At 41.8% G+C, this 144179-nt stretch overlaps 3 protein-coding genes across 4 annotated transcripts; 1 reads left to right on the top strand and 2 right to left on the bottom strand.

Annotated features, from left to right (window-relative positions):
* Nucleotides 1-53786: 53786 nt before the first annotated feature.
* Nucleotides 53787-70173, bottom strand: FAM76B (family with sequence similarity 76 member B). Its single transcript, XM_063305870.1, has 10 exons — nucleotides 69810-70173; nucleotides 67160-67224; nucleotides 66278-66332; nucleotides 64966-65121; nucleotides 63685-63899; nucleotides 61832-61879; nucleotides 61174-61254; nucleotides 60459-60594; nucleotides 58344-58445; nucleotides 53787-57147 (listed from the first exon to the last, which is right to left on the bottom strand). Exons 1-10 carry the CDS (start codon nucleotides 69963-69965, stop codon nucleotides 57058-57060), a joined length of 1104 nt encoding a protein of 367 aa, XP_063161940.1. The 5' UTR covers nucleotides 69966-70173; the 3' UTR covers nucleotides 53787-57057.
* A 618-nt stretch (nucleotides 70174-70791) lies between these two features.
* Nucleotides 70792-100115, top strand: CEP57 (centrosomal protein 57). Of its 2 annotated transcripts, XM_063305880.1 has the most exons (11): nucleotides 70792-70908; nucleotides 78002-78158; nucleotides 81244-81423; nucleotides 82932-83053; nucleotides 83995-84111; nucleotides 85427-85504; nucleotides 86368-86484; nucleotides 87995-88075; nucleotides 89357-89583; nucleotides 93726-93870; nucleotides 96431-100115. In XM_063305880.1, exons 1-11 carry the CDS (start codon nucleotides 70849-70851, stop codon nucleotides 96641-96643), a joined length of 1497 nt encoding a protein of 498 aa, XP_063161950.1. In that variant the 5' UTR covers nucleotides 70792-70848; the 3' UTR covers nucleotides 96644-100115. The 2 variants fall into 2 exon arrangements, with proteins under 2 accessions (XP_063161950.1, XP_063161951.1); XM_063305881.1 differs by lacking the exon at nucleotides 86368-86484.
* MTMR2 (myotubularin related protein 2) lies at nucleotides 100099-140302 on the bottom strand. Its single transcript, XM_063305879.1, has 15 exons — nucleotides 140022-140302; nucleotides 129980-130085; nucleotides 124521-124596; nucleotides 122281-122375; nucleotides 120358-120468; nucleotides 119678-119779; nucleotides 117207-117290; nucleotides 116474-116623; nucleotides 116003-116191; nucleotides 114288-114473; nucleotides 111393-111599; nucleotides 108838-108930; nucleotides 106777-106890; nucleotides 102908-103084; nucleotides 100099-102518 (listed from the first exon to the last, which is right to left on the bottom strand). Exons 1-15 carry the CDS (start codon nucleotides 140105-140107, stop codon nucleotides 102357-102359), a joined length of 1938 nt encoding a protein of 645 aa, XP_063161949.1. The 5' UTR covers nucleotides 140108-140302; the 3' UTR covers nucleotides 100099-102356.
* Between the last annotated feature and the right edge of the window lie 3877 nt (nucleotides 140303-144179).

Here is a 144179-nt window from a genome sequence, read left to right as displayed (position 1 = left end):
TCTGGGGCAAACCAAAAGCTAAATGCTTAATCTCCAAAGTGCTCTTCCAGGGGGAATGAAAATGGCATAGGACAAGTAGAATCAACATCTAATTACCATTAGTTATCCTAAACATTTTCCACTAAGATGGCCTTCAGACCGATTTCATAGAGGAGAATCTTCTATTGGATTGAAGATTCTACTGAAGAATTTTCAAGGGATAGTTCTTTGTTTAAAAACCTCCTACATTTCAGCCTTCACAATCTGGGGGCTTTAGTATATAGATTGCTGGGACTACAGTTCCCAGAATTCCTAATTAACACAGCCTTGGGATTTCTGGATTTCATTTCCCACAATGCCATAGGGCTCTAAGTGGAGTATCACTCAGGAGGCTTGCAACATTGCTTCCCAAGGCCCAGGATAGGTAAGGCCCAGCTGACTTAGGATGCCAAGGAGTGGCACTGGGTCTACAAATTGCATCTAAAATAATGTCAGGTTTGGAAACATAGATAAGCCTAGTTCTATCTCCCATGTCTTTTTTTAGGAGAGAAGAATTTCACACAATTACCCACAATTCATGCTGGCTTCTGTGCAGAGAACCGATAGTTTGAGTGCCCAGATGACATCCTCCCAGTATGGTTAGCAACCGAAACTCCCAGAATTCTCAGCTAGGGGGTTCTGACAATTGTAGTCCCAACACACCTGAAGTGTGCCATGTTGTGAACCAGAAGTTTATCTGAAGGGACATCTGGCCTAAATCTGATTTAAAGTTAAAGACACATAAGAAGGAAATGCAGACAGGGATGTACAGGTCTCCTTATTCCAGCCTTTCCCACAACAGTGAGATGTTCTTCATTGTTCAGTATCTGCAGTTCAATGTCCTCCGTTGACCTCTTTGTTGATGATGCATTTCCTTTCATGCATCACCTTTTCCTTTCCCCGGCCGCTGCTCTATTTCTGTGAACTGTCTGGCCCTTGTTAGTTTGAATGAGCTGTTTTTAATTCAAGACAAGGTAACTTAAAGGCCAAAAGGATGTCTCGGTCAGTTGGAAACGTAAGTGGAGCTTTTATCGCTGTTGTTGTTGTTAAGTATTTTGGCTTGGAAAAGTTATTTTACCATCCTAAATAATGGCCAGGTTATTCTTGCCATTGAACAGGTCAGATGAAAATTCCATTGAACAGAATAATTCTGGCTTGGAAAAGACAAGAAGGAAGGGGAATATTATAGCACAGTTCAGAATTGACTGTTCTCATACAAACCCCTGTTTGGTGTGCTTTGGGACCTTTTGAGAAGAATGATAGAAGTGTCTTCTCCAACTGGACAGAAGATAGTTATAGAATTGGCCCCACCATTAAGCAAAGTGAAGCAACACCCAGCAAATGATCGGAAACGCCAGCTGGAGGCACCTGGCTTTCCTTTCTGAACTCCCCAGTTGTTCCCTACTATTGGGTCTCGGAAGTGCAAATAGCAGGACTGAAGTGTGATTTATAATTCAGATGCTGGATTGGATTGGGAGTGGGCAAGCTGAAGTGCCCTTTTAGCCCAGAAATCCATGACTGAGCTTGTCTGGTCTTGGAAGCCGGTTTGGGCCTGGTGGCTTTTAGCTGGGAGACAACCTGGAAATTCCAGGGCTGGGAAGTCAAAAACCAAACCAATATTCAGAAGAAGGATTCTGAACGATTCTGTCTTTTGGTCAAGAAGCTGCAGACCTGTCTATGAGGTCACTAGACCTTGTACTCAATTCCTGGAAGTCTTTAAGGTTATATCTTCTACTATCTCAGCCTCCTTCATAGGATTATTATGGGAAGACAAGCTAAGAGGTAATCCCCTTTGTGCTTCAGATAAAAGGCAAGATACACACTTAATAATAAAAATAATAAAATTTAAATTGTGAATCAGTCAGGTCCTCCTATAGAATAGGGGGAGGTCCTCTCTTGTCTCAACTCCAGAGTAAAACTTCTTGACTTACTCTAGGTCAAAAGAACCACTGTCAGGAACTGGGGCTGGCTTCTCATAGACTGTTTTTCCACAAGGAGAATTATAACACCTTGGTATTTTCTGTATTCAGGGGAAGCCAATGATCAAGAGGATATCTAATTTAATTTGAAGCTTCTGTGCATAAACAGATAGGCAGTGTAATGGCCTCATTACAAAAAAGACAGTTTGTAGATAAATACAGCAGGAAAAGTATGTCCTCTGATTTACTGGAAATTATGAGTATTTCCCTTCCAACATTCAATAAAATTAAGTTGGAAACCACATTCTCTTAGAAGTCTTGCAGAAGAGGCTTTTAAATTGTTCAGCCTTCCCCAACATGGACATACTTCAGTTGTGTACAGAAAATTCCAGAATGCCTCAATCAGCATGACTATTACCGAGAATTCTGGGAACCAAAGTTTGTATAACAGAAAGAAGCCAAGATTGAAGACTGAGTAATCCTACAGAAAAGGGGCTAAATATTCAGTCACAAAGAAAGGTGAGTAGCCAATTTCACAACAAGTTTTTAAAATGTTCTCCGTTGTTTACAAAAACCAGTATAACACACTAGGTAGTATATCACTATTGTCATTTCTACACTAGCAGTTTATGGTATCTTCCAGACTGAGTCATCCAATCATTGTTATGCCAAATTAACATTAATGTGGGCAGGCTTTATGTCATTTCAGTGATGGTTGGATGATGTAATGTAAAAGGTAAAGGTTTCCCTTGACATTAAGTCCAGTCGTGTCCGACTCTAGGGGGCGGTGCTCATCTTCATTTCAAAGCCGAAGAGCCGGCGTTTGTCCGTAGACACTTCCTCCGTGGTCATGTGGCCAGCATGCCTAAACGGACCGCCGTTACCTGCCCGCCGAAGCAGTACCTATTAATCCACTCACATTTGCATGTTTTCGAACTGCTAGGTTGGCAGGAGCTGGGACTAGCAACGGGAGCTCACCCCATCACGCAGATTCGAACCGCCGACCTTCTGATCGGCAAGCTCAGCAGCTCAGAGGTTTAACCCGCAGCACCACCACGTCCCTTGTGATGTAATGAAGACCCTATAAATCGTTAGCGAGGAAATTACCTAAGGCAATTTTGGGTTTAACGGTGCTGTGAGAAGGGGAGGGGCCCTACCTTGAGTTTCTCAAAGGAAGGGCTGATAGAAATGCACTTTAATGCACATCTGTTTTAAAATGTGTGGACTTCAACTCTCAGAATACTGGCTGGGGAATTCTGGGAGTTGAAGTCCACACATCTTAAAGTTGCCAAGTTTGAAAAACACTGGCATACACCACCCAGTTCTATGGGGTTGAATTTCAGGGTTGGTAACAAAGAATATTGGCTTCAGAATATATTTCCATTCTCCTATGAATTAGAAGTCCCTCAAATTATGAATTTCTATGCCTGATCCATAAAACAGTATTTCTAATATAAGTTGCCCTAACAAGAAAACATTCCTAGAATGCTCTTTGTAAACTACCAAGAAAGGAATACCCATTTATTGTACTGTTCTATTTGTTCTGAACAGGCCACAGATGGAGAAGTCAATTTCACTGAAGAAGATTTGGCAGGGTGGGTGTTCTTATGCCTTGAATGAGTGCTACGTGTGGTGGTAAGTGTAATTCAGTACTATGACTGCTGTTTATCTTATGAGATGTGAAGGAACTCCAGAGTACAGTGTACATCACGTTATTTCTTTTTCTCATGCTCTGACTTTGCTTTTCTTATTAATTCTAGCATGTTCCCACAAGTACAACCACCAGAATTTTGAGATTTTCCTTTGTAAAATCTAATCTTGATCATGCTCCCAGTAGTTGTTGTTTTCCAAACTAAAGTTGGTTAGGGTGTGGTGAATCTTATTGACTGCAGTGCTTCATTCTCAGTTAGCAATAAGGCATGCTTTATTAACATCCTGGATTATGGTAACCACTCTTATGAGAAGTTCTAACTCTGGATACTTTCTGACTTCTGTTAAAATCAGCAAGCTACACATCTCTTCCTTTTAGGACTTATTATGCCTGTATTACAAATGCACTGTAATATTAGTACATTACATCTATACGTATGTGCTGTGTATGCAGATTTACCACCCACCTTGCAACGCACACCATTCTGACAGCAGCATACAACAACCAGCATCTTAACTGAGGAATCTAAACTGTGGCTACAACCTACTGTTTTAGCTTCCAGATTGACTTTTTGGTGACTCCAAAATAAATAAGGGAGAAGGTACCCCCTACTATCCAATACTGGACTCCCCTCTTGATTTTAAACACATTTATTTGGAGGCCCACTTACATAGCTCAACCTCCAAGGGGAGCACACCAAACGAAGCATGTTTCAGTGGTGGTGGTTCTGGTGGCAAAAATATTTTTATCTAACAAGTTTGCCCAAGTGTGTGGTTGTGTTCAAGGCGTAATCAGGTCATTCAAAAATCCAGCAGAAACTTATACATAATGTGCTGGAGCTGGTTAGTTTCAATCATGGTTAAACTTCTGTGGGTAGTCTGTTGTGTAAACCCAGCCAGCCTACCTGGTTTATGTTTTACTGTATGGTGTGAATCCTATTCCCTGCCCCATGGGTTAATTCAGTAACAAGGTCCAAAGGTTCCTTTTTACATCTATGGTGGTCATGTCCAAAAGTTAGTCAGTTTAGGGATATGGAATATGAATGTATAGTGTTCTCTTTATGTTTTTCAACTCGAAATGAGTTGAAAAACTTACATGTTACTTTTTCAGTGATGCAATAGACCATACTTAATCATACTGATTTTTCTTAGATACCCCTTCTAGATGCTTCCAATATTTTACTATTACTAGTAAAAATAGAGAAAACATCGTATTTAGGCCTTTTCACATTATTTTTGATAAGAATACACATTTGAAAAATAAGGCACTATTAATGTTTTTATTAATGGCTGCTAGATTAGTAATAGCAAAATATTGGAAGCATCTAGAAAGGGGTATCAAAGAAAATTCATTATGATTAAGTATGGTCTATTGCATCATTGAAAAATTTACATGTAAATTGAAATGAGTTGAAAAAAATAAAGAGAAGACTATACATTGTCTGTATGGTCATGAGTGCATTAAATACTTCTCAGCCCTTCAGGGAATGCTGGGTCTGGGGACAGATTTCACATGGACCACTAGAACTCTATTTTATTGCTGTTGGGTATAATAGCAGAAACTTAAAAGACCTCTCTCTCTCTCCCTGTTATGCCAAAGAGAATCAAGGCAGGGCAGTCTTGAGTTTCCTTCTCATCCTCTCCTCTCTTCCAAGACTTATCTGTATTTATGTTACTATCCTAGTATTCCTTCTTCAGGTTTGCCTGCATACTCCTCTACAGTGCTATAATAACAAAAACAGTCATCAATCTTCATAGTGAGAGACTATGGAAAATATGAGTGTGTGTGTGTGTGTGTGTATGTATTTATGATATTGACTCTTGTCTCTTGTAGGTTAAGACAGGGCTCGTAGGGTAAGACAGTATCTTGACAGGGCTAAGATCCTGTGGGACTTCCAGATCCAGACGGACAGACAGGTACTGGCCAATCAACCAGACATCATAGTAGACAAGGACCAGGAGACAGCAGTGATGATAGATGCAGCAGTGCCAAGTGACAGCAACATCAGGAAGAAGGAGTAGGAGAAGCTGGAGGAGTACCAGGGTCTGAAGGAGGAACTAGGGAGGATGTGGAAAGTGAAGGCCAAGTGGTCCCAGTGGTGGGAAGAGGAGCACTCAGAGCTGTGACCCCCAAGCTGGGAGAGTGGCTCCAACAGATCCCAGGAGCAACCTCAGAGCTCTCTGTCCAGAAGAGTGCAGTGCCAGGAACAGCTAAGATACCGTACAGAACCCTCAAACTCCCAGGCCTCTGGTAGAGGACCCGAGGTTGAGGAAGACACCACCCATAAGGGGTGAGAAGGGATTTTTTTTTTTAGGATATTGACGAGAGAGAGGGAGAGAGAATATGAATAAGGTCCCTGCTTTATAAAATGGTAAAAATGTATTGATTACATTTGTGAAGTGCTAGTATTTATGTAGCTGCTAGTGTTAAAAAATAAAGGTTTTAAAAATCAGTAACAAGGTTAAGCATATTTTATTTATTTCATTTTATTTATTTTCTATCCTGCCTTTGTTATTTTTATAAACAACTCAAGGTGGTGAACATACCTAATCCTTCTTCCTCCTCCTATATTCCTGCAACAACAACCCTGTGAGGTGGGTTGGGCTGAGAGAGAGTGACTGGCCCGAAGTCACCCAGCCGGCTTTCATGCCTAAGGCGGGACTAGAATTCTCAGTCTCCTGGTTTCTAGCCCATTGCCTTAACCACTAGACCAAACTATATTATCTGTGTGCAACCCTTTATCAACAGTGACTAATGTAATGTGTTATGTGTGTGTGTGTGTGTGTGTGCTTCTGCTCTTCCCACCTGTTGTTCCTGTGTGTGTTGTTTTTGTGCACTGGGAACTGTAGAGTGGGCTGCAGATGCTCTGCTCTGGGTCATGTGACCAGGAGGGAGAATCGAAGGAGAACATAGAAGGGCTCAGTGGCTGACATATCTAGCAACTGCCAACCTGTCTCTCCCATAGGGGTGCATTGGGGGATTTTGGGGTGGAATTCCTTTCTCTACAGTCCCCAGCCAGATCCAGCTAATTTTCAAGCTCAGTTTTTCTTTTCCTAGCTTCTTCCCACACCCAAAATTTATTCCTCTTCTGTTCAGTTTTTAAAGAGTTATTCTGCAAATGGGCAGATAGAAAAGGACTGGCAGTGTCCCGAGTCCCTTAATATTGCTTTTTCCCCAACATTCTGTTCGGTTGGAAAGAAGATAATTTCTCCTTCAAGCCAAGCCTGATGACTTCATGGACTTGATAGCAGCAGTAGAGAAGGAGATGGCCATGGCCTTCTTCCAGAATATCTTCAATTTCCTGGCAAGCCTATTCAGGTGCTACTTTGGGTTTTGATTCTTCATCAAACTCTTCTGAACCAGGTCCATTTGGATCCAAAGGGGCCAATCTGAATGGAAAAGTTGAGGCTAGATTTTGACATTGAAAGAAGGGAGGTGGGAGAGGAAAGGGGAAAGAAAGAGACATCTTGAAGTCATACACAGTGTGAGTTGGTTTAGCCTTGCCAGCTAAGATTATTTTTAACTGGGGAGGAAAAACAATCTCTAGCTCACCAGTTTGTGAATGCAAGATGACTATTTCTTGCTCCTAAGACTTTGTAAACATGTCACAAACAAGGATCTAGGATTATAAGCATATTGCTGTTCCTTGACATTTTCCTTGCTGTGTCTTGACATTTTCAGAAAGACACAAAAGACCTAAAAGCAGAAACCTCTCATCTTTTTCTCTCCATCATTCTCCCCATAGTCACCATGTGTTTCTGATTTCAGCCTGCCATGAACGTTACAGCAAGCTTTGTTAGATGTAGTTTATTCCCCCCACCCTGCTGTGGAATTCCTTTTTCTTCTTTCAGACATCCAGTATATAAAACGGTGATCCATGGAAGAAGGTGAGTGCCATGGAAAAGATGTGCTTGTTTTATTATTTATGCATTAGTCTAATTTTAAAATGATTATTTACAGACATACAGAGTTCAAAACAGTTGCCTAACAAGAGACTGTATTGTCTGAAGAAGTTCAAGCAACACCATTATTTGAAATTCATGATGGATGGAGAAAGGGGAAAGGGGGAAGGAAGGAAGGAAGGAAGGAAGGAAGGAAGGAAGGAAGGAAGGAAGGACACAAATAATCACCATAAATTTCAGACAAAAATTACCTATTGGCCTCCCTTTACCTATCCTGGCCTGAAGATTTTAGCAAAGTCATTAATCCTCTGGAGTCAAAATTAGCAGAAGCATTCACAGTGGCAGTCATAGGTGAGATCTTCACCTCAGTTTAATCCAGCATTTAAGATGCACTACATTCCTCACTGACAGTCAAGATTTAATAGTAGCAAGTTGTAAGAACCCAACACGAAGTTGGAGTTTCCAGGAATGGAGGTTTAAGTTGACAATAACGGCCCTGAGGAGATATTGCAGCACTTGACTGCCTCAGAAATTTTTATGCTGGAAGTTCCCCACTCCACTAAAGTATCCTCAGTGTTAGGCAGTCAGGCTCTTCTGGAATATCAGCCTTCTCCTGAGAGATCTTTCCTCCCGAGGCTTCAATTCATGCAGCTTGGTGCTTCTCTGCCGTTCTGATGTTTGGCTACTGACACAACAGGAGTGACACTTTCCTGGGCCGAGCAGTCAAGACTCCAGATTTGGATGCAGAGTCAAGAGCAATGGAGTATGGTTCTGTATGACCTCTGGCACTTTCAAGGGTAGAGGTCTTAAATATTCACTTACCTGCTATATTGCAAGAAAGAATTAAGAATTTATCGACACCAATTTTCATCTTTGCTTTCATGGTGAATTGGAAAAGTCTTTCCTTCCTCCTAGTGAACTTGATAAATTGAGGGTAAGGTGGGTGGGAAACACATCAGTTTCACTGAACTGTATCTCTTCCCCCCCCTCCCCCATTTGCTAGAATCAGCTCTACTACAAGTAGGGTATGGCAGCTGCTCAGGTGGCACATGTCTGAAGGGGGCAGCAAGTCGTTGGAGAAGAGAGGAGAAGTCATTTGGTTTGTCCTGCATCCTATAATCTATCCTTCCTCCTTCTGGTGCAATGAAAATCCCTGATTTGTAGCCAGTGTTGAAGAAAGAGTAAGCTATTATTATTTGCTAAACCTGGCTATTTGAAGTCACTTCTTCACATTGGCTTATCGGGCCTTGTTTCAATAACTGATATTATTGGAGAGACCAGCTTTACAGTGTATTGAAAGCAGCCTCCATCACCATGGGAACTCTAAACAAACTTTAAAAATATATATTGCCTTTAGTTGGCTCCTGGTGACTACATGGATAAGTCTATGCAGTTTTCTTGGCAATAACTTTTGGAAATAGTTTGACACTGCTGATTCTGAGGGCTGAGAGTGGGTGATTGGCCCAAGGTCATCTAGCTGGCTTTGTGCCTAAGGCAGGACTACAACTCAGTCTCCTAATTTCTAGCCTTTAATCACCACATTAAACTGCTTTCTCTTGACAACGTTCAACCATATAACAAATATATTTTAAAAGCAGAAGAACAACAGATCATAGTAACAGTAGCAACTTTAGCAGCCTGGGTTGGGGAACTATAACCACAAATACAAAACATCTATAATACTAAAAAATGAAGTCATAAATCACCCTGTCCCAAAGCCTGCTGAAAGAGCCAAGTCTTCAAAACCTTCCTAAATGTCAGCAGAACTGGGGCCATGAAAACTTCATGGTGAATGCTGTTCCAGGGGGTAGAGGCAGCCTCAGAGAAAGCCTGAGGTCCCATAAGATGGCATTGTTTTAACGATAGGACTTGGAACCTGCTGACCTATCCAAACCTTACAGGATGAGCAGAGACCATTGAAGAAACCGCTTCTGTAAATATCTTTGTCCTGAGCCTTGAAGGGCTTTATAAATGACAATCAGCATCTTGAATTCCTACTGGTAACCAGGCCAGCTTGCAAAGCAGAGACATCACATGGGCCAAATGAGGTGTGTCCATAACTACTCATGCTGCTGCATTCTGGATCAGCTGTAGGTTCTGAGTGGTTTTCAAGGGTAACCCCATTTAGAGCATATTGCAGTAATCCAGATGAGACATGACTAAAATGCACCAGCTATTAGAACAGGTCGTCAAAATGAAACTCAGTTCATGAACACATTCCTGTCCTAACTCTGACACCCAGAGTTGTCATTGAATGAGATTGGGCAGCAGATAAATTTAATTAACTAACTAACTTCAGGTACAGGTCTACCATCAGGCACAGTGAGATGCTTGCCTAGGTAGCCATTGCAGCAGAGCTGTGAAGGCACTCCCTTAGCTGTTCTTCCCAAATTTTTTGGTCATTCCTTTCTGTTTGAAACCAAAGCAATATATTTCATGCAACCTATCCTGGCCATCCAAAGCAGCCTATTGCTTTCAGGGATGGTGAGGGATATTATTGCCACTGTTGTAGTAAATCTGTAATTCCATTCCAACTATTTTTATTCTTACTGTATACCTAGGGTTGCTCTTCTTATGTAATGAAATATCTTGGGCAAGCTTTGGTTTCCTTGAGCATTTGAATGCAAGGAATCATGCGATACATATATTTGCAGGCTCATAAAGGTTTCCTCCCTTTAAAATGAATTGGGCAGCCTGTACTCAGCTGAGTTCCATATGCTGAAAAGTGAGTTCATTTCTGGGGCTTTCAAGTGGGATGAACGTGCCAGCACATGATACTTGGATTTCAATCCAATATGTGTTATTTCAGAATTTTATGTTTGAATTGGGTATCTGATTTATTTTCTTGGTTTTTATTGGAATGTTGATTTCAGGGTAGTAAGCCCATGCCCTCAGGATGGGTCTCATTAAGAATTCTAATAAATAATAAAATAAATCAGACACACATTGTTAAGCCTGATGGAACTGGTCTGAGGGAATTGCTTGCTTCAGAAGTAATTATATTTTCTTTACCACATTTTCCTTTGGAACATGAAACTTGAACCTTAATCTTTCTCTCTCAGCAAGGCCAAAATAACCACAATCCAAGCTCCATGACATGCCCCAAGATGTTCTTTGTTATAAGAGCAACCAGGCATGCTTTCCTTTTGCTAAGAAAAAATAAAAAAAAGAAAGCTATTGCATACTTCAGGTTAGAAGAGAATGGAAGATGAGGTAGTGCTATTAGTGCTGTTAACAAAGGGTGATAATTCAACTTTGCAGATAAATATATCAATAAGGTGCATGTATTACAATTTGTCCCACCAACCACCGAAGCAAGGAAAATATGTGAATCATGTTCCAGAAGCAATTTGCAGATCTGAAAATGGACTTCGATTACCCAACACTGGTTGGGAGACCAACTTTGCCAAGCAAGTTCACATTCCTGACCTATTTTGCTGGCAACTTTCTCCTTCAGAAAGTAAAAAAAGTAACAAGGGGATCAGCTGTCCTTGACTTGTTCCTAACCAACAGATGGCTTAGAAGACAGAGCAATGATAAGTAGAATTCAATAGCAGAAGAAGCTAATGGGAGTCATAAAAAGATACTGAAAGCATAACTACAAGCAATACTTGCAAGGAACAACAATGGAGGACAGCAGAGAAACATTGTGGCTTTCAAAATGCTTAAAGGACTCATAGGAAGTGGAAAGAGGAACAGGTCCCACGTTGGAATACATATACCTGTATGTGAGGTTTGAGCCTGCTTCTGACTCTGAAAATGAAACTTATTCAGAGTCAGAACGGGAAAATGAAACCTATCAGGAAGGACTTGGAGAATCAAAACCGAGAAGTGACTCAGCAGAGCGGGAGAAATCGCAGGACAGGATTGGACAGACTCTGGAGGGAGAATTAAAGCCTCCAATCAGCGCTTAAGAGAGGAGAGCAGAGAAGCGAGTGAAAGAGAAAGAAGCCCTATGGCTGCTAAAGGAAAACAGTGTGAAAAGGAGCAAATAAAAAGGCAGGCACGCCAAGAGCAAGCTGCCAGGGACAACCGCTCCTTCGAGCTCACAGCACCTGCGGGCGAATCCTTACCAGTGTCGGAAGCCTTGCCTGTAGCCAGCGTGGAACCAGTGCCAGCGCCTTCTGCCATCGTGGACCTACTTCCTGCACCAGCTGCTCCAGTCAAGCCTCTCCTTGCCGTCCCTGCTGAGCACAGCCTCACGTCCAGCTCCAAGCCTCGTCGCTTCGCTTCAACGTGATCCGGGTGTACCTCCAGCTCTCAGCCTTGCCTGAACGCTCCGGTGCAGTCCAACCTTGCCTCCAGATCCCAGTCTTGTCCAAGTGCTCCAGCCCAGTCTAGCCTTGTCTCCAGGTTCAAGCCTTGCCTAGACGCTCCAGTTCAGTCCAGCCTTGCCACCATAGCCGAGCCTTGCCTAGATGCTCCAGTCCAGTCCAGCCTAATCTCCAAATCTGAGTCTTGCCTAGGCATTCCAGCCAAGTCCAGTCCTGCCTTCAGAACCCAGCCTTGCCTAGAGGCTCCAGCCAAGTCCAGTCTTGTCTCCAGAACCCAGCCTTGCCTAGAGGCTCCAGCCAAGTCCAGTCCTGCCTTCAGAACCCAGCCTTGCCTAGATACTCCAGCCAAGCCTTGTCTAGCCTCTGTGTGCCAGCCTGAACCAGCCTGTGTGCCAGAGCACCAATCCGAGTGCTCAGCCTCTCCTTTGCCACGCACCCTAGCTCCTTCCAGCCTTGCAGCTTCGATCAGAGAATTAGCCAAGTTCTGCCTTGCTGCCTTGCCACAGTCTGACTCTGCAGTGTTGCCTGGGTGTCCTTTGCCATCTGTGTAGACTTGATGGAACTACATGCTCTAATCTATTGCAAGAACTTGCTATTGTAAATAGTTTACTCAATAAAGAATTTTATTAGTAACTGCCTGGCCATCTCATAGTCTGAACAGGGCACTGTATTTCGTATCTATATAAACCTGTATATCTGGTAACCCAGATTTGTAGAGATAGTATCAGAAGAGCTAATCTTAGAATTAGCTGAGGTTGGTAAAGGATGCTTCAAACAAAGAAGCCTTGTTCAGATGTGTTCAAATTAAATGGTAGTGAAGGCAATAGTATGCCAAGTACTCAGAGAAGATGACAAAAATGCAACAGTTAACAGATATCTTCTTCAGATGTTCATATAAGTTCCACTGACTGGACAATTAGTGAAGAGCTGGTTGAAGGAGCAAAATTCCACCTCAAGTTTGAGAGAAAATTTGTAGTGAATTCTCCAAGGCCAGATGTATTGCATCTCAAAGTACTGAAAGGACAAGTTGATTGTCTGGCCAAAACTCTATCCATTATCACTGAGATATTCTGGAGAAAGATCTTTACTAAATACCTGGGAAAGAGCAAATTTTACTCTACCATAGAAAAAGAGAAAGGAGGACTCAAAGAACAAGAGACCAGTCAGTTTGATATCAGTACTTTGGAAGATTCTACTTCAATTTGTAAAACTATAAGCACCTTAAAAATTACACTGCAATTACTAGATGTCAACATGAATTTTTCAGGAGCAAACCTTGCCAGACTAATCTTATCTGATCTTTAATGTCTTTAATAGATTATAGGAATGCTGTAGACATAATATATCTTGACATCAGTGAAGCATTTGACAATACGCCCCATGACCTTTTGATTAGCAAGCTAGTTATGTATGGGCTGGGTGGCATGCCTTCAAAGCTGTACACAGTTGGCTTGAATATTGAACATTATATTTATAGGTACTCATCTATAGTTCATTAGCAAACTCGAATGGAGTATCAAGTAGGATGTACACTATTTGGTCTTGGCCCCTGTATATTTTATGAACAACTTAAGTAAGTGGGGAGAATTATTATCAAATCTGCAGATGATGCACAACTGTGAGGTATAGCTAATACTCTAGAAGAAATAAAACTATATTGATAGATTAAAGAAATAGTCTGAAAATAAAGAAATTTCATTTCACTGCAAAGCTTTTTATTTAGGACAAAAAAAAAAAATCAAAAGTACAGTTATAGGGATGTGGGTTACCCAATTTGGTAATAGTGTATGTGAAAAGAAAATTATAGCTAATCACAGGCTGCATATGAGTCAGCAGTGCGACATGGCTGTTAAAAGATGAGATTCAGTTTAAGGCTGCATCAACAGAAGCACTGTTTCAGTCATAGGAAGTAATCATTCTACTACATTCTGCACTGGTCAGATCCATCTGAAATGAGATCTGACATCTCATTCTGGGTACCCCATTTTAAAAAGTGGGCAAAGAAGATGTGAAGAAGGCATGAAAAGGTTCCAGTTAAGTCATGGTACAAACACAAACCACAGACCAAGAGGCTAAATGCTTTCCACTGATATTTACACAAGGTTGGTTTATTATACAATATACACTTCTAATATACTATACACTTCTAATACATACCATTAATCTACTTATCTGTGCCTAATTACTTATAAGTGATGATGGTATAGTGGTGAGTGAAAAGTGACTATATTTAACAGTAACAGAGATTGAACCCTGGCAAGACGGAATGGCTATGAGTTCGGGGCTCTTTGGTTTCCAGAGAATTACCATCTTTGGTCTTGGATGGGGTTGCACTGCCCTAGACAGACCCTGTGTGTAACCTGGGGGTTCTCCTGGACTCACGACTCCTGCTTGAAGAGCAGGTGGCAGTCGTGGCCAGGAGAGCCTTTGCACAACTGCATGTTGTGTGCCAGCTACACCCATTCCTGGACCAATGGGCCCTTCTCACATTCACCCACCCCCTAGTCACCTCCCATTTGGACTATTGTAATGCGCTCTATGTGGGGCTGCCCTTGAAAAGTAACCAGCAGCTTCAGTTGGTTCAAAATGCAGTGGCCCGCATAGTTTTGCACAAGCCTAGACTTGTGCATGTGTCACCTCTTTTGCAGGAGCTGCATTGGTTGCCGATTTGCTTCCGGGTCCAATTCAAGGTGCTGGTTATCACCTTTAAAGCCCTACATGGCTTGGGGCCAGGTTATTTGCAGGACTGCCTTTCCCCAGTGACATCCACCCAGAGCAGGAAGGCAGGGCATGTTGCGGGTCCCTTCAGTTAGGGAGGTACACCAATGATACCAAGGAAAAGGGCCTTCTCTGTAGGGGCTCCCTCCTTTTGGAACATCATTCCCCCGGAGATAAGATTGCCCCCCCTCCTTGCTTCTTTTCCAGAAGGCCCTGAAGACATGGTTCTGTCAACGGGCCTGGGGACCCCAAGCTGCTTCAGAGCCAATCAAGTGGCTGGTATGAATCTGTTTGCTGCTGCTGGGAGATGTCTATTGTGTTTTTATGGTTTTTAATTCTGTAAGCCGCCCAGAGTCACCATCTGTGAGTTGGGCGGCCTTATAAACCTGTTTAATAAATAATAAATAAATAAAAACAATAACTTCCCTTTTTCTTGTGTTTCATTCACTCCCCACCCTTTACATCAGTGTTTCTCAACCTTGGCAACTTTAAGACATGTTGACTTCAACTTCCAGAATTCTGGGAGTTGAAGTCCACACGTTTTAAAGTTGCCAAGGTTGAGAAACACTGCTTTACAGCAATAAAGTCAGTATGACCACTCTTTTCCTAGTCTTGCAATTGCTCCTTTTTACTGAGTTGTTCCTCTGGTTCTCAGTTCTTATCAGTTTGTAGGAGGGAGAAAACAATTACTTGTTGCTGGCTGTGCTGGTCTGCGTCTTTGCAAGGCTTGTCAGACTGTAAGGCTCTGCTACTCCTTTCACAGCGGTAGTGACTTCCAAGGCCTGTTGCTTCCGCCACCACCTGTTTTGGTCTCACCTCCTCCACCCATAACTGGCTGCTGTAGCTATCCAGCACACTCTCCCTCCCTCCAACACCCATCCCCTGGGCCTTCAGGGTTCCTCTTTTAGCCCCTGCAGAACAGGTGAGGTCCTTTCTTCTCTTAAAGTCCCAGGAGCACAATCTATAAGGAAGGAATGCAATTCACAAGGAAGGGAAACTCAGGTCAGCAACCTTGAGTCTTTCCTTCCACAGAAGGACAACCAGAAATTAAGGACCAGTCCTTAGGACTAGAAATGATGGACCAGTTTGACAGCTGCTCCAGCTGTTCTGCTCTCCCATGATGCCAGCACTGCTGGAGAGCTGCTAGTTTATTTCTGGTTTGATGGTGCTGCCTCTTTTTCCCATTTGGAAGAACTCTTGCCCCACCTTGCCTCCAGCTGCCTGAACTTGTTGCTGGCTTGTGGACTTCACAGGCAACACTGACTGTTGATCCTACTAGTCAGTTTCTAGTCAATTTCACAGCCCAGTAATTAAGTGCTTGCTTGATTTTCTCTGCTTACAGGAGCAAGCTTCAGCAAAGGATCGTTACCTTGCCGTGGTGCTGGAGCTTGAGCACCTCAGTGATGCCATGAGCTAAACCGTGAAGGGCCACCCAAGACGGGAAGGTCATGACAGAGAGGTCAGACTAAATGCGATCCCTGGGGAAGGTAATGGCAACCCACCCCAGTATTCTTGCCGTGAAAACTAAATGGTTCAGTACAACCAGAGATATGTCGGTATACCATTGGAAGATGAGACCCCAGGTCGGAAGATGGTCAAAATGCTACTGGGGAGGAACAGAGGATGAGCTCAACTAGCCCCAGACGTGATGACGCAGCTAGCTCAAAGCCGAAAGGATGGCTAGCGGCCGACGGTGCTCATGGTAAACGGTGAATCCGATGTTCTAATGATCAACACATCATTGGAACCTGGAATGTAAGATCTATGAGCCAGGGCAAATGGGATGTGGTTATTGGTGAGATGTCAAGATTAAAGATAGACATTTTGGGTGTCAGTGAACTGAAATGGACTGGAATGGGCCACTTCACATTGAATGACCACCAGATCTACTACTGTGGACAAGAGGACCACAGAAGAAATGGAGTAGCCTTCATAATTAATAGTAAAGTGGCTAACGCAGTGCTTGGATACAATCCAAAAAACGATAGAATGATCTCAATTTGAATTCAGGGCAAGCCATCTAACATCACAGTGATCCAAATATACGCCCCAGCCACAGATGCTGAAGAAGCTGAAGTAGAGCAGTTCTCTGAGGATCTGCAGCACCTACTGGACAACACGCCTAAAAGAGATGTTATTTTCATCACAGGAGACTGGAATGCTAAGGTGGGCAGTCAAATGACACCTGGAATTACAGGTAAGCATGGCCTGGGAGAATAAAACAAAGCAGGACATAGGCTGATAGAATTTTCCCAAGACAACTCACTCTGCATAACAAACACTCTCTTCCAACAACCTAAGAGATGGCTTTATACGTGGACTTCCCCAGATGGACAACACTGAAATCAGATTGACTACATCCTTTGCAGCCAAAGGTGGCGGACATCTGTACAGTCGGTAAAAACAAGACCTGGAGCTGACTGTAGTTCAGATCATGAACTTCTTATTGCACAATGTAGGATCAGACTAAAGAGATTAGGGAAGACCCACAGATCAGCTAGATATGAGCTCACTAATATTCCTAAGGAATATGCAGTGGAGGTGAAGAATAGATTTAAGGGACTGAGTAGATAGGGTCCCGAAAGAACTCTGGACAGAAGTTCGCAACATTGTTCAGGAGGTGGCAACAAAATACATCCCAAAGAAAGAGAAAACCAAGAAGGCAAAGTGGCTGTCTGCTGAGACACTAGAAGTAGCCCAAGAAAGAAGGAAAGCAAAAGGCAACAGTGATAGGGGGAGATATGCCCAATTAAATGCAAAATTCCAGAGGTTAGCCAGAAGAGATAAGGAATTATTTTTAAACAAGCAATGCGCGGAAGTGGAAGAAGACAATAGAATAGGAAGGACAAGAGACCTCTTCCAGAAAATGAGAAACATTGGAGGTAAATTCCAGGCAAAAATGGATATGATCAAAAACAAAGATGGCAAGGACCTAACAGAAGAAGAGATCAAGAAAAGGTGGCAAGAATATATAGAAGACCTGTATAGGAAGGATAACAATATTGGGGATAGCTTTGATGGTGTGGTCAGTGAGCTAGAGCCAGACATCCTGAAGAGTGAGGTTGAATGGGCCTTAAGAAGCATTGCTAATAACAAGGCAGTAGAAGACGACGGTATCCCAGCTGAACTGTTCAAAATCTTGCAAGATGATGCTGTCAAGGTAATGCATGCTATATGCCAGCAAATTTGGAAAACACAAGAATGGCCATCAGATTGGAAAAAATCAACTTATATCCCCATATCAAAAAAGGGAAGCACTAAAGAATGTTCAAACTATCGAACAGTGGCACTCATTTCACATGCCAGTAAGGTAATGCTCAAGATCCTGCAAGGTAGACTTCAGCAATTCATGGAGCGAGAATTGCCAGATGTACAAGCTGGGTTTAGAAAAGGCAGAGAAACTAAGGACCAAATTGCCAATATCCACTGGATAATGGAAAAAGCCAGGGAGTTTCAGAAAAACATCTTTTTCTGTTTTATTGACTATTCTAAAGCCTTTGACTGTGTGGACCATAACAAATTGTGGCAAGTTCTTAGTGGTATGGGGATGCCAAGTCATCTTGTCTGCCTCCTGAAGAATCTGTATAACGACCAAGTAGCAACAGTAAGAACAGACCACGGAACAACGGACTGGTTTAAGATTGGGAAAGGAGTACAGCAGGGCTGTATACTCTCACCCTACCTATTCAACTTGTATGCAGAACACATCATGCAACGTGCTGGGCTTGAGGAATCCAAGGCTGGAGTTAAAATTGCTGGAAGAAACATTAACAATCTCAGATGTGCAGATGATACCACTTTGATGGCTGAAAGCAAAGAGGAACTGAGGAGCCTTATGATGAAGGTGAAAGAAGAAAGTGCAAAAGCTGGCTTGCAGCTAAACCTCAAAAAAACCAAGATTATGGCAACCAGCTTGATTGATAACTGGCAAATAGAGGGAGAAAATGTAGAAGCAGTGAAAGACTTTGTATTTCTAGGTGCGAAGATGACTGCAGATGCTGACTGCAGTCAGGAAATCAGAAGACGCTTAATCCTTGGGAGAAGAGCAATGACAAATCTCGATAAAATAGTTCAGAGCAGAGACATCACACTCACAACAAAGGTCCGCATAGTTAAAGCAATGGTGTTCCCTGGAGTAACATATGGCTGCGAGAGCTGGACCATAAGGAAGGCTGAGAGAAGGAGGATTGATGCTTTGGAACTGTGGTGTTGGAGGAAAATTCTGAGAGTGCCTTGGACTGCAAGAAGATCAAACCAGTCCATCCTCCAGGAAATCAAGCCAGACTGCTCACTTGAGGGAATGATATTAAAGGCAAAACTGAAATACTTTGGCCACATAATGAGAAGACAGGACACCCTGGAGAAGATGCTGATGCGAGGGAGAGTGGAGGGCAAAAGGAAGAGGGGCCGACCAAGGGCAAGGTGGATGGATGATATTCTAGAGGTGACGGACTCATCCCTGGGGGAGCTGCGGGTGTTGACGACCAACAGGAAGCTCTGGCGTGGGCTTGTCCATGAAGTCATGAAGAGTCAGAAGCGACTAAACGAATAAACAACAAAACAGGGGCACTGAAATTTAACCTCACCCCACTTCCCATCCTCTGGATTCAAGTAAGCTTTCCTTCTCTCCTCTCCCTGCATGCACATAGAGGGACAACATTGCTACCCACAGCTGTGGTTGCAGCTGTTGAGGAAAGATCTAGTGGTTAAAACTGTGTTGCGATGCCATCAGTACACCTTTCAGGCAGAATTTCAGTACAGGAAGAACGACAGTGATGTCTCATCAAGATTTTTGGCAAAATGACATATACTATGGGGGAGATGGGCAGTAATAAGGTATGACAAATAAATAAATAAATAAACTAAAAAGGGGGGGGAGGGAGGAAAAATTGTCATTCCCCCTTTCATGTAAAGCAGGGATGGGAGATTTATGATGCCCCAGTAGCTGCTTTCATTCAAGGGATAGGCAATGATAATGGTTTCATTTTCCTATTGGCTGGCTAGCCAGAGGAAGCTCATGATTGGGTCATGGTCTTCCCTGCTTGATTTCAGCATTCCAAGCTTGGCAGGAGTGAAAACAAAACCAAGTTGGCTTGAAAATATTGTGGAGGAACTGAAAGGGAACAATACCATGAGGAAGTGCCTTCATTTACACTTCCAGATCATCTTTGTTGCCCTTCTTTGCACCCATTCTAGTCTGTACCCTTTTTAAAGCACACTACCCCAAAGTGGATGTAGCATTGAAGGTGAAATCTGGCCAATGAAGAATGGATTGGCACCATGAATTCCTTGATAAAGAGTCATAGGAGCACAGTGATCCTCAAATTGCCTTCGATCTTTCCTCATACAACAAAGTTTCCACTCCCTGATCAGCCTTACTGCCCATCTCTGAACTTGCTCTGGCTTATGAATGTAATGAGGTGAAGCATCAGAGTACTCACAGGAATTCCTGAATCTCTGCTGCGGTGGGAATGTGAGTTTTAACAGACTTCAGGAATTACCATTGCAGTGCTGAAAATAATAATTTTAAAAAATGATCCCAACTCACCTGTGAAGGCAAAAATGAGGGCAGAATTCAAGGAGCATGCTTAGGACATGGGGAGAAATTCAGCATATGAAGTGGAGTGGAAGAGACTTGATTGCAACAGCCTCCCATATGGTTTCTTGTTGGTTACAATAATGATGTAATTATTCATTTATTATTCATTCATTTATTCATTCATGCCTTACTGTAGGGGACAGCTGGAACCCAGTCCAATGAAATGCACTCAAGAAAACCACTGAAGTGATCACCAGGAGAGCTCTTTGCCCTTCCCACTGGATCCAAACCCCCCATCCAGAAATTGCCATACTGTATAACAGAGGTGGACAGCTACAGTCCAGAGAACCTATGAGGACCCCTTTTTGAATGGAGAAACAAACACACATACCCCTAAAATAGGCTTAACATGATTGGTGTGGGATCAACCAACCAACCAACCAACCAACCCAAAACTTCTGCCCGTCACTAAAGAGAAAGGAAAGGTTTAGAAATCATGGCCAATTGATGCATTCTCTCCACTGCATCCCTGAGATGATGATTTTAGGATCTGTCCCACAAGTTTGCAGAGACCACTTGGTTTTGCATTGTGCTTGCCTAGTTCCTCTAGGCAAGCACAGCAAAGCTATCTAGGCATGTCATGGTCTGTGGGAATATCCTTGAGAGACAAGAGTAGGAAGAGCTGCAGCCAGGACATCTGTTAGATAAGAGGTGTCTCAGCCCACAGGAGGAATGGGGGTGGAGAAAGCATCTCAGAGGGACCCTCCCTAGTTCCCTGGAGAGTAAAGGCAAGAGGGGAGAGATGTGCTTTCAGACTTGCAAGATCCTGTTACAGTACTGTAGCCTTACAATAAAGGTAGTGTTAGCGCTCATGGTTTTGGTTTCTTATCTGGATTACCTGGAAGGCATGATGCAAGGTTTATCAGTTAATCAGCTGACTTGTCCATGCTTAAGGGAGGACTAGAGCCTGGGTCTTCCCATCCCTAATCCAGCACCTAACCATACACCGTGTTTGCATTCGCTCTCACTGTGGTGCTGAGAAATCACCCCAAATGCTAAGTGCTGCCCCTCCACCCCAGCCCTAGGCCCTCATTCAGCAGAAGAGACAGAAAGGTTTCCTGTCTGGATATACATTATCCTTAGCACAGTACCTTGGCTACTTTAAGAATTTAAGCATGCCTGGCTGGGGGATTCTGGGAGTTGAAGTCCACCCCTCTTAAAGTTGTCAAGGTTGAGAAACACTGCCTTAGCAGGACAAAGGGGGAGGGAATACAATAAGCAAAATTGTTGAACTGTAATCCATTTCAAGTAAGAAAGCTTTTAAAACCAAGGAAGCCTTAATCAGAAAGGCTCCCCACCACCACCTTAATTAGCAATAATCGTGCTTTTCAGCACTTGGTGTCTGAGGATCAAATCCTGTTTTTCAAACACTAATAGGCATATCTGCTTAAATACCCTGAGGACAATTAAGCCTAAGAGGCTGAGAATTGATTTACCAAGGCTGCCTAGCTAACAACAATTTCTTTCTTGAGCTATTTAAGAACAGAAGAGCAGCTGACCTAAAATATTATTTTTGCTACTTTTGCTAAAAGATATGACCTTTGAATCCAAAATAATCACTCTGGGAAAGCTCAGTGGAGTTGGTGACTGAAACAATATTAACTTGGTGCATGCACAAACAAGTGCGGATATGCACAATCACACATGTTAATTTGACAGATTATGTATTGATGATGTTTAACTGGGTCTAATTTATTCTCCTGTAACAAGATATTTTTAGAAATCATCCACTACAGTAGAGTGTATAGTGTATGGGGCGGGGTGGCGGGGGGAGAGGAATGCATGTTAGGAATTACAAGTGAGGTTTTTCTGCTTTTTAATTTTCCTCTCTCCAAAACTCAGATGCATTCCAAGAACATTGAATATGTCTCCTTCCTTCCTTCCTTCCTTCCTTCCTTCCTTCCTTCCTTCCTTCCTTCCTTCCTTCCTTCCTTCCTTCCTTCCTTCCTTCCTTCCTTCCTCCCTCCCAGGGTAGGAATTCCAAAAAATAAGTCCATCTGCAATTTTGAATGTGCTAAGGCCACATTCACACAACGTATTTCATGCTGGACAAAGCTACTCTCAAAGCCCCCATTTTCCTGAAGTCAAACTTTGGTTTGCTTCCATTCATCCCTTTTGTCTCCCTATGAACTCAGCCTACCTTTGTATTTTGGTGGTGGGAAGACTTCAAAACAAAATCCTTGGCTGTGGCGCTTACTATTTTGTTTTCCAAGAATGCCTCTGGGATCTACAAGAAGCCCAGAGGGATTGCCAGAAACCAAGATTATCCTGGTGTTTTGTCAGAGAAGCTAAGTAAGTTTTCAAAATGGGGGGGGGGAGTAGTAAGAAATTTAGTAGGCACTAAAGAACTGTCACCTGGCACTGTGATACCAGTGGGTACCATGGTGGAGATCCAGATCCTAGATTCCCCCCCACTCCCACACACTTTCTTTTTTTTTTCCTTCAGCAAAAGTTAAGTTGCTCAGGTTCACACTGAAGTCTGCTCAATGCTTCCTTTTTTGCATGATGCTATTTTGGCTACAGAAGAATCCATAGGCAGAGAATGAGTTTATTTATTAGTATACAAAAGCCTTTCACAGCCTGACTCCTACAGACTCCATTTTCCAAATTCTCTAGCCAAATTCTCTAGTTAGGGGAAATGGATACATAGAAGTGAGGAAAAAAAACCTCACTGAAAATAAAACGGTGTATTCTTTTCCTTGTGCATATTGTGAAGATGGGCTCCCCAAATCCCATTTGTCAGAAACAGCTGAAAAATCTTCCTCAACCCATTACTCTCCATACCCATTGGATTACTGCTCATCTGATTAGCATGACCGATTCCCATATTTATATTCATGCCCATGGAGAGTAAAGGAATCCAAAACACAAGGGTGCCACCTTGGAGATGCTCAATCTGTCTGGCAGTGTAGGGTTTCATGATTAAAATTATAAAGATGGAGCCAGATTTAGTCAGGCACAGAAGACTTTCCTTAAAATCAGCAGGAGGTTAATCATGACTAGATCTGGCCTCAGAGATGTCAATGGGTTTTGTACAAGGAAATTTTATTCCAACCTACATTTGCTTCTTGAATAGGTCTGCAGGAAGAAAAACATGTCTGTGTCACTGTCTGACTTTCTGGTTCAGATGTAGCAAAATATGGTCAACCTCTTTCCAAATACACTCTTGAGATTTCCAAATTGTTTTATACTCAGAATTCCCTGCTCTCCTCCACCACCCCATCCCAATCTATTTTGGGTCCTTGGTTTCAAGGAAAATCCAGACTGTATGGCTAATCTTCTCCATTACAGCCCCTGTCCAGAGCCAGATTTTTCACTGTCTTTGAAACTTGAAGCCTTGGCTGATCCTTCATGGAGGGTAGGCTTTCCCTTATATAGTCAAAGCCATGGGGCTCCCTGGAGGTCATATTCAACATGACAGTGAAAAAATGCAGTTGGGGCAGGAGAAAAACAAACCTGGGGCTCTTGCCAAGAGCTAGTCGCATGTCCCATTTATGCTCATATTTCTGATGAGAACCATACTGTCTTGCAAGGGGAGATCAGTTTGTATATATCCCAAACTCTTGTTTCTCAACAAAAGGAAATGTTGGGGCATTTGCAAAAGACACTTTTGATCGTTGAGGAAAGCTGATCAATTGTGCTCCCTGGATCAGATCTGTCTCCCATTCTGCTCACTATAAGATTCTTGGTGATCTAGAAGATGGAAGCAGTTGCAAAGCTAACCAAAACATGGCTTTATGAAAAGGTTTGGTTATCAATCGGTATTGACAAGCCATCATTTATCATTGAGGGCAGAGGGCCAGACTTCCTTCTTTGCTCCCCTAGGCTTGCAGAGCCTCCTCCATTCTCTTTTGGCATACAATTTTGAGATTGGGAGCAGGGGCTTAAGTAGAACTGTGGAGTCCTTGGTGTTCTCCGAGTCTCGTTGTTTTCTTGCAGAAAAGGGAGTGGGCCTTGCTCTCTGTTTATATACAGTGGCTTAACACCAGACGAACAATCAAACAGTACACAATACCTATTAACTATTAACCCAGTCAATCAACCAAGCAGCAAACAACAGCACAATCAAGGAACTACCAAGAAGAGAACAGCACCTCCACCAACACAAGCAGGGCAAACCACTGTATATAAAGAGAGAGCAAACCATACTCCCTTCTTGCACTGAGGATGTTGCCTAGTCTGGCAGTGAAACGTCTGCAAGAAAACAACAAGGCTCAGAGAGCACCAAGGACTCTATAGTTTAACCCTCAGCTACAAATACTTTCTTCAATTGATAAGTAGAACTCTCTGGACCCCCAGGAAGATCTCTAATACGGCAGTCCATCCCAACCTTAGCCATAATTGAAAGAGTTAGTAGCTACATTCAAGGGGGCAGGCTTGTTCTGGAGTTCTGGGCTCACACAGACAAGCTGCTGTCAGGGTGAAGTTGCAGCAATGGGGACTTGGAGGCAGAATGGTGCTTGCAAGTGACATCAGACTTTGGCTACTAGAGCTGGGTTGCAGAACTTCTGATAACCAAGATTTGGCAGCAGAGAGTTTTTGGTATGTCTCTGCTGCTATCTGGTGGTTGCCTAGTCAGTATGCACTGTGCACTTGCCCATAGCCCATTTCTGGCTGCCATTTGCTTCCATCCATGCCAACCACTCCATGCCAGCCCTGCAGCAAACCATGACTGATGATGCTGCATAATGAAACACCTGCAGGAGAACAACCAAGCTCAGAGAACACCACAAACCCAATATCTATTTCACTGTAGATTAGTTGCAGTTAGGGTGGTTCCATTAATTAGATAAAACCCTAAATTTAGCATCCAAAGTAGGGACAAAAAAGAAGACATACATTTGCATCAAATGTGCATGTGTGAATGCAAATGTTTAAATGAGACTCAGAAATAATAACTATCTTGTCAACAAAGATACAAGCTAGGTCACCAAGTGATGACTGGCCAAATAATATTTTTTAATAAGAATTTTAATAAGTTTCAAACAGAGATAAAAGCTACAGAGAAACAAAAAGCTACAAAGGAAAAAAATAGAAAAAAACTAAAAAAGTGTAGAAACACGAGAAAAAAAAATTCAAAATCACAAAAAGAGCTGACTTCCAACTTTGAATAGCAAGGATATAGAAAAATTTCCATAATCAATCCCTTCCTCTATATTAAACCCAAATCACATTATTTCTATAAATCATTCCATTGGCACATTGTAAAAATCACTAAATACAGTTACTCCCTCCCCCTATATTAAAAGAAAAAAAATTATATAAACCTCCTAAACAACCCTCCACAAAAATAACATTTATTTATTTCCTTCCTACTACTATTCTATACATTTCTGTCTACTATAATAAAGATCAAACTAAAAAACATATAAATAGTCTGCCATTGTACTTGATAATACAACAGTTTTAATAACCTTAATCATATTAAACCCAAAACCATCCAAATAGACATTTTTTATTATAATTTTTTTTATTATAACTTAATAATCTTAAGAAATATAAATTGGATGATTTAGAAATGGGGTGGCTGGTCTTAGTGTCCCTTTAAGGCTACAGCATGGTTTGGAAAGTGATGATGTCCCCGCCTCCCAGCTAGCTTTTACCAGTCAAATGCGAAATGCTGTTTGCAATCTTCTGGCTGCAAGCAGCCATCTGGAGGACAAATGGGGTGATTCCAGGTGTTTTCCTTTTTCCAGAAACATGCTCCTGGGCTTCAGAAAAAGCCTGCCTAAGCCTGAAAAAACTGCAGCGTTGTCAGTTCTGCCCGCTGAGCCCATAGGTGCAGCTGTTCAGTCTGCCATGTCCCCACCGGAAGTCCACCAAATAATCTATCAAGGGCCGGCTCCATCATTTGACAGAGTGAGATGGCTACCTCAAGGGCAGTCAATTGTTGGTTATTTACTATGTTGGCATTGCATGGAACAAGATATGGGAAGAGGTCCTTGTGGGATTTCCTGTCTCATGCATCATGTACAGAAGATGGATGCAAGGTATCATTGGGTGATCTGCTTCAGGGAGCAATGGACCTACATGTGGAGTCAGTCTGATGTCCAGGCAATGGAGAAATCTGCTCTTCCACATTACAGCTCTTCATCTTTAAACTGGATATGGCCAGAAAGCCCATCAAATGTCAAATGCCCTCAATTACAGTGTTGCCCCCAGGACCACTCAGTTTAACATGCCATCCAAACAATACAGAATGCTTAGTCTGAACTATGATTGGAATGCTTGTATTTCAAACCTTCAATTAAACCTCCTAATTAAAAGCCAATATTTCTAAACTCTGATCCACAGCAGCACTTGGGATGAAGAGAAACACCAAGTGCAACGACCACCACAAAAAAGGCCATAAAATCGGGGTCAGATTTGCTTAATGACCGCTTCACTTAGTAATCAAAATTCTGGTCCCAATTGTGGTCGCTAAGTGAGGACTACTGTACTGTCTCCCTAAAAGTTGTAACATGCAACTGTGTGTACTAAGTACCTTGCTATAAAAAAAATATTTTGTGGCTCAAATCAAACACAGCCCAGAAGCTGTTCCGAAAACCCAGCCTACTTTATGGTCAGGGTCTGATTTAGGATTGGAGGGCAGGAAGAAGTCTTGCTCCTTCATCAACAGAGACATTTTCTAGTTTTAAATAAAAGAGTCTTTTTATCTGGCAAGTTTTCTGGTTATATTTTTGCCAACCTCCTAAGCCTCAGGGTTTATTACTTGGGGGAAAAAAAAGGATGTGGAAAATGCAGGTAAGTCTAGATTCCTGCCATTTCAAAAGATTTGCCTCTTCCAGGCCTATCTGTTGCTTCAATGTATAATGGGTGGCAGGGAGAATATTAAAATCTATGAACAGTACTTTATTGGAGAGCATCCTTTACTTGTAGGACTGACTGGTCCAAATCTAATCTAAAAATAATAACACAAAAGGAAGAATGGACCTTGTAGATACACATGTCACTTTGATGCAATCTTCCCCGCTAAAGTGGGATGTAGTGATATTTAAAATATAGTAGAGCTGTACAGCACTTCGCAGCTGATGAGCAAAAATGTGATTCAGAGTGTGAATGGGTGCCCACACAGCACCTGCTGGCAGCTCTGTAAAGCAGCTGTGTCTTTAGGAAAAATGCAGCCACTTTAAAGAGATGCTAACTGGTGTTACACATACTTCCACACACCATTTCCCTTCAAATCCAATTTCATCACCCTAAAATACAGTAATGATTCACACATTTACATCAACATGTATTCATCAACATATTAAAATATTATGCTAACTTGTATCATTTTTCATCCTTTTTTGGGGGGTAACATATTTTCTCTTCTTTAATTAGTATGAATTACTAATGGGTAAGGTGTTTTGGATTCAAATCCACACTCAGTCATTAAACTGTGTGATACTGGGCTGGTGGTTCTTCGTACTTTAACTTACTTCATAGGATCACTGTGAAGATGAAATGGAGCTCTGTGAAGCCAGGGCAGCATGAAAATAATGTGAAAATTAGTCATGATACATGTTCTTCTGCACAAAAAGTTGGATTCTTGGTTTAAATCAAGATGTGTTGGTTAGGCCTAGAAAGTACTTGGAATAGCTGGGAAGAAGGTCTAAACTGAACAGAACTTTCAGCTGGATCATATATATTCCTTCTGTGGCATCACTGGACATGACCTCAGTGATCTAGGTAACTGCCATGCACAAAAAATGTTCTCCTGCATCTTTTTCATAGCAATTCTGATTCAGTCTGATGGAAGAGAATTTGGTTCTGAAGTTTCTTTAAAGAAGAATAAAATTTCCATGAGTGGCATCCTTGCCCTTATTCAGTTATAGAATGACCAAGCCATGTAGGTGGTGTTGGGGATCCTGGCAAATCCAGCATGCCTCATTAGCATATGGATGGTTGCTCTAGGATGCAAACTCTCTGTGCTTCTGAGGAAGCTGTTTGTTGCCACTCCCACTTCCTCTCTCTCTCTCTTCCTTCTTCTCCATCAGGAGCTAAGCACATGGCTGTGTGCTGCTCCATATCTCTGGCCGCCATGCAGTGGGCCTGGAATTCCCCTTTCTACATGCAGCTCTTAGCAGCTGTAGGGCTGAGAGATCACCAAGTATAGGTAAAGAACAGAAGAAACGAGGAACTTCATTATCCACCAAAGATGAATGTAACTGGACCAAAGAATAAAGTCAGTAAAACTCTTTTTTTACTTTACTTTGAACCTACTCTGTCTAAGCATGTGATTCTTTATGCTTGGGAGGGCTAAGTGTGTAAGATCAATATCCTGTATTTCTCTGACATGCTCATTAAAGCCATTTAAGATAATATTCTTTTTCTGTGCACAGCTCCTCTGCTGTGTCAAACTCTGCTCCATTATGTGGTCCTAGCTGTCCACTAATGGCTTCATATATATTCCTTCTGTGGCATCACTGGACATAACTTCAGTGATCTAGATTACTGCCAAGCACAAAAAATGTTCTCCTGCATCTTTTTCATAGCAGTTCTGATTCAGTTTGATGGAATAGAATTTGGTTCTGAAGGTTCTTTAAAGATGAATCAAATTTCCATGAGTGGCATCCTTGCCCGTATTCAATTATAGAATGGCCAAGCCATGTAGGTGGAAGTTCTGTCTTGCACTGTGCAATTCTCTTCTAGCTGCCTCTCTGACGTCCTATGCTTGCTTCTGTTAAATCCCAAAGGAGCACTTCCCCTGAGTCTCTTTCAGACTGAGAAATGTAGGCAATCAGAAGGTTTCAGAGTGATGAAAAGAGGTGTAACCATAACTCATTTCAGCTGTAGTATCCTTCACCAGCTTCACCAGGCTGGGATACTTTTTGAGAAAGTGAATTAGTGCAGCCTTTGTTTGCATTAAAAGAACCAGAGAATCCTCTTATTGATGAACCCTGGCTCTCCTTCAGTCTTCCAGATTTACCAACACCCAACAACTTTGGGGATTATGCCCTCACCAGGTTTTGGGAAGTGAGGGGTGGTGGGCTCTGGAGTATGCACAAGGTACCAAGGGTTTAAAAATTAAAAGGGGAAATAGCAGCAGGGATGTCTTTGGCACCCCTACTTCTCACCACCAGCATATGATGCACACAGGGGCAGTGACACAATTGGGAGATCATATGAGATATCTCAGGGAGGGAGGGAGGGAGGGAGGGAAGACGAAAGAAAGAAAAATGGAAGGAAGGAAGGAAGGAAGGAAGGAAGGAAACTGGACATGCAAAGAATTCAGCTGGATGCAATCCTAAGCATATGTTTACTTGGAACTAAGTCCCACTTAAAACAGTGGATCTATTCCTGCATAAACTTTGGGAAAGATCAGGTTTAGCCCTTTCGTTCTTTGGTGTTTTATTTGGTTTCTATGCCTGAAATTCCTTCAGAGAGAGTGGAAGGAGACACTTAGGAAACACACACACACACACATACACAGAGACACACACAAATGAGCCAGGGCAGTGTAGTGGTTAAAATGTTGGATTAGAATTGGGGAGACCCAGGTTTTAGTCCTTTCTTAGGCACAGAAAGAACCAGCTGGGTGATTTTGGAATTCTCTTTCATCCATAGATCTGGAAGTCAAAAAATGTCTATCATCTTGCACTGAACTAGTATGATAGATGACTGTCCATAACCTTCAAAAAGAGGCCTTCACCCTGCAGTAGACTGGTTTGAGTTGATAATAATAATTTTCTTTCTCTCCAATTCACTGTAGTTCCATGCTGTGTTCCATAATCCCAACTAGTCACCACAAAAGCTTTAAATCTTCATCCCTCCCAAACTGTATGCTTGTAACCAGGCTCTGCTCCTGCAACAGTGTCTGCATAGCTCATTAGGCAGTTTCCCCCAAAGGACCTGCTTGGTTGATATTTCTTGGAACTGCAGTTTACACAGCAATGGTGCAAAGTGGGCGGCACTGTTCTTCCTATGTTTGGAGTGGGGAGTTGGTGGGGCATCCATCATCATCATCATCCTATTTTAGGACTTTCACAACTGTCTATATGTGTCTCCTACCTTGAAGATGCAGAAAGCTCTGTGGCTGATTTTTAGCAATGGTGGGCAGAGACACATATGAGCACTTCGTCATGGCTGTGTTAACGCACATTCCTCCTGTCCTGTCCATTCCACATAATCTCCATAAATATCCAACATAATTGCTCTCCAGGACAATTCAGGGTTTATTAGTTTCCAAAAGGCCAGAGGATGTGTGCTACCCTGACTTCAGGAGAGAGGGCAATGTGAAATGGAGGGCTAGGCATCAAGTCCTTAATAGTTAATAGCTAGACTAATAGTTAAAACCAGCAGTTTGAATTGCACCTGGAAACTGACTGGCAATCGCTGCATTGACCACTAGTTGTATGATATCTTTCAGTTGGTACTGCTAAGAACTGATCCTTAGAAGACTGGGTGATCTGTGCAAGAAGAATGAACACTTCTGACATCCTAAATTGAATATTGGAGCTGTGCATATCTCCAGTACAGTGGAGAGATATAAACTCATGTTCACTACTGAAGATAAGACTTTCCTCAATTTGGCCCAGTCTGGACACATTGCAGCTGCAATTCCAAGGATTGCTAGCTAACATTGCTAACCTAGATATGGAGAGCAGCAGGCTGGGAAACATGGTGAAAGTGAAGAGCTCCAATTTTATGCAAAATAATGCAAAGAAAGAGAAAGATAAGGCTACAGTATGTTCCGATGGGTCAACAGCTAATCTGGATGTTACCACACTGCTCCATTTGCTGATCTGTCTCTCTGCGGAAAAGGAAATCCAAACTAATGATGGTGACCCGGGTGCCTTTCCGTGGGGTTGCATCTTCACAGCATAAAGCAATCTGTGCCTACTCAGAAGTTCATCCATTGTACTTACTGGAGGTTTTGTCTAGTAAGTGGATAATATATTGTAAGCTATTGTCTTTCTATTATCATCTGAGCTAAAGAACTGGTCCAGAAATGCAAGTCATTGTCCCACCATTACCATTTTCTCTATTAGCAACTCTAATATTTGTTCACCTTGGTGATTTTTAGGCCTTGGCAGAAGGAAGGGAGGGAGGGAAAGAGAGAACGAGAGAAAGAAATGAAGAAAGAAAGAAAGAAAGAAAGAAAGAAAGGCTACAACATACAAGATAGTTTTAAATAAGAGGCTGTTTCAGTGACTAATTGTTGTTGAGCTGTAAACATTTAGCCCACTCAAGATGTTCCCAAAAAGACTTGCTCAGCATGATAAAACAGGGCACAAAGCCAAGGATGAAGTAATGTCATAATTACTTTAGCAACATGCTGGCTGAGCCAGAAGCAAAGCAAAACTCAGTGCTGTTTGTATTATAAATTCTTGCCCAAGCCACCAAGTCTCAAGTTCCACCTGTCTTTTTCTTCATCTGCATTGGGGAAAATATGCTGCAGATGCTCGTCATCTGCTCCTGCAGAGGTGGGAGCTACAACTAGTCAGAGTATGTATTCCCTTGCTGGCTGGGGAATTCTGGGAGTTGAGGTCCACACATCTGAAAGTAGCCAAGGCTGAGAAACACAGCTCTAATCCTTTACCCCTGCTGTCCTCCCTCACCTTTTGTTGCCAGTGGAAGCTTTTCTCTCATTAGAAACAGCAGCAGTTTGGGAGGGAAATGTTGCTGTAAAGGGACAAAGGACTAAGCCCTTGCCTGTTCTGATCTGGTTCCCCTTCTTGAACTTGCAATAGGAAGAACATTTTAGATTAGAACTGGGAGGGATGGAAGTTAAAGCCCCTGCCTCTTACTCTGGGCATTGATCTGGTTCACATTCCCATGCTATGCCATGAAATACATCCATCACATCCCATTTGTAAAAGAAGCTTGTAAATCACCCTTCACTACACTAGCACCTTTTGGATGTTAGCAGGGATTCCTACCCATTGCAGGCCTAAAAAACATGGAATGCACCAAGTTAGAGAAGACCTCTTTCACTGGACACAGATTATGATTCTCATTTTTAACTTAAAAATATAAGCAGTGCCCTGCTGGATCAGACCCCTGGCCCATCCGATCCAGATGTCTGTTCTCATAGTGGCCAACCAACTGCACAAGGATGCCTGCTAGTCTTCCAGCCACTTCTTTGACTGTCCATCTTGAGGGTCAGTCCTGTTCGTTCTTGTTTGCAGCCAACCGTTCTGCATAACTTTATCAGCTCTCTCTGGTGCTAGCTTCATTTCTGATGGCTTTTCAACTTGTCCTAGCACTTGTTGCTGGATCTGCTTGTTTGCACTGTGTTTGTCTAATTCACATGGCAAAGTCATCAATGCATGATGTGGTGAGGAGTCTGTTTATCAGCTGGCTTGTTGCAGAGCCTGATGTTCTGGAACCAAGGAGGAGTGACTGGCCCAAGGTCACCTAGCTGGTTCCCATGCCTAAAGAGGACCAAAACTTGTCAACTTTGCTCCTAGTCCAACACTGTAACCATTTCACCATACTGGTGCTCATATATAGATATATATGAATGACACCAAATCTCAACATTATACTACTTGCTCTTTTAAAAACAACCAGGTGTCAGTTTTCCTTCCAGCATAGGCAATTGTTGTTTATCGCCACAGATCACCCCAAGCTAACATTCATGTTTATACTTTTGGAAAATATTCAAAACCATGAAGACAGTCCCTAAATGGTTGTTTCCTGTATTCTCATTATTTTCTTCACATTACTTGAGTAATTCTCCTGCTCCTGCCTCCCCACACCCCCCATGCCCCCAAGTAGAAAATTGCTTGTGAATTTGCCATGAAAAGGACTGGTTCTCAGGCAGTTGTTTATTCTAAGAGGATCGCGTATCTCTGTGTGGGTTGGACTGTACATGTTGTGATGGATGCCAGAATTGGTCTGGCCTCGTGCCTGAGATGTTGCACAGAGGTAACCACAAAATATGTTTCCTCCCAGTCGCCAGGACTCGGCATATTCTGTTCTTAATAAAATAACATCAACAGTTTGCAGAGCATCATGGGAACTTGGTGGCATCATTTAAAAAAAAAAGAGCCACCAGGTTGATTTCTTTCTTTATTTGGCAATCCAGATAAATAATACAAGCTAAAGTAAATGCATATGGACGTCCTTCTGGTGCAGCAAAAAAGAGTTAAGTCAGGACCGAGAAGCACTATTTACTCACTCTGGTAATTCACTGGGTATTGTCCCTGCCCTGTATACTTTTCTAAGTCTTAGCTGCTAGAAACTTGCTTTCCTGAAATGAAAGCTGAGTTCCTCAAGACAATTTGTTCATTTTAAAGGTGATTGATAATAAGTGAAAATGAAGATGTTTCCACCTGGTTCTGTGCTTCTCTGAAAATGGGTACTTGCAATCAAAGGCTAACATATATGGCCCTCATTCCCTTTTACCCAGAAGCCTGCAGAAAGTTTGAAGTTACTTAGTTGTGATAGAAATGTAGGCTGGATGAAAGAAGGGGCTAATCTGCTATCTCCAAAGTAAGGAAACTTGCAATGAGAAAGTAGCCATATCCAAATGTCATGCTAAACTATGGTTTGATATGATGTTGGTAACCTTCAAACCTAGGGCTATCTCCGGCCTATAATTTTAGGCCATATTTCAATTCTGCTATGCAAGGAATTAGATGACTGCTGGTAAAAGTAATTTATCCATTTCCTGGCAATCTGACACTTTGGAGGGGAGAGGGTATCACAAAAGGAGCAGAGTGTCTTGGAGAAAGAGATGGAGAAGGTCCTCACCACTCTCCTTCAGCTCTATCCACCAAGGAGTCTACAAAAGACCGATAGAATCCAGCCTTTTATTAGAAGACAAGTAGTTCACTCAAGCCAAATTTTTAACATGTCATGAATGAAACTAGCTCTTTGGGATTCACGCTTTTGGACTGATGCTGTCTTCCACCCATGTCACTTGGAGGAGGCATTTGGAAACATCTGATTTCAGCTAGTTATGGTTTGTTATGTTGGCCAGGCAACAAGCTCTGGCTAATTTTAAAGTGGATTGGTCTCAGTTTGCAGTGCAATTTCAGTGCAACATTTTTGAAGCAGGCTGAAGCTAATTAAGAGTGGAAGCAGAACCCCTTGGTATGGGAATGGGGGAAGTGAAGAAGAAGCTTGGAAGGAAGCTAGGCTAGTCCACATTGGCTAAACGCAGTTCAGTGCAGGAATGGATAGTATGTGGCCCTCTAGAAGTTGTTGGACTGCAACTCCCAACGTCCCTCATCACTGGCTATGTTTACTACGACTGGTGGGAATTTGAATTCAAAAACAAACCAAAGGGCCAACCATTAGCCAACACTGGGCTGCCTGAAAGCAGCTACTAAGTTGAGGATAACCTCTGAGAGGCCATTTTTGGTTATATCTCATGTCTCACCAAATCATAAGGGTCATGCAGATGTTTACAAAAGATGGGTTTGGGCCTGCATTTCTAACACAAGCTACAACAGCAATGAACTCATTTCTGGAAAAGGTGTGTCATCTTATAATTGAAGAGCAGCTGCTTTTGTGGGAAGGAGATGTCCATTTAACAGCAGCATTTACAGGATGTAGGTGTTTGTTGTTGTTTTCTCTCAAAAAAGCCTTTGGGAACTTAGCAGAAAATGCTTTAACAAGTTAGGACACTGCCTTTTCTAGGCAACTATTGAACAGGATCCAAAAGGTGGCCACAAACAGTGCACCTGAAGTAATTTAAATCCTCATGGAGGGCCCCAAGCCCCATCCCCACCCTGCTCCTGCATCATTGTTAGGTCTGATGGCTGTTTTCTGCTGGTCTGTGATACTCAGAAGTGTCACATGCCCTATGTGTGCAAAATCAGAACACCGCCATTCAGGGACAACCCAGAACAGAAAGAATAGGGATCAGCAGTGGGGACAGCAATTTTGATTCTAATGTAGTTTTTTCATTAACTCAGTGGTGGGTGGATAGCACTTTAATCTGGCAGTGAATAAAGGCCCAAAGATTGGCTCTACATGCACAAGAGCGCCAGATGACTTCCATGCATTGAAAATACACATAACAGAGGTCATACAGCTTAACTCGATCCCAAGTAGATGATTCAGTTGTAGGCATCACTCCAGCAGTCCATGAAGTTGGATTCCATCTAAAGATGAGGTTGAATGTAGAACACCCATCACACACTACTGAACAAGCTGAACACACTCACTGCTGTGGGGAGCAGGCCTGTCGATGGGCGATATTGGCCCCATGATCTCCATAACATTTCCTGTAGTAAATGAAAGGTAGGGGATATCTGAATCCCGCTATATTAGGGTGGGCATAATCTATTCGCATTTTAAGATGTTGAGTTATATTTTGCCACTTTAAAATAATGGCACAGTTTTGCTGTTGAAAGCTCTCCCACCTAAAACTCCATGCAGATAGAAAGTTAGGACAGTAATGATACATTTCTTAGCTTGGCCTTTGGACTAGTTTTTCTGCTTTCTCTTTCCATGGAGTTCTTAAATTTCGTGAGCATTCAAAAGCTGCGCATTCCATCATGAGTTGCAGATAGTGCCACCTGTTTAACTAGCTTATTCTAGCGTATCTAGGCCAGCTCTAGATTTGAAGGGGGACACAACTGTTTATTGGCCCCTCATTTGTGTTTGTAGCCTTATGGATGTAGATATACCTGGGGATGACAGTGAAAAGTAACCATTTTAAATCTCTCCAGCACCATCTAGGCCAGGGTTCCCTGCATTGGTCAGTATTGACCCCCAAGGGTCAGTAGGACTCTCTAAGGGGTCAATAAATGGCTGGGGGTCAGTAGATGGTTGATAAATGATGGAAGTTCGATTGGGGTCAATTAATCTTTTGGGGTCTTTGTAGAGCAGTGTTTCTCAACCTTGGCAACTTTAAGATCTGTGGACTTCAACTCCCAGAATTCCCCAGCCAGCCAGGACCAATCCCTAGTCCTGAAGGTGAGGTAGCTAGCAGCCAGACAGCATTACCCTGGGTTGGATGGTTAGCACCAGCGAGAGTAGCCTTGAGTTGTCGTCGTCATCATCATCATCATCATCATCATCATCATCATCATCATCATCCATAGTATTATTAGTTAAAGTGGTATTTATTAAAAACCTTTTTTCATATCAGAAGCACCTACCAAGGTGCTTCTGTACTGAAAGGATTTGCCGGTGACATCACCGTTGCCCAGGGGACGCCCAAGGGGGCTCCTTTCATGTCCCTGTTATTTTCCCACCAAAGTGGTACCTATTCATCTACTTGCATTTGCATGCTTTTGAACTGTGTGGTTAGCAGGAGCTGGGACAAGTTGACGGGAGCTCACTCCGTCATGTGGCTCGCGCTCTTGGATTTCGAACGGCCGAGCTGCTGACCTTAATGGCCCTCTGACTCAGCGTCTTAACCACTGAGCTACCGCAGCCCCACTTATTAAATTATTTTCATATAATAAATGTTTGGGGGTCAATGAACAATCTGAAACTTAATGAAGGGGTCAATGAGCTGAAGAGTTTGGGGACCCCTGATCTATGCCTTCACTCTGGGGCACTGTGGGGAATTAGAATGGTTGTCCTCTGTGGAAGCCACTGTGAGATTTTCTATAATAACCCCAGCAGGTCCTAGCTGCTTGAATTTGTAATGACAATTATATGGCCTTCAGATCACAAAGTATGAAAAGACGAAAACCAATGAAACTTTTTTCCTACTCCCATCTTTTTATTTATACAATTGATATGCTATTTCCCTGTGCAGTAAGTCTAGTGGTTTTTAAAGCATTCGAGCAAAGTTTAAAAACAATATCGCAAATATAGTGAGATCATTTAAAAGCACTTACTGTAACAGTTGCTCTGGAGCCATGTTGGCGAGATAAAAATGCATAAAAATAAAGCATGCTTCTCTCTTTTTCTTTAAAGATGGATTTTTTTTCATTTATTTTCCTTATCAAACAGCAGATACATATTTCTGGAGTGAGTGTTTACACAAAGCCCTGCTTATCTGTTTCAAAAATAAACACTGAACTCATTTGGACAGAAAAAAAAACATAAACTCTTATTTCCTTTAGTTACCCATTCCATAACCAGCTTCTGGAACAGGTCTCCTTTGAAATTATTTTGCTTGGACCTCTTTCCTTTGCATGGGACTACATTATGGGGGAAATGATGTGGGGGGTGACAATCAAGCTGCCTTCTCATACATAGCCTCTGAACACTTTGATACAGCCAAAGTTTCCAGCATCCTCCAGATAAGTTGGGATGACAACTCCCAGATTTCCTGCCCATCTGAGGAGTACATTGGTGATGATTGAGATTCTGGAGTCCCAGCACACCTGGAAGGCACCAGCTTGGTGAAGGAAAACATCCAGGGCTGGCTAAACCAGTTACTAGTTTTGCTCCTTGAGACCAACAAGCAAAAGGCACCTCTTTCCTGGAAGTTAAGGCATAGAATAGCCCTGGATCTCATATGTAGCTAGCTGCAGTGATGCCAAAGTAACAAAACATTTGTCATGACATCACAACACAAGCTCTGACCTTTCATTCTTGTGTTGTGATGTTGTACTAAGGTGTGGAGTTTGAATCACAATAGATGTTTCATTGCTTACCACCCCCTGTGGATGCCTGTGTCCTGGTGGATCAGATCACCATTTTGTTTTTTATAGTGGCCAACCAGATGCTTCTAGGGTATTTTCAAGCAGGAGATGGAAACATACTCATCTCCTGCTCTTTTTTCTTTGTGTGGTGCCCCCAACTGAAGAGGTAGCATGTACAGGATGGGAGAAATCTGGCTCAAGAGTAGCAAATGTGAGAAGAAGGATTTGGGTGTACTAGTGGATCACAAGCTCAACATGACCCAACAGTGAAATGCAGCTTCAAAGAAGGCCAATGACCTCTTGAAGAGCATCAAGAGGAGCACAGAGTCCAGATTGCAGAAGGTAATTATCTTACTTTACTCTGCCTTGGTCAGATCTCACTTGGAGTATTGTGTTCAGTTCTGTACACCTCAGTTTAAAAAAGACATTGATAAATTAGAGCAAGGCCAGAGAAGGGCCCTCAAGATGGTGAAAAGATTAGAAACCCAGTCCTGCAATGAACAGTTAAAAGACCTACATATATTTAGTTGCAGAAGAGAAGGTTGAGCGGGGACATGATAGCTGTCTTCAAATATCTGAAGGGCTGTCACATCATGAAGGGTTCAGACTTATTCTCACTTGTTCCAAAATGGGATGAAACTTCAAGGATGTAGATACAGATTTTTATTTTATTTTATTTTAATTATTTTTTTGTGCCTTCAAGTCAGTGCTGACTCCTGGCAACTGCCTGGACAAGTCCCTGCAGTTTTCCTGAAAAGGTTTTTCAGAAGTGGTTTGCCATTGCCTGCTTCCTAGGGCTGAGAGAGAATGAATGGCCCAAGGTCACCCAACTGACTTCGTGCCTAAGGTGGGACTAGAACTCACATCTTCAGGTTTCTAGGCTGGTGCCTTAACCACTACACAAAACTGGCTCTCAGATACAGATTAGACATTAAAAAAAAATTCTTGATAGTAAGAGCTGTCAATCAGTGGAATAGGTTACTGTGTGGAACGGTTTCTTCCCCTTCGCTGGAGGTTTTCAAATTGTCATCCATTGGTCATCTATGGGGATTGTCAACCCTATAAGACAGACTAGACTAAGAAACCGTATAGTCAGGACTACTTTTATTGAAACAACTATAGTAACAGAATCTTGCAAATCTGATTATGCTTCCCTCTCCCTCCCTTTATCTCTGAATGAACTAGAGAGGTGCTTGTCTAAGATGTTTTCTCAAGTTACTTTCCTGACCTGGACTCAGACCCTCCTTATCTGACCAGTGCCTTGGTAGCAGCTCTTCCTCCTGCCCTTCAAGGCCATTCCCTATGCCCTCTACATGGTTGGTGTAGTGCAATGTTTTTCAAACCTGGCAATTTTAAGATGGGTGGACTTCAACTCCCAGAATTCCTCAGCCAGCATTCTGGAAATTGAAGTCCACACATCTTGAAGTTGCCAAGTTTGAAGAAACACAAGTGTAGTGAATCCTGCAGTGTGTTGGGGATTGGGCTTGATAACCTATTAGGTCTCTTCCAACTATGTTTGTCCTCTGCAAACCTTCGTATCACCCCATGGTATGGTAAATGGAATCCACAGGTTATTTACAGACTGTGTGAAGAAGAACTTACTTATGTCTTGTCTAAATCTCCTTCTGGTCAGCTTTACTGGATGATCCCGATCCCTAATGTGTTAAGAGAGGAAGAAAAATTTAGCCCTGACTTCTTTCTCCATGCCTTGCAAAATAGCCATTATATCCATTATCAAGTTATTTTAAGTTTTTCAGACTTGCATGCATTAATTAATTAATATCCTGAATCCCACTTTCTCTTTTCCCTTGAATGGATGGATATATTGATAGATCAACAGACAGATAAAAGAACCTGCCATAGTTTAGATGGTGGACCTCCAAGAGCAGCTATCAAAAAGGAGTGAAAGGGACAACCTGGTTTTCCCAAGAAGGATCCTTGTAATACCATAAAGATTAACACATTTACTATTGCATAAATTTTTATGGCTAGTCTGTCCTTCATAAGGAGGCTATAGTGAACCTCAAAGACATTTACACCCACTGGAAGAGTAATCAGAGGAATCAGAAGGAAATGAAATACGGAAAGTACAGATTGTAATCATGGGAAGAGAAGGGTGGGGACTCTGTGGGCATTCAGATATTATTAAACCATTCTTCCCCCAAATTCTTCCCCATTGGTCCTGCTGGCAGTGGCTGCTAAGGTGGCAACATCTGGAAGGTCACAGTTTCCTCAATTCTGGTGGGAAATGGAGCTCATTTCCTGAATTCTCAGTTGGGCTCAGAAAACCAGATGGAGAGATCTTTCCAACTGATATGGGATCTTATTCACAGAGTTTGAGTATTTCTTTTATTTCATGTTATCTGCAGCATTAAGAGATGTTCTACCATGATGTCCTGAAAGAGGATAGCTGGGCATTGCAATAAATTTAATAGTTCTAGGCAGATGTTTGGTTCCTACTTATTATGTCTGGTATTGTGAGGAAGACAGCCAGTTTGGTGTAGTGGTTAAGGCACCAGGCTAGGAACCAGGAGACTGTGAGTTCTAGTCCCGCCTTAGTCACTAAGCTAGCTGGGTGATCCTGGGCCAGTCCCTTTCTCTCTCTCAGCCCCAGGAAGGAGGCAATGGCAAACCACTTCTGAAATCTTGCCAAGAAAACTGCAGGGACATGTCCAGGCAGTCGCCAGGAGTCAACGCTGACTTGAAGGCACCAAATAAATATAAATAAATAGGAATGCATGACTCACTGTAACACTGAACAGCATGATTAGGGGTCTATCTGCAGGACATAGCTCTGCTTCATTGGCCTGATGTTTTTCTGCTTCTGAAAGTATTACTACTCTCTTGGTTTTCTTTTATTACGTTGTTGGTTTTATTAATGTCTCCTTGCATGTATCACCAAGTGATATCTTGATGACATAGCATTGTTGTAGCATTATGATAAATCTTAGAGGTGGGGTACCCTGCAAAGTTATGAAATCAGTGCTGGGGTGCTTGCTCTATTCCAGGGTTTCTCAGACAGGGATCTGTGGTACCCTAAGGTTCCATGAGAGGTCACCAAGGGTTCCCTGGGAGATCACAATTTATTTTAAAAACTATTTCAAATTCAGGCAACTTCACATTAAAGAGATAAGTTTCATTCTTTTGTTGTTGTTGTTGTTTAAGAGCACTGTTAATGCATATAGACAGGCCTACCCATGAAACAAATATAATAATTTTGTAACTTCTGGCCTGTATTTGAGCCTGAATGTGCAGGGGTTCCCCGAGGCCTGAAAAGTACTTCAAGGGATCCCCAGGGTCAAAGGTTGAGAAAGGCTGGCCTATTCAATCTCCTAGTGGGATATAGTGGGAGGGGTTTGCAGGCCAGAAATGTCCAATTGTCTTCCGTGCTCTTGGACGGTGTATTTGGGGGGTGGATATAAAAGGAGAGAGAGTCTATAGATTTGGTCATTGCCAAAAAGTCCTCTGTATTATTGCTTTTTATTGCACAATATAGTACCTCATAAAATCAAGGTAATTATATGTTGTTTTAATATAGATTTAACCCAAGCCTGCTCATTGCTCACAGCAATGATTAATAAAAGAGCGGATGTGCTTTGCTTTAGTTGTTGTTGTTGTTTATTTGTTTAGTCGCTTCTGACTCTTCGTGACTTCATGGACCAGCCCACGCCAGAGCTTTCTGTTGGTCGTCAACACCCGCAGCTCCCCCAGGGACGAGTCCGTCACCTCTAGAATATCATCCATCCATCTTGCCCTTGGTCGGCCCCTCTTCCTTTTGCCCTCCACTCTTCCTAGCATCAGCATCTTCTCCAGGGTGTCCTGTCTTCTCATTTTGTGGCCAAAGTATTTCACTTTTGCCTTTAATATCATTCCCTCAAGTGAGCAGTCTGGCTTTATTTGCTGGAGGATGGACTGGTTTGATCTTCTTGCAGTCCAAGGCACTCTCAGAAGTTTCCTCCAACACCACAGTTCCAAAGCATCGATCTTCCTTCTCTCCGCCTTCCTTATGGTCCAACTCTCGCAGTCATATGTTACTCCGGGGAACACCATTGCTTTAACTATGCAGACCTTTGTTGTCAGTGTGATGTCTCTGCTCTGAACTATTTTATCGAGATTTGTCATTGCTCTTCTCCCAAGGATTAAGCGTCTTCTGATTTCCTGACTGCAGTCAGCATCTGCAGTCATCTTCGCACCTAGAAATACAAAGTCTTTCACTGCTTCTACATTTTCTCCCTCTATTTGCCAGTTATCAATCAAGCTGGTTGCCATAACCTTGGTTTTTTTGAGGTTTAGCTGCAAGCCAGCTTTTGCACTTTCTTCTTTCACCTTCATCATAAGGCTCCTCAGTTCCTCTTTGCTTTCAGCCATCAAAGTGGTATCATCTGCACATCTGAGATTGTTAATGTTTCTTCCAGCAATTTTAACTCCAGCCTTGGATTCCTCAAGCCCAGCATGTCGCATGGTGTGTTCTGCGTACAAGTTGAATAGGTAGGGTGAGAGTATACAGCCCTGCCGTACTCCTTTCCCAATCTTAAACCAGTCCGTTGTTCCGTGGTCTATTCTTACTGTTGCTACTTGGTTGTTATACAGATTCTTCAGGAGGCAGACAAGATGACTTGGTATCCCCATACCACTAGGAACTTGCTGCAATTTGTTATGGTCCACACAGTCAAAGGCTTTAGAATAGTCAATAAAAGAAGAAATAGATGTTTTTCTGAAACTCCCTGGCTTTTTCCATTATCCATCGGATATTGGCAATTTGGTCCCTAGTTCCTCTGCCTTTTCTAAACCCAGCTTGTATATCTGGCAATTCTCGCTCCATGAATTGCTGAAGTCTACCTTGCAGGATCTTGAGCATTACCTTACTGGCATGTGAAATGAGTGCCACTGTTTGATAGTTCGAACATTCTTTAGTGTTTCCCTTTTTTGGTATGGGGATATAAGTTGATTTTTTCCAATCTGATGTCCATTCTTGTGTTTTCCAAATTTGCTGGCATATAGCATGCATTACCCTGACAGCATCATCTCGCAAGATTTTGAACAGTTCAGCTGGGTTGCCGTCGTCTCCTACTGACTTGTTATTAGCAATTGGGCATATCTCCCCCTACCACTGTTGCCTTTTGCTCTCCTTCTTTCTTGGGCTACTTCTAGTGTCTCAGCAGACAGCCATTTTGCCTTCTTGGTTTTCTCTTTCTTTGGGATGTATTTTGTTGCCGCCTCCTGAACAATGTTGCAAACTTCTGTCCAGAGTTCTTCCGGGACCCTATCTACTAAGTCCAGTCCCTTAAATCGATTCTTCACCTCCACTGCATATTCCTTAGGAAGGAATTATTATCATGAGCTCCTTATTAGTGAGCTCATATCTAGCTGATCTGTGGGTCTTCCCTAATCTCTTTAGTCTGATCCTAAATTGTGCAATAAGAAGTTTGTGATCTGAACTACAGTCAGCTCCAGGTTTTGTTTTTACTGACTGTATAGATGTCCGCCACCTTTGGCTACAAAGGATGTAGTCAATCTGATTTCGGTGTTGTCCATGTGGTGAAGTCCATGTATAAAGCCGTCTCTTAGGTTGTTGGAAGAGAGTGTTTGTTATGCAGAGTGAGTTGTCTTGGCAACTCTATCAGCCTATGTCCTGCTTTGTTTTATTCTCCCAGGCCATGCTTACCTGTAATTCCAGGTGTCATTTGACTGCCCACCTTAGCATTCCAGTCTTCTGTGATGAAAATAACATCTCTTTTAGGCGTGTTGTCCAGTAGGTGCTGCAGATCCTCATAGAACTGCTCTACTTCAGCTTCTTTAGCATCTGTGGTTGGGGCGTATATTTGGATCACTGTGATGTTAGATGGCTTGCCCTGAATTCAAATTGAGATCATTCTATCGTTTTTTTGGATTGTATCCAAGCACTGCTTTAGCCACTTTACTATGAATTATGAAGGCTACTCCATTTCTTCTGTGGTCCTCTTGTCCACAGTAGTAGATCTGGTGGTCATTTGATGTGAAGTGGCCCATTCCAGTCCATTTCAGTTCACTGACGCCCAAAATGTCTATCTTTAATCTTGACATCTCACCAGTAACCACATCCCGTTTGCCCTGGCTCATAGATCTTACATTCCAGGTTCCAATGGTGTGTTGATCCTTAGAACATCGGATTCGCTGTTCACCACCAGCACCGTCGGCCGCTAGCCATCCTTTCGGCTTTGAGCTAGCTGCGTCATCACGTCTGGGGCTAGTTGAACTCATCCTCTGTTCCTCCCCAGTAGCATTTTGACCATCTTCCGACCTGGGGGTCTCATCTTCCGATGGTATACCGGCATATCTCTGGTTGTACTGATCCATTTAGTTTTCACGGCAAGAATACTGGGGTGGGTTGCCATTACCTTCCCCAGGGATCGCCTTGAGTCTGACCTCTCTGTCATGACCTTCCCGTCTTGGGTGGCCCTTCACGGTTTAGCTCATGGCATCATTGAGGTGCTCAAGCTCCAGCACCACGACAAGGTAACAATCCTTTGCCTTAGTACTTGAGGCAAATTTGGTGTCATAAAGTTACAACTGGTTCTTAATGTTGCACTAGAGAGAGCTCCTGTTCATGATTCTGTCACCCACCCTCCCCTTCCAAATTTGCTGATATTTCCCTCTGGAACTTGGATGATACCATATTGGCTACCTAAAAATCTATCCTTTGCAAGTAAGTTTGCTCAGTTGAGTGGTTAATATAGTAAAATCTCAGTTAACCAGCACCCATGGGGATTGGTAGATGCCGGATAAATGTAGTTTCTGGTTGCTTGAGAGTTAGTATTAAACCCTAATACCCACTAGATGGCAGCAGAGAGATACAGATATTTTTTTTTTTGCCAGTCGCTTGAGAGTGCCGGTTGAGTGCCAGTTCGATTTTTCTGCTGGTAGCTTGAGCGTGTCGGTTGCTTGAGTTCTGGTTAACTGAGAGTCTACTGTACCATGCACCAATAACTAAAAATCCTGTTTGCTTTGCTGTCTACATTAGAAGGGCAACATACTGGTCTGGTTGATTTTTCTGTGGCATAAAAAAAGAGTCTGTAGACAAAATTAATTCCAATAGAAGAGAATCTCTGTAGCTCAGGGTTGACCTGTGGAGTCCTTGGTGCTCTCTGAGCTTGACTGTTTGCTTGCAGACATTTCGTTGCCTGACTAGGCAACATCATCACTAGAGTAGCACTGATGATGTTACCTAGTTGGGTAATGAAATGTCTGCAAGCAAACAACCAACTCAGAGAGCACCAAGGACTCCACAAAATTAATTGCTTATGTTTGCAATACACAGAAGCTCTGTACATATGTTCTCGTAAGATACGTGTTCGCATGCAAGTAGCACAATTTTTTTTAACAATGCAAATCACCCAATATTTGTTCTTTGACACCTGATTTTTTCTGATGGCGGTTTTAACACAAATTACACCAATTATGAACTCTTTTGGGGGGGTGTCTTGCTTGGACACAACTTTCAGAGGTTTACTTTCTTTTGCAGACTTTTTCCTTTTAGGTTTTTGATCAGCACAAAATGCTAACTGGATGTTGTTTGCAACCAGCCTTCAGAGTGCAGCGTAGTCATTGATGCCGATGGAACAAAATCACTTCTGTTGTTGCTGATCCAAGCACATCTCTTACAATCTCTAAAATTTCTTATCGCACTAATCCTATACTCACACAATCTAGGAGCAGGTTCCATTGAATCTGATCTGATTTACTTGAGAGCCAGGACACCATTTCTAAAGGACCCGGGGTCAACATAAAAATATTTGTTCACTGTTCAGCGGAATTAGACAAGTGTTTATACTGAAAGGTGATTGCATTTGAGGTGGAGAAATTGAAAAGCCCGAATGGATTGAAGTTCGGGTCTGCATTTTGGAATGATAATGGGAGACTTGTCATTACATAACAGACCTCTGCCAAGCAAGAGATGCTCCTTGCAAGCCCTACCCCAAACACTAGCAAATCCCACGAGCAAATAAATAATTCAGCCTCGCCGTTCTAGCTGCCTCCCTCTGACTCCTGTTGGCAATAAATCCAGATGAGCTGGTCCTTTGTTGTTGCCAGCAGAGCCCTGAAGAACTCTTTGTTGTTGAAGAGCTAATGAGCTTCACAGAAGAACCTGGTTTTAAGTTCAGCAGAAGGTATACATACATGTGCGTTGATTAAGGCTGTATGTGGGAGGCGGTGCAGATGGCTGAGAATATGTTGCTGGTGAAACAGCAGATGAGGCTTTTCCCAGGACAGAAATTATCATCCACAAGGATTCGGCATCGCCAAATGCCACACTGCAGTCAGCGCTGAATTGTTCTTCATCAGGTGCGGGGACAGTACATGAGAGGGTGCCAGCTTTGGGTCTCATCTCTGGAAGTCTTGTGGACTTAGTGCATGGGAACACAAATTCTGCCCCTTTGTGCAATGATTTAAAACTCATTATAGCAAAGTGGTGCTATGTCCATGTTCCCACTCTCCATGGCTGTTTCTAAAAAAAACTGCCTTTGGCTGTCTGGATCAAATGCTGCAATGCACCTCTCCCTTGACCCTGAATCTAAAAATCAGGAGTCCAGTATCTTTGCAAATCAGTAATTCTTATTAAAAGGTATGAGCTTTTGTGAGCTAAGGCGGCACTCTTTCCTTTGACGCACAACTTCCTTTTCATTTTCCTCCACCCTCATCCATACACAGCTTTTGCCCCTCTCCCCACACCAATACACCGCCCCCGCCCCCAGGCGCACAGAGGCGTTTTTTTGGTTTACAAAGGTTGCCAGTTGTGAAATTGGGAAACATTCAGATGTGTTTGAGGCTTCTGGATCTCTTTGCTGCCATCTGGGATGGTCCAGAAGGGAGCCCATCTCTGGTAGACCAAGTGGCCAGTTAGGAAAGGTCAGGAGAAAAGGTTTCTTGGCCCTGGTTCCCCTTCTCTACCTCCCTCAACAATAGCAGGATGTAATGGACTGTGAGAATGACCCTGGGAGACAGGAGGAAGAGCTGCAGCCAGGGCAAACAAGAGGTGTCTCAGCCCACAGAAGGAACGGGGGTGGAGAAAGCATTTCAGAAGGGACCCTCCCTAGTTTTCTGGAAAGTGAAAGTACGGGAGGAGAGAAGTGCTTTTCAGACTTGCAAGATTCTGTTACTGTAGCCTTACAATAAAGGTACAATAAAGATTTGTGCTTCTTGTCTGGACTAGCTCCAAGGGCTGACACAGGAGCAGTTTTTTTCTTTCCTAGGGCAGATTCACCCTTCCAGTTTCCTGAAGGGCTAGTACGAATTACTCACTACCAGTGGAGAGGAGGAATGATTATCACACACACACACACACACACACAGCCTGTTTGCAGCTTATGCCACTCTGCCTGCTCACGTTTTCTGGTGCCATGCCAAAAGTATGTTTTCCCTCTTGTGCTGGCATGACCCACACAGTCTGGTTTGCATGCTACACTTCAATTCCTTGTAAACAACTCCCTCCACCCTTGTGGTAAGAATGGCTCCCTCCGTCTGGTCGCTGGTCGCTGCCCTCCACTGCCATTTTGTTTTTGTTTTTTTTACAAGTTCACCAATGGAGAAGTGAAAAGCTGAGATTTTTTTTTATAAGTTTGTTAATGGAACAGTATACCCCTAGACCTCCGTATGGTTCCCTATAGAAAATACCCAGTCCTCTGTGACCCTTTTACCTATCTCTGAGAAGGTCCTTCCCCTGCACTTTCTGAGCAGTGGAGAAGACCTTCTTTTAGGATGAGGACGGTTCAGAAGGATCTGCCACAGAAGGAGCGGCATGGAAGGCTCCTCTTTTTAATTCCTCGGTATGCCCACATGACCCCGCCTCTCCATGAGTTATGCTGGTTGCCAGCTGAGCTCTGGGTGTAATTCATGGAGCTGGTTGTCACCTATAAAGCCCTTCATGGCATCTAGCCTGGTTGTTTGAGGGACTGCCTATCTTACATCCTTCCCATCCAGTAAGATCCAGCAAGTGGACGCAGTTTGAGTCCCCTCTGTTAAACTTTGTCATGTATCAGGGCCATAGTGGCGTGACTTCTCTGCTGTGACACCTGCCTTCTGCAATAGCTTTCCCCAAGAGATCCATAGGATCCCACCCTGATGATATTCCAGAAATCTTTTAAAAATTGACAATTTTCCTAAAGCTTGAGACAGGGTAGCTGGTGAGGCACTGTAAGTTTTGTGTTTGGTATGCTTTTCTTTGTCTTTATGGATATAGATATCCTCTGTTTCTCTTTTATTCTTCTGCTTTTTTTGCTACTTAAATCACTCAGAGTCAGGCTTTCTTCAAATCGATGTACAGGTGGTCCTCACTTAACAACCACAATTGGGCCCAGCAACTCCATCACTAAGCAACATGGTTGTTAAGCAAGACACTATGCGACTGTGATTTGCAATTTTACTGCTGGCTTCTCCATTGACACTGCTTGTCAGAAGTCCCTTATGAAATGCAGAAATGGCGATCACATGACCGTGGGACATTGCAATGGTCATAAGTGTGAGAACTGCTCGCAAAGTTACTTTTTCAGCACCATTGTAACTTCGAACAGTCACTAAGCAGGGCAGTCATTAAGCAAGATCTACCTGTAAATAAATATATAGGTAAATAGTAAATAAATGGAATCCCAACGCTGTTCCAGAATATTCCTTTTACCTCTCTATTTTTTTTTTAATTTATTAGATTTATATCCCATCATATGTTTCCACCATAACAACCCTGTTAGGTAGGTTGGGTTGAGAGAGGGCAACTTGCCCAAAGTCACGCAGGGAGCTTCTGTGGCTGAAGGGGGACTGGACCTTAGGTCTGCCCACTCCTAATCCAACACCTTCACCATGATACCACACTACCTCTTTCTTCAGATCTCTACAGTATTTCATTCCCCAAAACTGCCAGCCTTCCCTTAGCTATGCTCATAGGAAATTGCAATAGAATTGGCTTGAGAATCGTCCTTGATAGTGTCTGTCTTTCTCAAACTACTTTTCCTTTAGAAATTCCCCCAACCCATGCCCAAGCCTGCCCCATCCCTGGGAGCATAGTCAAATACTGTATATTTCTTCAAACTCAGCATCAACAGGGAACTTACTTTTAAATAGTAAAATGAAACTAGAGCATAACATGACATGGTTTCCATGCAGCAAACATACAAAGAAATTTTAGAGAGTTTAATGACATTGGGCTTATCGCAAGTAAACCTGGGTATTTAAACATTCATACAGGCTTCCCAATTTAGACTCGTATTCATTTGTGAATTTCTGTAAGTAGGAACTCCTGAATTACAGGTGATGGAGTTGGCATGGCATGGTGGTTTAGGTATTGGATTACAGTTGTGGAGACTCAGGTTCAGGCTGACCCTCAGCTGTAATTTGGGGCCAGCCACCTTTTCTCCAAACCAACTAATGAACCAGCCCACCACCCCACCCACTCACTGTTCCACATAGGATTGTGGGGATAAAATGGAGCTCTCCAGGTGAATCTGTCTGAGGTCAGGACAAAAATGTGGGATAGAGCCTGTCAGGCTTTCATACACCATTAAAAACCTGGTTCTGTCGTCAAGCCTTGGGTCCTGATAGTATCGGTGAGCCTGTTTCTTGGTCATGGTTACACTGGGGGTATAAAGTCTTCAGCATTCTCGGCGGCGATTGTATGTTATGTTGTTTCTGATTTTGGCTGTTTTTCCTTTTTACTCTGTTTTTATCCAATTTTAACTGTTAGCTGCCCAGAGTCATGTATATGAGATGGGTGGCCATATAAATGTATTGAATACATGAATAATAAAATGCGATGACTACGCATGGATGGTGGTGCCATGTAAGTTGAGGGAGATCCCATACTTCTAACCTACTACTGGTTGTCCTCCAAGTGATCTCCCATCACTCTGATTTGTGACTCACTCATAGCCCTTAAAAGCCAAATGATTGAAAGGAATTTTGGACATACACTTAGAAAGAATTTATCGCACTGAATAACTGTAATGCCTTCCACAGGGTTTAAGCAGCATCTGGTGGCCACTTGTATTAAAGCACTCCTTAGAAAGGAATTATCTGGAGGCGGGTAAGCAAAACAGCACAGCAAGTGGTTAATGCTTGGATAGGAGACCACTGGGAAAATCCCAGGGCCGGAGGCTAGTGTAGAAAATAGGGGAGGAAAACCAATTCTGGGAGAAGATAACAGAAAGCCACCGTTTCCTGGCAAGAAAACCTCATGGAGATGTTCAGATTGACTCAAAGGAGTCACTGCCTTTTTTCCACAAGAAAGGGGTACAGAATGTGAAAGATCTGTGTCAATATAAATCAAGTGGTAATATTACAGTCTGCCTGAATAAATTAGAAGTTTTATTTTGGCTTTTTGCATAAATATCCAACTGGAGTAGGGTTTCTTTTATAAAAACACATATTCAAAATTCATAGTCTACATTGGGGAAGGAGCGGAATCTCTCAGGAATGTCAAACCAACATTAAGCAGAGCTGTGTTTTTGGGCATCTAAATGTAGAGAACATTGAGGATGGGTAGGTATGTGATACATGATAGATGTTAGAGATAGATGATCTATCTATCATCATCTATATAGTTGATAGATACTATAGATGATCTATCATCTATCTTATCTATCAGATAGATAGATAGATAGATAGATAGATAGACAGACAGACAGACAGACAGACAGACAGACAGATAAGGCCAATTCACCATGCACAAGCTCATCAGGCATGGTGCTATAATAAACAGGTTGTGGAAGAGGAAAGGGGGAAATTTGACCCTTCAAAGCCAAGCCATGAAGTCTGCACAGTCAGTCTTAAAGACAGATAGGATGGAGAGGCTGCAACAGATCACCTTCCATGCAGAGATCAAGATTTTTTGGGGGGTGGCAGGAGCAGGGGTTAGATGTGAAATGCTCTATCTGATGTAATGGCTTCAGGTTACATCCTCCTGTTCCTCCTGGCAAGGTGGATGGAAAAGGCATCAGGTAGAAAATGCATTTTAAAAAATATACTGTACAAAGCAAAACACAGGTCCTTTGTAGGCCAAGAACTGAAGTAGAGAGAAGCTACTCAGTGTTTAAATTAACACAGCTGGAAACATTTACATGCTGTAGATAAAAAGTAGAAATCAAATCTGGTAGCACCAACTAGTGGTTGGAAGATGGCCTGTAGACAGAGCATTACGGATTTTAAAAACACCCTCTTCACTGTAGGAGCCTACTGTTGAATGACTGACTAGCATTATTCTAGTCAGATACAATCAGCAACACAGACGTGCAAAGCCCAAAACTGTCATTGACTATTTGAAGATTGTTAAGGCATTAGTTTCATGCACTGAAATTAAATCTGATTGCAAGAGTCAAAATGATAGAAAGTTAATTTTTCTCCTGTTCATAGATTTCAAATTAAAATCACAAAATAATCCACCAGTAAGTGTTTGAGCGGGTGGGGTGTGCAAGATAATTCAAAACTCTCTCTGGTATGTAGATCATGCCACATTAGTCACAATATTTGGTATTGACTTTCATTAAATTTATGGCAGGATAGGATTTTTAAAATTTCTTCTAATGACTTTTCAAGGTTAATAGACTGCCTGTGAATGATAAAAGGAAGTTTATTAGCTATCAGATAACTTTATAAAGGATGCAAGCAATTACTAAAAGAATAGATCTCTCATTTTTCCTGCCTGCATTTTCTGAATTCTCTTTTTAAGAGAATTTAAGCTGGGAATATATAACATACATACTTCAACATGTATATATAGAGAAAAACACTAAATTTTATTACTAAATATATCCATACATATGTGGAAATAAGCACAACTAGAGCAGATGAAGAAGCATGTGCTACAGGACAGGTCAGAGAAACAGCAAAACAAGACAGATCAGAGTTGCTTGCAGGATAGGTCAAAAAAGTCAAGATGGTGGCTGCAATAGTGAGAGAAAAGCTCTGCTTGTTTTTTATGTGTGATGCATATAAAAACCCCACTGTTGTGGCCACCATCTTGACAGCCCATGCAGCTAAGATTATCTATACCTTATTTAATGCTGGATAATTTCCTTAGTTAAGTGGGGATAATTCTGCAGATATATTTTCATCTCAGCAAAGCATTTGACAGAAGTACTCCATGACATTCTAATTAGCAAGCTGGTTAAATGTGGGGCAGATGGTCTTACGATCAAAGGGAAAGGGGGCTTAAAATTGTACTTGGGAGTGTTCAGAAAAGTTCCTTGTTGACAGAAAGGTAGGTGTCAAGCGGGCACCATTGGATTCAGTGCTGGATTCCGTATCAGTGATTTGGGGAAGAATGGGGAGGGAATCCTTTTCACATTTGCAGATGGATAGGAAATTCTCATAATTTGTGGTATAATCCTCTAAACTAATAAAATAATTGATGCATCTCCCCCACCTCCTCATGAATAAAAATTAATAGCATTGAGCATTGTCAACACGAGCTTCTGCTTTGCCTCGGCAAGCTCATAGCTTGAGCAAGCAAAGCAGGAAACAATGCTCAGAGCTGGTTTGACAGCACTCCCACCTTGTCTACACAAGTCTGATCAGGTTTTAAAAAATTGTGTTTCCCCTCTAATCTGGTTGTGACATCTGGGCTAGGTGTGCGCGTCGTTACCGAAGGATTGACGGGTCCCAGAAATCAGTTGAAAGGAATGGAATATTTAATAAAGGCAAAGGATTAGGAAACAACCATCAAATAGCCAGGTATGGGAGAGGCATTGCCTGATTTGGTCATCGTACTTGTAAAGAAGGTACCTGTTTACAGATTAAGAATCAACAAGTGTTGACTTATTTAAAAGGTGAATGCAATTTTACATAGCATTAATATAGTGCTGTTATACTGTACCAGCCTTCATTGCCAAAATAGGTAACTCATATTTTAAAAATGGGTAGAAATGCGTAATTTTTTCATACTTGGTGTCAATGTCATAAAGCTCAACAACGCTGTAAGATGATCCATCCTAGAATGAAACAAATTTTAAATACCGACTTTATTTTTCTGTTAAGCATAACTAAACCTTTTATTTCTACAAAGAATATAGAGTTGGCTCTGTATATGACAACTGCTAGGATACTTAATGCTTACCAGAAACTACACATATTTCTTCTTTAGAAGAATGACAAATTATGCATCTGTGTCAAGAATATTTAAAAATCAAGTCCTATACTGAATTTAACTTGGAAACCATTTATAGACTGTAACTCTGCACATGGACTTGTACCACATGCAAAGTTTGGGTTTCTCTTAATGTAAGGGTTTAAAATATCTTTTTTAAAAATCTTCCCTGGTTCATGGTATGGATAGATTTTCTCAGAATAGTCCTATAGTGTGTTCTGATGATTCTTATAACATTGGCTGCCTTTGCTAACCAATGAATATTGATTTGATTTTAATTTCAGTTTTAAAGTAGTAAATTGATGTAAGATCATTTTTATATGAAGTACTAATCTAATTTTATTTTGAACACTCTCATACAATTGTATATGGCTTTGTAAATGTTTTGTAAATGTTTCTTTTTTTGTACCTTTTTTCTTTGTTGTACTTTCAAATGTATATTCAAATAAATTAAAAGGATCAGAGAAACCAGAACAGATTCACAGAAAGGGGAAAAGGATAATCAGGGAACTAAATACCAAGTCCTATAAAAAAAAAGACTGAATAAATTGGTTAAGAAGTCTAAGGATGATATAATAGCACCCTTTAAACACCTGAATGCCATTGCGCTAGATGACTGGACATTGAACAATGTATTTTAAGTTACAGGAAGAGAGGTTCTGATTGAATATTATAGAACCCCCCCCCCCAAATTTCCTACCAGTAAGAGCAATAGGTGGTGGAACCTTTTATCCCAATGGGGTTTTCCCCTTCTTTGGATGTGTTCATGCAGGAACTAGAGAGCCATCTGTTGTAAATGGTTTTAAATTAAACTCCTGCACATAGAACTGGGGTTCATGGGCTAAACAGTACCTTCCATCCATGTGAAATCAGCTCATATATGAAAAGCATTAAATATTTTCTGCAGTTAACCACCAGAATGTGGTAAAATAAACCAGTATTTTTCAACCTTGGGAACTTTTAAGATGTGTAGGCTTCAACTCCCAGAATTCTCTAGCCAGCATGCTGGGGAATTCAAGGAGTTGAAGTCCACACATCTTAAAGTTCCCAAGGTTGAAAAACACTGAGCTAAACAGAACACTAGGGACATCTTGGAATCATGACTTCAAATTTCATTTATGATTTTAAAAGTTTATTCATTACAGGCAATCTGTGAAACACACATACAAATTATAACACAGACAAGATGTTGGCTAGGATGGATAAGGTTTATAAGCATCAGTTTGGAAAAGGCTGGTCAAAACCCCAGATTAAAATTATCCCTTTGCCCAGTTTTGGAACTAAATGGGCAGTTACTGATTGAGAGGCATACTGCTGTTTTAACAAGCTTTTATTGTGAAATATTGGATTTAGAAAAAGTACAAAAATGTCAAATGTGTGCCAGTACAGAATTTCAACACAATATACATATGTAAGTAAGATGAACAGCCTCACCTCAAAATGGAGATAGACATTTAACTAAAAAAAAAAATGCGATATTCACAGGCTAAAAGTACATAAATAATTCAAGCCCAAGGGATTTTTCTTGTTTGATGCCAATTATTGAAAAACCAATTTAAATGCACATTATAATGTATCATCTTGGGAGTCTACATAAAACCAAACTCATTGTGAAAACCACCCAAATCCCCTGCATTTCATTTGCTAGTTTCCAGCCTTTGAAACACCACTATTAAAAATAAAAAAAAGTTTCTCTTTAGACACAGTAAAGTCTTGTAAATGTTTTGAAATGGGATTTTCTACAGCTCTGGTATTTAAGAACCAGAATGTTGGTTTTCTTCCTCTAGAATGTTTCTATTGCAGCATAAACAGGTTTCAGTGACAATGCCTTGATCAGAAAGTCATTATGTTTCTTGTGAAAAGTTTTGACCAGTTTCTTTTTAAACAAGTCCACCAGTAACAGGTAGTCATTCAAAAAGTATCAAAATACTCTGAAATGGAAGTCAGCAATTAAAAAAAAGTCTGAATGATTAAGCAATTCAACAGGATAGCAAAAGAATATTCTACCCTATCTATATAATTATGTAAGATCAGCAAATTGTATTTATAAATTTACAAAGTTCATCTTTAGTATACAAAAAATAAAAAATTCTCAATATTGTAGAAAGCAGCTTTTTTTTTTTTTGTTCAAATTACAATTATTCAGTAGTCTCTTGGGAACAAACCCTCCCAAAACCGGTAGCTAAAGGCCCCAAAACATGAAGGCTAGCTGAAGTGCAATTCCTGTGATAATAACTTGAGCACCCTTTTATCAACAGGATTTTCCATTTAATAGAAAAAAGTGTCTTAATGTTAGGTTGATGAAACTGTATTTTCTGGAATGGTCATTAACTTTTCTAATAACTTACAACATTCTCCTATAAAGAACCATAAAAATATCAAAGCATTATTGGTTTCTGTTTTTAAGCTTTACACATCCAAGGCATGATTTCCAACTTACTTATTTCAGAGTTACTTCTTACCTGCTAGAGCAGTGTTTTTCAAACTTGGCAACTTTAAGATGAGTGGACTTCAGCTGCCATGAATTCCCCAGCCAGCATGCTGGTTGCCACATCTTACAGTTGCCAAGTTTAAAAAACACTGTGCTAGAGACTTCTGTGCATTACACAAGGTTTGGAGACACATTCCAGGGTGTGCTACTTTGTGCAATGCTGAGAGGTCTTTGCCCTGAAGAAATTGGGAGTGCCTGTAGAACACACTCAACAAACTCCTACAGGTATATTACAACCTAAGTTCAGTAGCAGTGGTCACCATTGTTACCGATCTACTTCCATGGAACGCCAGGCTCCCCAAAACACAGTTTGAGAGCCACTGATCTACGGCATGCCTGTTTAAATTCTTACTTGGAAATGAGAATGTGCTACTCCATCTCACTCTATCCCTCTAGTGCAAATGGTGCTTCAGCCTGCATTACCGTCACGTGACTGCAAAGACTGAGCCAAGGTTATGGGGCCAGTGATGGTTTTATAACTACACGGCTGTTTTCGGTGTTTTAATTCTCAGTGTTGGGCATTCGGGCTCCTCCAGGGACATTTCTTTTGGCTCCCACTTGATCGGCCACAGAACTACTGAGTGACAACGCCCTTAACAACATAAAGCTTTCAGTGTAGACTGTTATTTTCTCACTGTATAGAAATAAAAAAGGCATGTTTACAGAACTATTTAAAATGGCATTGCAGTTCAAAGCAATGTTATTAAAAGAAATATCCGAAGAGTTACATTAGCTCAAATACTGTTCCCTCATCATTCAATTGAGAACACATCACTGAGAATACAATGCAAATCAGCACTGAGATAAAATAAATCCTCTATTTTTAGAAGCCCTACTGTTTAAAAGCCCCCCTCCATTAAGTCAGGCACAGCAAGAGTTAAGACAAATACTCTCTACACAGACACATCTGTTACAGTATCTATAGCCAAAATTCATTGCCTGCCAGTACTTAGCACTTTCCCTATCATTCTAACAATTTGATCTTAGCATTTGATTCTTCTGTATATACATTTATAAATATATACATACCAGGAAACATTTAAACATGATTAAAGAAAAAAGAAAAGTATATACAAATACCAACATTCCTATAAATAAACCATTGGGAGAAAAGGCACTTGCAGGAGGAAGTCTACGGCGTATTTTCAGAAAAACACATTTTGTTCTGGTACTTACAATAGAGAATCTCTTTCCATCTCTATAACAGGAAATGCAAAACACCAGTTATCACTAAGAATAAAACTGTTAAAATCTTTTACATATATTTATAGGTTTAAGCTTCTTGTAATAAAAGCACCATGATTTTAATCCTCAACGCACTCTTATTCTGACTGAAGGACAAAGAACAGTTGCCAAGTATCCAGTGCTCTTGCTCGGTCTCAAATTAGCTGCTGCTGGAATGTAGATAAGATTGAAAGTCTGTCCTTGAGACACATTCGTCCAGCTCCCAGACAAGCCCTGCTCTTGCCCAGGGGTCCTGTTTAAGTCCAACTGAAAGCCATCGGCCTGCACACAGGAGCGCTGGGGGACTGCCCTCTCAAGAGGCTGCCGCTCATGTATTTGTTATTGCATGACGGGATTACCAGGGACAGTACTCTTACTGATCGCCAGGCACTGGCCAGCTGCCTCCTTCTGTATGGCTGCATGTATGCATGATATTCATATGTGTGCCTTCTTCAAACCTGTTGAAGTACTTTAATAATCCAAATGATTTTTATTTGCCAAAAAAACACCCCAAAACCAAAACCAAAACCACCCATGGCATTATCAGTTACAAAAAGGTATAGGAAATAGGCCATCAACTCTGCACGCCAAAAGGTTTGTTTCTGCGGAGTTTCCCCAGAGTCTGTTACCTTTCCAACATCAATAGCTGTGCAAGCAGCCATCTTCTTATGGTGATGTCAGCATATTCCCGCTCTTGTCAAACTTCTTGCCCTTTGACAATGCTGCAACCTGTTTGAGCAGCTCTCTGTTCTTGGCCTACAAAAACCCCAAAACACCCGGTGCTCCCAGTTATTTTGTAAAATGTGCATTATTCTACACTGCTACATAAAAGATTTAAAAATATGGCTTCGGTTCCAATTTAACATTGTCATCACAAAGGCTGCAAAAATACTCGTGCAGTTAATACTCCTTTTATTTGAACCCCAACTGCAGGAAAAAAAATGCACTATATCAGAGATGGAGAACCCAACCCAGCAGGCTGGCTCATCCAGCCTGTGGTACACCAGGGGAGACCCCTGCACGTCTCAAATCCTACTTCTAGTTGCTCTGCCGGTCGTCTTGGTAGTCCTACAAGAGCGACACCAGAACAATTCCCACTCAGCTTGAATTTTGCCTCCCCCAACTCCCATCCTTGAGGGAAAAGGGAAATGAGGAACAAGGCAGGAGGATTCTACTTTCTGGCACTCCTGCACAATGCTTTCAAGATAAGGGTGATGCAGCCCACTTCCTTCCTTGTACAGGGAAGGAGAAGGGGTAGGTGAAGCAAATGCTACCCCCTTGAAGGACAAAATCACTCTTTAATGAACACTTGACACAAACAAGGGGGGGGTAAGGGAGAAGAGTTTGACCCAGTGGCTCCTCGCTTTCTGTCCCTGCTCCTGCACTTTTAACATCTACATGAAGCTGCTGGGAGAAGACATCCAATGGTCTGGGATGACATTTACAAACCAACTAACAAAACTCAAAGAGAAATCAGGTGAAATGATCCAGCTTGTGCCTGCAAAGCCTACTACTTGTTTAACATTATTATGGGTTCCGCCTCTTTGTGAAATGTCAGAATCCAGCCAAAGTTTAGCCTTAGGGACTCTAGGGAATACAGCACAGGAGGAGAGCCGTGTTAGTCTATGGTAGCCCAAAATCAGGGAGGGGTCCAGCAGCACCTTGTCAGATTAACACACTTCATTTATTATTATTAATAAATATTATTCATCATTGAATTATTATAAAATCATTTCATTAACACGCACAAGCTTTTGTGAGTTGAAGCTGCCAATGGTTATGTTTTTTTAAAATAAAATTTGTGAAGTCAGGAAAGGTGCTACCTTGCTCCTCCTGAATTTTTGGGTAATACAGTGCAACTGACAGTACTGGGTTCAAAATTTAGACCACTTGATTCTCATACATTGACATTCTCAGCTATTACTGATTGTCTGTGAAGTAATACCATTTACCTGTAATTGTTCTACAGTTTCCTTGTGAGCTCTTTCCATACTGTTCATCTTGGTTCTTAAATTTGACTCTTGGTATTGAAAGTCTGCTTTCAGCTCAGTCAACTGCAAAAAGAATGGAATGATCTCTGTAAAGATACTGTCTATGGTTACTTCAATGCTCTCACTCTCAAATATCAACAAGATGCATTTCTTGAGCTTACGAGGTAAACATTTAAAGATAAGGAACGCTTTTTTTTCAATTGGTTTAAAGGTTAGAAAAGAAAATATCATGTAGTACTAAGTAATTTATCTGCATATGCAAAGGATGCTGACTTTATCTGTAAAATAGAATACAGCGATTTAGAATTTTTGTCCATGTTTTCTTATTTATAGCCAAAATACGCTGTCCTTTAAAATATATTAGAAACAAAAACTGTTTTTAAAATGCAAGTCCTTTTCTAATTTACCTGAAAATTAAAACCCATCATAAAAGACTGAACTGCCATAAACTGGTAGGTATACCTTTAAACCCTTGAGCAGCAAAATTGATCAATCAGGAATACTGTTTACAGCACCAACATTCTAACTGCTTAAGCTTTCTAATAGGGCTCTTCACCTTAATTTCTAAATACTTTATTTCAGACTTTTAAGTGCCTCCAAGAAAATCTACAAATAAGGCTGCACATTGTAACATGAGGAACTGTTTTGAAAGTTGTCCAGAAAATTACCTTAATACACAGTTCTTCATCTCCAAAAAGAATTTTACTCCATTACCACTTTTAAGTTTGTTATAGAATCAGCTTGATTATTAATGCATGCATACTCATCTGAAGTGCTGAGATCTATACCAAATCCATAATAAGTACTGTATAACTCTTCTAGGTTCTTCAGTTAGAATGATAAAGGGTTAATAGTGCATTTCCTCAACAAGTTTCTAATTCCTTAACAGTGTATTAAAAACAGTCTTGAGTTATAGCCACTGCATAAATCAAATATATGTTTGGGGCACAAGACATTTCAGGAAAAAAAAATTGCTGCGACCAGCAATAATAGCTAAAGCAAATGTGTAATATATTGCATGGCATACTTAGAATGCTAAGGAAAACAGGGTTCACCAAAATGAAGTGAGGGTAATTTGCTATCTTCCCTCATCTTTCATACTTGGGAACCAAGGATCTTCCTTTTGGAAAAGAATTCAGAGGGAGGATGTCCTAAATTAAGTAATCAACCATGTAAATGACAAATGTACTGGATAAATTCAGGAAAGCATTCTGTCTGGTTCATAAAAGGGTGACAGTTTAAGTCTGTTTCTCCTATCAAACAATTATTTGGGGACAAGAAATGGTGGCATTGTTTAAATAGCAGCCTGCAAATCCTATTCAGTTGCCTTTCATTATGTTTTACCATTCCTCAATCTTAACCGCAGAGGTTGTTTTAAGGCTTGCTGACATAAAAATTGCTTGGCCTGCCCCATATCTGACCAGTGTAGGATGGAAATTCGTTTTTTAAATTCATATAGCAGTGATTTAGATGTATAAGGTGCTTAGCCCCACTAGAAAGCTCAACTATCAAAAACATGAAGTTTTGCCCAACCTGGGTGGTTATGCCCTTCTCACTCTGCTGAGAGACTTTGTGTTCTAATTTGCAGACTGAAGGAAAAGAAGAGACATAAATGTCCCATTTGCAATATACACAAGCTTCTAAATCTGATTCCTGTGAATAACATTTGAGCAACATTAATTTCTAACACATTCTTCCTCTGCATTTAAAAAAATAATAGTTCAGTAAAATCTCAATTTCATGGATAATTTGGAGGACAGGATTTGTGCTATATCCAAATGTAAGTTAAATATGAATTTGCATCATTTGCATCAATTTACAGCATTTGTGTAGCTACATAAATTGACTCATATGACATTAATTTACATAAATTGTCTGAACTGCTTGGGGAAAAATGGACTTTCCCTGTTTTCTGAGGTCATGTCCACAGGCGACTATTATCTGTTGTTTTGGAAGTCGAGGGAGAGTTCAGAAGTTTTACTGCATTTTTAATCCAGTAAACATCTGACAAACATATAAATCTTAGATGCAAATCGAACACTTCTAAGTAGCCAGTGAGATGTCTGAACCTTTCACCTTTTTATCTTTCTCCAGTATAGTTTGATCTCTTTGTTGCAAGAGACGTTTCAGTGACATCACTTCTTCTTTCAACTGACTTATTAGAACGAAGTTGTCAGTACCTCCGCTGTCTGCTGACTGATTTATAGAGCTACTGTAAAAAATAAATGGCATCAAATGTAACCAGAGACAGAAACAAACTGCACCACAAGCATCTTTAAACACAAATATGTCTGTGTTTATCTGCTTAATAATATTTCTGCCATTGCATGTAATCTCTGCCATTAGTAAGCAGACTTTATCCATCCCTTTGTGTCAGGTAATTGGCATTAAAAAGACCACCTGTTGAAGTATATTTAAGCATTAACTTTCAGAGGGTTGGAAACTTGCTTAATGAAGCAATCATCTTTTACACGGACAACAGTTAACTAAGAGATTCATTTTTTATTTAAGATGTATTTAGAATAAAATTGATTCATAATGGTCAAACATGGCACTGCTGCATTAGATTGATTTCTGATTTGTTTTAATTTTAGTTCATTATCCCAAGAACTGCTGGTAGCAGAATTTTCAACAAAGACTTAGGCCACTTTAGTAAAAAATCCAAAAGATCAAGAATTTGAGTAATAGTCATCTTGAAATTAATAAAATAATGGGAAAAAGTATGAATTCTACCTGTCCAAACATTGTTCTATTCAACAGAACAGAAAAATATTCAGAACTGTATTTTTACCTATCTCCATTAGATGGCTTGGATTCCATTTTGGGCTTTTTCTTTGGAGTTTCATTCTGAATAGCTGAAGAGGATTTATGGCTGCAAAGAAACATTAAGAATATTGTGTTACATATGGACATATAGCCACATTTACCCAAAATAGCAGGCACATAGATATTATATAGCATTGCTTAAATTTAAAGTCTGGGCAAGGATTCCCTGCATTGGACCCAATCTATCCTCTCACCTTCTCCTGCAGCAATCAACTTTTAAAAATAAACTTCCATCATTCGTAATTCTTTTAATGCTTAATTGCCATTCGAGGGACATTTGGAACATTATACTGCTGATGCAATGTTATTTGTGCCCTCTCTAAAAAAGCTCCCAGCTTTTTACACAGACGTTAGGGTTTTCAAAAAGTCTCCACAGGTGTCAGTGAAATCTTTTTAAAAGTTAACACATGTGCAAAGTTTAACTCTCCCTTTTCTATGTGCTATACCCTCAAATCAGCCCATACTAATTAATCTTAAAGGAGATAAAGAGGCAATTCTGTCCTAGCCAGTTCTGATGCCAAGTTTTCCATTTGCTGGCATCGAGCACTTCATAAGGGGAAAGAAACAACAAATAGTTTCCAATCCTGATAGAAAGGAACAGTTGTCTTTTCAATACTATTTACCTCTGCTTCCATAATCCCTGATCATCTTCTGGGCTCAGACTGCTGATTCTGAAATACAGAATGTTGAACCAGCTTATCAGTGGTATTCCAATAACTGGTTTCAGTCAGTAACTTCAGAAACACTGTGGTTCGAAAAGGTGGAGATGGAAGAAAGCAAATAGCCTTTTTTGTCTAATAAGGGATTGGACAACTTTTCTGGTCCTGCATGCCATTACAGGTAGTCCTCGCTTAGCGACTGCCTAAGACAGCAACCGTTTGCAGTTACAATCACGATGAAAAAGTAACTCTATGGCCAATGCCTGCATTTACGGCAGCGTCTCTCTCTCTCTGTCACGTGTTCACCATTACAGTCAGTTGTCCTGTGCCTGACCCATTTCCCCCCCCCCCGCAGAGCAGAGAGATTGCCTAAACAAGCTATCTCTTCCTGAGCTGCTTTTCTCCCCAGTGCAGTGGCACCTAAAAAGTGCTAACCCCAAGTTAACAAGCTCAGCTCTGTGACCTTAATTATTTATTAGAACCCTCCCTGCTGCCTGACAGTGGCAAAACCCTAATCAGTTTTACTCTAAAGGCTTTTGTTTGCCTCCTAAACATTAATTCTCTCCTTGCTAATTATCCCAGCGCCGGGATGAGCATTCGGGGGGGGGGGGGGAGTGGGGAAAAAGGGTCGTAAGATTTGCCCTTTTACCCGGCTCCCTCATGAGTTGAATCTTCCTGCCGTTTGGGCTCACCCGGCTGTTTGGGGTCATATCCTTCTGACGCTGCGAAGCAAAGCAAAGTTGAACTAAAAGTGTAAGCAAAGTCACGGTCACGTGATTTTCACTTAGTGACCACTTCACTCAACGACTGAGTCACCGGACCTAACTGCCATTGATCAACAAGGACTACCACATGATGGTTTTTTAAAAAAAAAAATACACACACAGACATAAGCATACGACATCCTGCATGAGATCTTCAAGTTCTTGGCATTCACAACTACCTACTGCCAATTTCTAACCCAGGTACGACTGTTCTACTCCACTCTTTTAATCTCTGACAGTGTCCTGATTACCAGGAAACACACTGAGACAATGACTTGGTCTCTAATATTTATTAGTAGTACTTAACAGGAATCCTAACAAACTGAAGAAGCGTGGGAAAAACCCAGGCATATAACCCCCAAGGGTTAAGGCGGTCCCGATCTGTGTCTCTTTGAATGGCTGAACAGTTCCTCAGTGCTACGCATGCGCTTGACAGTCTGGGTGGGAGCCCCCTGCTCGCCATCCTTACTCATGACAGACAGAAGATAATGAGCATCAGAATAAGTGAGTATGTAACATTACAATGCATCTTATTTGAAGTTTGCCGAAGTCTTCTTAATACAGAACAGGGTCATGCCTAAATTCCAGCTAATTCTATATACTAACAATAGGACTAAGGAGAAAGTCAGCTAGAAAGTCATCTCTTCTTAGTTATGAGCTCCTGAGATGTAACAGTCATACCAAGATCTTATATGATCCAAGGTCTCCAGCAAGAGTTGCAACGTTCTCTGAAGAGTGTGCATCTTTGCCACATCATCATCTCATTTCTGAAAACTCTGTCTTATATAAGCAATTTGTTATATTCACAAGAAGCTTCTTTTTAAGGATTATATGCTCAACTTCCTTAAACAAATGGAACATAGCAGGGCAGATTGTTTTTATCCTGGTTGATATTTTTAAATATCTAGAACAACGTTGAGTTGATAGAACTTCCTGTCTTCCACACTGTATATATATTCAAATGAAGATGCCCGCACATATTTTTAAATCTACCACTGGACAGGAATGTGCCTCCTAGGACTGCTCAATTTCAAAGTTCCTCACACCACTTACTTGTGATGGCCGCCGCTGTGGTGGTGGTGGTGATGGTGGTGGGAGTGACGGTGGTGGTGATGGTGGTGTTTCAAATGATGCTGGTCTTTTTCAGTAATAGATGCAGTAGAAGAATTAGAATGTGAAGGCCCTAAGCTCTTCCTCTGTTCCTTGGTCTTCTGCAGTACTCTCTTGTAGGACAGAGTGCAAAGCCAACACAACAGCTTCCCATCAACCTTTTGGGAAATCATTCGCAGCAAGTTATGTTACACGTACTGAGTGCTAAAAAGACACACAACAGCCAAAATAAAATTATCAAATACTACTGCTGTTATTCTTGCACACAGATCTTAATATAAACAAGAATATGAATATGTGTGTATATATAAAACATCACCAGCGTATCAGATAAAATATGCTAGATGTTGCAGAAAATTCTGTGAAAAAAAAAATCTAGCTTGACTCCAATCTGTTTATCTTTCACCTCATTTCCAAGAAATGCCACTGGTTTAGGCAAAGATATATTTAGCTCCAGCATCCAGTACTATTATATTGGTTAATATAGCAAAATAACGTATGCTAGAGGACACAGGGCTGCCCAGGCTCTTGGGTTTTGTTAAACAAGGCTTTGGGTATAGCCTGAAGGTACATAATATATATTCAACAGTAATGCTGAGCTACACAAATTAATGTGTGAGGGATTCCTAGGTACATTACCTTGAATTCCATGGGTAACAAATGGATATACATGATTATTGCAATAGCTTAAACTCCATAAATGGTAACTGGGCAAACTACAGGCCATACTTGGACACTGATATTATTTGAACCTCTTAACATATTATTAAAAATTTCATGTGATTGTTTTTGTTGTTCACTGTTTTGCCAAGTCAATTTAATTTACCCAACAAACTATCAGGTGATGTATAAACATATATAACACCAAAACGAATGAAGAGAGATTCATTATATGCAAATTATTTCGCTATAAACACTTGGAAGGAGTCATTTTAACGTAGTATAACAGGCAGTTTTCTTCTAGAAAACATCAGATCAACAGTGCAGCTAACCTCGTTACTTAAGACATAAGGGGGAGTGTTCATCACTCAATCCTTGTATATATAGATCAAGATTTGATCACTGCCAGAGTCATTCATCAATGTAATACTGAATAGCATAACAAAACATTCAGTCTGGGTTGGGATAACGGAATGTAAGTTGGATTTTACTCATAACTGCTTTGAGATCAGTTCACTGTCAACTCTATACACAAACTTTAATTTACAAATCACAAAAGCATACCTTTCTTCTTCCTTCTTCTTTGCGGTCAAAAGCACATTGCTGCTTACACTGTTCACATGTCTGAGGTGGTCCGTATTTTTTTTCAGAGTTTGTACAGCGCTGACATTTTGTGCCAATAAAAGCAGCAATGATGTTGCAGTACTGACAAGGTTTTGGCTGGAAAAAATAGTTACAAACCCTTAAACGTTTGTTAAATGCTATCGTTATTTAAACTGATGAGAACTGAGAATCAGTGGGGGGAAAATCAAATAATTACACAGGGGGTTGAAGACAACTCTTCTTCCAGTTATAATACATAATGCTCTTCTAGCATGCAAGTACTATACCTGAGAAGAGATAAAGGGTCATACAGGTAGGCCTTGATTAATGAACACAATTGGGACTGGAATCTCAGTCGTTGAGCGAATTGGTCATTAAACGAGATGACCATGTGCTCAATGATCGCAATCCTACCACTCCCGGTTGTGGTTGTTAAGCAATCTCCCAGGTCGTTAAGTGGACCGAAAGAACTGCTTGCTGAAGGGTTTCCCCTCCCCTCCATGCACGGAGGGGAACTCCTTCATGGAGCTGCTGGAAAAAAGCAGAAATCTTCAGGATCTGAGCTCTTGCCAGCCTGCCATAGGTTTTCCCCTCCCCTCCCCTCCATTTGCAACCTTCCCTGCTGGCTTCCCCATTGACTTTCTGGTGAAACCGGCAGAGAAGATTGCAAATGGCGATCACATGATTGCGGGGTGCTGGGAAACCGGTTGTAAATGCGAGCTGGTTGTCAAGCGCCCAAAATGCAGCCACGTGACTGTGGGGGGGTGGGGGGGTGGCGTGATGTTCCACGATGGCTGGAAGTGCTTTACGGGCCGTAAAGCACCCTTTCCAAAGCTGTTGTAACTTTGAACGGTCATTAAGTGACCAGTCGTTAAGCAAGGACTACCTGTAATTCCTTTGAAAACATATTCAGAGTTTAAGTGGTTCCATCTCATGGGATTCCAATCAGTGTTTGGAACTATCCTCCCTGTTTCATAAAATTAGAATTGCATTAATCTAAATGTCTACATTGGGCATAAATTCCTTATCAGCTACCAAAACCTCCAAAACAATCAATCTGCCCAGCGTATTTATTAGTACGTTTTCAGTATGCAAGACACAATTTCTCCCTTTACTTCACATAACCAAGGAAAATTGTAATCACCATGCCAGAAAATTGCTTAATTATTTCATATGAACAATGGTAAAATGCCTACGATTTGTTTAGGCATCTATATAATTAACTGTCAGTTTAGCAACCTAATCACAAATACAGCTATAGATGTTAACTCACCGTTCCAAATTGTTTCACATTTTGGGCACACTTCTTGCATATTGTATTAGTTTTGCTAGAAGAAAAGCAAAATTCCAACTTTTAGCTACTTTGTTATCAACATCTACCTATAATTATTGTTGAAAAGGAGCAAGTTGTGAATTAAAATGTTGTTCCTAAGGTTCTTAAAGAGTGGTTACTGCCACATAAAATAAGAAGAGAACAAATTTCCAATTCAGAAAAAATGGAATTACTCTAACTTTATTAGTTTTATAGGAATTCTTTCATCAAAATGAACAAATCTACTATTTACTATACTCTGAAGTAAATTTTAATCTGAGACACCATTAACCAGTAAAGTTTCTACTCACTATTTCATTTTAAATCCTAATTTTCAAATTCTGATTACAGAGGGATCCTTCTTAGTCTTAACTGAATGTATGATTGCAAGCAGGCGACATAATCTCTTAACTGAGATTAAAGATACTGCTGCGCTAGTAAAGGGTTTAAAAATATACATTTGGAACCAAAACCACATTCTGTTATGCCTTATAAGAACTGTAACTATACAGTACAGAAAGACACTAGCATTCTGACCATCTGGATGAAGATCACCCATTTGAGGCTACCATCTAAAAAAACTATCAGACATGCACCAAATGGGGAATGCAAAACAAAAACACAAAGCAACCCTAAGGAAACTCATATATGTATGTATGTTAGGAAGAAATGAAGTTGAGCAGCATTTTCTAACCTGGCATTTTCCTGAGGTGTATAACTCCAAGAATTCTCAGCCAACAGAACTAGATATGAATTTAGGCTGTAGGCATGGCATTTCCAGAGCCTCCAAGAGTTATTTTTCTTCAACAGTCCTTTGTTCATTAATGTATTTATTTAACTTACCTCTCTTGCTGAAATTCTGATCGGCAGTAAGTACATTTTACAATGGGATGCGCAATACGACATTCCTAGAAAGAGATAAAATATCAGTATTTTATTGAAGCGCAACAAGTGACATTAGGTATATCTGATTTTACCTTACAAAATAGAATTGCTGCCAACATCAAATAGTTTTACCAATTAGAGTGAGCAGATCACCAAATTTAATATATCAGAATGGAAGTTTACATCCCCCACCACCACAAACACAGAGCCAAATTATTATATAGTTTCCAAATCTTCTTTGTGAACACTTTGTGGCACTCTCAATCTAACTTTCAGCTTTTAGAAATCACTTTGGCTTTCTATGAGTAATTAGGACTATTTAATTTACTAAATTACAGTAGTTTCATTTTCTAAATGTACAATGCAAGAATGTTTCCAATCTTGAATAAGTACCCCAAACCATTAAAGTTAAAGATTGTTAGGTATTTGCATGCATATTTTAATCTAACATATAATTCTGGGCCAGGTCACATAATAAGACAGTAATAGTGAATATAACGAAGGTCATATTCCCAGGCACATGGGAGAAAAACTCACTTGCCAAGTTTCTTTCCAAAATCAACTAGTGGTCTGGGGGAGACACAGTGAAGTCTCAACTGCTTCTTCTAAACATTGGTCAGCTGAGGTACTGAACTAGGAGCTATTCTTGATTAGTGGACCAACAATATAATTTATCAACAGAACAGCATCTTTGACAGACTACTGAACAACTTAGTACAAGTTAATTATTTCAAATAATGTTGTATGCCATAGTTTTCAACAACTTTTGGAGATTTAAAACATAAATATCACAGATAAAAATCATTCATAGAATCAGTATGTCACACACAACAATTTAAATGTGGTTTGCCCTGCAACAGAAACATTTATTCATTTTATTGCAAGTGCCTCTATACCACTTTAATCGTATGACTCTAAGCAGCTTTTTTCATTTAAAAAATGCCCATGCAGCTGAAGCCAAGATTTGCTAAGCAGTTCTACTTCTGTAACACCTAACCCACAGACAGTATTCATTGAATAAACGTGGAGTTTGAGACAGTCTACAGATATATCAACAGTTACATAAGAAAGCACAGAAAATACACACAGACACACACACAAACCCACAACAATTTTTGGCATTTTCCATTTTGTTTTTTGCTTTGTTTTGATATTATGAACTCCTGAAACTAATTGCCTTGGAATGTATGCTACTGGATCCATGTAACATTCTGTGATTTTGTAACTGTCTAGGAAAATTTAGATTATAAGAGACCACAGCTTTTCTTCTTAAAGGAAAACAGATGCCTCCTCATAGCTAAAAACAGATCAACAAAGACATTTGTTGTTTTATATGTATACAACTCATTCTTTAAAGTTCAAGTATGTAAGTAGCAGCAAATTTGTTTCAAATTTTGGGATGAATACACAAACTACACAAAGAACGGCTATCAGTCTCCTTTGGCCCCCACTCCCCAAAATCTGGAAATAGGTCATATCAATACATTGTGCATTTTCCCATCCCTGGAAATTTTCTGGCGTATGTTATTCCACATGAAATGAGTTCAAGGAAAATACCTGCATGAAGTCAAAATACTTGGGGTCAGCAACCCCAACAGTAGTGGTGGCAAATCTGAAACAAGACTGCCATTCTGAGCAGCACTACATGCTGTATAGTTGTCATTATTATCCACCCATTTCTAATTTTCCTGCTAGATTTCAATGATGTGGAAAATCCCACCCTACTTTTATCAGAAGGTACCACAGATGGCTACAAGAGAAGGTGCAATTCAGCAGGTGACATGGTACATCACTGGTTTTTGTAAGCCTCTGAGGATTACTACTCTAAGTAGACCACAGTTTCTCAACCAGGGTTCCACAGCACCCTAGGGTTCTGCAAGAGGTGACCAGGGGGTCCCTGGGAGATCACAGTTTATTTAAAAAATTATTTGAACTTCAGACTTCACATTAAAAAGGTAAGTTTCATTCTTTATTTTTAGTTTAAGAACACTGTTAATGCACGTATTCATGCCTACCCATGAAACGAATAGTTTTGTAACTTTTGGCCTATATTTGAGCCTGAATGTGCAGGGGTTCCCTGAGGCATGAAAAATATTTCAAGGGTTCCTTCAGGGTGGAAAAGTTGAGAAAGGCTGATCTAAGGAATGCAAAAAGGAGCCCATCCTTCTACAGCAGTTTGATGCGTTCTGTCCTAATAGAAGTATTTCCCTCCTGCCGATTTTTTAAATATTTAGTGGTGTCAGAGTATACTTTAAGTAACCAGATTGGCTCTGCCCCTGAATAATTTATGGGGGAAAAAAAACTTGGGAGTTTCACTGCTTTAGTGCCTACACACACGTCTGTGTCATTTTTACCTGCAAGAAAATGATCATAGTACAACCCATACCCTTGCTCCGGCTGGAGCCATCGCTCACGACTCGCTGAGCCTCAAGCAAAGACCCCCGAGGCCTCTCTGCACGGGTCGGGCAGCCTCCCCGCGGTCCCCGGCCGGGCGAAAGCCTTTCTTCCAAGCCTCCAATCAAGAGCCGCCTGGCCGGCCGCAGCCACCCACACAACCGTCCCTCCCTTCCGCCCGCCGCCTCCGCCCGCGGCCCCGGGGAAGCGGCACCTTGCAGAGCTGCTGTCCCTGGGAGAGCTCCTCGAAAGGGTAGCGCTGGTTGCACTTGGTGCAGGCGTAGAGAGCCGGGGCCGCGCCGGATCCCGCGCCCACGACCACCGCCGAGGCCACGATCGCCGCCCCAGAGGCCCCGGATGTTGCCGCCATCCGCCTTCCTCTCGGCCTAAAGGGAGCCACGGCCGGCCGGCCGCCAGCCCGCCCGCCCGCGAGGAAATCCAAGCCAGACGGACCGTGGCCCGATCCTCGCCGCCGCGGCCGCTTCCCGGCGTCGGTAGGCCGCGCCTCCTCCTTGTGTCAGCGGCGGGGCCCGAGCCCGTTTCTCCCCTCCTTCTCCTCACACAAACAGAGGGAGAGCGCGAGCGAGGGAGCGAATGAACGCCTCGCGAGCCGGCCCGCCTCCTCGGCCAATCCGGGCCGTGCGGCAAGGCTTCCTTCAAACCTCGCCGCCCAATGGCAGGGAGCGGAAGAAGGACGCGCATTCCCGCCCGTCCACCTCGCCGCGTTACGTCACGCTTAATCCGACCAACCAGGAAACTGAACGGACCACGGGGCGCGCCCTCTCTCATTGGTCCTCCGAGGAGCCCTTTTGAAGTTTTGAAGGATTTCTCCTTCCGCCCATCTCACGATTGCGCTTGCGCAGAAGAGCGGAGATACTCCCTCCCTTTTCCTTCTCTCGCTCCCCTTCCAACAGCAAGAAAAACCGACTCATAACCCATACCGAGCTGGCTGTACGATTCACTTCGCTACTGATACCTCCCAACGAAATGCAACGTCGAAAGTCCAGGTTGGGTTTAAGAACCACCGCCTAACCCTCATCGCCTATTCCTATTGGCTGGTCGTGGAGTCAATCGCCGCCGCGACTCTGTGACGCACTGTAAGAGGCAACGAGCCGGATGCGTTGGGGGAGGGAGACGGGTCGTGATTAGCCGGTTGCTATGTCACTCAATAGAGCTACCTTGTTGACAGCTGGAATACGGGGCGGGGGGAGGCGGGGGCGAGGCAGTAGCAGCCGCTGCTGGCTTAAAGGGACATGCACCCGGCACGGCCGCCTTTTTACGACATGGCGGTGGCCGGGGCCCCCGAGCACACGGTGAGCTGGAGGGAGGCGCGGCCGCGGCGGTCCGGCTGGGGACCATCTCCAGTATGTGGGGAGGCACGCGTAGGCCGTCTGTGGAGGCCTGACTGTGTCTGCTCGAGAGGAGGAGAACAAGGCGCTCTTCACATGCCCAGAGGCGCGCTTTCCGTTAGGCTGGGTTTCTATATTCCCTACCTCTGTCGGCTGCAGGAGAATCCCGCCTGCATCCTCACCCTGCCCACCTAGTATGGCCAGGGGCTGAGGGGGGATATAGTCAAAATGAACGTTAACTTTAGCCCTTTACTTGAGTTATTCCTCTTGCTTTAGGTAGGCCTTTTTGGCGGGGGGGGGGGGAGGGCGAGTATTAGTGGCCTCAATGTAAAATATAAGTGTAAGCCATTCAAATAAAGTTGAGTTTAATTCCTGGGGACTCACTGGACAGAAATTGGCTTTTCCGAGGTGTTTGTTGATCTAGCCTACAGCCTTGGGACTTCCTGGTGGTCTCCTTTTCAAGAACTGCAGTTTGGACCCTGCTTTGCCCTTTGGAGATCAGCCCAGCCTGACCCTGTGGGCCACTTGCTGTTTCTCAGACTCATCTTCTTTGGCTGTAGTGAAGGTAGACAGGGAAAGAGGAGAATTTCATTTAGGGCCTTCTCAGCAACAGGCAAGGCTGGGATGTGATTTTTAGATTCTTTTTTATCCCGCCTTTATTATTTTTATAAATAACTCAAGGTGGGGAACATACCTAATACTCCTTCCTATTTTCTCCACAACAACAACACCGTAATTACAGTGCATTTATCTATATTTGCCTTAAAAGGTGCATTAAAGGTACAAATTCTTTTTTAAAAACGAAGAATTACAAGCTTACGTAATGTGTAACTTTAATTCAAGAAGTTCTGGCAAGTTGTTATTTTAACTCTCTTAACTTAGGCTGGTCTTGTGCATTATTGGGGGTGGTATTTTTCAGGAATGCCTCTTCCATTATGTACCTGCTCAAGCATTTTAGTTGTCTGTCCTTCCTCAAAAGACAGAACCACGTGAGGTCTTTTTGCTATCAGGCAGCAAGATTTATTTTGTTCCAGGCATTTTTACTGTTTTATCTTCTGTTTAATTGAAAGTAACTGTTCTGCACAGGAAGTATCATTCCCATAGGATGCGATATCCAGAATGCAAAATTCACATGACTAGAAGATAGCATTTTCTATCTCCTTTCTGCTATCTCCTTTCTGCTATCTAGTTATCCAGATTTTTGCAGCCCACATACAATAGCCTTAGTTTTTTCTCTGGTCTATTAATTGCTTTTTATTGCTTTTCTTCTTTTTAAAAAATGCCTTTAGAAACTTTTAATGTTTTTACAACATTTGTAATCTATCCAGAGAAGAGCAATTATTGGACAGTTTAGAAATGTAAGTGATTGTAATGGTGTATAAAACGCAGTGGTGGTTTATCACAACATGCAAATAAACAGTATTACGAATTAGAGTACAGTATTCTAATACTGTATGTAAATATAGCATTACCACATGCCTTCCAATTAGTTTCAGATCTTGGCAGGATATTTCCTGATACTTTCTTTTGAGAGTTTTGAATCTCTATATAAGGAAATAGTGGTTTCCAAAGGATATATCTGCAGCAAAATAAATGTGTTTATGCATTTCTTTCTGTTCACCTCTGTTTTTTTTCTTCCAAGTATCATGTGTACATTGCTGAAATTAGAATTTTGGGGAAATGTAATCATGTGTGTTTCTGCTTCATAAAGTTTAAAAAGCTTGAATTACCCTACTGTATGAAATAACAGTTTTCTAAAATAAGGTGCTTACATTGCTTGACATCAGACTTTTTTAACCAGAATGTTCTCTCTCTCTCTGAAAGCTTCTAGATCTTCAACCCTGTAAGCTCTTTCTTGGATGTTAAATCCATTGAATTCTGTGACGTATTCTGAAAGAATATGTCTAGATCTGCATTGTGGAGGTATCTACTTTGTAGCATTATGCCTCTATATGTTCTTAGATGGTACAGTATTTCTGCAGGAGCTTATTTGAAGGATTAGGGCATATAATTTAAAATATGTAAAAAAAACTAGAAATTTAGGAATTGTAACGTTTTTATAATGTTTTAAACAAGCCACTTGAGAGCTTTAAGTACCGAGCATAATCTTCCTTTGGGGAGGTAGAATAAGTCTGCAGTTGCTACTTAAACTGAAATTGTATTGTAATCGTAAATAAGGTTATTTGGGAGTTCCATAGAGGGTGTTTCTCAAATAATTCTATATGTGATTCATATACTCAGGGACATGTTTTAAATATATTTAGAGTTGTGCTGAATTGCTTAGCAATTGGATGGCCCTAGAAACCAAATAAATAGATAAGTATTTATTCCAGATTAAGTTCTTATTGACTTACCTTGAAAATTGTGAGCTTGCAGCATTGAACTGACAACTGTTTGGGTCCCCATATCACACTGTGGCTTTTGCATTGCCTCTAAAGTTTTCAGAGCTCATTTGAGTACTTTTATTGAAGAGGTATTGAAGTATCTCCAGTTTACTCCCTATCTTATACTTTCCCAGTTTAGAGCGGCCCTGGATGTCCCAGAAGGGTAACTTAATCATAATATTGCATAGAAACCAGCTGAGCAAGGTATTTCAATTAAATGTTTATCACTTAAATTAGACCCGGTTATTGTGTGTGTGCAATAAGCCACAAAAGATTTATGTTCCGCTCCATGTCACATGGCCTAAACCATTTGGCAAGGATGCGTGGGAGGCAGGAGAGAAGAAGAAGAAAGTAATAATGGAAGTTGCATCATGAGATCCTGCCTTGGCTGTATTCATATCCATCCTAGTCATGTTTCCTTGGAAGCTTATAGCTTCTTTTTGTAGAAGTAAACTGGAGTTGTTGGGATATTTCCAAGCAGACAGGTAGATAATACAGTTTTAAATTATAACTCTCTTATCCCATGTTCTCCTTTCAAGAAGCCCAAGACATCATATATTGCTCCTTCCTTCCTTCCTCTTCAAAAACCACTCAAGAGTAAATTGAACTGCTAAGGGACAGTAGCAGGCCCAAGGTCACCTAATAAGCTTCATGCTGAGCAAGGATTTAATTTCTGGACTATAGTTCAGTTTGCTGTTTGTGAGTCATCTACTTGCCTGCTTGGAACAGCATTCTTTGTGGCCAGCTGAGCTCCAAGAGTGCAGCTGACTTGCCAGCAATGAGGGGCTGCATTTCAAAAACAGGCACCCTCTCTGCTAATAAGTTTCTTTTTTGTTGTTTATTCATTCAGTTGCTTCTGACTCTTCGTGACTTCATGGACCAGCCCATGCCAGAGCTTCCTATCAGTCGTCAACACCCCCAGCTCCCCCAGGGACGAGTCCGTCACCTCTAGAATATCATCCATCCATCTTGCCCTTGGTCGGCCCCTCTTCCTTTTGCCCTCCACTCTCCCTAGCATCAGCATCTTCTCCAGGGTGTCCTGTCTTCTCATTGTGTGGCCAAAGTATTTCGGTTTTGCCTTTAATATCATTCCCTCAAGTCTGGCTTTATTTCCTGGAGGATGGACTGGTTTGATCTTCTTGCAGTCCAAGGCACTCTCAGAATTTTCCTCCAACACCACAGTTCAAAAGCATCGATCTTCCTTCGCTCAGCCTTCCTTATGGTCCAGCTCTCGCAGCCATATGTTATTACAGGGAACACCATTGCTTTAACTATGCGGACCTTTGTTGTCAGTGTGATGTCTCTGCTCTTAACTATTTTATCGAGATTTGTCATTGCTCTTCTTCCAAGGATTAAGCGTCTTCTGATTTCCTGACTGCAGTCAGCATCTGCAGTAATCTTTGCACCTAGGAATACAAAGTCTTTCACTGCTTCTACATTTTCTCCCTCTATTTGCCAGTTATCAATCAAGCTGGTTGCCATCATCTTGGTTTTTTTGAGGTTTAGCTGCAAGCCAGCTTTTGCACTTTCTTCTTTCACCTTCATCATAAGGCTCCTCAGTTCCTCTTCACTTTCAGCCATCAAAGTGGTATCATCTGCATACCTGAGATTGTTAATGTTTCTTCCAGAGATTTTAACTCCAGCCTTGGATTCCTCAAGCCCAGCTTGTCGCATGATGTGTTCTGCATACAAGTTGAATAGGTAGGGTGAGAGTATACAGCCCTGCCGTACTCCTTTCTCAATCTTAAACCAGTCCGTTGTTCCGTGGTCTGTTCTTACTGTTGCTATTTGGTCGTTATACAGATTCCTCAGGAGGCAGACAAGATGACTTGGTATCCCCATACCACTAAGAACTTGCCACAATTTGTTGTGGTCCACACAGTCAAGGGCTTTAGAATAGTCAATAAAAGAAGAAATAGATGTTTTTCTGAAACTCCCTGGCTTTTTCCATTATCCATCGGATATTGGCAATTTGGTCCCTAGTTCCTCTGCCTTTTCTAAACCCAGCTTGTACATCTGGCAATTCGCTCCATGAATTGCTGAAGTCTACCCTGCAGGATCTTGAGCATTACCTTACTGGCATGTGAAATGAGTGCCACTGTTCGATAGTTTGAACATTCTTTAGTGTTCCCCTTTTTTGGTATGGGGATATAAGTTGATTTTTTCCAATCTGATGGCCATTCTTGTGTTTTCCAAATTTGCTGGCATATAGCATGCAGTACCTTGACAGCATCATCTTGCAAGATTTTGAACAGTTCAGCTGGGATGCCGTTGTCTCCTGCTGCCTTGTTATTAGCAATGCTTCTTAAGGCCCACTCAGCCTGTCTCTTCAGGATGTCTGGCTCTAGCTCACGGACCACACCGTCATAGCTATCCCCGATATTGTTATCCTTCCTATACAGGTCTTCCGTATATTCTTGCCACCTTTCTTGATCTCTTCTTCTTCTGTTAGGTCCTTGCCATCTTTGTTTTTGATCATACCCATTTTTGCCTGGAATTTACCTCCAATGTTTCTAATTTTCTGGAAGAGGTCTCTTGTCCTTCCAATTCTATTGTCTTCTTCCACTTCCGTGCATTGCTTGTTTAAAAATAATACCTTGTTTCTTCGGGCTAATCTTTGGAATTTTGCATTTAATTGGGCATATCTCCCCCTATCACTGTTGCCTTTTGCTTTCCTTCTTTCTTGGGCTACTTCTAGTGTCTCAGCAGACAGCCATTTTGCCTTCTTGGTTTTCTCTTTCTTTGGGATGTATTTTGTTGCCGCCTCCTGAACAATGTTGTGAACTTCTGTCCAGAGTTCTTCCGGGACCCTGTCTACTAAGTCCAGTCCCTTAAATCTATTCTTCACCTCCACTGCATATTCCTTAGGAATATTGGTGAGCTCATATCTAGCTGATCTGTGGGTCTTCCCTAATCTCTTTAGTCTGATCCTAAATTGTGCAATAAGAAGTTCGTGATCTGAACTACAGTCAGCTCCAGGTCTTGTTTTTACCAACTGTACAGATGTCCGCCACCTTTGGCTGCAAAGGATGTAGTCAATCTGATTTCGGTGTTGTCCATCTGGTGAAGTCCTTGCATAAAGCCATCTTTTAGGTTGTTGGAAGAGAGTGTTTGTTATGCAGAGTGAGTTGTCTTGGCAAAATTCTATCAGCCTATGTCCTGCTTTGTTTTGTTCTCCCAGGCCATGCTTACCTGTGATTCCAGGTGTCATTTGACTGCCCACCTTAGCATTCCAGTCTCCTGTGATGAAAATAACGTCTCTTTTAGGCATGTTGTCCAGTAGGTGCTGCAGATCCTCATAGAACTGATCTACTTCAGCTTCTTCAGCATCTGTGGTTGGGGCATATATTTGGATCACTGTGATGTCAGATGGCTTGCCCTGAATTTGAATTGAGATCATTCTATCGTTTTTTGGATTGTATCCAAGCACTGCGTTAGCCACTTTACTATTAATTATGAAGGCTACTCCATTTCTTCTGTGGTCCTCTTGTCCACAGTAGTAGATCTGGTGGTCATCTGATGTGAAGTGGCCCATTCCAGTCCATTTCAGTTCACTGACGCCCAAAATGTCTATCTTTAATCTTGACATCTCACCAGTAACCACATCCAATTTGCCCTGGCTCATAGATCTTACATTCCAGGTTCCAATGGTTTGTTGATCCTTAGAACATCGGATTCGCTGTTCACCACCAGCACCATCGGCCGCTAGCCGTCCTTTTGGCTTTGAGCTAGCTGCGTCATCACGTCTGGGGCTAGTTGAACTCATCCTCTGTTCCTCCGCAGTAGCATTTTGACCATCTTCCGACCTGGGGGTCTCATCTTCCAATGGTATACCGACATATCTCTGGTTGTACTGATCCATTTAGTTTTCACGGCAAGAATACTGGGGTGGGTTGCCATTACCTTCCCCAGGAATCGCCTTGAGTCTGACCTCTCTGTCATGACCTTCCCGTCTTGGGGGCCCTTCACAGTTTAGCTCATGGCATCATTGAGGTGCTCCAGCACCATGACAAGGTAACGATCCTTTGCTGAAGAATAAGTTTCTTTAGCTTTATTAAATCTGCATTCTGACTTTCCACTGATTGCTGTATGCCAGAAGCAGCTAGTGGAATAGATAGGTATTATCTGGATATTAGAAGCTAATTATATATTTAATGATGGTATCAGTTCATATCGTTGTTTTCAACTGCACATTAGTGTGAATGTCTGCTAGTAGAAACTCAAGCCTATCCCTGGCCTAGGGTCAGCCATATGATTCCTCCTTGCTTGAGGAAAGGCTGCCCATATCCTCCCAAGATTTTTTAAAAATGGCTGATGTTGCCAAATCTTGCACAAATGCTCAAATATCTTGAGAGTTTATGAGATTTCATCATTCTTGATTAGCTCTCTAGGATAGATTGCAGAAATCTTGGAGATTTCAGGCATTTTTGTGTGTGAAGAGGCACTTTAGCCTAGCACTGAAGAAGTTATAGACCCTGTCCTCAGTCTGCTGGAGTGTGATAATAACTGCTTTGGGGATTGATAATACTTATCAACTCAACAGTGGTTTCTCTAATCGAACTGTTATAGCCTTCTAAAGATTCAACTTGTTCTCCTTCCTGTTACGGATGAGTGCGGGATAGCATCTCTGTATCTTTCAAGGAGCTAAATTAGCTGTTTTTACTTGCTTTCAGGGTATTCTCCATGCAAGTCACAGATCTACATCATTCACTGATGGGCTTTCGGCAGCTTCCTTCTCAGAGTACCCCAGGCACAAACCATTCATTAATGCTGACCTATGTCGATCCCCTGCCAAGCCGGTAATTGCCTATCCAGAGAGTAACAGCAAAGGTAATATTTCTACCCAGAGGAAATGGGGCTGTCGGGAACAGTTTTTACTTTATATGTAATCCTGTTCAAAACAATAAATCAGCTTGAAAATGGTATTATCTTTCTAGGCCTTGGCATGCACTTCCTGTCTTAAAAAACTGCTGTATAAAATTTGAAGAAAGCTACGTGTTGTTTTGTGACATGGCTTAATAAAAATTGTGGGTGTTTCAGAAATGCATTGGTACATTTCTCAGGCACAGAATGGCAGCTTAGTTGTGCCTGTTCACCAGAGGAACAGGCACTGCTGGTTCCCTTCCCTTCCCTCCTGGTCCCAAATTTGCTCTCTCAGTATCTCCTTCCCAACTCCAAACAACTGCATAATTTCCCAGCCTCTGAATATTGGTTGTGATCAGAAATTACAACAGTTAACACTGGCTCTTCATTCAGCCTGCAACCTCTATCTCAGGACTGTATTTGCATGGCAGACCTCACGGCTTAAGCATCTGGCAACAGAATTCCTGATCTGATATTACTGGTCACCTTGTGCTTTGATTGCTGCAATTTATTCTGCGGGGGGCTGTCCTTGAAGGCAGTTCTGACGCTTCAAAGTTTAGAATACAGCTACCTGCCTACTGAGTGATTACTACCAGAATATCAGAATAGCACCAATCTTGTCGGAGCTGCACTGGTTCCCAGCAGACTGCCAGGTCCAGTTCAAGATGCTGATTATCACTTATAAAGCCCTTTGAGGTTTGGGACCTTGTTAGAATCATAGGGTTGGAAAGGACCTTGGTCTTCTAGTCACCCCCTCCCCCCGCAGGAATCCTCAACCATTTGTCCAGTTTTTTTCTTGTAAACCTTCAGTGATGGAGCAGCCACAACTTCAAGAGGCTGGCCGTTCCGTTGCTTAATACTGTAGCTCTGGGACTGACTTGGGTGGAGTCTCTCCATCCCCTCCATGCAACCCAAGAGGATGGGCTGAGAATCCCTCCCCTGAGAAAAGTCAGAGAGGGAACTAGGAAACAGCCCTTCTTGGCAGAAGTCCCCTCACTTTGAACAGCTTGCCTCCAGGGATGCAGATGACTCCTTTCCAAGGCCCTACTTCTTCAGTGGGCCTGCAGGGCGGAGGGTACAACTGTTGGAAGCAGTCAAACTTGGGAGGAATTATCTGTGTGCTTTAGGTGGTTTATGGTTTTCATTTGATTCTGAGCTGCCTAGAGTCCTCGGAGAACGCAGCATATCAATTACAGTAAATGAACGAATGAATAAATCTTGCCTAATTTTTGCACATTGTTGCTTCTTTCTTAACCTCTGTTTTTTCTAACATCTTGTCTGATGAAGATGTATTGCATTTTGATTTGGTCCTAGTAAAGGTATTGCCAAACTCTGGTGATTATTTTTTTTTCTCCTATAGTCTTAAGTGACCATGATTGCTGCTTATTAGCTGGCAAAAAATTGCCAGGCTAATATATATATGTGTTTGTGTGTACGATTGGCTGCTATAATGGACTTTTGGTGTTTAAAATAGTTGACATTGAAGCTGCTGTTGTGAATAGATGTATTCTTTATGGGCACCTATTAATTTTTTTGCACTGTTCTGTCATTACATTTTATAAGATATTAATATACTTTTGTTGTTCAATTAGAGGGATATAAATCAATAAAAGACGTTGAATGGAACAAAGGTCCAGTTGGTTGACATGTCTTGTTTTTTCAAGCTTATTTTTGTAGTAACTCTGCAATTTATATCTCAAAGCTGAGAAAGCTCTGAAATTAGGTTTAGATAAGGAAATACTGCCTATTCTGGAAAGGAAAGATAAAGTATCTAACACTGTTAATCTGAGACACACTACTACTATTACATTATAAGCCAGTATGACAGTCTCTTTGACATCCAGGGGAAAAAAAACAGTCCCTGAAAAATTCCTCTGTGACACATGTAATTTTCTGAGATGCATTCTGTTTTTATAGGATTTATCCATAATGCAGAAACAAATAACTGCCACTGCTTTCTCTGTCCCCAGCTATCTTGACTGGTACAGTATGCCATAGCTGCCATTTTGCCATACACCCTATAATTTATCTATCCTCTTAAACCTGCTTTGACTGGTTGATAAGTCCTCATTTAGATCAGTTTCCTGGCCCCTAATTGAAGTAAGGCAAATGTTATACCAGTTATCATTTGTGCTGGAATCCAGTGGGAGAATTATATTCCTGTCTTCCCTTACTTTGAATGTGTCCCTTGCGGGCCCTGAGTTCCAGGAAGCTGCATGGATTCTCGTCATCCTTTACCCATTTGATCTGATGTGGCCTACTCATGAATGAGAATGAAATTATAGGTTTCTTACTTGGAAGCACTTGGGAATCTTTGAGCTACATGTATACCCCAGGACATTAATTACCTTCCCTTTTGGAGTGGCTGCTGATAATCTAATTAAAATAGGATTATGCAAGTAAGGTTCTCTGTTGGCTGTTGCAGAGAAAAAGTGCTCCTGCTAATTATCAGTGACAGTGACTTCCTTGCAGAAGTGCCAGCATGAAGAACTGAAGTCATACTTTGTTTACAGCTCTCTGTGTTCCTCTTAACTGCAGAGGCTCAATTGCTCAAACATTATATCTGGCAATCTTTGTTCGGTATTAATGTTATTATATTAGAAGGTGTTCCACTTTTTTCAGGCCAAGAGCTGTACTCCAAAAAGTGGGCAAGGCTGGGACAAAAGCTGAATTAGATAAAAAATTTAACTCAGGTGCACAGTATGTAGAATTACATTAGGCAGGTGAATTACCCTAATATAATACTCTTCAAGTATTTAATATTTTTTTTTCATTCTGTAAAAATTGTATTATTTTTAATCATTTTCCTAATGGTCCTTGTGGAATAAGTGAGAGAGAAAAATGTGTCTTGCGCTAGGCCAGTGTTTTTCAAATTTGACAACTCTAAGATGTGTGGACTTCAGCTCCCAGAATTCCCCAGCCAGGATGTTTGATAGTTTGATAGCTGAACCATCATTGACTTATAATCTTTGCCCCCTTGAGTCCATCACCATCACCTGTCCCCTACCAGCTTGCTAACTGATGGGTCTAATTAAATTTGTTTATCTACCAGCCATATTCTCAGCTCTGAAGAACCTGCAGGAGAAAATACGACGGTTGGAGCTAGAAAGGATTCAAGCAGAAGAGAATGTGAAAAGCCTGACCAGAGAGACCTCAGATTATAAAAAAGTGCTAAGTGAGCAGTTGCTGGAAAGAGAACAATCGAAGTTGCAAGTGTCCAAGAAAAATGATGGTATATAGATATATCTTCTTTGCTCATCCACAAAACTTAGAATGGCGCAGGTACAGGGATGGATACTAAATGAGGCAGAGACATTTCCAGAAGCCATGTCTCCAGGGAATCCATTCGCTACATCTCTCCCAATTTTGGTTGCAGTCAGCATAACAATTCTGCATAGATTGAATGCGTCTATGTAAGCAGTCACTGTAGCCAAGTAGGATCCAACAGAAGAGAATCTCTGTAGCTCAGGGTTGAACTGTGGAGTCCTTGGTGCTCGCTGAGCTTGGTTGTTTGCTTGCAGACATTTTGTTGCCCGACTAGGCAACATCTTCAGTCTTCAAACATCTGTGAGCAGACTACCAAGCTGAGAGAGCCCCAAGGACTCCAGAAGTAGGATCCCTCCATGGGAAGATGTTCTGTGCATAAGTGCTGTACATAAGCTTCCTTTGCATAGTGGTTGAACCTGTGCCTTGCACGTCCAAATGAACGGCTGATGGCTATGACCCCACTGCTTTCCTTAAGTTTGAAGATCTCTCTCTCTCTCTCTCTCTCTCTGTGTGTGTGTGTGTGTGTGTGTAAGAATCTCTATTTGAAAAGGAACTTCCCTTTTTGAGTTCGGTAAGGAAGCTTGTAGTGCTTCCTATATGCCTCCTCCAAAGTAGTCACACAGATAAATGTGAATAATAATTGCATCACTAAAGTATTGTGGTTTGCAAGTGGCCCAGTGCAATATTCTCAACCTGTGGTCAAAGGATCTCTGCTGATCTCTGACACAGGCAACAAAATAAGAATACAGAGGTGTTTGGTTGTGTGGTTCAGAAAGGGGCAGTTGTTTTTCAGGGCAGTATATCTACATATTTTCTCATTGACCAATTTCTGAGAATCTCTGGAAAAACTTTAAAAAATCACTGTGAAAATATATTGTTCAGGAAAGCCTCAGCTAGAATTGAGGGTTTAGCCACAGCACTTTATGGAATTAGAATGCATAGTCCAGTTCCAAAAGCAATCTAGTTGCCACGATGCCCAACTGTGTCCTGCTTGCTGAGGAACTGGCAGACTTCTCTGTCAGGTTGCCATTAATCAGCCTTTGGCCAAGGCAAGTATGGGATCAAGTTCAACAGCACCTTGTTCTCCACCCTTCTGTTCCACATTGAGATGCATTTGTGGCTGGTCTGAGCACCTTGGGTGTGGATGTAAGGTAGCATATGTCTGCTCGATATACCTGGTCACATACTTCTGGTTCTTGATTCATTCATTGGATGTTCAAGTTGGATATTTCTCCTAGTCTTCTCACCTATCTGTTGGGAGCTTCTGGTTTCAAAGAGCCAGTCCTGTATCTAAATGCAGCCATTGGAACAGTCTCCTTAGGACCCATTCTGTGTTGGATCTGTAGCACGTATATTCTTCTTTGTTTGGAAGAAAAAAAAACTTTTAAAGAGATTTGCAGCGGCCAATCTGTCTGGTTCATGTGGAACTTCATAACAACGTTAGTTAACTTGCTTTTGCTGCACTACCTCCAGAGCTGGCAGCACAACTGGCAGCAGCCGAGACTCGCTGTAATCTTCTGGAGAAACAGCTGGAATACATGAAGGAAATGATAGCACAGGCAGAACTTGAGAAGACAACTGTCTTGGAGAAACAGGTACATGGGCCTTGTTAGTTCTAGCCACCCAAATATGATCATTCTACTCCTGGTCTATGGGTTCTAGAAAAGTTGCCAGTAGCCACAGCATCTTTTAAAACTTCCTAGAATTTGCTGTTAGACTATTTATCAAGGTCATTGGTTTAGCTGGTTTTAAAGGGAATAGACTGATTAGGGGAAGGTAGAATGTCAGTGGTTATTAGTCATGAAAGCTATAGATTACTTCCAAAATCAGAGAAAATCAACCCAAATACTAGCTTTAGAGAACAGCAACTTTCTTACAGCTGCTGAACTCAGTAGACCAGCATTTCCCAATATAGACATCTCCCAAATCTGTGGATTTTAATTTTCAGGATTAGCCATGATGGCTGGGAAATGTTGGGAACTGAAACCGTAGGGTGCAAAGGTATTACTGGAAATCAGGATGATGATTGAAGGAAACTAAAAAAAATAAAAATGGCAAGGGAATCTGGCAGACATTGTGTTGTATTACCTCTTGAATATCTTAGTTCTCAGCCTACCATGTAGCACTTCAGACTGCAGAAGACTGCAGAAAGAACATCCTAGAATTGTCTCCTACACATAATATCTGTTTTCTTTCTTATGGTCTAAAACTATATAGTCTAGGAACTGTTTTATTATTTCTTTGGTCAAAAATAGTTTATATTGGCCAAAGATAGTCCCCAGACTGAAATATCAGTGTTTAGCTATAGAATAAAATGTTTGAAGCCAGGTTCTTGAAAACATTTTACTTATGTCCAAGATTTTTTTTAAACTTTTGCTCTTTTCAGAGAAATACAAGTAACAAATGTGGTTGCTTTTTTTTTTTTTTTAATTTCCCCTCTTTTTGTGACATCAAGAGACAGAATTCAGTTCAACTGGGCCAGGTCTTTCTTCTCCATGACTTAAAGAGCTTTGTTTTCCTCCTTTTTTTTTTCCAGGCCACATTGGAAAGAGAGAGGACTGTTGATCACTCCCACGTGAAGTCCAAGTTGGAAAGGTTGGATCTGCTTGAGAAAGAATACACCCGGCTTACTGCAATGCAGTCTCTTGCAGAGGTGAGGGTTGGGGCTGCGCTCATTGTGGAGTGCAAATTTTGTGATAATGTAATCCTCAACCTTTTATCATATGTAGAATTCTGTATATCAGCCTTCTCAACCTAGGTGCCCACAAGATGTACTGACTAACTTAGAATTCTCTATCTAGCCAAGTCAGTGCTGAGAAATTTGAGAGTTTGCAACTACACAGATCGCGAGACTCCCAAGGAGAACACTGCTATAACAGGTCTACAGCAGACGCAATTCAGTGATTTCAGGGAAGCTGATTTCCCAGAAGTGAGAGCCAGTGTGGTATACTGGTTAAGGTTTTGGACTGGGAGAAAGGCCCAGATTCAAATCTACACTCTGCATGGAAGTCCACTGCTGATCTTGGGCTAGTCACTCTCTCTCAGCCCAGCCTACCCCTCAGAGTTGTTGTGGAGAAGGAACTGGAGGAAAGTGTCCTACGTACATCACTTTGATTGTCTGAAGGCAGAGTGAGATATAAATCAAGCAATAAATAAAGTAGGCAAAAGATTGCAGATTGTTGTTGTTTTATCTCAAGAATGATAAACATTTCTGTGATGATAGACTGTTCACTTTTTACAAACTTCTTAAAGGTTTTTGGCTACCTGTTGAAAAAAAAAATTCTGAATTTGCCCTGGATGTATGGATGTTCAGGTTGTAGGTTCTGTTGCAGGACTACCAACCTGTTCAAGGTGCCTCTTCTGTGTTCAGCCAGGAATTTTTGAAAAACAAATTTCAAATTCCCCTTTGTCCCAAACTGGTGGTTTGGGACCTGGTGGTCTCCCAAATCTTATTTTTATGCACCCTGATTTTTTGGGGTTTCTTTTCCTTGCTGCAGCTGTTTTTAAACAGTTTGGCGGCTGCAACTCTTTGCCTAATCATAAAGATCTAGTAGTAGATTCCCAATCAACCTTCTACCAGCTGCTATACCAGATGGAATCTTGGTCTGAGTCAATAGGGTCTTTCTGTGTTCTTATTTATTACTTTTATACTGGAAATGAGCAGTCAGTAGGCAGATCAGAAGAACATTTTCCTTGCAAACAAATGTATCTGTGGTGCCCCCTATCCTTGAAAGATGTCACTGATACCTATTCTGTTTACCCTTTGCTGTCCTACTTTTTTATGCGGGGTGGGTGGGTAAAATTGGCTGTTTTCTAGAACTATAAAGTAGGCTAGACTACTACTTTTTTTAAAGGAAAGATTAAGATTTGGATCAGGATTTGGATCAGCCACATGGCATCCCACCCAGCGCAGTATAGTAGCAGCAACATTTTGCTTGAGATTATCTTGCTTTAATTTGTTTAAATAGAAAAAAATGAAAGAATTGGAAGAGAAGCTCCAAGAGGAAGAACGTGCTCGGAAGCTGGTGCAGGTGAAAGCTGCCGAGGTAAATCCTATTCATGTGGGCTGTTGTCCTGCCAATGAGATACCCCTGCCTTGGTTGAGGAGGTGATCACGTGGACCTGGGGAGGTTCTGTATTGCTTCAGAGACACAAGAGGCCAATTTGCACAAGATTTAAGTGTCTGAACAGTCAGGCCAACAAGTAGGATATAGACTGCAGATGCTTTCTTTGGAAGACAACACAACTATATTGTGTTAAATAGTCACATTCAGGTTTGTGGGGAAAAATGAGTGCTCCTCTAGCTTTTTCATGCAGATTCCCCCAAGCTACACATAGTGTATATATTTGTTGATTTAATAATGCAATTCCTTCATATTGGGTCATGGGGCAATAGCTCACTATTACATTCTAGGCTGAGTCACTTACTGTACTAAACCGTAATTGGTTTAACAGAGGAATAAATCACAAACATTGGGGTCATACAACAGATTAAGCTGAAACACAGTATGATGTTTGTGTTTCATAAGTCCAGCCAATCCAGTTGCTCCCAAAGTTCTGCTGCCATTTGGGAAAAAGCAAGACTTTTAATGGTAATAAAAGAGAATTTCCAGCTCTCCAGTGAACATCTAACAAGCAACAGGAAAGGGGAATTGGGGTGCTTTAACCTTTCTCTTGCCTGCAACTTTTCTACAATATACCTTCCCTCCCTCTTTTCCTCCAGCTAATGTCCCAAATGCCTGATTGGGAGAGAAATAACTCTGGAGTTCAACCTCTGTAGAATCTCACTTTTAGGGATCCAAATTGACAAGCCAAGGAAGGGCTTATTTCTGGATTGGTCCATCCCCAAGTGTCAAGTTCTGTTACTGTGATTGAAAGAATAAAATAATTCCCAGACTTATCTTGGCAGCTTCAGACAGGGTTGGAGACAAATAGAAGGTTGCTGCAGGCCCAGACCCAGCCGGCACCAGTCTTGATGCCTTCAAAACCCAAGAAGATGAAAAAAAAACCAAAGCAGCTGGAGAAGGTAGGCTGAGGCTACTTGCTTGCAGTCTTATAAATACTTGCTTGGGAATCTTACTGAACTCAGTAGGATTTACTTCTTGGTAACACTATTGTTAGATTCATGAAATAAATCTATTACTGATTGTGCATTAATGAATTGTATCCAAATCTACTTGCATTTAGCAACAAAAGGGACAAGTAAGTCATCATTATTTTAGTCCCGCTGGTATCAGTAAAATACCACAATTAAATTCCAAGAGGTTGGTGCCACTCCTGAAAAAGGACTGTTCATAGTGGATTACCTGAGAAGTTTCGTTCACCGGTGGCCTTTGGATCAAGGGCTCTGCTGACTAATGGCATGTTCCACTGATTTGATGTGAAGAAAGTGATGCTCAGAATACCTGGGCCCTAAAATAATGTGGAGCCTTAAAGGTCAAACTCGAAACATTAAGTGGAACCTCAAAAGAGACCCAACCTGGCTTGTTGATAGCTGTGATAGCCAAACAGAGCTTCCATACCATGGGGTAGTGAGGTCTTTTAGCAAGGAGTCACAGAATGATTGGAGCATCGCTTTTGCAAGGGTGGAACTTGCAAAGAGGATGACCTTCTGAAAGAACCTGCCCAGTAGCTGCTGGAAACTGAATGCTGGAATAGATGGTTTGGTCTCGTTTAGCAAGGGCCCTGTTTGCATTCTTAAGTCCTGTAAAGGATGATAGACGTTTTACATATTTTATAAGGGTGATACACACACACACACACATATACACATACAGACAGTATGCATACACACACACACATATACACACACATACATATACATACATACATGTATATACACACGCATACCTACAGTGTGTGTGTATATGTGTGTGCGTATATATATCCTGAACTCTTTACTTGTAAACAAGGTGGCTAGCCTTACGCATCTGTTTAAGAGCAAATCGATTCTCAAAAGGTTTCTAGAAAGATAGCACTGCGGTTATCTAGCCTGCTAAACTAAGTGTCATAAGGTATCCTTAATAAGTCTTTCATTGGGTAACCAAATGCAGTGATCTGTATGGCTTAATCAATTTCAGTTGTTCAAGAATGAATCAGCCAGGAATCTCCTAAATTAGAGTGTCTAGTAGCATGTCAGAAAACAAAGGCACTGCTCACTGCTGGACTCCTGCTTTGTAGGAGCTGCCCAAGTCCTGTTTTATGTATGGGTTCTGTCTCTCTTGGGATAGCTCCATGCCCTAGCTGGATGTCATTCTTCCAAAAGATACAGAAAAAGATCACCTTAGACTATTTTTCCACCTCTTATTATAAGAAACATTCCTTTTAAAACAAACACTAAAAAATCTCTTGTTTCACAAAGTTCTTAAGAAGCAGCAATGGTTTATATTATATTATTGGTCTGCTCTCAAGGCCTTAATACAAGCGTGAGAGACCTGAATGATCTCATTTAATTACCAGCTTTATGTATTTCATATGAGCGGAACTGGGTCTGGCATAATTTCTTCTCTTGAGGAAGCTTCTTCTCTCTCCTTTAGAATGACACGGGAATGACCCACTTCCATGCACAGCCCCACTACAGGCTACGATTGGGTGATGTGCCATTTGTTGCTGGGAAGGTAAAGAAGCATAATTTTCAGAGCCCTGATCACTCGATGCTGTCATAGGGAGCACACAGTGGGAAAGGGTGGCTGTTTTCATTAAATCCCTATAGTCATCCCAGGAGTATCTTGGTAGCCGTTCTTGGAAGAGAATCCGGAATGAAGTGGATCTCTATTCTGACCTTAGTTCTGAACGAAGAATGCTGCAGCTTGTGCAGGCAAAACATCAGTGCCCAAATACAAAAGGGAGATTTCAGCAGGCTTTTTGTTGGTTGGGGGACCAGAAGTTCTCCAGATGTTGCTGAGCTGTATAATTTGTGGCATTCCTCATTGGCCATGCTGCTTCTGGCTTCTGTTTATAGCCAGAGGGCCCAGAAAGGAGTGTGCGGGGGGAGAGGGTACAGGGGAGAAAGAGATTGGAAAAAGGGCTCAAAGGTGAGAAAGCATGGACTCATCAAATGGCTGGCATGCAGCCCCCTGTAGATTCCTTGAAGGGACAATCCAACCGTAGACCGGTCTACTCTTTTTTTCTGGTCCTCCTGGCAACGGTGCCTTCAGACACAAAACTGAGCACAAGGCAGAATGGTTTCTAAAGCAAACCAAGAAGTTTACTGCTGGTTCCATTTGTGGGGTTTTGTTTTGTTTTTTTGGTCACATATTTGAAGAAAATAGATTGGTTCAGGCTAGGAAATTTAAGACTTAACAATTGCCTTAAATTTTCTTGGCCACACTACGGTGTGATTTTTTACTAGGTGGAGTTGAGCCATCACTCTCAAGGGATTGCATGCGAATGGAAAAGGGACATCATTCTGTTTCTGTAGAAGTCAGAAATTCCTGACTGTCTCGCTTATTTTTTAAAGGATCCCAAATAGAAGAGAGGGAACATCTTGAGTGCTGGAAGCCACTGATGTTCAGTGTTGAAAATGGTCGGCTTAGGGTGGGATGTTGAATCCAGGGCTGCACAGGGCTTTGTGTGTGCCATGTCAGGGGCTGCCCTCCGAACCGAGTGGGGCCTCTTTTTATTTTTCCTTAAATTTTTTCTTTTGCAGGATTTGTTAATAATGACCAAATTCCATCCTCATCTTATCTTGGTGCAGAGACAGTAACGTTTTTTGCCTTAAAGCACCACAGTCCTTTTTAAAGACATCACCATAAAAATAGGGTGTAAAAATGTTGGCCCTCCACCCATTTGGGATTTTATTATGGGATCGTTAACAATGTTAAGAAGTGTCAGTCTGTTTGGTCTGTTCAGTGCATAACCTTCCTGCTTTCCATTTCTGCTCTCCGTCATCGCCTCAGTCTACCAGCCCAAGCCACTCAGTCACAGCCAATGTGCAGCACGTGCTCCACCTCATGAAGCATCATTCGAAAGCCCTCTGCAACGACCGCGTGGTCAGCGAAGTCCTGCTGTGTAAACAGATGAACAAGGGCAGGAGACCTTCTTTATCTTCCATTTCTTCCACGTCCCAAGGAGACCTTTCTGAGGTGCTTCTGACATTACAAGATGAGCTCGGGCAAATGAGTTTGTGAGTCAAAACTCTCATGCAAATGTTCACCTTATGATCCTTTTCTGAGCATATCTGTATTTATTACAGTCAGGACCAGAAATATTGGAAGAAGCATAGCTGTTTTGGCATTTGGCCTCCGTACACCACCACATTGAAGTTGAAAGGAAGCACACCCAGATGGGAGCGAAGTCAGGACTTTCAGCTGTCATTCAAGGGCTTTGACAAAAGTGGGGCATTAACCATTCAGGAAGTACAGCCTGTGGCATACTCACACCCCCATTATTGATTGCTCATAAGTAATGGAACAGACCAACATCATTACAAACATAAGGATCGCCTTTAATACCTGGATGAAAATCCTTTGCAGTCAATGACTGCCTGAAGTCTGGAACCCATGGACATGACCAAATGCTGAGTTTCCTCCCTCGAGATGCTTTGCCAGGCCTTTACTGCAGCTGCTTGTTTGTGGATCTTTCTGCCTTCAGTCTTCTCTTCAGTAAGTGAAAAGCATGCTCTATTGGGTTGAGATCAGGTGACTGACTTGGCCATTGAAGAACATCTCACTTCTTTGCCTTGAGAAACTCTTGGGTAGCTTTTGCTGTATGTTTTGGGTCATTATCCATCTGCAATATGAAGCCGCGTCCTATCAGTTTGGCAGCATTTGGCTGAATCTGAGCAGAAAGTATAGCCCTATGCACTTCAGAATTCATCCTGCTGCTTTTATCAGCAGTCAGGTCATCAATAAACACCAGTGACCCAGTTCCATTGGTAGCCATGCCATAACCCTGCCTCCACCATGTTTGACAGATGATGTGATATGCTTTGGATCATAAGCTGTTCCTTTTCTTCTCCATACTTTTCTCTTCCCATCATTCTGGTGCAAGTTAATCTTGGTTTCATCAGTCCAAAGAATCTTATTCCAGAACTGGGCAGGCTTTTTAAGGTGTTTGCTGGCAAAGTCTAATCTGGCCTTCCCATTCTTGAGCTTTACCAGTGGTTTGCACCTTGTTGTGAAGCCTCTGTATTTACATTCATAAAACCATCTCTTGACTGTAGATGTTGACAATGACATGCCTACCTCCTCAAGAGCATTCTTCAACTGGCTAGATACTGCGAAAGGGTTCCTCTTCACCATGAGCAGAATTCCGTGGTCATCCACTTTAGTTGTCTTCCATGGTTTTCCAGGCCTTTTGCTGTTGCTGAGCTTGCCAGTTAATTCTTCCTTTTTCAGGATGTTCCATACTGTTGTATTGGCCACTCCCAGTGTTTTTGCTGTATCTCTGATGGGTTTATTTTGTTTTCTCAGCCTAATGATGGCCTCCTTCACTCTCATGGACGCCTCTTTGGACCTCACGTTGAGAGTTCCAGGAACAGCTACCAAATGCAAATGTGACACTCAGAACCACCTCCAGCCTTTTATCTGCTTGATTGGTTATGGGGTACCCAGGAAACAGGCCACACCTGGCCATGCAGCTGCTTGTCAGCCATTCGTTCCATTATTTATGAGCCACCAACGATGGGTGTGTGTGTGTATGCCACGGGCTGTACTTCCTGAATGGTCAGTGCCCCACTTTTGTCAAACCCCTTGAATGACAGCTGAAAGTCCTGACTTCGCTCCCATCTGGGTGTGCTTCCTTTCAACTTCAATGTGGTGGTGTACAGAGGCCAAATGCCAAAACAGTTATCCTTGTTCCAATATTTCTGGTCCTGACTGTACATAGTGATCTGGCAAGAGCTCTTTGTAATTCTATTTGTGTTTTTTTGGAAACCAGTCTGGTGATGCTTTCCACATAAGAGACATGCATAGGATGCTGTATACTAGGAAAAAACAACTTGTCCAAATGCAGTGTGTGTATCTGTCTCTGTGGCTATTGGGGGTGCTACAGGGAAAATTTCATGAAACTGAATGTGAAACTGCTGCTACGAGTGAGAAATTGGCTGTTTCAGGCATTTGGGAGGTGTTCCAAATTTGAAACTCTTACCTGAAACACTTAAAACTGTACTCGAAAGAGGATGTTTCATGTAACTTCATGTTTGCAATTCTGATTTTGCATGCTCCTCCTCTCCGTCCATGTAGCCAGCTCTCTATCATGCAGTGTCATGGGCCCTCAGTCAGAAATGTATGGGTGAAATTTGTATCTCCTTGCTGAAAACATATTCTAAATGTACACATTTTCTCTTCAGTCAGGATGTAGGAAGCTGGGGAAAGGGGAGAGACAGAAAACCTGAAATTGATGCTCCAAAGAAGGAAGAGCATATGGTGTGAACGGTCATTGCGAGACAGGAAAACAAGTTTTCCCCACTGCAAAAGAGCCTCCATTTATGTTGTATTCACTGATCATAATACAAGACTTCCAAACTCCTTAAGGCAGAAGGTCAAAATATAAGATATCTTCTATCACAGTGTTTCTCAACCTCAGCAACTTTAAGATGTGTGGACTGCAACTCCCAGAATTCCCCAGCTAGCATGAGTGTGGCTGGCTGGGGAATTCTGGGCGTTGAAGTCCACACATCTTAAAGTTGCTGAGGTTGAGAAACACTGTTCTATCAGTTCCAAACATTGGTATGAGACAGTGCCTCCCTGTGTTCCTCTCCCAACCTTTGGTATTGTCTCCCATGTTCCTTCCAGGATTTGGGGGAAAAAAATAGAGAAGAGAAAAATGATGGATTATTTTTTTAATTAGATGAATTTATTTTGATTTTAGTCTTGGTTATTCTTGAAGTCTCCCTTCAAGTCAAGCTATCCGTGTTGCTTTTCTTGGCAGCAGTGTGAAACATAATGGCCTTTCATCAAAGCTCTTGCTATCCATGCAATATGAACAAGACAGCAAGACTCCAAAGCAATGAGTTTGCATGAAGAAATGCATGATCCCAGTCTAGCTTTCAGGGGTCTGAGATACTGGAGTCTGGATATTAATGTGGAGCTAGCCAATTATCTGACGTATTTGGAATTGTCTAGGGACAGTCACTTTAATGTACTGTCATCTGCCTTGTGGGAAGGTCCATTTCATAAAGTTTTGTAGAAGGAATGGATTTGTTCCAAGTACTTCAGCAGCACTTGAAACTTTGGGCCCTGTCAGACTATGCTACAAGTTTTAAAGGGATACATGAAGTAAGATTACTCTACCCATTGGATCAAATTGTCCAGATCATCCAGACAACTTCTGTGCCTTCCTTCTGTTACTAGGTAGACCCTCAAAGATCATGCACGATGTGGCCAAATTATGTGTTGCAGCATGTAGAGCTCCTTTATAACATTTTTTTTAATCTGGTTGCAAAGTCAATCCAGTTGACTTTGATCTTGACATTATAGTGCTGCTTAGAATTGCCTCTGTTTTTAGTATGGTTTATTTTAATGTTGCTAGTCTTTGACTATGTTCATTCGTTCATTCATTCAGTAAAGAAGTGGTTTTTCCCAGGATTTTTTTTTTACTTCCCAGCCTAGCATACAGCTCTAGTGTTCCCTGGAGGTCTTCCAAGTACTAACCTGACCCTGTAAACTTTTGAGTTATATCAAGATGGGCCGGGTACTATCACTGAATTTAATGGGACTTCCTCCTGGTTGTAATATTTGGTAGTTACATATGTTAAAAAACCTGCTTTGAGTGATGTTACAAGCTTTACCTGATTTAATTCAAAGTAGACAATGATTTTAAAAAATCCTGGAAAACATCCAACTTTTTTTGGCCTGGTGGCTGTACTTTGTCCTTGCATTTTGTCTGGCAGTGGCAAGGGATGTGGCTGATGATGTCATAACTTTACTGGAATTGGCAGAGCATCTCAGAGACCATAGGATTGTTCTGTTTCCTTGCTTCGAAATCAGAGTTGGCACTTCAGTTCTGGAAGGAGAAACCCATGCCAAATTTCCCTTTATGCCAGCTTCCAGGGAAGCTTCTTGGAGGTTTTAGCGTTGGGAACTACTACAAGGTGATCAAGTTGGATTAGGTGGAAAAAGAAGCAGTAGATCCTATTCCTTATTTGCTAATCTCTTCTGAAAATGCTGGATTCTTCTGACATTTAAGTACGCCAAGACAATACTGGGATTGCTTTGCGGGGGAAAAAAATTGTTCCTATTAGCAAAGTGGGTCTGAAATATATGTATTAAATAAATTAATAATCAGCTTTTTTTTAGCTTTTGTTTTGTTTGTTTTGCCTATAAGTGAACACCAGCGTTTAGCAAAATTCATCCATGAAGCTTCAACAATTGCCTTAAGGGGAGATTTGGAGAGGGAGTTGGAAGTGCTTGTGAAAAGGATGGAGGCCAAGGCTGAACAAATCAATAAAATCCAGAGGCATCGGGCACGGGTGAGTCATCCTGAAGACTGCTTTCAGGCCCCTATGAAATCATTGGAGAGCCAGTTTGGTGTAGCAGTTAAAGCATCAGGCTAGAAACCAGGAGACGGTGAGTTCTAGTCCCACCTTAGGCTGGGTGACCTTGGGCCAGTCACTCTCTCTCAGCCCTAGGAAGGAGGCAATTTTCAAAACACCTTGCCAAGAAAACTGCAGGGACAAATCCAGACAGTTGCCAGGAGTCAAAACTGACTTGAAGGCACACCCCACCCCCAAAAGAAAAGAAATCACTGAACAGAGTATCTTTATTATAGGTACTAACCAGAAAAGTATACAGCTGTATAACATAAATTGCAGAGCACAAATGGAATTGCATAACAATTTCTAATTAAGTTAAGAAGAAAATAAGGTGAAATGAAATGAAACAAAATAAAATAAAATAAAATGGAAAGTGCTAAAAGGTTAGATACTTAAGGCTAATAATTGCATTATAAAACTACCTTGCAAAGGTGTAAAAATACATAAAGTAGAGTATATAAAATGATATAACAATTTAGATAGAGTTGCCAAATGACATCCTTTATTGTTATTATTCCATCTGGTCAGGTTGAATAACAGTTGCCTTGTTTCACTATCTGCTTTACATCGAAACAAGCTCTGAGACAGAATTTGCAGCTTTAAAAGTGACATCATCATTACAGCCTGCCTAAAGAAATGAGATATAAAGTTTGTCTGGTTTGGCAGAGAATTTACTTAGGAATTAAATGCAGGTGGTGAATTTCAGGAAAAAATTGGCAATACAGCAACACATGAGCTATAGTTTCAGCGACTTCCAAATGGCAAGAAAAAAGCTGCCCTGTAAAGCGAGTACATCCAATAAGGCTGAAGGTGGCATATTAAAATATGCTAAGGTAAAGATCTTTACGATAGGTTATTTTGCAGAAGGAAGATATAGAGACATTTGGCTGGGACACAAGGTTTACCTAAGTCCCCTTTCTGAAAGCAAGGGAAACTCTTAGTATTCTCTCTCTGCAAATCAATACCCATTATTTGCTGCTCGACACCTTCTCTCCAAAGACAGAAGCATTTCTGGGAACCAGAAGCCAAATCCATGATAGGCTTAATTTAACCTGCTTATCCTTCATTCAGTACTGTATATATTTCTCCTCCCACCCCCAACTATGAGAAATTTCTAATGATACCTGTAGGGTCAGCCTTGAATATTTTCTCTTAAAGCAGAGACCAGCCCACAGTGCCAGCACTGTAATGTCTGATTTACTCATGAACCATATGACACACTCCTTAAGGTAAAGGTAAAGTCCCTTGACGTAAAGTCCAGTCGTGTCCGACCCTAGGGGGCGGTGCTCATCTCCGTTTCAAAGCCGAAGAGCCGGCGTTGTCCGTAGACACTTCCGGGTCATGTGGCCAGCATGACGACACGGAACGCCGTTACCTTCCCGCCAAAGCAGTACCTATTGATCTACTCATATTTGCATGTTTTTGAACTGCTAGGTGAGCAGGAGCTGGGACGAGCAACGGGAGCTCACCCCGCCGCGCGGTTTCGAACCGCCGACCTTCTGATCGGCAGCTCAGCGGTTTAACCCGCAGCGCCACCGCGTCCCTTTTGACGCACTCCTTAGCTTGACCTTATTTCTCCCTCTGGGTTCCATTTTCTTCCTTTTATCATTTTAAATCTACTTGTATCATTGGTTTTTCAGTTAGTTCGGGAAGTTCTGATTGGTTGGCATTTGGCAATATTACTCACGAGAGTGGTTTCAAAGCTGTAGGATCAGTACTGCAATGTTTTCCCCCATCTCCCTTTTCCTCAAGCAGTGGAGAAACGCTTGTTTCCTTCTGTCAGCGCTGTTTTTTACCGTATGGGTACGTAGCTGTGCAGCTGCGCCATCTTTTAAACTGTATTTCTGCTCAGTTTTGACATTACAAAAAGAGTAGAAATGGAGTTTTGACATTACAAAAAGCAGAAATGGAGAGAAGAGAAAAGCTATGAATTTATTGAAGGATTAATTGCAACTCCTGGGATGCTGCATCGACAGCCAGTCAACTTAAGCACAGTCAAAGCACTGTGCGTCAGTGTAGGAACCACACCATGCTTTAAACAAGGAAATAGTGTGCTGCGTTCATTAACAGGTGCCCACAAAGCAGAATTGCAGTTGGAAGAAGTAGCCTTGCCTCTGAAACAAAGGAGACTCCAGTGTAGCATGCCCAAAAGAATGTGCAGAATGAATGAATGAAAGTTTATTTATTTGAGAGTCACATACCTTTAAATATAATTAAAGACCTGAACATTACTGGATGTTCCCCTGCTATCTAGTGTGTGATGAGCGAGAAAGAAATTTAAGTGATCTGTGACTGACTGACGACAGAGAAAGAGGGAGGGAGAGACCACTTGTAATAATGAAGCACCGTCTGAGCATCACAACCAAAAGAAACATCTAAAACGGGTTAAAGCAATTGCTGGAGCGGGGCACTTTCAGAATGGGGGCACACCCTGAAGTTACGAGAAGTTAGTTTTAAATGCCCGATTCTTTCTTTTTATGTTTGTGTGGCTGTGCAGCTGGAGAAGCTGAAGGAGGCCAGCAAGACCAAGCAGCGCTGCTCTCGGGATCCCTGCAAAGGGGACGAAGAGAAGATGGTGCCTGGCAAAGTGAAAGAGGCCAGTCTGAAGAGAAAACCGGGTGAGCAGGGGAAGAAGAGCCTCCAGCTGCTGAGAGAGATGCAATGTATACAGTCCTCCCTTCAGAAAGATGACATCAATTGGGACTGCTGAAGAGTCTTCCCCTGTGGGGGTTTGCACCTTTTTCCTTTTCATTCTGGCTGCAGCCAACCAGCCGCCGTGCTGGCTGAAAGACAGTATTATAGTGGCACCTTCTAAACAAAGGGTTCTCCTATTCCACCTGTATGCCTGATCGTATTGCCATCATGAGGGGAACTGGGGATGGGCAGAAAGGGAAGAAAGGTAGGCGCCTTATTGCTGTATTGCTAAACCCCATGTTGGTACCAGCGATGGCTATATTGCTTTGAAAAGTAATCCTTGCCCTACAGTTCTGCTTCTGACAATTAACTGTAGTCGAGACGGTAGGGTGTGTGTGTGTGTGGTTTTTTTGTTTGTTTAATTTCATCTCCTGGAGAGTTGAAAGTGATGTGGGAAAAGCATCAGTGTCAATTTTTTGCAGCGCTCTCACTTGGCTTTATAAACACACAGGGCCTTTGAATGGAACAATGGAATTAAGGACGGTGCCCCTTTTGACTCTTTCAAGATCCTTTTATCATAAAGCAGCTTTTTCTTTAAAAAGAAATAGCTCCTTCTTCTCAGCATGGAGAACTCTGTATCGCCACTCATGCCTCGATGTTTGAGCAAGGTGCCTGTTTTGAAAGATGAAAATTGGGCACAGAGGTAAGAAGAGGATTTTCTTTGACATTCAATTAAACACCATGATTTTTTTTAAACCAACCAACCTCCACATCCATTTTAGCCATGGAATCTAAGTGATGTGGTTTCAGAATAAAACTGAATTGCCAGGTTGATTTTATCTCACTTCTACTGTTTTGCTGAAAAGCATGAGATCAGTATGTGTGTGTTTTTTTTTCCAAAATAAATAGTGCCTTAGATCATGCTGTTTAATACTGGCAGGCAGCTTTTTAAAAACGATTATTCCCTAGACTAGAAGATCTGGTGGTGGTTCTGGTACTAGGCAGTTTTAATGTACATTCAACAATATTATTTATTATATTAATAATGTAAAGGCTTTCTGATGATTAGACTGTAGTAATAACTCAAAATGTCCTGTGCTTTTTGAGGTTTGATTGGACTGCAATAAAGGCAATGTGCTAATGGAATAAATTAGCTGGGAAAACCAGTGCTCTTTGATCTCCCACTTAACATGGACTGCTGGACTTCAGGAACTGATCTGTGTAATCCATGCACAAAGCAGGTTGTATCATTAGTTGACATTTTTGCCTTGGTGACAGATTACTGGCTGTAATGAGAATGGATGCCTGGCAAACTGGCTGGTGGGCCCAGCCTCTTTCCATCTCCTGCCAAAGCAGAAAAGGACCTATGCCCAGTCAGCCACTCCAGTCTAGTTGTCTCTTGCTCTCTTTTGCAAAAAGATGGAGTAGAAGGAACTAGAATCACCCTTTGCTTGGGCTTGAAGCAAAGTATGAGGGGTCTAGTCTGAAAATTAGCAAACTGGAGGGTGATGACTTTGGGGTCGATGCCCTGACTGTGCTCAGTGCTGCAATAAAAGGAGAAGCTATAAATGGCCTGCATTAGATGCATGGATGCTTCAAAGCTGATTGGAAGAAGTGTTGCTGTCTATTGCAGCCACTCTGCTTCCTTGGGCTTCCATGCAATCCTGAAAAAATAATGCCACTACTTTAAGAATCCCATCAAAGGCTGGGGTCCCCAAAGTAGCGGTATGTTCTTTCCACATTCATAGAAGAGCTAAAAAAAAAAAAGTTGGGCTGTTTTAATGACCAGCAGAGGAGAGTCTGAGGCCTGGAGCACTGTTTCCACATCATTTTCAAAACTTGCACAGCCCTAGTCACAGTACATACGTAGATACATAAATACAAACTATCTGACAGAAGGAATCAGATAATAGTGGGCATGCACCGTGCTTTGACCGGGGTGGCCTGAAAGGCATCAGTTTGGTAAAGGAACACTTTTATGTCATGAAAATCACTGGTGCTTCTGTTCCAAATACACAAATAGGATCATAAACATGTTTACTCTGCCTCTAAACCATGAGTGGAATACAGAGTTGTCATAAGGATGCATCACTTGTGTGATTATTCTTCCTGCTTTAGTCAAATTGCACTTGGATCTGTTGAAATTGCTTTAAGTAGGAGGTTGATGTGAAAAATCTCAACAGTTCTGCTGTTAGCAGATGCTCCCCCCTCCAACTTTTATACAGAAGGCCTCTGATGTGTCCCCTGCACATCTTTAGATGTCTTGGACTACAAATCCCATTCCTATCAGTCATGCTAGTGTGAGAATTGTAGTCAGAACTAGAGTGCCCCAAATCAGGGAAGCTTTTTTTGCTAGCTGGCTTCTGCCATTGGCATACTTTGCCATGCATTCTCAATTGCAAAGCAAGCTGGTTGGCCAATCTCTACAAAGCTATTTTGCAAGACTGAATCTGAAGTCGTTTTTTAAAAAAATGTTCTTTATCTGATGAAAAATGCTATGTGCTATTAATAAACTGGACATTACTAGGTCTGTCTCATTTATCAAACCACTCTGGCTCCCTTTACAGATGGGCTGCATGTTGTTAGGTAACATGCTCACAGTCTGCACCAGAAGTATGACTTCTACCTGTAAATTGTCAAGAGTTATTCTGCATTCCTCTTCAGAGATAGACAGCTTGTTTTGCTTACTGACTTGTCTGTATAGAGGACTCTTTTTGTGCAATATAGGATAAACAGTTTAAAAGGACATCAGAACACAGTCGTCAAATCTTTATGAATGGACTGTCTTTGCCACCCCTTCCCAGTCTTCATAGGGGGGCTGCTTCCTAGCACTCCAGATAATATATTATGGCACTTATTCCTCATCTAAATAATTCTTGGTAATTAAGAATGAACTCTGAACTTTCTAAAACCATGACAAATTAAACCCATTAGACTTTCACTACAGACTGCTTTGTGCAAGGCATAGCCATTCATTTGCCTTCATTTCTGCAGCTGAGCTGTAGAAGGTTCCTCCCTCACCAACATCTGAATGTCACTAGGCCAGGAGGCTGGCTTCAAAGGCTGGACAGCTGACAGAACATTCCTGTGCCAGGTGATCTTCTTGGTGACCCCAAGGGAGCCTGCTGGTCTCAGGTGCCCCAACAGACCATCTGTGTCTCTCACTGAACTGTCAGCATGGTTGGGCATTTTGTTATTAGCAGAGGCCATAGGACCTGGTGTGAATAACACAAGTGACTGCTGCTGTTAAGCAATCATAAATGGAAGCATCTGATACTTAAGTTGAATCTGCTTGTACTGGGATCCCTTAAATCTGTGGGTAGGATCCAGTTGCTCTCTTGGTGGGAAGAGTGCCAGGGGTCCCAACTTAAGAGTGTGATGTAAACAAAAGTCTGCATCTGTCAGTGTACCACTATTAGAGTTTAGATACACAGTTATGGATGATGCTTTTTGAGTTCTGTGGAAACATGCTCTTAAATGCTCAGTACCGTTTTGTCATAAACAGGTGAAATATGCCAACAAGCAAGAAAATGGCACTGTACTCTTCAGTTTATAATGTATCTTTTCTCAAGGCAACACATGATCAATAATCATGTTTAAGACAACGTAGGAAAGCCATCATCTGAGGCAAGTTAATACAGTCAAGGGGTTGTAGGAAAGGATTTGCTCTATCTTGGTGGAAATGCTAGAATAGATTGAACCACCATCGATTACAACTGTGAGGATTCTGTCTGAATCTTCCTGGAATACTAGACATATTACTTGTCCTTACAAAAACAGTTCTCCCCATCTGCAATCTGAAGTTTCACAGTCTGCTGTTACCATCCCATTTTGTTGCGTGTCTACCAGACACAGCTCAGTCCTGTCCCACCCCATCATGACTTCACAAAAACAGAATTGCGCACTTTGACAAAAAGGGAAGTTACACTGTCCTTTGTAAGATTGGCACGTCCTTGTAATTGTCTGCTAAGGCCTGTATCTTGAGGGAGCTAATGTTAAAGTCCAGTTTGATATACAAAAGCTTTACAAAGCAGTTGGAAAACACACTGGATGCTTGGGCTACACACCTAATAAATCCTGGCTGTTGGCAATGCTGGCTGAGACTGCCGGGAGTTGTAGTATAGATACCATAGATGATCTTAGCCAAAAAGCAGAACAGTAAAAGTCAAGTTGCGGGAATACAACTTGGAAGGAAGTCAGAAGCAAGGGTGACGCTAGAGCTATAAATTAGACTTGCCTTGCATGGCACCCTCCATATGTAGTGGGATTATAATTCCCAGCATTCCCTTTGAGCATCCTGCTTGAGAATTCTGGGAGCTGCACTTCAACACATCTAGGGATGGCTGCTGTAACCCATCTTTCCATCCTCTTGTGAAAATTAGCCTACTGAAGGTGTAGGAAGAGCTGCCTTTAGCAGAGAAAACTACTGGCTCATCCAGCCAAACGCTGTTTCCTTCTCTGATCAGCAATGGTCTTGAAGACTGTCATTCTGAGACTCACCTGGAGATGCCAGGGATCCAATAAGTTTTTAAATGCAAAGTAATTAAATCTATTCAATCTCTTGGTGTGTTCATGGAACATGCTAAATCATAAACCATGATTTACAAACCAGAATAGCTAAAGCAAAACTGAACAAACTAGATCATTTGTGTCCACCTTTTGACAGCACTGCATGAACGAGACCATCACTTGATTTGCTAACCATGGTATATAGTTTAACTCCCTGATTTACAAGTCACAGCATCCAGAAGTAGAAAGTGTACATTTGGCCTACTCCCATGGATGGCCCCTAAGTTACCTTTCCCCAACCTAAGTGCTGGCTAGATATATAGCTTCAATTGCCAACATCTTTAGCAGTGGCCTTTCCTCAACCAAACATTCTCCAGATGTTGAATCTACTAAGATTCCCAGGAGTGCTCCATATCTGGAGGGCCCCAATTTGGGAAAAACTGCCCTATAGGCTGCTTTCTTTACATGAAGACCGCTAGAAACATACATGCATGACAGATCTGTTTCCTCATCCCTGTATAAAGCAGTTAACCTCAGAAGTTTTGAGTTTGCTTTTGCTCCTTTTAGAAGTAATATTTGTATAAATCTGAGAGACCACAAAAAAGCCTATCATTGGTAAGTGTCAGAAGCCAAGAATGCATAAATTCTCATATGCACAATTGCAATTTCTTAATGTTCTTCATTTCTAGCATGCAACTCACTGTGATTATTTGCATTCCACTTGCAAATCCCTCTGTTTTGTGGAGCAGTTTTTAAGTGGGCAAAGATAAAATGGGAGATAAGCAAGGTCCACCATGTGCATCAGGAGTCCCTATGAGGCTCTCTGGAGGTGGCTAGGTTTGAAATAAGTACGCACCCAGTATAAGTGCATTACTCCACAGCAAAAACCAATTGTAAAGACCTTGAGCTCATGAATAAGTCCTATAGTTATGTCTTGAGATGCCATGCAGCTAGTTTCCTTGTAATTAGCCCACAAGAAAATTAATTATATAAGAGGTCTTTTTAAAAAAAAGTTTTCACCTCTTATAGTGTTACAGCTGTAATAAAATACCCTGGAGAAATATAATATAATAAATACAGTGTCTAGACTCAAGACAAGTGTTTCTAATCATTTCAGTATCTTTCCTAGAAAAGGGATCATCAGCAAAGAGTCTGCTCCAGCCTTTCTCAATCTGTTGCTTTCCCACTGTGTTGGATTACAACTCCCATCAAAACCAGCCAGGGGATGCATCAAGACATTGGGAAGAGCATCAGGTTTTGGAAGACCGGCATGCATGATGTCATACAATCGTCTGGACTGGGGTAACACACTGCGCAGGGGAACTGGTCCTCTCAGAGGAGGAAGTGGAGCGGTTGGTGATTTCTCGCTGGAGCTCATCCACTTTTTTCTGAAGTTCTGCTCGTTTTGCTAGGAGTTCTTTGTAGCGATTGTGGACTGGTTCCTAATAGCAAAACAAAAAACATTGTGCAAAGTCTTGGGACAGAGGATGAATAACAACGTAGGTTTTTTTTTTCCCCCCCATGACCTAGCAGAGTTCCAGAGCCTTTTTCAATACCCAAATTCTCCTGTAAAAGCTGTATTGGGCCCAACTACAGAGCCACCCCCCTGGAATAACACTCACACATATAATTTCAAAGATGGTTGGATTTTGGACCAGTCAGAGCCCAATGTGAGGAGAAGGCACATTTATCCTCGTGGCCATGCGGTCATCATAGAATGAACGTCTTCTAACATTGCAAGCCCCAGAAAGTCCACTGACGGTAATTGCAATGCTTAGAAATATCTGATTTCGACCCAAGTCCCCTTTCTCCTCCCAATGAATCAGTTTACCTGTGGTTTCATTCGAGGATTCCACCGGATGTAGTATCCTACCCAAAGCTCTAAGTGACGCATGCTAGCCACAGGATACAAAACATGGTTGGTATAGCTGGCATACAAAGGGTTGGTGAAGTCTTCAACCTGACTGTTGATATAGGACCACAGCGATACTGTCTTTTGTGAAAGGCCCTGGAAAGAGTAACGAGATGAGGGGAAAGGTGGAGGAAGAACGCCACATTTCTACATGTTGCACTTGTGGTGCACTTGTCTGGAATCTGAAACTCCAGAACTCTACAGTAACTCTCCAGAAAAGCCTAATCCATCCTTCTGCACCAGAAAGGACAGAAATGGATTAAATCCAGCAAGCAAGTTTTACTGGTTAAATATAAGTTAAAGCTCCATCCCTTTGTATACTATGTCTGACAAACTTGAAACTTAAGAAATATCAAGATAGAGGCAGATCTATCATCATACTACTGTATTCATTTTATTCCCAAGGTTCAGTGTATGAATGCTTGAGCTTAGGTAGTCAAAACAGCCCTTTTCATGCACAAGAGGGAGCTACCTTGGGGAGAACCCCAAAAGTTTTAGAAATTCAAAGGATCTATCAATAACAACAACAACAACAAAGGAAGAAGCGACCCAAGCAACACAGCGTGGGATGGTAATTGATTTATGGGAAAAACTGGAGAAAAAACGGAACTGAATAACTTGGGAACTGTTCATGAGGTGGCCTGAATGGGAGCATCTACAATGACCAAGAAACAAGACCTAGGGTGAGTCAATGCAAATTCAAAGGCAGGACTGAGAGCACACAGAATAAGACAAGGTTCAGGGCTGCCCAATGCTGGTAGCAGATCGAGGCACTCCTTACGATTCTCTTTCTGAAGGATCCATGATCTTGTGGCCACATAAATAAATGGTTGTATCTAAAGGAAAGTGTTACGACTGAGAGGTAAGTAAAAAAGAGGGCCAAATCTGCACTTATCCTTGACATGGAATGGCCTGGACCTCCCTGGCAAGACTTGTGGATGCATCAGACATTCAGACCTTTGCATATAATTCAGCAGAAGAACCTCTGCTTTTCATGCAAGAGATCTCATGTCTAACCTCTAGTCTCATTAAGAAAGGCTGGGAAAGTCTCTTAAAACTTTGGAAAGTTGCAGTCATTCAGCGCAGAGAATACTAAGCTAGAGGAACCAGTTCCTGTTCTAGAACATGGAAATGCACATTTTCATTTTTGTTTAGTTTGCAGGTAATGGAGAAACAGGATGTAATGGAGTCACACACTTTCATGTGTCTATTTACATCTCATTTTTCCTGCAGGACTGTAAGCTTGTTCCCCCAAAAACTCTATGAGGTTGATCAGACTGAGAGAGAAGGAAGTCCCCAAAGTCACCCAGAGAAGGTTTATAATAACTGGAGATCTGACCCAGGATTCCACCAATGCTGGTCCTACATTCTAACCGAGCCTTCTCTACCCTGAGACCTTCCAAATATATAGGAATACAACCTCCAAACTATCCAGCCAGAATACTGTAGTTAAACACATCTGGAAGAGGCCAGGCTGAGGAAGCCTGCTTTAACCACTGTTGCACAGTCGCTGATTATTCTGATACAGGAACCCAATCCACCTTAAAGCTACAGCCTGAGTCCATCTGAAATGAAGGACAGCAATGCTGGGAAACTGCTGTGCCCAGTTTGCAGAAATGGGCTTAAATTGCTTGGTCCTGAGAAAGTTCTAGAACATGGCTTTATGAAAACTTCATACAGGGGGGAATGACATAATGCAACATCTGTATCTTTTGGTCTCTGGGAGCTTAAGGGAAGACAGACTGTATATACCATTTGGATAGATGCCATGTATCCTTTCCTGCCATACCACTGAGCACCAGGACCTTGATAACTCCTAAAGCTAATGCACTGTATATAGTAATCTAAAGTGCCATGGTCCATGAGTTCAATTCCCATAGAATAAGATCTGGCTATGTATGTCTGATGATTCACAGTAAGGATGAAACTGTCCCACTGCCATCAAGGCTAATAGCCACTGATCCCCATGGCCTCCATGAATCATTCCAGCCCTTTTTGAAGTCAGCCAAGCTGGGCGGTTTACAGTAAGACAAAGTTTAAAATTCAATACAATTATAAATAATAAAAACAAACACTAAGCGTATAAAATGTGATAAAATCAAGATGGCTGAAGATTCTTTATCAGTCCATGAGTGTAAGGGCCGTTCTAAGGTACTAGCCTTCCCCAGGAATGACTATTCCCCTTCCCGCTTCAGGCATGCTAGCAGAACCAGGTATTTAGTTTTTTACGGAAGTCCAGGAGCAAGAGGGCTTGTCTCACCTCCGGAGGATGTTCCAGAGGGTGGGAGCTACTGCAGAGAAGTCTCGTTTCCTGGACCTTGCCAAACGGAATTCTCTTACCGACGGGGTCCGCAACATGCCCCCTCTGCATGATCGGGTGGACGGGTCAATGTAACGGGGAAGAGGCAGTCCCTCAGGTAGCCTGGCCCCATGCCATGTAGGGCTTTAAAGGTGATAGCCAACACCTTGAATTGGACCCGGAAGCAAACTGGGACCCAGTGCAGCTCGCGCAGCCAAGATTTTTTTATGTGCCAACTTTGGGGCACCTAGAATTGCCCACATGGCTGCATTCTGGACCAGTTGAAGCTTCTGGATATTCTTCAAGGGTAGCCCCAAGTAGAGCGCATTATAGTAGTCTATACGGGAGATGACGAGGGCATGAGTGACCATTCGAAGAGCCTCTTGGTCCAGGAAAGGGCATAACTAGTGCACAACACAAAGCTGCGCCAAGGCCCTCCTGGCCATGGCTTCCACCTGCTCTTCAAGCAGGAGCCATGAGTCCAGGAGGACTTCCAAGTTATGCACTGGGTCTGTCTGGGGCAGTGCAACCCCATCCAGAACCAAAGATGACAATTTCCAAGATCCCGAGGAGCCATTCATCCACAGCCACTCCGTTTTACCAGAGTTCAGCCGAAGCCTGTTGTTCCCCGTCCAGGCCCCCACAGCCCCCAGGCGCTGAGAGAGGGAGGTCACAGCATCGCTTACTTCACCTGGGATGAAGATGTATAATTGGGTATCATCAGCATATTGATGATACCTCATCCCGTGGTGATGGATGATCTCACCCAGCGGCAGAAGCCCTCCAGACTAGCCCTGGAAACAGCAATATCTGTACATCCCTGTTCTAGTCTCATAACCATGAGCAGAACTGCAAGCTGAACATCAGTTTGCACCCCAGGCAGTGGCATCTCCAGGGAGGAGTCAAGCAGGCAAGAGTGCAATGCCACACCCACCATCTTGCCTGTTTTCACCTCCCCCTCTTGTGGACACTGCTGATCCCTGGGATCTCAGTGCTTTAGGGAAACAGAATATTTGACTGCCAATTAGGTGAACTATTGCAATGCTGGGAAATCCATCATTTGAAATCCCAGCTTCAAATTCAGACTTGGCTAGGAAGCCCAGTGAGTGATTTGGGGCTAGCCACAACTGGAGACAATACAGGAGTGATTTTCCACTGCTTTCTTCCAGGATTTACTTGCCTTTCAGTCCAACCTACAATCCTGGAAGAGGATATATGTACAAATGCATTAAATAAAATAGTTACAATCTATGCTACGTTTAGATAGGAAGGGTTGGTAGCTTTACTGATTATTGACCATTTCTTTCCCTTGTGGCTTTCTCCCCCTGCTATGACATCTTCTAAAGGATAAATAAAAACCACAAAGGAACAAGTGTAACTGGCAATATTCTTCGGTATTCTTAGCATGTTATTCCATTTCAAAATTATTCACAAAAGAGTAGGGGGAAGTATTTTTTTTTTTCAAAAAAGAAGCGTTGAGATAGTTTACCTCTTTCACTCTCTGCTGTTCACTGTTACACAGGAATGTCCCAAAGAGACAGCTATAGAGATGGTCAAGGATGGTGAGGAGCAAGAACTCATTGAATTCAAAAGCTGTGGGAAACTTGAGGGGAAAAAAGGGACAAGCATTGCAATAGGTACTGGATATTTCCCACATGGCACTTGAGAGAACGTTTTCCTGCAAGAAAATTATATTGGAGAATGTGTGTTGTCTAGGTAGTCCTCATTTAACGACCACAATAAGGATTGGAAAATTGGTTGTTAAGTGCTGCAGTTGTTAAGTGAGTCACCATGTGACTGGACCTGATTTTATGACCATTTTTATGATGGTCACCATGGTTGTTAAGCGAATCCAGCTTCCCCAGTGGACATTTTTTGCCAGAAACCGGCGAAAAAGGTCACAAATTGCAATCATGTGACCTGGGGGGGAACAGTTTGCGACGGTCACAAGTACAAGTCATAAAGCACTTTTTCCAAGGCCGTCTTAATTTCAGACCATCGTTAAGTGAATGATCATTAAGCGAGGACTACCTGTATGGTAGTACTGTAAAAGAGATTATCCCATTTCTAAAACTTGGTGCAAAAAATGGTGTTACTGTCTGCATTCCTTTCTGCATCTTTTTGGAAAGGATACAACTGCCTTCCAAAAATAAGAAATGACTATTTTATATATGCCATCAAAAACTGTGGAATGACAGCCAGAAATGGAAGGAAGGCTGTCCCCAGAACTATAGGCAGATTTTGACATACTGTAGCAGAGAATTTCTATAGGAAGGGCTGGCAGAGAATTGGGATTAAAACCCCAAAGACTTGCTGCTGATGAGTGAAGACTATAACTGGGATAGCTGTAGCCCCCATTTGGTATCTCAGGATCTCCTCAGCAGCCTTTAGATCAGTGTTTCTCAACCTTGGCAATTTTAAGATGTGTGGACTTCAGCTCCCAGAACTGGAGTTGCTGGCTGGGGAATTCTGGGAGTTGAAGTCTATACATCTTAAAGTTGCCCCTGGGGTGACGGGGAGAAGAAAACTGGTCAACCTTTATGTGGGTTTTGGGCGGATTTGTGGAGTGAATCTGTTTTCACTGTAAGCCTCCATTTTACTCCATACAATTCTTCTCGTTTTGGAGTAGATAAAGAGACTGGCAAGGTACCTTAACTCTCTTGTAAAGCTTAAGACACCCATTTTGCCACTGATCCATCCCTCACAACAAGATGAAAATGTTTCTCCATTATTTAAAGGACTCATGTGGACACCCATCTCAGCATATGACGCTGGGTGGCTAACAACAATGTAAAGCACCAACAATCCCAGAGATAAAAGTATAACAACCATCATTACCACCAACAAATGTTGACCGTGGCACATTTGAATATGCTGCTCTTGGAGGAAATAAATAAATAAACAAACCACGGTTGCCACTGCGATACCAGTCTGCCTCTAGTGCAGACCATATGGAGCTATGTGGATATTGGTCAGACAAATTCAAGTTCCAGTGTTTCTACAAGGCAAGGAATGCCTTGTTGTGTTAAACTATAAGGTTATTTTAGTCCAGTGAGAGAGAACCTTTTTTGCCCCACATTTGGGATCTGTGTTCTCTCAAGTTTTTGAGGGCACCTGCTGCAGTGGGGAGGGCCAGTACCTCCACAGGGAAGGCGGTTTACAAAGCAGGGCAAAATCTGCAAGGAACAAGTGCAGGATCTTCATGCAACCTTTGGCTTGGAGATTTCCAATCCAAGGAATGCCATTTGGGATAGCCAAAAATGTTGTAATATCAAAAGCAGCCCTCTGTTGTTTGTCTCAGAATGACAGATTAACACTCAAGGCATGGGGTGTATGTAACTAGGAAGGGGGTTATTATACAAATGGAGAAAATGTTCAGCACTAAGCCCCACTGAGTTGAACAGGCTTACTGCCACTGAAGTGTTTTTATAGAACTGCAGCCTATTGGCCCTTGCTACACATAAACAATGACAAATTTACTTTATATTGGCTCAACAACAAAAAGGAAGGAATACTATTCCCATGGTTCTTTGCTATCCCAGAAATATACCTGTCTTGTCATCTGCCAGACACAGTCAACAAACTGGAGGAAAACAGGAGATCGGTCAGCATCAGCATGGTTCTTATCTCCATGGCCAACTCTCTGAAATAAAGCAAGAGAAAGGTAAAGGAAACACACACACACACACACACACACAGGGACACAGATATATGACAATTGCCCTACTCATAGAGAACCAAAGCGAGCAACTCACAGGCCTGCAGATGGAGCCCCAACTCCTGATTTGCAGCCTCAAGAACAATTAAGCAGAAAATTTGCATTCCTCGCCCCCATTTAAAGCTCATTGTGGATCTCTTAAGCCTCTATTTTGACCTTTTAATTCCCAATCCACTCAGAAAACAAACAGGAAAAAAGAAAAAAATATTTTACCCTTCATCCTCGCCCAATTACATAATGAACTTAAAGACACTGTGGAATTAGGCAAGGCACATCTTCACCCAGCATTTTGTCTCTTACAGTGGCCAACTAGATGCTCCTGAAGTCCTCATAAGGAGAAAAGACATAACTCTCTCCCATGTTGTTTCCTTGCAACTAGTATTTTTGGCATGCTGACCCCCATCCTGAAGTAACGTAAATCTTCAACATCAAGTCTTGGCATTGACTCTATCAAGATAGCTCTTGATAGACCTACCCCCACCAATTTATCCTTTTAGATTTATCCATGTTAGTGTCTATCACCACATCCCTTAATGGATTCTGCAAGCTAATTATGCATGGTGTGAAAAAATGCTTTGTCTTTTTAAAATCTCCTTCAGCTTGGTTTCATTGGATATTGTCCTAAAGTTTTGCATGATGAGAAAACTTGATGCTGCCCTTATTCTCCATGCCATGAATAACTTCCTGAATCACATCCCCCCTTCAGCATTTTTCCCCTGCATTACAGCTCCAAATATTCTAGCTTTTCCTTGTGGGAAAAGTATTCAAGACCCTTGCTTATTCTGATTGTCCTCTTCTGCACTTTTTCCAGCTATTGTGTAGTGTTCCTCAGAACTGTACATCGTACTCCAGAGGTGGATGTGCTACAGATCTGAATAAGGGCATTACAACGTTGACTCTGTATTTTCATTCTCTGTCCTTGTTATCCTTCGCCTGGAATTTGGCATTTTCACAGCTGTAGCACACAGAGTCATCTTCACTGAACTATCTGCTATGACCTCAAAATCTTTTACCCAATAGTTACACAAAGCTCAGGTAAAAGGATGAGTTAACAGGTGATAACAAAATACAGCAAGCGAGGAGGCAGCTTCAGTCAAAATAGTCCATAATGGGCTATCTGGACAAGTTGTTTGACCTAGTAGGATGCAGCTTCTGGTGTCTTATTCATGCAGTGCTGTACATCAAGAGGAAGTACAGCAATACCAATCACATTAAAGCTATCAAGGAAATTTAATCTGGATTTTAAGACATTACATTGAATGTGAATGTAGGGTAGAAATACAGTGACACACTTACAGATCTTCAGATGCGGGAGAGAAGGGGACACAAAAACATGCATCTGTGTCAAAGAAAGAAATTGGGTGCATATATTTTCTTGCAAGTGTTTCCTGCTCTGATCAGCTGTAAACACATTTCCCCAAACTTTTAGAAAGCAGGGCATGGTATTAAGCCTTCCAGCACATGATTTACTTGGCACAGTTATTTATTTATAACCTGACTTGGCTCCCAGACTGATAAAGGTTCAAGAGATTATTATGTAAACAGCCCCTTGCAAGCCTTCCTGTTATCAGGAAAAAAGCTCACCTCCTCAACAGATTATAGGAAGGCTGTTAGAAAGAAAATCAAAACGTGTCACCCTACTGTATGTGGGGATATATTGGTCCTACATGGAAAATTGCTGGAATTCTTGTAACCCCGTCTCTTTCATCTCAATGAATCTTGCTAATGAGAACTCTGTGAGAATCTAGCACCATGTTTCTCAACCTTGGCAACTTTAAGACTTGTGGACTTCAACTCCCAGAATTCCCCCAGCCAGCATGGGAACTGAAGTCCACACGTCTTAAAGGTTGCCAAGGTTGAGGAACACTGATCTAGCATGATAAACAATCACTTTTGGTTTTCGACAGTTGTCAGAGACCCTGACATCATCCCACCAAAATTATTGCACACTGTTCTTCCACAGTAGGCTTTGGAACTTTTCCAGTCCCTCGCAGTTATATCTGAGTGGTGGTCAGCAAGCCACAGGCTGGTTTATGAGTGTCTATTCACAGCCTTAAGTCAAGGATCAGCAGCGCGAAGTATGCCATTCTACTCGTATGTTTGTTTACAAGATTCATCCAATAGGCCAAATGCAAAGAAATAGCTAAGGAAAAAGATCCAGCATTCTGATCAGAGAAACAGGCCGACACACAAAAGCTCAGCCCAAGAGTTTTGATCATCAGCAAAATCCCAGCTGTGAACCACAGCACAGGAGAACACTCACTCTGGCTTTTTTAGAAACTGGTTTAAGACGGAAAAGATTCTCCTCTCCTTTCCGCTATTACTATTGTTAAACAACTGGGTGTCAAAATCCTTTGACATTCTACCACAAAAACCGTCCAACTCACCAGCTGGAATCGGTGCCCGAAACTCAGCCATTCTTTCTCCACCAGCACCCCGAAGCCTCGTATTGTCCTGTAATGGCCATCTAGCATGAGCATGGCAAGAGAGGTGAGTTGAGCGGTACGGTCCCAGCCATCACTACAATGCACAACCACCGAGGTCTTCCCTGATTCCACCTTGTCGGCAATCCGAAGAGCTCCAGCGAGAATCAGCTGGGTTAAAAAGAGGCATTATGTGACTGTGGTATTTACCTCAAACAGAAGTAGGCTTGATGGAACAGAGCGAGTGGGCTCCACCCGTCACCTTCACAATGCTAATTAAAAATGGGGGCCCAAGCTAGTACATTGGGAGCATGGGAGCAGTATGGGAAAAAACAGCACGAAATATTTCAATATGTTTTTCCACCCCTTCATGTTGCATGCATTCAGTAAGATGGCAACTGCCTCCTACTCTCAAAGTTCAGCTAGATTCCAAAGCTTATATCCAAACCTATTTCCTAAGGCTAACATACATATTATTTTGTATTTATTATTTATTCATAAAATAAACCAGGGAAGGTAACCTTAGATATTTTGGGCCATGTTTCATGTAATTCATGGCTGCTAGTCTCACTGATTGCAACTTCTAGTTCATGCCATTGGAGTGGGATGGGAGAATCTGGTTATCGACCCTTGGAATAGCCCCAATGAAACCATAGCTACGATAAATTCTGTAAATTAATGGGTTTAAACAGCACACTTCATCTCGTTATGGCATCAACCTATGTTTTAATTTTACAAGGTACGTTGAATCATGAAGTACCAAACAGCACTGCACAATGTATTCACCTTTAAAAAAGAATCAATATTTGCTTCGATTAGAATCAATAATGTTAAAACCAAAATTTGCAGATTATGCAAATGCATTGCCAAATCTTTAAGTGACCTGGTTAAATTGTTGTGTAAGCACAGCCAATGTGTGACTAAGGGTTTGAGCTAAAATGTTTTACAATCATAGCTTCTGCCAACCTGTTCTAGAAAAGACCATGCGGCATGAGGTCATTATCACTCCCAATTTTATGGGATTGTCCCAGCGTTTTTTTTTTAGAAAAACATAAATACGTTGTATTAGAAAATAGACCCAGTGTCTTTATGGTTAAGTGAACCAGTCACACAGAGGCAAAGGACAAAAAATAGGTCATGTGGAAAACAAAGAACAAAGGAGAGATAAATCAGTTCATCTGTAGCTTTTCACTTGTAGCTTTTTAGGTGCCTGCATTCTACGTAATGCAAATACCTTAGCAAATCAGCGAATACCATGAATTTGCTTGATGGAGCCTGTGCAAACATTACTAAAAGACTGTTCCTGCTGAAGTACTGGCATGTGGGACAGATTCAGTGATTGCTGTTAAAGAAGCTTCTAATAAAGAAAACTTTCTCTTTACTTGTTGGTATACTTTGAGTAAAGGGATTTAATATACAATATTTTCAATTAGATTCATATATAAAAAGCTTAAACCATCTTAAGACACTAAAACAGAACATCTCCAGATGTTTATAAAAAGTCAAGAGATGTAGTGAAGCAATTCTCAAGATGTTTCACTGTCAGTGTGCTGGTTGGGTACTGCAGTTCAAGAACACATGGGGACCACCAGTTTCTACCTATAATCTAGGTCAAACATGGACAGATCTCAGGTTCATGGGAATGTCAAAATCCTCCAATCCAAATATACAAATCAAGTTATCAGAAATTGTAACAAATCAGCCACTGTAAAACAGAACAGCAGAATTCTAGAAAACCTAGTCCACAGCAATCTATAGCGCAGCCTTGTTTTAAAAGACTGTGTGTAAGATGCTGGTCCATTCTCCCACAGTCTTATTTATATTTGTGTTTAAATTGTTGTTTTATATTTGTTTTAACTGCTTGTTTTATTGTACGATGCCCAGAGACACATCTGTGAAATGGATGGCTATATAAATTTGATAAATAAATTGGGGTAGGGGGTATCTATTATTCAAGAATGCCTGGTGATTCAAAGACAAGAACATTGTGGGGATTTACCTAATTTCTGTGATGATGTCATCATGCAAATGATGCCAATCACACCCTTTGGGTGAATATATGTCATTTACATGATTTATAATTACATAAATTGGAACAGAGATTTGTTCTGCCAGTCAAGATCTGGTAAAATGAGCCTTCACTGTATTTTACAAGTACTCCTATTTTACATACAGTAGGTGGAACATAGGCTGAAAGAGAATAAACAATCAGCAGAAGGCAACTCTAGCTAAGATTGACTGCAAACCATTCCAGATATCCACTGGAAGATCTCCTCTGCCTTCTGCATGCCCTCAGCCCAACCCTCTACTTGTGAGTGTCATACTTATAAAAACTATCAACAGATCAATAATTTTTATAAGCATGTGTCTCCTGTCTTTGCAAAAGAGACAAACTACTAACTCTCTTCACCAAAAGTGTGTAAGAAAATGAACAAGAATCAGACTACCATAACTGCCTGTTTCATTTGAAAGTAAGACCTCTCTGAAATACATATCAGACTTCCTTCTTGTCAGTTAACAGACTGGGAACAGTTAATTCAATGAACAAGTACTGTATCTCAGAGCTCCAATTAACAATTATTTATTAGAAGGAAGGTTAAGATTGCAACAGAAAAATTCCAGCAAGTACCTGAAGTCTCTATCATTGCAGCCAACAAGCATGAAGCACAGGCCCTGCTCCTGGATAGTGGAAACTCTTTACCAGTAGGAAGAGTGGCCATGAGAGCTGCTGAATCCATGCCGGTAGAAGAACACACAATCATAATGTATTTTATTTATTCTATGGCATTTCTAGGGCACCCCACTCCCAATGGACTCGATGGCCTAACACAGACAGATGCAGAACACCCATCAACTGACCTTGATATGCTCTAGCCAGTGAGTGGATTCCAAATTCGAGAGCCAGTGAGTTTCTTCTATGTTGGGATATATAATCTCCTTTAGTTTCCTCAATGACTCTCTCATGACATGGATATTATGGATGTCCAGGAAGACCAATTCGGCATTCTGATAAGCGTCCTCACTTTCATAGCCTCCTCCTTTAGCCTGCAAAGACAATGAATATCGGGCTGTTTTGGGCTAGCTGAGATTCCACATCTGCAAACTCATCTTCACTGACTGCACAGCCATACACAGTCTCCTGTGACAGCTGCTACGACTGAAATGAGAGTCTATTTTTGGAATCCTATCTATCTGAGTGTGTTACTTCAATGTGAGGAGAAGCAGGGTAGTAAGCTCCATTAGGGTAAAGGTAAAGGTTTCCCTTGACGTAAAGTCCAGTCGTGTCCGACTCTAGGGGGCGGTGCTCATCTCCGTTTCTAAGCCTTGGAGCCGGCGTTGTCCATAGGACACTTCCGGGTCATGTGGCCAGCATGACTCACGGAACGCCGTTACCTTCCCGCCGAAGCGGTACCAATTAATCTACTCACATTTGCATGTTTTCGAACTGCTTGGTGTGCAGGAGCTGGGACGAGCAACAGGAGCTCACCCCGCCGCGCGGTTTCGAACCGCCGACCTTCCGATCGACAGCTCAGCGGTTTAACCCGCAGCGCCACCGCGTCCCAAGGAAGCTCCATTAGATGATAGTTAACTTCCTTTTGGTCTTTGAGGAACAACCACAAACCTTGCCTTTTCAAGACTGTCTTTTGAAGGAAAAGAATATCACTTTTTTCTTGCTAACTTCATTCTACAGCTATTTTTAATATACTGATTTTTCTTTGGGCTTATCAATTTGGAAAGCCAGCTCACAGCGCTACAACTCTTCTCCTCCCATGAACTTCCCTGCTCTGAAGATCAACAGCGCTATCTCAGAACTGGGGCCTTCCGGTTTCCTAAGAGTAAGGTTTCCCCAATGGTGGGCAACTCTTTCTGGAGCTCAAGTGTTAATGATCTTACATTCTTCCAGACCTCAAGTTAAAGCAATACTGTTCCATCAAGTTTTTTTCCAAATGTGAGTTCCTATTTTTAGCTGCTATTGTTAACACAAGAAATTTTGTTATCCTTTTAGCAATATTCGAACTAATTGTTATGTAAAACTGCGGGGGATGAAGAATTATTCACACTAACGACTGAGGTGTTAAACCACAACAGAAAAGCAGTACAGAGAACAACAACCAGTGAATCATTCACTCCATTTTGAGAATAGGAAGTTTTACAAGCAAGGACACATTTCCACTTGTTTAGATTCAGCCGCAGCTAGAAGATTCAACATGGCATCCTCCAAGTGCTTTGGAGTTCAACTCCCAGAATGCCAGATGGTTTGCCAGGCTGACTAAAGCTAATGAGAGTTGTAGTTTAAATCATCTGGAGGAGACAAGGCTGCCTACCTGTGAACTATTGGCTGCTGGGAAACTCATCAACCCCGTAAGTTATTAAGATGTTCTTGGAATACTGAGAGCTTGCTTGTTGACTTCCTAATTATCTGTCCTCCACTTGGCATATCCCAGAATACAGAGACTGTAACTTCCTGGTCTCCCTGCCAGAATGGCCTTTTGCTAGTTGGGAGTTGAAGCCCTCATCTACTGGAAGGTGGGAACTGGCTGAAATACTTGTTGCAAGAGATACGACAATCCAACCTTGTTAGCTACCGCATTCACGCTTGGCCTGGCATCAAAGATCAGTATTTTGTGGGACTGGGCATTGGAATCCATGATAGACTGCAGGTACTTTTCATCTTCTTTGCTCCTCTTGCCACTCACTCCAACCATTGGCTGGCTGCAGCGAGTGATTGTGGCTTGGCTTTCTGGATGAATCCATGACAGAACCTGGCAGAAGAGAAGAATGGAAAGCAAGAAAGGATCAGGGAAGAAGAAAACTGAATATTCTGGCTTGATCTTTAACTACTCTGATTCAAACCACTGCAACTGCCATCTGAAGTACTTATATTGCTAGGGTGGGTGGTGTCCATAAATTGTAAAATGATTCTTACTGGTCTTATTTTTTTTCTCAAAAATCTACCTGGTGAAGGATGCAGCCCAACACATCTGGAGGACACCAGACTGGAGATGGCCAATCTACAGAAGTCACACTGCTAGTGCCATACTTACAGGTATGCGCCCCCTTGACCGGAACGCAGCCACTTTCTTCAACTCCTCATCCGGGATATTGGCTGGAACTACCAGAAGGGCAGGATAGGTGTCACAAAGCTCATATTGCTCATTTACTCTAGTCACTCTCCAACTTTCATTAGGAATTCCCTACATAGGAAAAAGAAGCCATTCAGAGGATTTTAATTCACAAAGAAGGGAAGGGAAGGGAAGGGAAGGGAAGGGAAGGGAAGGGAAGGGAAGGGAAGGGAAGGGAAGGGAAGGGAAGGGACCTCTCTGGATACCAATCTCTGGAAATTAGAGATTTGCAAAACTGGGATAAATCAAATCCATTTCACTGTCTCCATTACTTCACAGAGCAGATTTCTGTCTCTACCAGTTTTACATCTAGATTTTTAATTAGCAACCGAGAGGGGGAACATCACCAGCTGCTTTAGAGACAGCAGGTTGCTTTGAAAATGTATAAGGTGTCTCTTTATTTCTTCGATCCACAGAAATGCCTCACATCCTCTGCAGTGCTGGGCATTCTGCAGATGCAGCTTCTTTGCTGCAGCTTCTCCTGGATAACCACGTGACATGCAGTGATTTAGATTAATCTGGCCCAGACACACTTACATGGGAATATCTTTTATTTGACCATCCTATTAGAAGTTCCTCAAGCCTGCAGTTTTGTAATAAGATAGTTTGCTATAGAGCGGGGCATGCCAGCTAGAACTGGAATAGTGAGACTCACCTGTCTTCTATACTCCAGAATAGGATCATAAACCTTCCAGCCATTTTCTGGGAAAACTTCTTTGTACTCAAATGCAAATAGGGGCTTAAAAAAAATGGAGAGACCCTTTAGCAATGCATTATCCACTTTTATATAGCATCTCAAATGACTATTCCCATGAAGCCTTTTTTGTTTGTGTAACTTCATAAAAGCATAAAAGAAAAGCAGAGTGCCCCAGAACTTGCAAATGTTATAATAAGCAGATCAGTGCATGTTCCTGTATATTCCTTTGTTTTCTGATCTACAAAACGGCCAGGAGAATGGAAGGGAAGAAATGAATGGTTCTGAAGGAGAGACTTAATAAGAACTGTATTTCAAAGCAGCATCACAGGGCTGCATTTCAAGTACCTTGTTTTACACAAGTTATACAGAATGGTCCCTTTTGTGATGCACAGATTGCACTTTGTTTTAAATGATACGGAACTTAGTGCTAAGTGTGGGCTGTATAACTGGGGAATGATCAACGGTTCCCTTTTAGATTATAGTGTGCAATGATGAATAAGGCTCCAGCCTTCCCAAACTCTGATGCATGCCATGGCACCAGAACCTTCACTGCCCACCTTCTCTTTTACTTCATCAAGAACAGAAGGATCCTGCAGAGGATCTGCTGGACTGTAAAGGCTCACATTTAAAGAGTAGCACACTTTCCAAACATGCTTACAGTTTCACTGACGAGAACTGGAAATAGAGGTCCCAAGGGCCCTAGTAAAATATCATGTGAGACATCAGGAACTCCTTTTCCTGGACCAACTGGGATAAAAGTATTAGCATTTACATCCTGAATATGAAGCCTTGAGCTTAATAGAAGTCTTAGAAACCAATTATTCCTGTTGATGGTCCTTCTCCCTTTCAAGGAAATTTTGAGATTGGGAAGACTTGGATAAATTCTCCCAAGCTTGATGATCTCTTTAAATTTTCTCAGGGAAAGATCTGAAAGCTTCCAAGATTTTCTGAGAATTCTCACAGAAATTTCAGAAAAAAAACTGAAACAATTATGGATGAATTGGAGGTGCTTCCCTGACACTATTTGCCATGAAAATCTCCTGATCTGATCCTCGGGGCGTGTGGGGGGACCCACAGCCACTCAGTCTTGTCTGGGTTAAACTGAAGCCCCTTCTTCCCCATCTGGATCCCCTCCAGCCTCCAGGAAAACACCAAGACAGATTGCAATTGAGTATCATCAGCATACTGATGGTACTTAACCCTGGACTGACGGATGAACCATCCTGAGCCTACATCAAATAGTGCAACCAAAAAGGGAAGGTTGGGGACAGTATGAAAACTATCTAGTGATGGCTTCATGAGAAGTGGCAGAGCACCACCTCCTTTAGAGCTGGTAGAACCGAACCCTCTCTTAAGAATGCATCTACCACTGCATAGATCCAACTGCATGTCACCTTCCTAGAGGTCTTGACCATCCAGGAGGGACATGGATTTAAAACATAGGAAGCCATGTTCAGAGCAAATCTGAGCAACTTTATACAGTGAATGCCTCATGGTGGCTTAGTAGGTGCTTCCCTGGTCGCTCCCCACTCAGTAGTGATTGGGTCACCTTAAATAAGGCTGCTGGCTGGCAATCTGCAGATGCAATGAGAGCAGAGAAATAATCGCAAATTTCATACATAATGCCTATTTTCATGCATGTGTGTTACACTACCAAATGGCTGTGCCTGGGTATCAAAGACAAGATGCACTCTATTTCTGCCTGGGATCACTCTTATATGTCTGGGTATAGGCATATCAATTTCAACCTGTCAGCATGGAGAAATCTGCTTAAAATTATGTGAGTGGAAAAACGTTGAACTCTCTTCAGCTTCTGTTTGATCTTCACATTCAAGAGATGTACTAGAGCTAAACTAGAAGGTGGTTCAGATGGTGGCCTACCCATTACACTTGTTCTTATGGTAGTACCACATACCCAACCTTGATTGATCTTAAAAAGCCATGCAGGATAAGATCAAATTTGGATTTTGATGGGAGTTCAGTAGGAAATCTTATTGCTGTAGGCTAGAGGGGGAAGTTGAAAAAACATCCTGGAAGAATGCAGTGACAAAAACTTCCGTACTGTTGCCAAAGCAGACTACATGGATGTGTCCATCAAGTCACCAGGAGCTGAACTCAACCCAAAGGTTTCTTTACCCCTTCAGACTGCTTTCAAAAGAAATAAATGCTTGACAACCCCCCAAATTATGGGAAAAATGACTAATTTCTACAGGGAAAAACTATTTTAACATTCTGATTCGCCTCTGAGTCTCCTCCTTTTGCAGTATGAAACAGTACAGCCTTGCTTTTATATACTGGCTTGAGTTCAAAAAGCCAATACCCCCCACTAAGATCAACATCTTTCCACTTTCCTGCATTTTCATCCTAGAGCAATGCCATTGTGTAGCTTGGAAAAGATCATGTTTGTAAGATTAGCAAAAAAGACTTACCAAGTGATTGGACACCGGAAATGCGTACTTCGTCAAGTTCTCAAATATGGATCTTCTTGTGCGACCTTCAGGTCTGTGAGCAAACCGAAGATTCCGAACATCCTACAGAACGTAAGGCAAAACTGGGTCTTACCAGAAGCCCAGCTGTACACCATACTGATTCATTTGCTGCTTTATCAACCGTTTCCAAATTCTCCCTATGTTATACAGTGGGGAGGAGAAGAATTATTTTGTAAGGGGAGAGGCAAAACCACAAGCTTTCTGTCACTTAGAGCTGGGCTTCTTAATCCGGTGTCCACAGACAGTTTTCAAGGGGTCCATGAACTTGGATGGGAACAAAGGTACAACTTTTTTTCCACTAACCTCTAACGAAATTTAGCTTTTCATTCAATCATGAATGTAGGCAACAATGGTCTCTAGGCTCCAAAAACGTTTAATTTCAAAGAATCTCATTTTCTAAAATTATTATACCTTAAAAAAGTAAAACCAGAATAGTGGTGGATTCTTCCACTGGGCAGGGGGTTGGATTGGATGATCTTCAAAGTCATTTCCAACCCTTACATTTTATGATGATATGAACCTTCTGGCAACATGCATTATTGAAGGCTATTAAAACCATTATAAGCCATTGCTATGGATCATGAACCCAACATTTGCCCATTCGTGATAAACCAGTTTACCTTGCACACAATTTCTAGGCCATATGAATTTTCACCACGACTAGAAGCTCCTCCAATTTTCTCTACTCTGTTAATCACTCCAAGAGGGCCATCTAGAACAAATGGAGGGTCCTGGAGAAAACAGAAATATATTAATAATGCATCAAAATCAAAGAATTATTTTTATACAGAGCTTAGAGTAGTCAAGGGTTTGATGTTTTGATAGTTAGCCATGCAATAAACTTACAAACTTATTCAAAGAGTCTGGGGATACCTTTAAGATTAATGCATCAACTACTATATACATCTTTATTAGATTTATATTCCACCATTCATCAGAGAGGTCAAAACGTATTGCATAGGATCTGCTTTCATTTTATCACCAAAACAACATCCCTGTTAAGTATGGTGGTCTGAGAGAGATGGACTGGCCAAAATCACTCAGTGAGTTTCCACAGCTGAAAGTGGATGAACTTGGGTTTCCCCAGTCTTAGCCCAACATCTAAATGGCTACTCAGCACATGGTATAAATTTCCCTTTGTACAGTCCATTTCAACATAGGACAGTTGTCTACAAAAGCTTATGGTATAAGAACGTGTAATATTTAGAGTAATATGGAAACATGAATATTACAGCTGGTCTTTGAAGTGTGCAGGAGTGCCCCCACTTTCTTACAGGGATCATGAATTTTGCCATCATTGTGCAAGAAATAACACAGTTGCTCTTTGGAGACTGAATCCAAAGTGCTGCACAGCCCTAATGAATATATGAAGTTGATGAAATATCCAGTACAAGCACTGGTTCATTTAGCCCACATTTGTCTACACTGCTGGCAATGGCATTCCATGTTTCACAGGTGAGTTTTTGTTTTCCACCTTTTTATTATATTGTTGTAAATCTTGATACATCATACTGTTCCAAAACAATGCTATTTCTACAGTAACAATTGTTTAGATAACTTAGAGCAGTGTTTCTTAAAGTGTTGTCCTAGGACCCCTGGGGGTCTCCCAAGACCCTCTCAGTGGTCCTCAAAATCAAAATTATTTGCCAACCTATGTTGAAAATAATACAGTATTAAATCCAATCAAACAATCTTGAGAAGTGGTAGTGACAGCGAACGTGTACATTTTAATTTTTAATATGGTAAATATTGATAAATATAACCCATACAAACAAAAGCTCTTTTGAGGTCCTCCATAATTTTTAAAAGTGGAAAGGGGTCCTGAGAGAAAAAAGTTTAAGAAACACTGACTTAGAGTATTGGAAATAAAGAAAAAAGAAAGAAACATTCTATCAATATTAATTATAGTGTAGGATGTTGATTTTACAAGCATAAAATTATTTGACTTTTTCATCCAAAATTGAGTATAACATTAGAAAAAAGAAACTGCAAAATTAAAGTATTTGTTCTACAATAAAAAAATTGGTTCTGAGCTGATTACTTAATATTGATGTCTTCATTTTATAATTGCTTAATACAGCCTTTCTCAACCTTTTGACCCTGGAGGAACCCTTGACATATTTTTCAGGCCTCAGGGAACCCCTGCACATTCAGGCTCAAATATAGGCCAGACGTTACAAAATTATATTTATTTTATGTGTAGGCCTGCATTGATATGCATTCACAGTGTTCTTAAACTAAAAATAAATGAAACTTACTGCATTAATGTGAAGTTGCCCTAATTTGAAATAATTTTTTAAATAAATTGTGATCTCCCAGGGAACCCCTAGTGACCTTTCGCAGAACCCTAGGGTGCCACAGAACCCTGGTTGAGAAACCCTGGCTTAATATATATGCATGTGAAGTTTCCAACTCCACCTGAAAAGCCAGGAGATTCCATCATGGCTCACAAAGCATGTACTGAGCTATGCCCCCACCTTCAAATAATAGCTAAGAACCCGTCAAAAATAAGAAAAAGTAAAAAACAATTTATTAAGACTTACCCTTTCCATGCTTTTAAAATATAGTCTGTAATTTGTAACTGTCAAAGTTCCTCGAATAGCTCCAGTAAATGGGCAGATATGAGTAACATCTTTTCCTAGGAAAGAAATTAGAAGTATTATAAATATTTCCACAGGGAAGCATTGCCCTGAAGTTTAAAATCTTTTTTTTCCCCCTATCTTTCTGGGATGAAACAAGCATAACTCTGGATTTATGCCCACTGGGGAAGGAAAAAATAAGACCTTCTTCTCAGTACTTCTGCAGTTTTGTATGGAGAAGTGTGTTGGGTTATGAAACATTAACCAAAGAAGAATGACAAAGGATTTTAAACTTCGTGGCAGGAAAAAATAAATACGGTCTGACATTATTGTTTTATGGACAGATTTGAGAATGAGAGAGGCACGCAGTTTGGAATTATTTCCCCTGGAATCTCTGACAAAATGCTTAGCCTTTAAACTTTCCCCTGAACCTGAAGTTATTTTAATGAGCCCCATGCGCAGCTAGAACCTGGGCAATAATTCATCTAAACAAAGACTTGAAGCCAACTATTTCTAGCAGGCGTTCTTCTTATTCACATGCCAAGCCACTCCGTTTCATTCATTTTCCAGTCTTCTAGTTCTACCCCATCTATCCTACACTCCAAGTCAACTAATTCTCAATGATCACTGAAGAGGTGCAGTCCGCAATAGACTGTTCAGTCTTCTGACCAAATGAAGTTCTAGTCCCGCCTTAGGCACAAAGCCAGCTGGGTGACCTCAGGCCAGTCACTTTCTCTCAGCCCTAGGAAGGAGGCAATGGCAAACCACTTCTGAAAAACCTTGCCAAGAAAACTGCAGGGACTTGTCCAGGCAGTCTCCAAGAATCAGACATGACTGAATGGATTAAAAAAAAAAATCAGTACCTATCAATGGGAGGGAACCTGTTTGGGACTCTCAGCCAAAATACCTCTACACCAGCACCCTGAAGCCCAAATACCAGTGGTGGGTCAGTCTCTACTTTAGTAGGCATGGCCAACCTTCTGCAGGCATACAGACCTTGCCACTTAATCACCTACACATAGTTACTTAACTTTTATTCAGGCACACTCATATTCCTGAAAATTTACCCCCTTCTGGTTAAGATTAAGCTTTCAAAGATTTATTTTAAATCTTACTTGCCAATTGGGGCAGGAGTTTTTAAGGTGGAACATGTTTTGGGAAGGGGAGACTAGGTCCATACACTCATCTTGCATACATGCCAAACTCAAAAATAGATTTCACTGATATTGATAGAGACTACAGGTGGTCCTTGGTTAATGACCACTTGTTCAGTGACCGTTCAAACATGATGGTGCTGAACAAGTGGTACTTACAACTGGTCCTTGAAGTTCTGCCCATCTCAGTGCCCGCACAGTCATGTGATTGCAATCCGGGCTCTTGGCAACTGGCCTGGATTTCCAACCATCGCAGTGTCCCACGGTCACATGATCACAATTTGTGATCTTTCCTGCTGGCTTCCCACAAGCAAAGTCAATGGGGAAGCCAGCAGGAAGTTGGAAGATGTGATCTGCAGTGATTCGCTTAACGATGGTACCCAGGAAAAACAGGAATTGCTGTTGCTAAGCGATATGGACATTGCACTTTATGACCACATTGCTTAGCGAAAGAAATTCCAGTCCCAATTAGCATCATATATACCAACCTAGCAGTTCGAAAATATGCAAATGTGAGTAGATTAATAGGTACCGCTTCGGTGGGCAGGTTATGGCGTTCCGTTTAGTCATGCCGGCCACATGACCACGGAAGTGTCTATGGACAAATGCCGGCTCTTCGGCTTTGAAACAGAGATGAGCACCGCCCCTTAGAGTCGGACACGACTGAACTTAATGTCAAGGGAAACCTTTACCTTTACCTACCTGTATTTTAAATGAAAAGTGAGAAGATTCCACACCTCCTGCCCCCAAGGAGAAAACATTGGAAAGCTGAATGCCAGCCTTTCCCTTGCCAGCAAAGTTCCCACTTTTAAAAATGTCCCCTGCCCCCAGAAAGCAACCTCCATGATCTTTAACTGAGACTACTTTCTAAGAGAATGGTCTTACTCTGGGTCATTGGCTTAATGGGAATAAGAGTGAGGACAAAAAGCAAATAGTTAAATGTAGACTCTCCACAGGGGTTCCCATGTCTGAAATTTGAAATGATCAAATCTGACATGATCAAACTGTTGCAATTTACCTTGGTGAGAAAATAGAAATAGCTGCACCTACCCATGTCCTTAATAGTTTCTCCTGGTAGCAAAGGGGGCTCTTCCATTTCAGCTAATTTATTAGATTCTCTGAGGACCTAAAACACAAACCAAAAACAGGAGCATTAACCTTCAATACTTACAGATCCAACATTTGAAACTTATTCACTCCACATGAAAAAATTTATATGAAAAAAGTGTAAGCCCAACCAACCAGGCTTGGCACTAAGGTCTGTCTCCTGCACTAGCTTCAACATGTCTGATGCAGAGCTTCTAGGAAAATCTGTAAGTCATCTCCCATTTCTGGGGATGTTGTTTTTTTGGGGTAGTGCCAATATGATGAAATTCCTTGTCCCCCAAAACCTGATCAGCAGCTACTTTGATAGGCTCCAGGAAATTATTTTAAAAGGGGCTGGTTAGGAGCCCTTTGATGTGCAGATGCTGCCACCTTTTTATAGCTTTCTGATTCAAAGTGTTATAATTTTATCTGTGGTTTAGTTACTGTTACAGTATGTAAATTATTTATACTGTGGAGATTGTAAGCTGCTGAGATTGTGACTGGTTAAAAAAAATGAAATGAATCAATGAATCAAATCAAATCATATATATGAATGCTGCAATTAATCAATTAATTATATTTTAAAATAAGTCTTCTGGCCTATTCAATTAAGTAGAGAGGAACATTTTTCCTTACAGAACTAAGGAAGGCCTTCCTGGAGAAGACCAGAGAACTTCTGGCAACAGGAAAAGAGCATAATTTAGTCTCTCTTGAGATTTTTTGGGTTCTGGTGATTTTTTTGCCCCCAAATAGAAAAACATTCTTAGCCCTGCTCCTGTTTTGTAAAAGCAGTAGATAAAAGCAGCACATTTGTATCTGCATAAGACCATCATATCTAACAATATATGGGATTCCTGCAAGTTCCTACATGAAAATCTCTGTAGTTTTCACATAAAATCAGCTAATGATAACCCTACTTTATTAGGGCAAAAGTGCTTTGATGAATGTATGGGTGTTAAATTATGAATTATTGTTAAATTAAATGATGGGTGGTCCTAGATGTGAGATATCCCAGCATCTCTCAAAAATTCAAGTGAGGAAAGAGGAATTCATTTTTATACTTGTTCCAAGACACACTGCAGGCATTTGGCAAAACCTATCATGACAGAAGATTAAACTCCCTTACCCACAGATGCTTTGCAAAGTGAAGATCTAAGTCCCAATAAGAATGAATGCTGGAGCCTCCATGAGGAAATAATGGATTACTGCTCAGGAGGTCACTCCAAGGCCACCAACGTGCACCCTTCAGATTTGGTTCCTCTCAAATGACAACCAGAGATAATCACAGGAGATCATTCTTGTTGCAAGTTGGGCACCTACACAAATATTCAAGGACCTTGACTAATTCTGAGATTACTTTTTGCTAAGGCTGCCTTTTGAAACACAAACCCACTCCAGACACTTCTGTTTTCCTTGTCTCAGAGACAAAAGATTGAGCGAGTCTGGCTTTCCCTGATCTAATTTGCACTAAATTTAAATTTTTCCCTGATCTAATTTGCACTAAATCAATATACTGTAACCTGGGCTTTGACAAGTCTATGACGAGAGAGCTATAAAAAGAAGATAGAGGAAGGACAAGACTAAAAGACATCCTGCTAAATAAGCTAAATTCTTCTGCATTAGGAGGCAATTGGTGGATGGAGAGGAGGTGAACAGAAACTAGAAGGTTTATGAACTCAGCTGTCTTCAAAAAATAAAGGGCAAAGAAAATTTGGTGTATGAACTCTGCTTGCCAGTTTCAGAGGTGCTGATGTAGGCAGAAATTCCTACATGCCCTTCACGCTTTCAGGGAGATTTACCATAATATCTAAAAAAAGACACTCTTGCCTTTCTGGTGCAGGTTCTTGCTGTGCAGTTTCAATAAAATTTATTTCTGTAAAAACTCATACTATCATCTTCCATGCAAACACTAAAGCACATTCAATACAATTAAAAACCACACCCACACCCACTCACCCACCCAAACCCAGGCGATATAAAATGAAATAATAAGATGATCCTTGAAGTAACCAATGGCCATGGGTAAGGGTAGAGCATTTTTGTACTTGGAAATGTGAGGCATCACCTGTTTCAGTGTTTCTCAACCTTGGCAACTTTAAGAGGTGTGGACTTCAGCTCCCAGAATTCCCAAGCCAGCATGGCTGGCTGGGGAATTCTGGGAGTTGAAGTCCACACCTCTTAAAGTTGCCAAGGTTGAGAAACACTGATCTATTCGTAAGCACAAGTTGTGCTGCTTGGGATAAAAGTGCATCTCATCAGCAGAAACCAGATCTAAAGCCTAAAAGTTAAAAAATCCAGATGACCACTAGTTGGAAGCAAAGACCCTGAATAAGTCAAGCTTTGTTCAAAGTTAGCTGAACAATGCTAACAAATTGAGGGACTGGCAAACATACATTCAGCAGTTAACAGCTGGACATCAAAAGTTTTTCACAACTTGAGTTCTCTCAAATGTCCACTTCTTTGTCCTCCTCTTGAATTGGTTACTTCACTTCTTACACCTTCGAATGAGAGGAAGAATATTCTCTAATGTTAGGGAGCAGCTCCATGGAGTTCTTCCTATAAGGAGCAACAGCTTCCTGACTGACTCCTGGAATTCCAGAAGGAGCCCACTGCTCAGAGATTTCTACCTTAACAAACTCCAGTTCTTCTGAAGAATCCTCAAGAAACAATATAACCCAAGTCAACATCTGAAGCCCCATCTCACTATCACCCATCATCAGAGGTTGAAATAAGAGGAGACAGATCAAACACAGCTGGTGCTACAAGAGAAATGTGTAATGGTATGTGGGAATGAGCTTGGGAGACAGGAGGGAGAGCTGCAGACTGGACAACCAGCATGTAAAAGATGTCTCAGCTCACAGAAAGGGGGATGGTGTGGGAAACGTTTCAGAAGGGACCCTCCCTAGTTTTCCAGAGAGTAAAAGGAAAGGAAGGGAGAAATACTTTCAGTCTTGCAAGATTCTGTTAATACAAACTTATCATATAAATAGAGTTAGTACTCCTGGTTGTGCTTTTTTGTCTGGACTACCTCGAAGGGCTAATAAATGTGCTCTTCCAAGAAATACAGCATTTCGTCATCTCTCTGGTCTTTGATAATGTATCATTGTGAATTATCTCAACTGGAATCAGAATCTAAGGCTGCAGAGTTCAAAAGCAGCCAGACTCGGTTCTGCTCCAGCTGTAATTGCAAGACCTTTATTCTACAAGAAGTGTCTTCTCTGGCCTGTTCCTCCTCCTCAAATGAAGTTCCATGTGATGAGACCATGATAATGTCTATCGGCACCACATCACCAATCTCAACTATATACAACTTTAAAACCTTGGGGGAATGATTGCTTTGAACCAAAAATGGAGGGTGTTAAATCCATGATAAAACAGAATAAAAATGTTTCCAGATTTCAGAACAGGATAAGCACAATCAACACAAGTGATTGCTTAGGGTAAGAAACTGGGCAAGTCTAGAAAAGTAGGATGAGCAGAAGGGAAAAGTTTTTTTTAAAAAAGTTTGTCTAGGCCTTTTGATCAGCTGCATATTTATTTATTTATTATTTCAAATTTCATCACCGCCCATCTCACATGAAGCAACTCACCAATTGCTGTGGAGGGTTGTTAAAGGTGAGCAAACCAGCTTTCAGGAAATCTCTAGGAGTTTACAAGAACCTCTTTAAATAAATGCTGAAACTTTGCAAAGCCAATTATCCAATCCAAGAGAGGGGAACCTCTACCATCAGCTCAGCCTGGGGTATAGTGGGTGAAATAAGAGAGCCTACTGAGGAATAATGTAGAAGGGTTGGTACATCTCCTAGATAATGGAGATATTATGCAGAGAGAATGGAGGAGCTAAGATGAATAAGCCAACCCCACTTTTCCAAGATGCACCTTATTTGGAACAAGAACTAAAATCTCCAATTTATTTTGTTTTCCCTAACTACACTCCTTACCTTGATTTACAAGGACTGGTAAAGGGCAGACAAGCAATTGAGAAAATAATATTCATTATTTGTTTATTTGAGTTGCCTTTATATGTAAAGCAGCTTACATATCTAATGCTCCCGCCTCCTATTTTCCTCACAATAGCCACTCCTTGAAGTGGGATGGGCTGAGAGAGAGTGACTGAGCCAAGGTCACCCTACCAGCTTTCATGCCTAAGGGAGGACTAGAACTTGCGGTCTCCCTGTTTCTAATCCAACACTTCAGCCACTACTCCAATATGGCTTTCTTCTGCAGAAGAATGCAGAAGACTAGGTAAACAGATAGATGGGTACAAAGGGACTTATTTAGCACCCCTTCACTTTGGGCTCGGCCCCACCCAAGTTCTCTATTTTGGACCAACACTGGTTTTGTCCAGAAAGGGCTCTGGAATAAAGCTCAACCAAATTTGGATTCAGACATAGATATGAAATTTGAGCTTTCTTCTCCTGTAGCCTAGATCTTTACCCAAAAGTTATACAGCTGGAGGGAAAATCCATAGCAACATATTGTGGCATTTTTAAGGTGGTAGGTGATAATGCAATCCCACCCCCTCTCGGAAAAAGAGAATGGCAAGTCTTGCTTATTTGTTGAAAGAACGTACATGGGGGCCGTATCACCTTCAGTAAGAACTTCTTTGCAAAGAGACATGTACTTTCTACTACAGTAGCTTTCTTTCTTTTATCTTCGATCAGGGGCCATGTGATATTTATTTATCCAATTTGTCCCCACACATCTCCTCCCATTGGGAGGATATAAATGAGTCTTGCATGAAACTTATATCTTGTGGTCTCAACAGTCTGTCAAAGTTGGGTTTCAATGCCCAAAGTCCAAGGCTAACAAAAGGATCAGCTGTTGGTTCAACTAATGTGGCATCCACTCCCTATTCGTAAGTGCCAGGCCAAAACACAGCAGGAAATGTTCATGAAAAAGTGGTTACATTTTCCTCCTTGGCCAAGCAGCACTGAGGATGTGAACACAGGGAACAGTGACGTAAACACATAATAGCATCAGTTATAGCACGTGGCAGCACCTGGTGACCTTGGCTGATCTCCATAAAGTCAAGCAGGATTGGATCTTGTTAGTACTTGGATGGGAAACTACTAGAAAAGCCCAGGAATACATCCCAGAGGGTAGACTAAGACTACAAATTTGAAAAATTATCCCAGAAGAAGGGGAAATAACAAGCCTTTCTGTAACGTTGCCAAGAAAACAACATGTCTATGTCCATTAATTAAAAAAAAAACCCAAAGTGAAATATAAACATCCCTTGCAGGTTTTAGAAAAAATTAAAGGTACTAGGAAAGGAGTATTCTGAATTTAGCTTCCTCCATTAAGTGCGTATTTTCTCTATATAACCATTTTTATTTTTTCTTTCCTCCCAATCTAATTTTACATATACACCTTATTCACCCCATGCCTCTGCTAAGGTGTAGATCAGCTCCAGGGCTTACCTTCAAATCAGGAGAAAAGTTTTCTGTAGAGGTGGAGATAGAATCCGACGAGATGACCGAAGCTGATTTGGTATGTGCTGAGTGATCTGAATGAGAGGTGGAAGCACTAGAGAAACAAGGATGAGAAAAAGAAACAGAAATAGGAACAACTGCTTGATTTTGTAGAGTTGGGTTGATCAAAGAACCCTTTATCCTCTTATCTTACTGGTCCCAAGAACAAGTGGTGCTTGAAGCTTTCACCTATGAGGATATGAGAAATTCTTCCCTGAAATGACAGCATCCACTGGATGCCATTATGTCATTCATTGCCCAAAAAACATCAATTGAGCTGGTGTATTAAAGCACACTGAATTAATTGGTCTCCCATAAGCACAGCCCAACCTGTAGTGGACTTCTTACAGTGGTTTGGTTTGGGAGTAGACTAACTGATGGTCTTTGAGGTCCTGTCTAGATCCAGAGTCTTCCATACCTTTACTTAGGAGAGGAGAAAGGAATATGTGAATCTTCAGATGTTGCTGAACTATAGTTCCCAGTATCCCCCATCATTGGTCAAGTTAGACTTTATTCCTTCTCTCCTTAGCAATTTTTTCCTCACTCTTGCTATGAATCTTCCCACCTGTACACCACAATATCGACAAAGACACAGCTTGTTAAACTACAATTCCCAGCATCCCTTACCATGGTCATGCTTCCAGGGATTCTGGGAGTTGTACTTCTACCAACAACTGGAATACTACAAACCTATCCTTATCTAGACCAGTGTTTTTCAACCTTGGCAACTTTAAGATGTGTGGACTTTATGCTGGCTGGGAAATTCTAGGAAATGAAGTCCTCACATCTTAAAGTCACCAAGGTTGAAAAACACTGGTCTAAATCTTTATACACACACACAATTCAACATGTGTGGTCTTACTCCGAATGTCACTTATTACACCAGCCCCAACTTCAGCTTCTAAAAACAGGACACTACCAGGTGTTGGACTCCATGATGATTACTCTTGGATTTCTAAATTGTGTGCAAGGCTTAGACATGTAGATGTCCATTTTTGAAACAACCTGCTGAATATGTAAAGTCCATTCCTTACACTTCTTTCTGCCCACATTAAACTCCCAGGAGATGCAGCCAATGATGGAGAATGCTGGGACTTACAGGATGTCAGGATTTATGTTTGTGTATCTTTAATCTATGGCAGGAATATGCAAACCAGATGTTCTCTTGATGTTTTGGATTACAACTTCCATATTCCTTTGCTATTAGTTATGGGAGCTGGGGATGAGAAAACTCGTGTTCAAAATACCTGAAGGTCACCATGTTTGATTGTAACAGACTAACTAAGCTACCTTTCTGAAACAGAAACGATTAGTGTGTTGACATGACTCTGGATTTAATGCTGGATTCATCCTGGAGAAGGCCTATCTTGGTGGTCACTAACAGTCAACACTAACTTGATGGCAAATAATCAATGAATCAGTCAATCAAATTGCTGTCTGTGTTCTTGGATATATGCTCAGGTTTTGGACTCTTATCAATATCCAGAATTGTGCATTTGGGAGCATGAGGTTGCCTAAAAATTATGCAACATGGAAAGGAGAAATCTAGAGCTGGTTTACAGCAATGGATTGTTGGTACCTGTCATTTGCCAACATTTTAATTGCCTGTTTTTGACAGGAGAGCAAAAAAAAAAAAAACATTCATGAGATTAGTTTTTAGCATTATTCTGTTTACAACAAAATTTCCAGGCCCTTTCTCCCTTTTTATTGCTCTTATCTGTTTTGAGATTGTGTTGATCCTTTAATACTGTCATTTGTATTTCTATTTTTTCTTGTGTTGATTAGCATAGTGATGTGTTTTTTTAAAAAAATGAGATAAAAATAACATTTTAGAAATTAAATGATAGGGCTCTCATATATATTATTAACCCCATTCCCTGCCACCCTATTTGCCTGAATGACATTTACAGTATTTTTAAGAGGATGATTCAGCCATATATAGCTATATGTACATACTTTTATGTACTCATAGACACATTTGCTTTTCAAGCAATTAAGAAGTGTCTATATAATGCATTTGAGTGGGCTTTTTCAAAAAATGTCACAATTTTTTTTGAAAGACTGGAAACTTTATATGGACTTTTTGCTGAAAGAAGAAAAAAATGAATTGATGATTAATGGATTTGAAGATTAAGAAAGACGAGGACTAAAGGAGGGGGTGAGGGGATCTGCAAAAAGTATAAGAGGGAGGAGGGACAATGAGATTGCAATTATCTGTTGAAAAGAAAGTCAGAAGTTATTTATATATTTCTTAACTTTAGTTTTTTTCCTTTTCTTGCACTTTTTTCTTTTTCTTTCTTTTATCTTTCTTTTGATTTATCGTTTATCATATGAAAATTCTTAATAAATATAAATTAAAAATAAAAAAAACATCCATTTCATGTTGGCCATTGTTGTACAATAATCTACAGTATTCCAACCACTGCTCATATATGATTGGCTGGGTTGTTTTTTTGTTTTTTTTTAATATTGGTGGCCAGGGAGAAGAGCCAAAGTTAAAAGTCAGTCTGTGTGAGCTGCTTAGTAAACAAAGCTCTGATTGTTGCACTCCAAGAACAGAAAACTAACCAGCCATTGAAATGCAACACACAGTTTCCTATGGAACAATCTTTGGTTGCTGTTGAATCATGCTATTCATGAGTCAAAATGGTCTAAACCCAGCCCCTTGATACTGGCTGTAGAATTCCATTCTCTTAAGAATCTTCCTTTTCTCCTAACATTACCAAAAAACAAAACAAAAAAATCATACCAACAAAATCTGATTAGGAACTTTAACTCGAAGAATATGCAGCAATGGCAAAATTAACAAAATTAACAGTTCAAATAAATTTAAGCAAGAATGCCTTCCTTGTGTCCTATAAATCATGCAGCAAGACAAATACGAACACTTAAGAGTATGGTTTCTAAAGTTTATGTTCATAAACACTATAAATCAATTGGAACACAATGAAGGGGGAAGTCAGAAACCAAATACTTATCTATGCTATTTTTAGTAGGGTTTTTTCCCTCACTATTTAAACTTGTTTTTTAGCATTTATAAATAGCAATACAATGGAGATTTTGGCACTAAGCACTAAGCTCAAAGATTTATATGCATTTTTAGGCCATAAAAATGTACCTTGTCAATGGTCAATCTTTTATTAATGTTATACTGAGCATTAATTGCATAACTTTAGTAATTCTCTTTGTCCACTTATTGATAATGTATATTTTGAAATTATATCTTCTTTTTAAATAAAGGAATATTTTTTTTAAAAGATCTATTTTCTTTTAAATTATCAGGGAGCAAGTTTCTAGACCATAAGGAACTGACAATATGCTTGAGTTGATAGGCAGGAAAGTGAGAATACAGGTAGTCCTTGCTTAACAACCATTCACTTAGTGATGGTTCGGACCTACAACAGTGCTGGGAAAAGTGACTTATGACCGGTCCTAGCACTTATGACTGCTGCAGCATCCCCATGGTCACATGATCACAATTTGGGCGCTTGGCAACTGGCTCACATTTATGACCGTCGCAGCATCCTGTGGTCACATGATCACCATTTTCAACCTTCCTGGTGGCTTCTGACAAGCAAAATCAATGGGGAACTGCATGATTCACTTAACCATGTGGTTCGCTTAACACCTGTGGTGATTTACTTAACAACCACCACAAAACAAGCCGTAAAATCAGGTTGGATTTGCTTAATGACTGCTTCGCTTAGCAACTAAAATTCCAGTCCCAATTGTGGTCGTTAAGTGAGGACTACCTCTAGGATTAAACTGCCTATATGGAGCTGGTACTGTTTTTCCTCCTTTTAAAATCAAAAGACAGAGATTTTGGCAGGGCAGAGAACAGAAAAGATGTTTAACTTTTTCCTTGCCAACTGTAGCTGTAAAATTGCCCCAGCTTCTTGTCCTGAGTTTTACAGGATGTCCATCCCTCCCCACCTCCTTGCTGTGGTTCTCCCATTTTCTTCTTCTTCTGACTGGAAAACCTGTTAGGGAAAAAAAAAAAACAGATTTTCTGCAGGGATTTCCAATTATTAGCTCTTAGTGCTACCGCCTGAGGAGCATCAATCATTTGTTGTTGTTGTTGTTGTTCAGTTGTTAAGTCACGTCGGACCCTTCGTGACCCCATGGACCAGAGCACGCCATGCCTTCCTGTCCTCCACTGTCTCCTGGAGTTTACTCGAATTCATGTTCATTGCATCGGTGATGCTCTCTAACCATCTCATCCTCTGCCGTCCCCTTCTCCTGTTGCCTTCAGTCTTTCCCAGGATCAGGGTCTTTTCCAGTGAGTCCTCTCTTCACATTAGGTGCATATATTTCTGCAGGGATTTCCAATTATTAGCTCTTAGTGCTACAGCCTGAGGAGCAGCGATCATACGGGTCTTTAAAATGTTGGTTTAAGCTTTTAAACTTAATTTCTGGTTACTTGAATGCCTGCCTCTCTTTGCCTGGGGGAGGAATAAGATCTGCAGAAGAGCCCCATGAAAAGATTGCAGGAGAGGGCTTTGACTTTGTCAGAAGGTATTCTCTTAGGAGTTTGCCTTAGTTCCTTTGTTATCACCTCAGCTTTTTAACCAGGTACTCAGAATTGATTTTGCAGTGGTACGAAGATACATTCATATATTTCAGTGATTAGTTCCGCCTACTCTGCATTTGGATCGCTTTGGATTATTAGCTGCCTTGATCAATCTGGCTGAATAGAAAAGGCAGGAGCTCAACCCAAACAAATAAATAAATAATCAAGAAGTATCCCATTGTTTCCTCCTTAATGGATTTTTTAAGTCAAGCAAAAAAAGAAAAAAAAAAGATAGAAGCAATTATGAGAAAATGCAGGTTACTCAATGGAAAAAAAAATCTTAACACTCTGTAAAGAAGGGAAACTGCACCCCGAAATTCCCTTTTCCTTGCAATTTAATTAGGTGCAAACATCCCTCCTCTGAAAGCCCAGGTTCGAAGGCAGCTTTCTAAGGCTCAGCATTAACACACTTGCACAACAGAACATCTTGGATCAAATCTTCATTATAGAACATTGCGCTCTATCCCAAAATAGAAATACAGATGGCTTGTTTTCTATGCATCCTACACATGGCATTAGAATATGGAAGAACCGTGAGTCCTCTTGCCGCCATCCACACAATCTGCACCTTTTTCAATGCTGCTGTTTTACTTCTTGAAAAACAACCCTTTCAGAACTAATACAGTATTGAAGCGTTAGACATGGATTACTTTCCAGGAGTGAAAGGAATTCTTTAGCAAAATTGCTATAGAGTAAGACAGGGCAGTCAGCGCAAGAATGCCACTGCAGAACTAGGTGAAACCAAGGCATGCAAATGTAAATGACACCACAGAACAAGGCCAGAACATTTAACCCAGGATTGGCAGCAATTCACCTTCTCCAAAAAATGACTTTTCCATTCAGATGCAATTACCCAACATGCTCTGTACTGGAAAAGGCCCTGTCCTCTACTAAGCACTACAGATCCCCATCTTCTCACGTTATGAAAAAGTGGGGCTCAGACCACCGCAAGCAAGTTGTGCACTACGGAAAGGCGCCATGATATTGTGTGTGTGCGCGCGTGTGCCAAATTAAGTTTTAAAAATCAGTTCTCCACTCCAAACAGTAACCGTGCATGTTCGCTTACATCAGATTTCACTTCTTCCGCAACGAGTGCTGTATATCAACTCAGAGAAACCGTATGTATCATGCAATCTGAAACTATCAGCACCAGTAGCATCTTCTGGCGTGCACGTGCTTGCAATTCCGGGAAGCTTAGCCTAACGAATACAAGCTGCGCCGAGTCTTCTTCTTCTCCCTCTTCTTCCCCTCCTCCTCCTCCACCTCCTCCTTCACCTGGGGCAGCCAAAAACATTTTGCACAAAGGTGCCTTACAGATCAGCGGTGGCCCTGGTGGGGCTTTGAGGACACAATGCCCCTGCTGATCTCCCAAGATGCAGAACTAGGAACAGAGAACAGATCCAGGCAGTGAAGCATCCAGCAGTCAAGAGCACGCAAATGTTGGAGAGCAATTGCGCCTGGCTCCTCTCCAGCTTTTTTTCTTTTTGAAAGGTAGAGTGATCGATCATATGGCAGTAGGTAAACTAATGTCCTGCCTTGTGGTTCCATTTATGTTCCCAAGGTCCAAGAAAACTGGTCAATTTATGCACCACAGGAAGAAATCAAAATTATTCAGAATTCCTAGCTAATGTGTCCCTGGAAAGTGGTGGTGCTGGTGAGGCATTTCATTTGCAATGAGCTGTAAACTTTCTGGGTTATTTTGGATAACTGCAACTTATAACAGGCATAAAGGTAGTCCTCACTTAATGACCATTTGTTTAGTGATGGTTCAGACTTACAATGGCGCTAAAAAAACTGACTTATAACCAGTGGTCATGCTTACAACCATCACAGTGTCCCCATAGTCATGTGATCAACGATTTGGGCACTTGGCAACTGGTTCATATTTACGACCGTCGCAGCATCCTGTGGTCACATGATCACCATTTTTGACCTTCATGGCTGGCTTCTGGTAAGCAAAATCAACAGGGAACCACATGATTCACTTAATGGCCACATGGTTCGTTTAATGACTGCTGCAAAAAGGTCATAAAATCGGGTCCAATTCACTTAATGACCACTTCACTTAGCAACCAAAATTCCAGTCTCAATTGTGGTTGTTAAGCGAGGACTACCTGTAGTTGCAACTACCTAGATTTTGTTTAAATGTAAGGAAAACTTTCTGACGGTAAGCTGTGCACCACAGTGGAACAATCTATCTATGGAGGTTGTGAGTTCTTCAACTCTGTGGTTGGACAGCCACCTCTCACGGATGCTTTAATTGGTTTTCTGGCCATTCTAACTTACAAGTCTATGATTCTTTGGCCTGCAAAAATTAAAACTCCATTTCAGGTTGAAGGTCCCACAACCTGAGTGGCTACCTGTATTTTCTTTCCTTCCCTACCCACAGGAATAAAGATTACACTTTCAAAAGGAACAGAAAAGTGGACACCAGCTTGTTTGATTATAACGAAATGAATGTAATAGCAGCATGCTACTTTTTTTTTTTTAACCAGCAAACACATCTGGGATTTAAAGAATGCCACAAGCTTGCTAACAAAATGTCTCCCACAGGAAGGGCGCTTGCCCATTCCCCAAATGGCTGCCACTGTGGGTGTGGGGAATCAAGAAACTGGCGAGGTTATTCCCCACCATTCCCTTTAACATCCACAAAGGATTTTCTCCAGTTCCTGTTTTATTTTTGCCCACTTTCTGTGCTCTATTCATCTATCGAATTTTTGGGACATCTCTGCATGGCAGCTGGAACTGACACACACACATACACGCATGGAAAGAAGTGGGCAGTAAGAATGATGGAGAGGAATTTTGACAAGCCTCAGAAAATCTGACATGACAGTTTGACAAGCCTTCAAGCAAACTGGTGCCATGCGCGTAATCTTACCCACTTCTGGATTGTAACGTTAGAAAGATACTTTTCAGCCATCCACTAGAGCAAACTGTATTAGCTTTCAAAGGCTGATAATCTTAACAAGAAATTATTCAAGTGAATACAAGAAAACAGAATGGCTGTGTTCCTAAACACTCTTAACTAGGCCAGGGAGCTGAGTGTCAGAATCCATGATCAAAAGATGGATGAATCATTTGACCATGTTCATCTGCCATGATGACCCAATGCATGTCAAGCACCAGAAGGGAGGGAGATCTAACAGGAGTGTGAAAGAATGCTGTTTGGGCTAATGATGAGAGTCAAGGTCATACCAACTGAAGACAGCTGTGCTTGGCATGCAGGACTGTTGGGGGGGAGGAAGGTAAAGGGAGGGGGTGCTTGCTTGTTTTTAATTAGGTAGTTTAGGCGGGAATTTTTAGTTGTGGCTTTTCGCCTTGTTCTGTACACAATAAATCTGAATTCTGCATTTCAACTTAGGCATGAGTCAGACTATTATTGGAACAAGTGTGTCAGATTCTTACACTGAATTTGGGGCTGCATTTGCACAAGATATTAACTACAATCTCATTTTTCTAATTTAACCTGTTTGCAAACCAGTCTGTTTCAATAATTTTTGGTTCTATGTATAGTGCAAACCCAGAAAATGAGTTCATTTACTAACCATGTTCAGTGCATTGCATGAATGAAGCCCTCCCATCCATCCATCTCACATTCTATTCACAACCTTTGGTGATAATCAAACAGTACTAAGCATCTGGTTAATACTTGGATGGAACCAAGAAACCACAGGAAAGTATGCTAGACTAGAATGTAAAAAAAAACAACACCCTAGAAGATGATAATGGCATCAAATTCAGAACTGTTGCTTAGAAAAACTACCCTGGTCTGCCCAGGTAGCTATCAAGAGTCAACTTCAATACAAGGGACACTGCACACAACAAGTGGTAGCCCCCAGCAGCCTTGAATAATCTTGAAAAAAGCTAAGCAGACCTGATTAGCACTTGGATGGGAGACCACAAGGAACTCCCAGGAATATACACTAGATTGAGAAGTCAAGAAAACTCTGAAGGTGGCAGTGACAAACCACTTCCATGTTGTGGTCAAGACTATATGGATGTGTCTATGAAATCAGCAGGAGTTGAGCTTCACTCAAGAAATCTTTCCTGTTTATCCAGATACTTTCAGAATTCCCTGGTCCAATTTGTGGTATCAATTCTAGGTATAATGAGTACCACCACTGAGCATCATGTCATAAACTTTCAAGAAAAAAAGTTCACTGCCTGATAGACTCAACAATCCATATTTTCCATGCACCTGTTGGAGAATTCTTGACCTTGACTTACTTCTCTAGAACACTGCAGTAATTCACTGTTTTCTTGTCAGCCCCCACTCTATGGTAACCTTATTATGTACCCATGTATACCCGCTGGCTTTAATCTTTTTTAAGATCTTATGATGTGGGATAGCGATGATTAGGAAGTAAGGGTTAATAGTGACCTGAGTACATCATCCAGGAAACAGCCATGGCTATCTGACATCCAACCAGGAGCATTCCATTCCCAACATTTTGTGGTAGGTCTCACTTGCAAAGTCAGGGTTCTAAGTTAACGCCCAGGCTGTACTCACACAACACACTTAATCTAGTCTAGTACAGCAGATGCATTCACACAACCTGCTGATTTTGGTCAGGGTTAACTTTGTTTTGGTTTTTTTTGTGGCTTAGTGAGTAGTGTAAGCCCAGCCATTTGGTGAGAAGAGTGTGTGGTGCATCATGAGAAAACAGAAAAAAGAGTAAATTTAGCCACCAAGTAAAGCATGTTTTCGCAACATATTACCCTGCAGACATGCTGGGGTGAAAGTGCCCACAGTGCCCAGCTATGTATCTGGAGACCACGAACTCTGGAATGCTCTTCAGTCTTTTAACCTCTCTTACAACAGTGAAGCTACAGGTTAAATTCAACCAAAGCTAAATCCCATTTTGCCTAGTGGATTTTATACCTTCCTTGATCAATGGATTACAGCTAGGCTTAACCATCAAGTCAGTGAAAGTTGCTCACAAATAAATAACCCAGGCTGCTCTCAAGTCAGCATGCAAAGAACAGCAAGCTAAGCCGAACATCCCGAGGATCCAGCTGCAAGAAACCCTGCCCATGAGTTTGGCCCTGTCCCTCAAACCGTTGGGCTACCGGCAAGGCTGCAGCCCAGAGGGCGAGACGCCGTTGTGAAGAAGGCCATCGCCCAGCACGTGCGGATGCCCACCAGTTCTCCCCTGCAGCTGGGAGCAGCATCCAGCCCTTCCAGATGCCGGGGCGTCGCATAAAACCCGGACCAGGCCGCCAGCCTTTTTCCTTTCCCATCAGCAATCCAGGGATCTGGGTCTGGCAAGGGCGCAAGGGGCCAACCGGGCGATCCCCGGCTTCTCTCCACCCACGCTGCCGCCCCCGCGACCCTCCGGAACGGAGCCGCCAGGCGACCGCCCCCAGCAGTCCCCCCGCCCCCGCTCTTTGCCCCGGGAGAGGCCTCAGGGGAGATACCTGGAGAGGGAGTCGGTGCTGGGCTGGCGGGTGGCCGGCAGCGCCGGCTTGGAGGCGAGGCTTTCGCAGCTGGAGCATTTCTCCATCGCGGATTCGGAGAAGTGGGGCCGGCGGAGGAGCCCCACCGACGCGCCGGGGGAAAGGGAGCGAGGGCGCCCGCCCGTCAGAGCATTGGGGAGCCGAGAGGGGGAGAGGAAGCTGCCATCTTTAGCCCACAGTGCAGCGCGCAGGGATGGGAGGCTGCGGCGTCCCAGGCCCTCCTCCAGCCCTTCTGGAGGAGGCTGCGGCGCATCCCAGCATCGCCTCGCGCCGGGAGAAGCCGGCGCCGTAGCCTGCCGCGGGGATGCTCGTCGGGAGCGCGCGCGCGCCCGCCCTCCCCCGGCCGCGGGTGTCGCGCCTTCGGGGCCTGGGAGCGGGCCCGCCTCGCCGCTTCTCTGCGCTCTTACGAGGCCGCAGGGCTGCGCACGACGGGCGCTGGCGGTTCGATGGGGGATGCTTCCCTTCGCCCGGTCGAGGTCCGCCTCCTCGCGATTGAAAGCGCGAGGGAGCGCTGCCTGGCGGGGGAGGGAATTAATACGGAGTCACAATTTAGGAAGGAGTTCGGGGACAGAGGGGTTTTGTTGTGGGGGGCGGGGGGAGCGGGAGCCGTGCAGTCCTCCCAGTACCGGAAAGCAAAAAGAAGAAATGCCTTGATGGCCCATTTTTTTTAAATTGAAGCACCGATGCACAAAAGCTTGCTTATTTAACTTATATAGCCGCCCATCTCACATATTATATGCTGTAATGTATTTATTTATTAAATCTATATAGCTGCCCATCTCTCATGGTATCTGCCGTGATGCATTTTTTTTAATGTATTTAGCCACCCATCTCAGATGTTATTTATTTATTTATTTAATGAATTTATTCACCGCCCATCTCCTCCTCATCAGGGTGGGGGACTCTGGGCGGTTTACAATAAAACAGGATTAAAATTAAAAACCATTCCAAATATGGAAATACAATAAAAATATAATATATGCACAGTTATATGCTGTGATGTTTTTATTAAATTTATATAGCTGCCCATCTCACGTATTGAATGCTGTAATGTAGCCTTTCTCAACCTTTTGACCCTGGAGGAACCATTGAAATATTTTTCAGGCCTTGGGGAACCCCTGCACATTCAGGCTCAAATACAGGCCAGAAGTTACAAAATTACTATATTTGTTTCATGGGTAGGCCTGTCTCTATGCATTCACAGTGTTCTTAAACTGAAAATAAAGAATGAAACCTCTTTAATGTGAAGTTGCCTGAATTTCAAAAAAAAAAAATTAAAAAATTGTGATCTCCCAGGGAACCCCTAGTGACCTCTCATGGAACCCTAGGGTGCCACGGAACCCTGGTTGAGAAACCCTGCTGTAATATATCCAGCGGCTTGTAAAAGTGTGTTGGTTGTTGTTTTTGCTGGGAAGAAAAAGCCATTCGTTTTGACTAGCCACAGTCCTGTGTGAGCCTGAAATAAATAATACTTCCTTCTCTGCTCTGCTCCATGGGGAGAGAATGGAATACTTAGGTTTAGGTTCCGAGAAGCTATCTTTAAGAGTTGCATATAGAAGCAAACTTCTGGCCAGCTGGCTTAGTGGCATTCTTGTAAATGTGAAGTTACCAGGAGCTGAACATTTCTCAAGGGAGACCTGTGTAGGGCTTTCAGGTGTTCAAAGCACATCACATGTGTTATCTCACTGCTGCCTTATGAGGTAATGCTGATGAGACATGCTAGGGACTTCTCATCCATGGTCTGGTCTTTTAAGCAGTACAGCGCATCAGTTTTCAAATTGGCAAAATCTTGTATTAAATTGGAATGCACAAAATCTTCTCCAGATTTGCTTTACATGCGGACAAGGCTTGGAGATTAATGTGTTGCACAGGCTCAGAATGTCTGGGGGAAAGGATAACTCTCTCCTCGCCCCCCACCCCCCACACCACCACATTGCTAAAGATGGTATGGAATGGTATTGCTAAGAATTTCCAAAAGTGTACACTACAGGAAATGGTGGGAGTCGACCAAGCAGGTAAGCAAGATGGAGGAAATGGGGGAAAAGCTGTGAAAAAAGGGGCAATAATTCTCATGTAATTTACAACAGCAAGATTGCATTTATTTGTTTGTTTGTTTGTTTATTTATTTAATCACATTTGTCACCGCCTATCTTCTCCCACCAGAGGGACTCTGCATGGTTTACAGCAAAATAATCAATAAAACAATAAATATATAATAAAATCACAATATATAAAAGTGCACTGTATAAAAATGATTACAAGTAACAAATAAATATAGATAAAGTCCAGATGGCTATGATCTAATTCAGTCCTTGCGTGGGATGGGCACTTTAGGGCACTAGCCATCCCCAGGCATGACTATTCCCCTCCCTGCCCCAAGCCAGGTGGCAGAGCCAGGTCTTCAGACTCCTCCGGAAGGCCAGGAGCAATGGGGCTCACCTCACCTCTGGGGGTAGGATGTTCCAGAGGGCAGGAGCTACTGCAGAGAAGGCCCATCTCTTGGACCCCGCCAGACAGAATTCTCTTACTGATGGGGTCCGCAGCATGCCCTCTCTGCATGATGGGGTGGGAAGGGTTGACTGAACGGGGAAGAGGTGGTCCCTCAAGTAGCCTGGCCCCATGCCATGTAGGGCTTTAAAGGTGATAACCAACACCTTGAATTGGACCCGGAAGCAAACTGGGACCCAATGCAGCTCATGGAGCAAAGGTATTACATGTGCCCTTCTAGGGACACCGAAGATAGCCCATGTGGCTGTGTTCTGGACCAGCTGTAGCTTCCGGATACTCTTCAAGGGTAGCCCCATGTAGAGTGCATTGCAATAGTCTATGTGGGAGATAATGAGGGCATGAGTGACTGAAGGGCCTCCAAATCCAGGAAGGGGCGTAACTGGTGCACAACATTGCTCAAAGGCCCTCCTGGCCACGGCTCTCACCTGTTCTTTGAGCAGGAGCCGTGAGTCCAGGAGGGCCCCCAGAATACTCACCAGGTCTGTCTGGAGCAGTGCCACCCCATCCGGAACCAAAGATGACAAAGTCCTGGATACGGAGTCCCAGATACGGAGGAGCCCTTAACCCACAGCCACTCCGTCTTACCAGGGTTCAGCTGAAGCCTGTTGTTCCCCATCCAGGCCCCTACAGCCCCCAGGCTGTAGTGAGGGCAGTCACAGAATCACTTACCTTATCCGGGATGGATGAATTACCTCAAGGATGTATTAACCATCACCTGGACCCACCCACCTTCAGCAAAGGATCGTTACCCTGTTGTGGTGCTGGAGCTTGAGCACTTCAATGATGCCATGAGCTAAACCTTGAAGGGCCACCCAAGATGGGAAGGTCATGACAGAGAGGTCAGACTAAATGCGATCCCTGGGGAAGGTAATGGCAACCCACCCCAGTATTCTTGCTGTGAAAACTAAATGGATCAGTACAACCAGAGATATGTTGGTATACCATCAGAAGATGAGACCCCCAGGTCGGAAGATGGTCAAAATGCTACTGGGGAGGAACAGAGGATGAGTTCAATTAGTCCCAGATGTGATGACGCAGCTAGCTCAAAGCCAAAAGGATGGCTAGCAGCCGACGGTGCTGGTGGTGAATGGCGAATCCGATGTTCTAAGGATCAACGCACCATTGGAACCTGGAATGTAAGATCTATGAGCCAGAGCAAATTGGATGTGGTTATTGGTGAGATGTCAAGATTAAAGATAGACATTTTGGGCATCAGTGAATTGAAATGGACCGGAATGGGCCAAGATGCTGATGCTAGGGAGAGTGGAAGGCAAAAGGAAGAGGGGCCGACTAAGGGCCAGGTGGATGGATGATATTCTAGAGGTGACGGACTCGTCCCTGGGGGAGCTGGGGGTGTTGACGACTGACAGGAAGCTCTGGCGTGGGCTGGTCCATGAAGTCACGAAGAGTCAGAAGCGACTAAACAAATAAACAACAACGGACCCACCCACATGTCACCTCCCAAGCTGCTTTCACCAGCCAGGAGGGACATGGGTCTAGATGGCAAGTGGTGGCATTCACGGTCTGGAGGATCCTGTCCACTTCCTCAGGTCCAACAGGATCAAACTGTTCCCAGATAACTGGGTGAGAGCACTCCCTTGGTATCTCCAC

This window comes from Candoia aspera, chromosome 5, assembly GCF_035149785.1.
Source record: "Candoia aspera isolate rCanAsp1 chromosome 5, rCanAsp1.hap2, whole genome shotgun sequence".
NCBI classification, from domain to species: Eukaryota; Metazoa; Chordata; class Lepidosauria; order Squamata; family Boidae; genus Candoia; species Candoia aspera.
This window is presented reverse-complemented; position numbering and strand designations above follow the sequence as displayed.

Bases quoted from the DNA above. Each gene is read 5' to 3' on its own strand.
- CEP57 (XM_063305880.1), top strand. From the start codon at position 70,849: ATGCACCCGGCACGGCCGCCTTTTTACGACATGGCGGTGGCCGGGGCC. The intron at 81,424-82,931 runs GTATATAGATAT...CACTACCTCCAG, and splicing joins AGTGTCCAAGAAAAATGATG to AGCTGGCAGCACAACTGGCA. The intron at 86,485-87,994 runs GTAGGCTGAGGC...TCTCTCCTTTAG, and splicing joins AACCAAAGCAGCTGGAGAAG to AATGACACGGGAATGACCCA.
- FAM76B (XM_063305870.1), bottom strand. From the start codon at position 69,965: ATGGCGGCAACATCCGGGGCCTCTGGGGCGGCGATCGTGGCCTCGGCG. The intron at 63,900-64,965 runs GTATGCTTTTGT...ATTTCCCAAAAG, and splicing joins AAGAAGAAGGAAGAAGAAAG to GTTGATGGGAAGCTGTTGTG. The intron at 58,446-60,458 runs GTGAAAGGTTCA...TTCTTTTTGCAG, and splicing joins TACTGGAGAAAGATAAAAAG to TTGACTGAGCTGAAAGCAGA.
- MTMR2 (XM_063305879.1), bottom strand. From the start codon at position 140,107: ATGGAGAAATGCTCCAGCTGCGAAAGCCTCGCCTCCAAGCCGGCGCTG. The intron at 122,376-124,520 runs GTAGGTGCAGCT...TTTCTTTCCTAG, and splicing joins AGAAACTATTAAGGACATGG to GAAAAGATGTTACTCATATC. The intron at 119,780-120,357 runs GTAAACTGGTTT...TACGTTCTGTAG, and splicing joins GCCTAGAAATTGTGTGCAAG to GATGTTCGGAATCTTCGGTT.